The sequence below is a fragment of the Diceros bicornis genome, chromosome 13 (genome assembly GCF_020826845.1).
Source record: "Diceros bicornis minor isolate mBicDic1 chromosome 13, mDicBic1.mat.cur, whole genome shotgun sequence".
NCBI lineage: Eukaryota > Metazoa > Chordata > Mammalia > Perissodactyla > Rhinocerotidae > Diceros > Diceros bicornis.
This window is the reverse complement of record NC_080752.1, coordinates 42,305,436-42,427,331: the sequence shown is the minus strand read 5'-3', so window position 1 is coordinate 42,427,331 and position 121,896 is coordinate 42,305,436. Positions and strand designations below refer to the sequence as shown.

The 121,896-nt window shown below is 48.4% G+C and overlaps 4 protein-coding genes across 11 annotated transcripts in view; all 4 read right to left on the bottom strand.

Moving 5' to 3' along the window:
* Positions 1-8,397: 8,397 nt before the first annotated feature.
* On the bottom strand, positions 8,398-60,770 carry RPS6KA1 (ribosomal protein S6 kinase A1). Of its 5 annotated transcripts, none has more exons than XM_058553329.1 (22): positions 60,698-60,770; positions 39,180-39,224; positions 30,835-30,951; positions 30,487-30,568; positions 28,678-28,758; positions 28,418-28,497; positions 27,207-27,313; positions 26,427-26,464; positions 25,955-26,097; positions 25,473-25,543; positions 25,068-25,156; positions 23,995-24,059; positions 23,635-23,737; positions 22,045-22,175; positions 20,477-20,602; positions 20,170-20,259; positions 19,624-19,782; positions 11,433-11,594; positions 11,114-11,190; positions 10,712-10,829; positions 9,678-9,815; positions 8,398-9,352 (listed from the first exon to the last, which is right to left on the bottom strand). In XM_058553329.1, the coding sequence occupies exons 1-22, from the start codon at positions 60,698-60,700 to the stop codon at positions 9,230-9,232; spliced, it is 2,148 nt and encodes a 715-aa protein (XP_058409312.1). In that variant the 5' UTR covers positions 60,701-60,770; the 3' UTR covers positions 8,398-9,229. The 5 variants fall into 5 exon arrangements, with proteins under 5 accessions (XP_058409312.1, XP_058409309.1, XP_058409313.1 ...); XM_058553326.1 differs by lacking the exon at positions 60,698-60,770 and adding an exon at positions 45,271-45,387; XM_058553330.1 differs by lacking the exons at positions 30,835-30,951; positions 60,698-60,770 and adding an exon at positions 45,271-45,387.
* Positions 60,771-84,009: 23,239 nt separating this feature from the next.
* Positions 84,010-87,869, bottom strand: HMGN2 (high mobility group nucleosomal binding domain 2). Its single transcript, XM_058553324.1, has 6 exons — positions 87,751-87,869; positions 86,717-86,761; positions 86,483-86,512; positions 86,083-86,133; positions 85,357-85,452; positions 84,010-84,859 (listed from the first exon to the last, which is right to left on the bottom strand). The coding sequence occupies exons 1-6, from the start codon at positions 87,763-87,765 to the stop codon at positions 84,824-84,826; spliced, it is 273 nt and encodes a 90-aa protein (XP_058409307.1). The 5' UTR covers positions 87,766-87,869; the 3' UTR covers positions 84,010-84,823.
* Positions 87,870-90,716: 2,847 nt separating this feature from the next.
* On the bottom strand, positions 90,717-119,722 carry DHDDS (dehydrodolichyl diphosphate synthase subunit). 4 transcript variants are annotated; one of them, XM_058553321.1, is made up of 9 exons: positions 119,457-119,722; positions 118,967-119,084; positions 117,181-117,297; positions 113,637-113,779; positions 110,624-110,740; positions 109,434-109,535; positions 101,539-101,653; positions 99,412-99,519; positions 90,717-91,409 (listed from the first exon to the last, which is right to left on the bottom strand). In XM_058553321.1, the coding sequence occupies exons 2-9, from the start codon at positions 119,027-119,029 to the stop codon at positions 91,170-91,172; spliced, it is 1,005 nt and encodes a 334-aa protein (XP_058409304.1). In that variant the 5' UTR covers positions 119,030-119,084; positions 119,457-119,722; the 3' UTR covers positions 90,717-91,169. The 4 variants fall into 4 exon arrangements, with proteins under 4 accessions (XP_058409304.1, XP_058409305.1, XP_058409303.1 ...); XM_058553322.1 differs by having other exon boundaries at positions 119,496-119,722; XM_058553320.1 differs by having other exon boundaries at positions 119,551-119,721.
* Positions 119,723-121,468: 1,746 nt separating this feature from the next.
* LIN28A (lin-28 homolog A) overlaps positions 121,469-121,896 on the bottom strand; it is a 14,380-nt gene continuing 13,952 nt past the window's right edge. The window contains exon 4 of the mRNA XM_058553319.1: positions 121,469-121,896. This exon is cut by the window's right edge and continues 2,480 nt beyond it. The gene's annotated coding sequence lies outside the window, so the exon portion shown is untranslated.

Here is a 121,896-nt window from a genome sequence, read left to right as displayed (position 1 = left end):
ATTTAATAACGGCCTGAAAGCGCAAGAGTAGTGATGCTGGCAATTCAGATGTGCCAAAGAGAAGTTATTGTTAATCTCTTACTGTGCCTAATTTATAGATTAAACTTCATCATAGGTATGTGTAGATAGGAAAAAATGTAGTATGTATAAGGTTCGGTACTATTCGTGGTTTCAGGCATCCACTGGGGGTCTTGGAATGTATCTTCTGTGGATAAGGGGGTACTATTGTATTCACAATGCATATATCTGACGAAAATCTTGTATCCAAAATAAAGAAAGAATTCTTTGCAATCTATAAGGTAAATAATCCAATTTTTAAAATGGGGCAAAAGGGTTGAACAGACAAAAGGAATATAGGAATAGCCAATAAGCACATGAAAAGATGTTCAGTATCATTAGTCATTAGAGAAATGCAAATTAAAACCAAAAGGGAAACCACTTCACACCCACTAGAATGACTAAAGTTAAAAAGGCTAATAATACCAAAGATTGGCAATGGAATGAAGCAGCTGAAACTTTCACACTTGCTAGTCAAAGTGTAAAATATACTTTGGAAAACAGTTTAGTAATTTTTTATATAGTTAAACATACACCTACCCTGTGATGCAGCAATGTCCTTCTGTATATTTACCCAAGAGAAATAAAAACACATGTCCATGCAAAGATCCTACATGAATATTCATATTAGCCAAAAACTGAAAAAAAAAAAAAAAGTTCATCGTATTCACTCGATGGAATATTATTCAGGAACAAAAGGGAATGAACTACTGATACATTCGATGATGTGGATTAATCTTCACAGACATTATGGAAGTCAAAAGAAGTCAGATACAAAAAAGTAAACACTGTATGATTCCATTTATACAAGTTCTAGAAGAGGCAACACTAATTTATGGTGATAAAAATCACAGTAATGGCTGCCTCTAACCTTGGGGGAGACTGAGAAGGGACATGAGAAAATTCTCTGGGTAATGAAAATGTTCTATATCTTGAGAGTGGTATGGATTTCACAGGTGTACGCATTTGTCAAAGCTCATCCAATTGTACACTTAAAATCTATGCATTTTATTGTATGTGAATTAAACCTCAACATAGATGATGTAAATATATATGTGGAATTCCCTCATCGTCTGTCAGCCTGTGTTGGAATTTAGGAAGGGAAACCCCCTCCCTGAGTCAGCTCAGAAGAGGGCTAATCACAGTCAATGACCTGCCACCACCCGGCAGTTCATTGGCACCCCCAGAAGGTGTGCCCCAGCTCAAATCAGCCTCCTTCATTGTGACCTCAGGGCCTTTCTTATGGAATGCTGATCCTGCTGGTCTTGGCCAACCAGAGGGAACCTGGGCAAGCCACAGACCTGGGAGGGCCCCTCTACTGAGATACGTAGTGGCCAACCTTGCAGTCAGACATTTGGGTTCCAATCTCAGCAGTAGGCTTCTTTTGGAAGAGTGTGAGCTTGGCTAACTCACTTAATCTCTCTGAAGCTCAGTGCTCCAGAAAGGCAAGGAGCATTTGTCTTTGTATCTTCAGCGCCTACAACGTACATGTCTACTGAATGAACTACTGTGTAGTGCTGGGACAGGAAGGCTGTTTTACTTTTTTTTTACTTGTGAAGTAAAAGTGTTAGTTATCTGCTACCCTGAAGACAATGGTTCTTAACATTTTAGGGGATCACACACACCTTTGTGAATCTGATGAAAACTGTGTATCCTCTCCTCCCAGAAAAACACACATATCTACACCACATTACATATCATTTCCACATTTCTGGGAAGCCCATGGACCCTGAGTTAAGATCCCCTGGTTCTGGAGGGTGTCACTCAGCTCTGAAGGTTCTATCAAGCATTCTTGCAACTTGGCTACCATTTGTTCTGTAACTTATCTTTGCCAGAGCCTTTACTCTCACCACCCTCTGAGGATGGTTTGCAGATGAGGAAAATGAGGCTCAGAGAGGCCAAATGACTTGTCCAAGTTCACACAGTCATGGCTGGTGTTGAGATTTGACTTCAGGCTTGTGCCTTCTGATTCCAATCCTCCACTCATTACTCCAGGTGAGAATTTAGTCCCCTTCAGATGCTCTCTGAAGCCCAGGCAAAGGGTCCAGTAACTATAAACCTCTGTAGTGACAGCAGGAATGACTTTGCCCACATCCAGTCCTGGTAAGAAGATTCTGCAATGGATGAGTGACCCCAGGCCCATCCCAGGTACAAGCCTGAAGCCCAGGTCTAACATGTCATCTGTGCCTCGATTTCTCAATTCAGCCCACAGCCTGGGGGGTGGGTGTGGAGCAGAAGAAGGGAAGAGAAACAGAGGAAACTACTTATAAAAAGAAGTTTCAGATTGAGTCATAAACATGAGTTATAACTCAGAGAGAGGCTCTGGGGTAGGAATGGAAAAGAGAGAGAAGGTCCTTATGAGAGGGTCCCCTCTTGTCCCCATGGGGTGAAGATGCTCAGATGAGTTGACCTCTCTCCAGGCTCTGGATATGGTCCCATCCATTTAAAACAGGAGGGGAGAGAGAGAGACAGAAAGAGAGAGAGGGAATGGATGAAAGAGAGAGAGAGAGCGAGCGAGAAAGAGGGAACTGAGAGGTTGGAGTCTGTGCCTTGGGAAGAGGGAGTAGGTAGTAGTCATCACGTGTTAAGCTTCTTATGTGTCAGGCCCTGTGCTATTTGCTTCTGATGCATTACCTTGTTTCCCCTTTCACCAAAGAGCAGACACTACTATTAACCCCCATTTTAAAGATGGGGAAATCGAGGCAGAGAGGTTAAATGACTTGCCCAAAGTCACATAGACAAGCGGTCAAAACTGGATTCTAACTCAGGACTGCTTATACTTCAAGAAAAAAGTTGAACAACAAAACCAGGACAACCTAACCCCAGAGTCTGCACATAACCACAACTCTAGACTGCTTCCTATGTCCTGGTTGCTGTTTGCTTGTAACTGAGAAGCTCTGTAGATGCTTCACCCACCCTCTCCTTTAATGCTCAAAGTAGTAGCCCTGTTCGACAGTTGAGGAAAACTCGGAGCAGTGAAATGACCTGCTCAAGGTCACACAGCAGGTCAATGTTGGGGCTGGGGTGTGATTGCAGGTCCACCTGACTCCACATCCAGTGCTGTTCCCACTTCCCCCTCACTGCTGCCTTCACAAATGAGGTGGGCAGGAGTCGAGCAGGAGAGAATAGGTGGGAGCCCACTGCATGGCCCTGGGGAGCGGGAGGATGGACCACGAGGCCCTCTCCTCACCTCACAGGGTTTTTCTCTCTTGACAGCATAGCTTTAGCACCAACAATTTGCCCCACCTTCACTGGCGGTGGGGTGCACATTTCAATTTCCCTCCTGCTACTGTTGAGTCATATCTCCCTTGAGTCTCTTAGACTTAGTGAGAACCCCCCCAAAAATGGAAGCTACTCAGAAGACCTCAGTTCAAAGTGGAGGAACTTTCTAACTGTGTGGGGGACTGCCTTGTGATGTGGTGGAATCTCTGTCACTGGTGGTATTTGAGCAGAAACCAGATAACCATCCATGGGAGATTCCTGTAGTGGGCGGAGATTGGGTCTGGGCCTTTAGAGCCCTTCTGACTGTGAGATTTTATGAGTCACTGTGGGATGAAATTTAGCCCACACATCAGGGGTAGAGTGTGAGCTTTGGGGCCAGATAGACCTGGGTTCAAAATCTGGTTCAGCCACTTCCTTGCTCAGGGACTGTGGGCAAGTTTCCTCTCTTAGCCTGAGTTTCCTTGTAACAAGGTGGACATTATAATACCTACCTCATGAGATTGCTTTGAGTGTTAGGATGATGTATATATTGTGCTCAGTGTAAAGCAAGAACTCAAAAAATCGTGCCTACTATTATAGCCATTAAATGAATGGCCAAATCTCAGATTGGTGGGTTCTTTGGTGGCCTTTTATCATAGGATTGGGTGAGAGAATTACATCCATGTGTTAACCAAAGTACCAAATGTTTGAATACTTAACATATGTAGGAAACCAGCCTTTTCTCTGATAGTGCCTGTCTCAGAAATAATCATGGAAAACACGATGCATAAGTGGGTAAAATGCAAGAAATACTTAGGGAATTTGATGTCTGTGCCAACAATTGAGAATATGAACCTCTGACTCAGAGAGGACATATAAGATCATCTAAACAGTCCCCGACTGGGAACAGGAATCTCCTCTAAGATCTTGACAAGTCTCATTAGTTATCTGCATGTGCAGCCCAGGCGATGGGGAACTCACTACCTTCTAAGTCTGTCCATAGGAAACTCCCCAAATTTCTCAGCCTGTTCTCTAGTTTGCCAGCTGGGAAATGTAACTTTCTAACAACTACATTTTCTCATTGAGACCAGACCTCAGTGTTATAGGAACCTTTATGACCACATGGCTGGCAGAGGTGAAGAGTGCTAACCAGACAGGTCTGTGGAACATTTCACAAGCAGATCTCGGGCATTCTCGGAAGCAGAGAGGTGGTTAAGAGTGAGTTTCAGAATCACACGGACCTCAATTTGAGTTCTCCTCTGCCACTTAGCTATGTCCTTGGGCAAATCACTTAACCTTCAAGCCTCAATTTTCTCGTGTGTAAAATGGAATTAATGCTATCTACTTCACATGAGGATCAAATGAAATAAAGCATGGGAAACCCTTGGTGACCAGCACCTCCACATAGTGAGTATTTGTTTAACAGACTGGAGCCAATATTTCACGGGAAGGGGCATCCTACAGGGTGGGAGCTCAAGGATTGTTATTTGAGCCTTAAAGGGAAGAGGGACTAGGGAACTTAGGGATGTATGGATTGACAATTTGTTTCCGCAAGCCAGCTTATTTCTATTAGTGGGCTTTGCCCAGGGAGTTGGCACTCAGAGAGGGAAGTTCCTGGCTGAGATGCTGGCGGCCAGGAACTATGTTTCTGGAGTCCATTGAATTCTTGGGGGCTGTCCTGTCCTTGTGAAAATTAGAACAGGCTTAACTGTACAAGCAGCACTTCTGACCTTCCTAAACATAGTCATATTCACTTGCTCATTTGATCTTCAGGTGATGCAGTGACATGGGCATGACTTATGACCCCATTTAGCAAGTGGGGAAACTGAGGCTCAGAGAGGTGAAGTATTTAGGTTTTGGGGTTTAGCTGCTGAGAAAGCACCCATGGACTCCCACTCCACCCATCACCATTTCCTGGTTCTTGAATCTTCCCTCTGGTGCCTGGAGCAAGATACTAACTGCTCTGTGCCTCAGAGCACCAGCTTCCCTTCCTCCTGCCCAGATGCCTTTCCAGCCTCCTCCAACTCTGTGAGTGTAGTTTCTTTCTCTCTTTTTTTTTTTGTGAGGAAGATCAGCCCTGAGCTAACGTCCATGCTAATCCTCCTCTTTTTGCTGAGGAAGACCGGCTCTGAGCTAACATCTATTGCCAATCCTCCTCCTTTTTTCCCCCACAGCCCCAGTAGATAGTTGTATGTCATAGTTGTACATCCTTCTAGTTGCTGTATGTGGGACGCGGCCTCAGCACGGCCGGAGAAGCAGTGCGTCGGTGCGCGCCCGAGGTCCGAACCCGGACCGCCAGCAGCGGAGCGCGCGCACTTAACCACGTGCACCACTGGGCTGGCCCTGAGTGTAGTTTCTATGTTTCCCCTAGCACCATCAAGTCCACTGTTGCTGCATTCTCTCTCACTCACCCATTCAACAAACACTAGTTGAGGACCAAAATATTGTGTGCTGGGGTCTAGTGCTAAGTGCTTGGGGTACAGAAATGAACAAAACGTAGCCCACACCCTTGAGTTCACAGACTGGTGGGGAGAAAACGCATCATCAGCTGTTTCCAAAACAGTGTGATGTACAAAGAGATGGAGCATGAGGGTGTCTAGGGACCCCAAAGGAGGATTGCCAAAATTTGTCTGGAGTGTCCTAGTTGGCTTCCTGAAGGTGACATCTGAGTTTTCCTAAGGATGAGTAAAGTGAGCCAGGATGCGTAGCAGCAGAATCCAGTGGAGGCAGGAGCATGGCAAATTCAGGTTTGTGAGCAGTTTGGGGACAAGCTATGAGAGCTGATGCTGGGGTTCAGCGGGGCCAGACCACACAGGACACTGAGCGTCAGGCTAGGATGCCTGGGCTCTATCTTGTGGACAATGACGAGCCACATTCAGGCAGATGCTAGGTCAGATTTGTGATTCTACACGGAAGATGTTGGGGACACAAAAGACTGGAGGGAATTACTAGGCTGTGGCAAACAACAAAAATATGAGGACAGGGAGGATGGAGAGGAGGGGATAGATCCTCAAAATATTTAGGAGACAGAATTGATGGGGCCAGTATGTAGATTGGATGCAAGAAGTGGGGGGAGTCAGGGATGATGCTCAGGATTCCAGCTGGGATGATGGGGTCCAGGGTGGACAAGCTGGGGTGGTGGGTGGGACAGGAAATGTTGGTTTCACTGCACAGACAGGGGAACCAAGTCTTAAAGAAGTGGAACACACTCAAATCAGGGACTCAGCACTGGATGTGTCAGTGGGGTTCAGGAGGGCTCCGCAGCCCTTGGGGCTCCAACACAGCCTTCCTTTCTCCTGTGGGGAGGCTGCTAGCTCAAAACCCGCACGCCTAGGCCAGTTCTGAAGCTGAGCTGCTAGTGTTAGAATCTCCTTCCAGTATAACAGAACTTATTCACCTGTTAGGCCCTGGCTTTCTTCTCTGTAAAGTGGGGAGGTTGAGAAATAACAGAAGCAAAAGGCTCTGGTTCATAAGCCTTTGAATCTTGCCAGACTGGCAGGTCCCCGCACACGGGCTAGCATCTTGTAGTTTCCTTTGCCAGTTCATCCTTCTCTGTGCCGTCTTTAAATGCTAGTATGTGCCAGGGCTCAATCACAGTCCCCCTTTTCTTCTCAGCTCTCAGTCCCTCCAACAGCACTTCTCAAACGTGAATGTGCACACAAATCTTACATGCCGATCTTGTTAAAATGTAGGTTCTGACTGAGCAGGTCTGGGGATGGGCCTGAGATTCTGCCTCTCTCATAAGCTCCCAGATGATGCTGCTGCTCCACGGGCGACACTTTGAAAAGCCCAACCTCTTGGCTCTACAAACTTTCTCCAAACTAATGATTCCAAAATTCATACTTCCAATCCAGACCTCCCTCCAGAACTCCAACTTCTAATTACAACTCTTAGCTGAGATCTCTATTTGGATATTTAAAGGGCATCTCCCACAGAGTTCTCAAACATGCTCCTCCCCAACTTTTCCCTCAGTACTCAACAGCTCAAGTCAAAAATCTGGAAGACATCTGCGAATCTCCTTTTTCTCTACATCCAAACTGCCAGCAAGTGCTGTCTACCTCCAAAGCATATCCTGACCCTGTCCACTCCCTCCCCATCTCCACTCCCACCACCCTAGTCCAGGCCACCTCATCTCTTGTCCGAGCTACTGCAGTAGCCACCGACCTGGTCACCCTGCTTCCTGCTGGCCCTCTCCCCACAGCAATTCTCTACACATTAGTTAGAGCCATCTTTTAAAAATGTAAATGAAATCATGCCATTCTCCTGCTTAATTAAATTCTTTTAGGAGCTTACGTCTCACTTAGATCCTTACCCTGGCCTACAAAGCCCAGCATGACTGGCCCCTGCCCTCCTTTCCAACTTCGTCTTGTGCCAACCCCTGGCCCTGACATCACAGCCACATTGGCTTCTCTCTGGTCCCTGAGCAGGCCCAGCCTGTTTCCCCCCTGGGGCTTTTGTCCGACTCTGCCCTATGCCTCCCGGTCTCGGTCTTTGTCCTGACTCTGTCCTCTGCCTCATGGTCTTTGCTGGCCCCTTCTCATCACTCAGATCTCAGCTTCTGGGTCACCTCCCTCCAGAGGCCTTCCCTGATCACCACATCTCTCATCCCAATTTAACTCTGCATATGTCTTATCAGTGGCTGACCTTGGTTTGTTAATTGTCCATTTCCCCACTAGGAGGTAAGACCCATGAAAACAATGACCTTGTTTTCTGCTTGTTTCACCAGTGTCTGGAGCAGGGCCAGAATAAGTACTCAGAAAAATTTATTGTGTGAGGAAATGTCATTCCCTCTCTGAGCCTCAGTTTCCCCATATATAAAACACAGATAATAATATAATAGCATCTACCTCCAAGTTGTTAAGATTAAATGAGATACACGTGTAAGGCCCAGGCCCAGTGCCTGGCACTTGGTCACCAGTATGGCTAATAATACCATGACTATTATCAATACCATAATGGAATCCCCTGACAGGAACGTGTGGGCAGGGCCAGCAGGACTCCCACATGCTCCCCAAATGACGGGAGCTCCAAGCAGCTGGGCTAACTGGCCCTAGTCTATTACTTGTCACTGCCACAGCCTTCAACACCCGAAAGCAGAGAGAGGGCAAATTCAGGGATGGAAAGTGGAGGCGAGCGTGCTTCAACTCAACTGTAAGTTTATTAGAAAGGCCATGGACAGATGAACCCTGAGTTACCAGCTGAGGAAGAAATGAAAAAAAGCCCCTGCCCGTCTTGGCCTGCCCCACAGACCTCCTGTGAGCTCTGTCCTGTGGCAGACTCCAATGGAAGTCAGCCAAAAAGTGCTTTCCGGATCCTCCTCCGGGAGCAGCCCAGCCTGACTGCAGGGGACCCGCTGGCGGGGCCAATGTGGATGCTGGTGCCTGGAGCTGGGAGCCACGGGGTCTTTGTCCTTCCTCCAACAGGAAGTGGTTCCGGGCCTCCCAGCAGAACAGAACGGAAAAGGAGCTGACTGGGGATAGAACAAGTTCGCTAAACAGCCAAGGGCTCTGGAAGGTGATGCTGGACTGCCTCGGAGGTGAGTGCAGATGGCTACAGATGGCCATCGTGGGGGTCCCCAGCATAGGACCAAAGCTGCTCTAAGGAGTCTCAGCCACAGAGAGCCCTAGTGTGACTCACTGCCCCTCCTGGGGCTGCACTGGCTATTTCTGCTCCCAGAAAGGCAAATGGATCTTGTAAAAATCCATGGTGGTTGACGCCATTTTTCCTTAAAAAAAGATAAGAGTTTGTACAGTGAATCGATTTCAACCAGCAGAGCCAGAGCCAAGAAGAGTCCGTCCTGGGGAAGGAAAAGGCACTTCTCACACCCTCACTGGGGTGATCCGGGCTGGCTGCTTCCTGGGCACCTCGGGGCTCCGCTCCCTCTGGCCCTGTGACTCAGGCCTGCTCCCTCTGGGAAGTATGCTGCCTGTATTGAGCTAGCACCGCCCTGCGGCCTGCACATCCTGGCCCCTCACAGGGTGGTGGAGGGCAGCTTCCTCACCCGCCGCTGGGCCAGGATAGACGACTCAATGGGCTTCAGCTGAGGGGTGGGCTTGGAGCTGTTGAGCGCAGAGTATGTAGCTGCCATGGCTCCCTGGGAGAGAAGGTGGGAGGTCAGTTCACAGCGGTGGGAGGTAGGACATGTGTTCTAAGGCCAGGCCAGCCCCTCCCAGTGTTCCACAGCCCACCCAGCCCTTGTTAATCCAGCCTTGGTGGTCCTTCAAGGTCATTAGTCCTGCCCCCTCCATCAGACTGGAGGCTTCAGAGGACCCATGAGTGCACTGTTGACACCCTGCATGTTAGACTGGGGCTCCCTAAGGACAGACAGACATGGCATCTCCTGGCTCTGCCACCCAGGGCCCTTGCCCATGGATCCTTGGCCTGGGGACCCGGATGCCCAGCAGCCTGGGGTCGCGTACCTTCACAAGCTGCAGGTCCTGGTGGGATAGCTGGCTCTGGGGAAGCTTGTCTTTCTGGGTGATCCATGGGTGCTGCAGGACCTGCTTAGCTGTGAGGCGCTGGTGGGGGTCCACGTGCAGCATCTTGGACACCAGGTCCTGGGGGCAGAGCAGGTAAGGGGGTTGGTGGGAGGGGCCTGCAGGGGAGCAGACAGCTCTGTCCCACTGATGGGGAGTGGGAAAGGCAACCATCTCCTGCCATCTCCCTTGCAGTAGCCCCTGCTACCCATTCTCCACACCACTCCAGGGCCTCCCCGAGCACACGCCCTTCTTTGGGACTTCTTTCTGGAGTGCCCTTTCCTTTCTCTTTCACTTTCCAGAAGCCATGTAGGAAGGTGGGAAAAACCTAAGGTTGGGGTTGGGCAGATTCAGGTTCAATACTTGACTATTCTGCTCATCAACTGAGAATCCTAGGTAAGTTACTTCAACTCTCTGAGCCTCAGTGTCTCCTCTGAGAAACAGGGACAACAGCAATACCTGCCTCCTAAAGCTGACATGAGGTGGTACTGTTCATTAAGGGCTCAACCCAGTGTCTGGCACAGAGGTTCTCATAACTAGAACAAATGTTCTCTCCTCTGAGAAGGCCTGTCTGCTTGGTGTGGTCAGTAGCTCTGCTCCATGCCTCCACTGCCCATACCCCTGGACAGGAGGATCCACCTCTCTCTGCTGCCTGGCATCTCTGTTCCTTGTGTGCAAGCCTGTATCTCCCCCCATACTAAGTTCCCACAAGGCAAGAGCTGTGATTATGCAGCCCTCTGTCCCCCACAGGACCCAGAACACGGGAAGAGCCAGTGAATGATTGCCAAGTTGTCCAAACAAGGTGGGGGGGGGACGGGACAGTCGGCCTGCGAATATTCCACTTGGAGAAACATAGCAACATTCCACTTGGAGAAACAAGGCTGCAGGTCACCTCTTCGTGAACTGCTGAAAAGCCCTGGAATGGGACCCTGCCTCCCCACCCTCAAATGAGCCAAGTCCAGGCCTCACAGACTCACTTTGGCTGTCTCTGAAACTGTGTTCCAATTTCCCCCGCTGAGGGTGAACTTTCCACTGCCGATCCGGGTTAGGATTTCCTCTGGTGTGTCACTGGGTCCGTTGGCAAATGGAGTGTATCTGGAGAAAAGTCCACCCAGTCTGGGTATATAGCCTCTGGCCTCCATCCTGGGGCTAGGGGTGGGGTGGGGGGCCATGTCGCCCCCTTCAGACTGGGTGCTCCCAAGGGCAGCATCTTCCTCCTCAAGGTAGAGTTCCCAAAGGCAGTGCCATGTCCCTATCTTCAGACTTTTCTGAGGCAGGGCTGAGTCTCTCCCATCAGACAAGCACCTCCACAGCCTGTACGCTAGGGCTGGAGGCAAGGGCGGGGCGTTGGGCGGGGTGCAGGCTAGTGGGGCACTCACCCCGCCAGCATGGTGTACAGCAGAATGCCCAGGCTCCAGATGTCACAGCCTTCATCGTAGCCCTGGCGCTTCAGCACCTGGCAGGAAGGAAGGCAGGAGAGGGTGGTCAGTCTGAGGGGCAGTGGCAAGTGGCCCCATATGCTTGCCTGCTACTCCCCAAAGGGTAGGACAAAGGTCCCGGCCATGGGCTGGATCCTCCTTGGTGGCCTCCCAAGGCCACACAGACTGGAGTCCTGGACAGCGTGGGGACTCTGGAAGGGGACAGGCCTCCTGTGCCGGGCCCCCTCACTCTCACAGCTGATGAGCCTTGGCCACTCACCTCGGGTGCCACGAAGTTGGCAGTGTAGCAAGGTGTCATGAGGAGCCCGTTCTCAGCCCGCAGCTGCTTGGCGAAGCCGAAGTCGCAGATGCGCAGGCACTCGGGGTTCCCAGACTCGTCCACGTACAGGATGTTGCTGGGCTTGAGGTCCCTATGCACAACCTGGGGGCAGAGGGCTCAGATCAGCTCTCAGGGTGGGCAGACTGCTAGTGGCCCAGGTCAACCGCCAGGGATAGAAGAGTTAGGAAGACAGGCCCAGAGAGAGGGACAGAAGGACCCAGAATCTGGAAGGAGGGGAAGGGGCTGAAATGGGGCCCTTAGTGCTGCTGGTACTGCCAACTTGAAATCTCTATATCAATGTCTACGAGGCAGCTGTAACTGCACCTGTCCACACCGAACTCCTTATTTCTCCCCTCAAATCTGCTCATTGCACGATCTTACCTAGTAGCAACTCCATCCTCCCCATTGCTTCAATCATTCTCAATTCTTCTTTTTTTCTCATATTCCTCAATCAATCCATAAGCAAACTCTGCTGGATCTACCATTATTTTTTTTTTTTCAATTTGTATTTATTTATTTTTCCCCCAAAGCCCCAGTAGATAGTTGTATGTCATAGCTGCACATCCTTCTAGTTGCTGTATGTGGCACGCGGCCTCAGCATGGCCGGAGAAGCGGTGCGTCGGTGCGCGCCTGGGATCCGAACCTGGGCCGCCGGCAGCAGAGCGCGCGCACTTAACTGCTAAGCCACAGCGCCGGCCCTGGCTCTACCATTAAAATACATCCAGAGCCCAACCACTTCTCAGCCTCTCTACTGGCAGCACTCTGATCCCAGCCACCACCATCCCTCCCCTGGATTTCAGCAACCACCTCCTAACTGGTCTCCCTGCTTCCACCCTAGCCTCCTACAGTCTGCTCTAACCAGAGCAGCCGGAAAAATTCTGTTAAATGTAAGTCAGATCATGTCATCCCAGCTCGAAACCTTCTAAGCCTTCCCCTCTCAAGAGGAAAAGTCCTTACAATGGCCTCCGTGGCCCCACCTGCTCTCTCCCCTGCCCCTCACCCACATCTCTCACACTCTCTAGTCCTCTAGCCCTCTCCTTGCTCAGTTAGCTTCCGCCAAACCAGCCTCTTTGCTCTTCCTTCAACATGCCAAGCACACTCCTGCCTCAGGGCCTTGCACTTGCTGTTCCCTCTTTCTGGAATACTCTTCCCTCAAGCATCTGCCTGGCTCATTCTGTTGTTTTTTTCAGGTCTCAGTTCAAATGTCACCTAATCAGTGAGGCTTTCCCTGGACCATTCCAAACAAAAAAGCAATCACCAACCAGTACATTCACCAACCATAGCATTTTCCACCCTTTGACATAATATTTACTTGACTGTTTTCTGAATGCACCCACTGGAATGTAAGCGCCATGAGTGTCTTGCTCACTGCTGTATCCCAGCATTTAGCATGGTTCTGAGCACATAGTAGGTATTCAATAAATATCTGTTGAATGAATGGATGAATGACACTCACTATGAGGCCTTAAGCAAATGACTTTCCTCTGGCCCCCATTTGCTCACATCTGTAACCTGAGGGGGCTGAACCGGTCCACTTTTCATCCTCCCTTGCTCCCTCTCTATGGTTCTATTCATAGTCACTCCTCTATCACCTAATTATCCACTACTCTCAGATCTCTGACCCTAGCCCAGAACTCTCCTGAGTCCAGGCTCATATAGCTGCTTACCAGATGGCAACCACTGATTGTTCCACAGACCCTCAAACCCAACGCGTCCCAGACTAAACTTGTTCTCACCTTCCTACTCTTCCTTCCATGAGCTAATGGTACTTTCTTGGGGACTGCCAAAAACCTTCAACGGCTCCCTATGGCCTGCAAGATAAAGCCCAAAGTCCCCATCCTGGTGTGGGAGGCTCAGCTACCCATTCCAGCTGCATGGTCCACCACATCCCCTCAAGTGCCCTGAGCTCAGGCCAATGGGGGCTCCTTTGGCCATAAATAACTGTATCTCTCTGTGGAATGCCTGCTCACCTCCAGCATCTAGCACAGGGCCTAGCACAGAGGACTTTGTGCAAGGAATGAATGAATCACACCTCTGAAACATGTAAAGACCTTTCAGGTTAGATTAGTTGAGTCTCACAGATTAGCTGGCTTTATGAGATGGTCCTTTCATAGTTCCAGGTGAGCCCTGGGCCCTCCAGCAGGTGCCCACGAGGCGGGGAGATTGGAGGGGAGACACGGCCCAGGACACTCCACCTCTACAGAGGGAAGAGTGCCAGGTAGATGAGGAGGAAAGGGTGACACTGGCAGGGTGGTCCCAGCGACACACTGCAATTGTATCCAAGCCCTGGGGAAGCCCCTTCCTGGGCAGTATCTGCCTAGCTCCTTGGGCTCTCTCCTTTATAATACAATCATATGGGCCAGAGGACAAGCCCAGGCCCTTGAGAATGTACACTGTTCTCTCTTCCCTGCAGAGGGCCCAGCCAAGCTTCCCAGGGGTCAGGGACGCTCAGCCTGGCTGAGGACACCAACTACCTAGTACTAATGATCTTCCTGGTTTACAAAGTACTTTCCAGGCCATGGTCTCACTGGGGTTGCCCCTCATACCTCGGTAAGTGGGTAGGGCAGAGATTGTTGGTTCCATTATATAGAGAAGGAAACTGAGGCTATGAGAGGAGAATTCACTTGCTTGTGTAAGTAACAAGCAGAGGTGAGACTTGAAACCCGGATCTGACCTTAATTGCACGGTCTTTCCAGGTTAGGGTGGCACCAATGATACTTTTGGGAAACAGGGATATGGGAGTTTTCCATCTTTATCCTGCCCTATCACAACATAAACAAACTCCTACAGGTAACTGCGGCTCACCATGGAAGGCAGCCCCACAGGTGATCTTGATACCTGCTGCTCAGGTGTACATGTGGGTGGGGCACATAGTCTCACATCTCACTGCACTGAAAAGCGCAACAGGCTGGGCAAGCAATGAGCGAAGCCAGGCTGGGAGGGAGCCATGCCAACCAGTCTAAAGGGGCAGCTGCCACTTACTCCAGCTGACAGTCAACATGTAGCAGCTCAGGCCCAGGTTTCAAAAGTGGCCAAATTACCAAACCAAACCAAACCAAACCAAACCCAAAACAAAAACACCCCACATCTTGCAGGCCAAACAAAATATGTGTGCAGGCCAAATGCAGCCACTGAGTCAATAGGCCATGGCCTTTGGCACAGTTGTGATTTCAGTGGGAAGTCAGGCAGGCCAGAGTGTGAATTCTGGCTTTACCGGCAGTAGCTGTGTGATCTTGGGCAGGCCACTTAACCTCTAGCTCTTGGTTTTCTCACCTGTAAAATGGGGCTGATAATAGTGCTCAGCTTCCAGGGCTGCAGGAAGCAGCATGTGAGTTATGTACCAAGAATATTTAGCAGAGGGCTTGGAAATGGCAGCTGCTGTCATAGTAACTCCAGCTCTCCCTGGGGCTCAACCCTACCATCACGCTGGATGTTAAGATACAGTGAGTGCCTGTTAAGAGCACTTAAAAATGAGAGGACAAGGACAGGAAAATTAGAGGACAGATGCTGTCCCAAGCAGCACCTGATCACACATAATTCAGGAGCACAGACTCTGGAGCCAGATTAGCTACGAGACTTTTACTTACGCTCCCAGTGCCTCAGTCCCCTCGCTTGGGAAATAGGCATAACGATACTTTCTTCATAGGTCTGTTGGAACAATTAAATGAGTTGATATGCAAAGTGCTTAGAACTCTGTCTGGCCTGTGGAAAGTGCTGTGGTGCTAGCTGCCATTAGCAGCCCCAGCAGCTCTGTTATCATCAGCATCATCAGACGATGTGCATTTAGGCGCCTGCGACCAGACAAAAAAAAAAAAAAAGATGAAATTCTGCTATGAAATACATCTGGTTAACAGAGAAGCCAAAGTGTGACTCTCGATTGAGTTCTCAAACAGGCTGTCCCTGGCATGCTGGGGCTCTTATAGAAACATGAGGGAAGCCAGAAACTTAAAAGGGCTCCGCATATTAAACATAGAACTCTTGCAAAATAAGATGAAAAAGGCAGACAACCCAATTTTTAAAAATGGACAAGAGACTCAAACAGGTATTTTATAAAACAGGGTATCCAAATGGCAATAAACACATGAAGAGGTGCTCAACTTCATTAATCATCAGGGAAATGCACATTAAAACCGCTATGAGGGGCCGGCCCCGTGGCTTAGCGGTTAAGTGCGCGCGCTCCACTGCTGGCGGCCCGGGTTCGGATCCTGGGCGCGCACCGACGCACCGCTTCTCTGGCCATGCTGAGGCCACGTCCCACATACAGCAACTATGAAGGATGTGCAGCTGTGACATACAACTATCTACTGGGGCTTTGGGGGGGAAAAAAAAATTAAAACCACTACGAGATACCATTCCACATCTACCAGAATGCCTATGATTAAAAAGACAGAAAATAGGGGCCGGCCCAGTGGCGCAGTGGTTGGGTTTGCGCCTTCTGCTTCAGTGGCCCAGGGTTCGCTGGTTTGAATCCCGGGCGCAGACTACGCACCACTCATCAAGCCATGCTGTGGCAGCATCCCACATACAAAAAATAGAGGAAGATTGGCACAGATGTTAGCTCAGAGCCAGTCTTCCTCAGCAAAAAGGGGAAGATTGGCAACAGATGTTAGCTCAGGGCCAATCTTCTTCACCAAAAAAAAAGACGACGGAAAATACCAAGTGTTGGCAAGTACCAGAACTCTCATATGCTTCTGGTGGGAGTGTAAATTAGTAAAACAACTTTGGAAAACTGTTTGGCAACATCTGCTAAAGATGAACAGATGCATACACTATGACCCAGCAATTCCACGGCTAAGGATACATTCAACGTTAAAATGTACATCTGATCACCAAAAGACAAGTACTAGAACGTCACAGCAGCATTATTTGTCATAGTCAAAAACTGCTAACAACCCCATGTCCATTAACAGTAGAATGGACAATTAAATCGTGGTCTGTTCATACAGTAGAAACTACACAGCAATGAGAATGAATGAACTGCAGCCACACAACAATGTGGATGAATCTCAGAGAGAATGTTGAGTGGCAGAAGCCAGATATAAAAGGGTATGTTTACGGGCAAAACTAATCTAAGCTGTTAGAAGTTAGCTTAGAATGGTTATCCCTGGGGAGGGGGCAGGGCCTGGAAGGGGCACAAGGGGATTTAGGGGAACTGGAAATTCTTCGCTTCTGGATCTGGATGCTGGTTACGTGGGTGTATTCACTTTTTGAAAATTTATTGACTTGTACATTATGATTTGTGTTTATGCAATACTTCAATAATAAGATAACATTAAAACAAATAGGAGGTCCCAGTGGACCCTGTTCCTGGTCACCCCCTTCCCATCCCTCAGCTCTTATGATATCTTCAGCTTCTAGACCACAGACACTGCCAACATGTAATCAGCCCAGAGAGTCTCCCTCCAAATACCTCAACAAGAGGAGCTTCCCATTTCCTCATCATCTTCCCTGGGTATTTGGAAAGGGCCAGAAACTTTGGAGACCCATAGACTCCTGGCTTTGGGAAAGAGACAATTTTCTCCCCTAACACCCCCACCAAGTGGCTGTCTGTACTTGGAGCTTGCATATCCCTAGTGGAGGAGACTCACTACTTTTGCAGGCAGCTCCCAGTCTAGAAAGTCCTTCCTTGCTCTGAGCTTTAAGTAACCCACTAGAAACTCACTGCTTCGGCTCTGTCTTCCAAACCTTCTTGGGGGTAACTTTAGTACTCACTTGAGAACAAAAAGGGAAAAGGAAACACATTCACTATCTTACTTCACATACTTAAATATTAGTCTGTTTGCTTTGGCCATTTCAGAAACCAAAACCACTTCAAACATGACCATTAACAGTACATGTGGTAATCAAATTGAAGCTCCAGTTATGAGGTAAAGTTCTTTTTTACAAAAGAATCCCCCCTAGTCAATTAGACATCAGACATTGCTATTTTTGCAAACCCTAATGAAATAATTAATTCAGGCAAAGCTCCTAAAAGGATGAAAGCATGATGTGAAAAGTTGCTGAGGATCTTGACAACACACCATCAGGCCCACCCACCACCACCTGCCACTGTTCACCCATCCCTAGACTGTTACCACCTGACATGACAAATGACTAATGGGGGCAACATGACACTGTGCTCGCAGACACAATGCCATATGAAGTATACTGCACCTCCCATGAGGTATTTTTAACTCCTTGCTCCTAAAAAGAAGTTGAAGCTGAACCCAATAAGACTTCAGAACACCTTGCAGTATACAGGAAACATAGGCAATGAAGGAACAAACTGATGTCATGAGGGAGCAAACAGACACATCCAGAAGGCAGGACATTCCACAGAACTGATCTCTTCAACAAGTCAGTGGCATAAAAAGGGGAGGTTATCCTCTAGAGGTTACATGGATGTACACATTTAACAAAACTCACTGAATTGTACACTTAAGATCTACTGTATGCAGATTTTATCTCAGTTTTAGAAAAGAGACTTAAGGAATGTAACAAGTGAGTGAAGGTAGGGACCTTGCAGAGATTGTGATTCCAATAAACCAATTGCAAAAAGATATTTTTTGAAAGGACAATAGGGGGAATGTATCTATTGACTGGGTATTATATGAAAGTAGGTAATTGTTAATTTTGTTAGTTGTTACGAAAGAAAATGTTTGCCTTTTTTAGTCATAGATATACAACTAAGATGATGTGAGGTCTAAGAGATGCTTTAAAATACTTTAATTATAGGTATTTAATGGGTTAAGGGTCATAATGTCTGCAACTTCCTTTCAAATGCACTCGTAAAAAATATATCTTTATATATAGAGAGAGGCAAAGACAAAAAGAGACAGAAAGAGAGAGAGAGAAAGCAAATGTGGCAGACTGTTAAGATTTGGTGAATCTAGAAGGGAAACGGTTTTCATTGTAGTATTCTTTTAACTTTTCTATGGGTTTGAACTTTTTTCCGCAACAAAAAGTTGTGAAAAATACTTTAGCAACAACAAAAAAGAAAGGAAAGAAGGAAGGAAGAGAGGAAGGGAGGAAGGAAGGAAGGAAGGAAAAATCTTCACAATTCTTCAATCTGGGTGATGGGTATCTGGGGGTTCATTATACTATTTTTTTAGTTTTGTAAATGTTTGAGAATTTTCATAATAAAAAATTAATTTTGAAAAAAGGCACAGCAATGATGGGGTCCGATGTCCCCCTAACATTTATGTGGCATTTTCCACAGGCCTGCATTGGGCCATGCAGCTTTCCCAGCGCAGCACCTCACTTCACCCCATGTCCACCCTGTAAGGTGGCAGCTCTTGTTACCGTGAGTTTGCAGATGAGGAAACGGCTGAGAGGGGAGAGGCTTTCCCAACATCACACACAGGACTTCGACACAGACAGTTGGATTCTAGAGCCCGTATTCTTCACCCCGACACTGTCTGACTGGAAGCACGCTACAGCATCGTCTCGTCCAGAGAGAAACTCCTGCTAACTCTGCCTTTGGCTTCGATAGACTACAGGGAACTTTTCTCCCTCCGCCTCGTGTAATGATAAAGGCCAAGTCCTATGGTTTGGATCTATACCTCTTCTGTAGCACCTGCTGTGTTCGAGCATCATTTCCTCCTGCATCCACTTCCTCTGTCCTAGCAGCCGAACCCACGGCCAGATTCAGCTCCCTGAAGCCCTGCAGCTCCCCACAGTGACCCTGCTGCTGCCTAGCTCAAAAACTCACTCCCCGTCTGCAGCTCCCTACTTGAATTCCTCAGTCAGACATTCTGGGCTCATTCTTCCCTGGCTGTGTGGCCTTGGGCAAGAAGTGACCTCACATCTCTGAGCCTCAGTGTTCTTACCTGTAAAGTGGGGCCAATAACAAGACCTACCTCACAGGGTTGTTGTGAAAATCAATTGAGATAATGTAAGGAAAGAACTTAGCATGGTGCCTGGCACATAGTAGGTACTGAATAAATATTCCTTTTCACAATTTGGCCTCATGTCTCCCTTCCTCCCTTCCTTACATCCATCCACTCACCTGTCACCCATCCCTAGTTTCCCCTCTGTCTGGCTGGTTGACGACTGCCATTGCCTGAGCCAACCCACAGTTCGTGCACTCGGCTGATGGTATGACCCTTTACAGCCCCGCATCCCCATTTGGTGCCTGCTACCCCAGACTTACCCCCTGGGAGTGCAGATACTCCACTGTCTTGCTGATGGTGTGCAGGACAAAGCTGGCTTCCCGCTCCGAGAAGAATTTCTGCCGCAGGATCTTGTCCAGCAGCTCCCCGCCCCGCATCAGCTCTGTCACCAGGTACACGTGTTTGCCATCATCATACACCTGCCGGAGACCTCACCATCAGGCCCCTCCCCTCAATGCCAGGCCTGGGCCCCTTGGTCACCAGCTCACCAGGCCAGGAAGAATGACACAAATCTTGGGCATATGTTCTGCTCTGTGCTTCAGTGGCCTTGGCAGGGCCTTCACCTATCTGGCCCCTGTCCTCCCTGGATGGAGGATGCTGGCACTGGTCCCCTCATGGGCAGGAAAGTTGTCAGGGAATGCCTGAGTCTGAAGTGCAGGGCTCTTGGGTGAAGCCAAACCAGAGGCACTAAGGGTCCGCCTCCTCCCATGAGCAGAGGAGGATCCAGTCAAAAGAATGTCAGCCCCGAGACAAATCCTAGAGTCGATGCCCCAGTCCCCATCCCCATCTCAAGAACCCCCACTCACATCTTTCAGAGTGATGATGTTGGGGTGCTGCCCGTACCGCAGAAGAATCTCAATCTCTTCTGAGGGATCCCGCTTGCTCTTGTCGATGACCTGAGGAAAGGGGGTGCATGTGGCAGTATCAGTGGATAGTCTCCAGAGCCCCTCTCTGCCACAGAGCCCACACTGCAGGGCCTGGGGGTCTCAGCCACACACCTTTCACCCATCCACAGAGCCTCAGGCACCAACCCTCCCCCACCAAACAGCCAAGGCTACACTGGCCTCCCCCCAAGCCCAGCAGCCTAGGATGAGAGAGAGTCAGGAGGCCCACCTTGACAGCACACTCCATGTTGGTGGCCTTGTGGACACAGCGCTTGCACACGGAGTAGGAGCCCACACCAATCGTCTCCTTTACCACGTAGCCGTCACTAAAAACCAAGTTCTTCCCGTGGAGTTGCTGCAGGAGACCAAGAGGTAGGGCTGACCTTCTGCTCTAGAATGCAGAGGTCATCCCCCAGCACCCAGGACCTTGGCTCAGTGAAGATGGCACCAGAAAAGAGTCAGGAGGCCTTGGGGCCAGCCTGGTGGCGTAGTGGTTAGGTGTGCGCACTCCACTGCGGTGGCCCGGGGTTTGGATCCCGGGCGCACACCGACGCACCGCTTGTCAAGCCATGCTATGGTGGCGTCCCATATAAAGTGGAGGAAGATGGGCACAGATGTTAGCCCAGGGCCAGTCTTCCTCAGCAAAAAGAGGAGGATAGGCGACAGATGTTAGCTCAGGGCTCATCTTCCTCACAAAATAAAAATAAAAAAATAAAACCCTCAAAAAAAAAAAAAAAAAAGAGACAGGACGCCTGCGACAGAATGTTGGCTGGGTGACCTTGGGCAAGAATCTGCCCCTCTCTGGGCCTCAGTTTTCTACTCTATCTGATGGGCACACTCGCCAGATCCCAGCCAGGTCAGGGGGTGGTGGAGGGGGCAGGCAACAGAGCTGCAACACACACATCAAGAGGTTTGTGGCTCTGAGAAGTGTGGGTAGGCCTGAGAGGGATGCAGGAGCCCTGAGCTGGGTCCCAGCTCTGCCACTGACTGTGGCCCTGGGCAAGTTGCCTCCCCTTTCCGGGGTGTCACAGCCCACCTCCTGAGGTATCTCAAGGTTCCGAGACATTAACAATAGCAAATGGCTTCTGTGGTGCTTAGTGTGTGGCAGGCACTATTCTGAGCACTTTTCATCAGGTGACCACACACTCCACGGACAGCCCTGGATTACACCTGCTGTCCTTGCATTCAGTCTGGTTTAACATTTGTCCTGGAAAAGATGTCCCAGTTGGATAATAAAGTACATAGTCACCTTAACTTTACACATCTTAACTCATGCAATCCTCACAACAAATCTATGGAGAAAGGTTCTACATCACCCCCGTTTACAGACGAGGAAACTGAGGCACTGGGAAGGTAGGTGTCTCATCCAAAGTCCCTTACCTTGGAAGCTCTGAACCCAAGCAATGAGCTCCAGAGTCTACATTCTTGCCTCTCAATTTTAAACTTCCCATGGAGCCGGGAAAGTGTACAAATGGGAGACGTGTGAGAAGACACGAGCCCCCTGCCACCCATCCCCGTCAGGGACTTGACAGCCACCCCTGGGCACCCTCGTGCATTCATCCAGGCTCTGCAATGTCCGTGGCTCTATGCCGGGAAATTTATATCTGTGTTGTCATCCCTGTTTTACAAATGGGGAAACTGAGGCTCAAGGAGGTTTGGAGGCCCAACGGGCTTACACAGTGGCAATCAGGGTTTGAACCCAGGCCTGTACAACTCCAGAGCCTGTGTTCTCAGCCACTCTGCCTTGTGGCTTCTAGATGGAAAAGGACAACTGAGCAGCAGTCTCCTGCCCCTCACCTGTACCACTGAGTGCAGTGGAGCCTGCGTGCTCCGAGGCTTGCCGTCATCCTCCATCAGGCCAGTGGCCACGAAGCTGAAGCCACGGAACAGCTGATGGGCCCCAGCGCTGGGGGGGATGCCCGGGGAGTCTGCAGGGGCGGGAGGGGGATGTGAGCATGAGGAGGCACCCTTGACCCTGGGGCAACCCAGCAAAGGGAGACCATGGGGCGTCCAGGCCTGCCTCAGCAGCTGGCCGTGGCGGGAGCTTGGTCAGGGCCCTCATTCCAGCCCTCATCTGTTCATGTATGTTTCGACCAGCCCAGCCCTGACACACAAGGAACAGAAAAGACCCCTACATCTGGCGTCCAGCGCAGGCCAAGGCACTTCATCCCTTCCTGGAGGCCTCCTTCCTGGCCTCCCTGCCTCAGGTCTGCCCCTTCAGGTTCATCTTCTGCACAGCAGCTAGAGGGATGGTTCCAACCACAAATCTACCCCCTGTCCGTACCCCTCAAATGCTCCCCTCTGCCCTCAGGAGAAAGCCCTGGCAATTGAGGTCCTTGTGATCTTAGCCTCCTCTTTCCCCACTCCACAGCTCAGCCACGCTGGACTTCTCAGATGCTTAAAGGAGACTCTGAGCCACTGTACATGCTGTTCCCTCTAACTAGATAATCCACTCCTTGTCCATCCTTTGAGGCTCAGCTTACACGCTCTCTCCTTTGAGAAGCCTTGACTGAGGCTGCTCCTCCAGCCCCTCGCCCCTATTAATGCACTTGTCACACTATCCAGTAGCTGTTTTCATATCTCTGCCCCAACTACAGCCTGAGCCATATGAAGGCAGAGCCTGGGTCTGTCTTGTTCACCATCAATGCCCCCATGACTGACACACAGTAGGGACCCGGTACATATTTGTCAGATAAATGAATACAGATGGGACAAAGTGCTCGAACAAGTGCTAAGCTTCCTGTCATCAAGGATATGCAAGCCACAGTGAGAAAAACACTCCCTCTGCTAAAACCTGCCCCTCCAGGAGGCCTTCCAGAACTAACATTTCCTCCCAATATCTGGCTAAAATGCTAGGATTTACCAAGCTTCCTCTCAGAAGGAAGGAAGCTTACTAACCCCAGGGACTGAGTGGGTCTGTGGCTGAGCCCATGTTCCAGATGAGTACACTGAGGCCCAGCAGTCAGCGTAGCCAAAGCTGATTCCCACACTTGCCCCTGACCTGTGGGTGCTGTCACCTCTGCTCTGCCAGACCGTCTCCACCTCGCGTTTTTGCTGGGTCAGATTCTTTAGCCCTGACGTGAGTGTGAGCCTCCTGTGTTTGGTCTTCCCAGTGGGCTGGAAGATGCCTGAGGGTCTTGACTTTTCTATTGTGGCCTTAACCACCCACTTACCCCCACCCCCTCACCCAGACACAAAGAGGCCCATAGAGCCCTGGAGTGGGAGAGTGAGGCAGAATGAGACAGGGACAAAAAGTCAGAGACCCACTCGCCTGTCTGCCCACACACCTGGGCCTGCAAGCCCCTGACCACCCCTACGTCCCAAGGTGCCCTCGACTCCCCGCTTCCCTCCTATACCAGTCCAAGACAAACCAGACAAGGGACACACCCTTGGGTGTGCGGGACGTGAACTCAGTGTCAAAGTAGAAGGTGTCATCGGGTTGTGCCACGGCCGGCTTGAAGGGTGGCTTGATCTCACGACGGTACAGCTTCTGCAAGGCGGGGTGGGCACTCTGGTCACCACGGCAGCCCCAGAGCCCACCAGGAGCCCCATGCAGGAGGAGGTAATGGGCCTGGGGCACAGGCTACACAGACGGGGGCATAATTGCTTGCCCTCGGGAGGCCAGCCCTTGCCTCCAAGGCCATGCTGTCACCCTCTGCCCCACAGCGGAGGCCACAGTCGGTAGAAGTCCTCTCCCATCACAGCTGAAGCCCTGACTGGGGCCCTGGGGTGGACAGCCGCACTCACATTCCAGTCAATGGTGGAGTAGAAGACATGCCGCTTGATTTCCTCTGCCCCATCAGGGCCGGAGCCTGAAAGAGCCCAGATGACGGGTCTGCCTCAAAGAGTCCAACCCCCAGACACCCGCCCTGTCCACCAACCGGCCTCACTGTGGTCTGGGACCAGTGGCTAGAGCAGTTCACTGGGAGCATGGGGGAGACGGGCTCACCCTGCCCCAAATCCACCCAGCCATCACCCCAAGGCCTATTGCCCACTCAGCGTTTTCCCCTCTCCGGAGCCCCTTATGATCAAGCTCCAGCATACTAATGAGAGAAGGAAGGCGCACAGAGGTTAGGCAACTTGTCCAAGGCCATGTAGTCAGGACAGAGGCTGGACTTATTCTGAGATCTGCAGAGGGCCCTCACCTCCCTCCCAACCCAAGCCTCATCTCTGTTGCTCTTATCCCCCTGCCCTGGTCAGCCAGACAGGCTCTCACTCCATTCAATCCCAGGGACTTGGACTGGACCTTACAAAGCCAGCCACGGTCCCAGGGAACCCAGGAGCCAAGGAGCCAACACATACTGAGCAGCTACTACACCCCAGGCGCGTTCATGTGACTTCATTTAATCAACAGGGCTGAGATCATCGTCTCCCATGGAGATAAGGAGCCAGGGCTCGGGAGATGAAGAACTGCCTTGGTTCACTCAGCTCATAAATGGCACTCATTCGTTCAATAAATATTTATGGAGGGACCACTGTGTGCTGGGCAGTAGGGACCTGACACAGGGCTAGGATTGAGACCTGAGCCTCTGACTTCTGAGTTCATGCTCCTTCTCTTGTGCCAGCAGGCTTGGCAGAGGAGCTGTGTGGGGGCCTCTGTCCTTGTCCCCAGGGGAGTAGGGATGACTCAGTTCCTGCCTTCCCCCTACACACAGGTCACCCCCCTGCCCCAAACACCACACATGGAGCCAGAAAGCAGGGTAGCCAGCGGCATTGTCTGCCCACACCAAGGACAACGGCCCCTTTCAGTCCCAGATGTGGCCCTGTGGCCTAGGCTGCAGCTGTACCCTGCTCCCCTCCCCTGAACTGGGGCTGCTTACCGAGCCGGTTGGCAGGATTCCGCTTGAACAGGGCCCGCAGGAGGCTCTGGGCTTCTGTGCTCAGAAACTGGGGCATGCCTAGCTTCGCCCTGAAACAGCCCCCGGCTCTCATCAGGGCTGAGCCCCGCCCCAGAGGCCCTGTCTCCCTCCCCCCTCTGTCCAGGTCTAGTTTCCAGCTCAGTCCAGACAAGCCATCCACTAACGTACCTCCCAAAGACTTCAGGGATTCCCCTCCCAGAGGCTCTGGTGGATGAAAAGGGGGCCCGGGAAAGCATAATGCTTAACCCAGAAGAGGGTCTCATTAATGGGGGAATCAGTGGCAGGTACAGAGTATTACTCGGGCCCCCAGACTGGGGCTAGGTGTTGGGGGAGACCCTAAGGTGTCAGAGAGGGGCTGGTGCTTACTTCAGAATCAATGTCATGGTCTCCTTCCGGTCCTTGCCCTGGAAGGGCAGGGAGCCCGTCAGCATCTCAAACTGCAGAGGACAAGGGTCTATTTAGGCTTTCATCCCTGTCTCCCACGCCCCCCACCTCCTCCCATCCAGGCTACTCAGCTCCGTTCCCAGGATTCTTGCTGGCCTGTTGGAGGTCTACCTGGATCAAGAATTCTGTCTGTCCCTCACCCCTCTGTCAATCAGACCACCAGGAGCAGTACTAGGGGTCCAAGGCTGGGGAGAGGCCCAGTCCCAGACTGGGGGCACCTGAGGTGGGGCCAAGCCCGGAATCCTTCCAAGGAAGGAAACTACAGCTGGGTGGAGGATGAGGCAAGCTTGGCTGTGAAAGGACAGAAGGAGAGCCTTAGAAACCATCAACCCCCTCATTGTACAGATAGGGAAACTGAGGCCTGAGGCCTGGGCTGGATGCTTTACTCCTGCCTGGACACTCACCATCAACACCCCATAGGACCACCAGTCAGCACTGTGGGTGTGGCCCTGGCGGTTGACCACCTCGGGGGCCATGTACTCCACTGTCCCGCAGAAGGAATAGGCCTTCTTCTCGTGGTCAATGGCCTCCTTGCTCAGGCCGAAGTCTGCAGCAAGGAGAGCAAGAGGACACATCTTCAGGACCCCCTGCCTTCCTTGCTGCCACCCCCTGCCCAGAGGCCTGAAGGCATCACTCCCATGACACTCAGGAGAAAGCTGAGGCCCAACAAGGTTAGGTGATTTGCCCAGAGTTACACAGCGGGAGGTGGGGTTCAAACCCAGGCTATTCCAAGTCTGGGGCCTGTGCTTCTGACCACATCCAAGTACCTGGCACACCCTCTCAGGAAGAATGGATCCCCTAGCACTGGGTCCAGGACCATCAAGAGCCTGTCCTGCCTTCCCCTGGGACCCAAGGGGGCAGATGCCCTCCACTCACCAGTGAGTTTGATGTGGCCCTCCTCATCTAGAAGGATGCTGTAATGGAGAAATGGGAGTCAGGGCCCCTCAGCTATAGCTCCTTGGTGGGTTCTGGTGACACCATGGGGGCTATGGGAGTTGGGCCCAGCCCAGAGAAGGTGATCTACCCAGATCCATCTGATGAATGGGTGGGTGGAGAGGGTGGTGACAGTGCCAGGCAGGTGTGTTGCCTACCTTCTTTGCTAATCCTTGAAGCAACTGTGTGGGGTAGGTACTATTATGGCCCCATTTTCACAATGGAGAAACTAAGGCTTGGGGAGCTTGAGTAACTCTCCATGGTCACAGAGCTAAGAGATGGTAGAGACAAGATTTGAATTCGAGTCTGCCTAACTCTAAAGCCAGATCTCATTCTACCTCAGCACCTGCTCCTGGCTCCCTAGTTACGATGTGTGGATATTTAAATGTTAAGGAAAATTCTAGAGAAAGCCATATCAAGGAATGACTTTTAAGGGTGGCATTTCAGATGTCACACTGGATTAGCAAAAAAGGTAGGCAACACACCTGCATGGAGGTACCTGGCCCTTGGTAATAGAAGCATTAGTGATAAGGCAGCCCCCCAAGGTGAGCCTGCAGCTGCCACCACTCTGATCCACCCACCCATTCACAGGGCAACTGGAGAGAGGGGGACTTTCTTGGAGTCACACCCACCCCCGTCAGGGTGGCCCTGTCCTAGAAGAGGCCTCAAGGCCTGCCTCTGCACTCCCTAGGGAGGCCAGGGTGGGGCTGGGGTTTCACTCACTTCTCAGGCTTGAGGTCTCTGTAAATGATGCCCAGGCTGTGCAGGTGGTCCAGGCCCAAAGCCAGCTCAGCCAGGTAAAACTTCACATCCTCCTCCGTGAACATAACCTGCAACAGGCAGGAGGGGGCTTCAGCTGGGGTCGGCTTCTCCTCAAGAACTGTGGCACCGAGCAGTCAGCAGTGCCCTGGTCCTGAGGGTCCAGCTTGAGGAGGACCCTTAGAGACCCCAGTGCCATACACCCTTCTCTTTATAAAAGGGTTTGAGGTATGAAATGACTAATATACAACTCACTATATACTGTGGCATTGTTTGGAAACAGCAAAAGGTTGGAAACAGCCCAAGGGTCAGGCAGTAGAATGCTGGAATAAACTGCCTCTCCCTTGCATAATGGAGTGCTATGCAGCCACAAACTAGAACAAGAAGTTTCTCCGTGTTCTGCTATGGATCCATCTCCAAGATATATTGTCTTGAAAAAAGCACGGTACATAAGAGTATATACAGAACAGCACTTTTTACATAAGAAAGTGGGGATCGTGATTCAGAACATATATCAGAACGGTTTGTATTTCCAAAGAAACACGGGAAGCTTAAACAAGAAACTAATAAAAATGTTTACCTATGCGGGGTGGAGGGGGCTGGGGTGGGAGGAAGACTTCTCAATGAATATTTTTCTTTTCAATCATGTAAATGTATTACCTATTCAAACATTAAAATAACACAAAAATTTTTTTAAAAGTTTGGTTCTCTTCTAAAGTTTGAATTATACTGATGGCCCCATTTTTATATCGGGCTCAAATTCTCTTAAGTCAGTTCAAAATCCTTTTAGAAGGATTTTGTAGGACATAACATTAAAGTGTCTAGCTTTCTGGGTAGATTTGGGCTTCTCCTTATCCTCACGGCCCTGCTCAAGGCAGCCCTAGAAGAACGGAGGCAGAGAGGTGACAGCCACCCTTAGCTCCCCAGAATTAGGGTGGCATCAGATCCAGGGCCTGACTGTCCTCAACCCATCTTGGGGGAAACTCTCAGAGGCTGTGCCAGGGTGGGGGCTCTGTCCCAGGATGGTTTCCTGGGTCAGGGACTGCTAGGCAGGCCTGTATGGTTCCAGGTCCAGGCCACATTGGACATGTTCTTTATAGGGCCCTGGGATGGGAGGCCTCATGGTCCTTCTTAGCTCCACCCTGGGGCCCTCTAGCAGTGGGGTGTCAGCTTACCTCCTTAGAGAGCCGTGTGAAGAGGTCCCCACCACGCAGGAAGTCCAGAATAAGATAGAGCTTGCCCTCGGTCTGGAAGGCTGGGGAGAAGAGAAAAGGCAGTGGTAGAGCCAGCTGGGCCCTGGGCTCTCCCCACTGCCCTCAGCTCCCTTGGCCTGCCAGGTGGGAAGTAGGGCAACGTACAGGGAAGGCAGCAGCCCATAGGCAAGAGCAAAGGCTGGCAGGTAGGGTGGGAACTCAGGTAGGGTCTGCAGTCTCACCATAGTGCAGCTTCACCACAAATGGGTGGTTTACGTCGGCCAGGATGTCTCTCTCCATCTTGGTCCGAACGCGGTCACGCACTGGCCAGAGATGAAAGACAGTCACCAAGGGTCTAGCCACCCAACACTGCCAACCCCAAGCCCTGGCTAAGAAGGGCTCTCTTTTCTCCACTTGTTACTCACATCTCACGGCAGTGCCCAGGGCTGGGCCCTTGGCGCCTAGCCCATCCCTCTAGCCGCATCTCTCACCTGTCCCATCAAGGGCCATTCAATCCAGCCGGCCTGAGCAATCTATTCCTCTGTGTGCCCTCAGCCTGTGCCCCTGTGACTCCCCCTGGGATGCCTTTACCGGGCCCCTCTCCATCTGGCATAAAACCCCCCATTTCCAGTCTGGGGGCTGGTGAGAACAGTCACTTGGGGAGCTAGTTAGAAAGGCAGATTCCCTGGGCCTAAAAATCAGACTCATGGCACCTCCCACATACTTAATTTTTTTTAAGAATAAAAGTCCCTAGGCAATTCTGATCATCAGCACGTTCTTCTTTGACTCAATTCAGGCCTCACCTCCTCCAAGAAGTCTTCCTTAACCTGCCAAGCTGAGTCACGGCCCTCTCTCCTACCACGCTGTGCTTCCCCCTGCAGAGTACCTTTCACCCTCTATTTTAATTTTTTATTTCTCTCACCAGCCATGGCAGGGACCATGCTGGAGTTAACTATTCCAGTCACTGTTTCCTAAATACACCTTACATTTTCAAACCGTCCCTATGCTTTTGCTTAGGTAAACAGTTCCTCCTTCCTGGGGTACCCTTCCACCATTTTCAATCTGGAAAGCTCCTAATGCATCCTTCAAGGAACAGTTCAAATGGCTACTCCTTATGTGAGCCTGCTCGCTGTGAGGCTGCCACCCACCCTCCCCGGGGCTCCTGGGTCCCAAGTGCCGACTGCACAGCCTCTCAGACTCCCAGGGTCTGCTCAGCCTCTCCCGAACAGCCTGGGAGCCCTTCACAGCAGGGACCAAGCCTTTTCATCTTTCTTCTCCCCCGTGGCTCCCACCATCCCTCCTGAGGAATGACTATCACCCCTATCAGGCCAGCCTTGGGGCACCAAAGCTACATTACCCCCACAGATAGCCCTTCATGGGCCATATGACCCCTAATGTCCCCAAAGCCAACCCTTCTGATTCTACCCACCTCACCCCAGCTAGGGCCCACTCCACTTGGTAAGTGGTCGCACTGGTTCCCAGGCTGGTCAAAGAGTCCCTGCCCAGCCCAAAGCCCACTACCAATCACCCTCATGCCCTTTGTAAGTACTAGAATTCTAGACCTGGGCTCGGGCTCCCTTCTGAACCTCTCTGCCATCCATCTCCGTGGCAATGCCTTGACTCACCCTCTCCTACCCACCCAGCTGCTTCCCCGAGCTCCCTGCCTCTTCCCTCCTGCCCTTCTCCACCCTGAGAGGTCTCCCTCAGGCTCTTCTAGCACTGTGAAGCAACTCTGCTGACAGAAGGCCTCTGCCCAACCAATCTGATGCCTCATATTTGAAGGCCTCACCATAAACACACTGCACTCATCCCACCTCCCTCTAGACATTCACCTTCAGCTACGGTCATTGGCACCTGGCTTGCAGGATCCTGTCTTTGCGATCAGTTGGGGTGGGGGGTAAGGGGCGGCTGAGAACAGGCCTGTTTTTCTACCCAGCGCTCCTGGGGATAGAGCGATCTCCTCCATCAGACCCAGGGCCCTTGAGAGCTGGGCTGTCTCCTCAATCCCGTACCCAGCCTGGGCTCTGCATTGGGAGGTGTCCTCCACTCACCTTTCAGCGTTGCCTTCTTTAGTACCTTCATGGCATACAGGTGCCCACTGTCAGGCCGGGTGACCTTCCGCACCAGGAAGACCTGAAAAGGCAGCCAGGAAAAAGCAGAGGAGAAGCTGGGGATGGGGCTGAGGCCATCAGCTCCCATCCTCCAGATCCCACGCTGACCTCTAACTTCCCTGAGCCCCAAGTTGACCTTTTGCCCTCCTTGGGTACCAAGGTGACCTCTCATCCTTCTCTCAGATCCATCAACCCTTGCCCTCTGATCCTTTGAGCCCCAACGTGACTCCTTACCCCCACCTCTGACACAACCAGTGCTGCCCTCCCAGCTGTGGGCTCAAGACTCACTTTGCCAAAGGATCCCTGGCCCAGAACCTTGAGCAGCTCAAAATGGGATGGGTCGGCCTTCTCAGAGCCAGCCTTGACATGGTGCGTGATGGAGATCTCCTTGAGGATGCCCTCATCCTGATGGAGGGATAGAGATGGTGGGCACAGTTCTCCCATCCAGGCCAGAATTGGGCATGTCCCCCCATCCAAGTCCACTCCCACTGGACCTCAGCAGACTGGGCCCTCCAGGCCCAACCAGACAGCTACCCTGACAGAGCCAGACTCTGGGTTCATCAAGACAAAAGGGCCTCAAAGGCCGGGGAGGGTCAAACTACCAAGATGCCAGGTCAGGTGAGGCACTGCTCCTATTGCTTCTGCTGCTCTGGCCTGGTCAGGCCCAAAGAGATGCCCAGGCAAGCCGGGCTGAGCCAACCCCAGGCTCTGGCTGAGGCCCACAGACCTGCCCCAGGTCCTCCCTGTGGGGCACCCCTCCCCCTGCTGCAAAGATTTTGGTTTTGCCACAATAGGAAGTAGGGTTTGTTCTCACACTGGGGAGGCAGAGTTGGGCTTTTGCTCCTGGTCAGGATGGATGATCGGATCCCTCTGGTCAGAAGAACAGGGCTGAGATGCATAAGGACCCAAGAGTCACCTGAGACTCCCCACCAACCCAGTAAGTGCCAGTTTGGGGCAAGTAGGAAGCTAAGGCCAGAGGCTCCACGCCGCCACCCTCTGAAACTTCCTTCATACAAGTCTACTAGAAACCCCTTGCCAGGGCCTAGTTGTTCTAGGACCCCTGTGCTCTCCCTCCAATCTGCCAAGATTGCCCCAGAGCCCTGGTTCCCTCCTCACTTCCCAGGGAAGCAAGTCTGGGCAGAGTCCAGTCACCCAGCAGGGCCAAGCCTGGGCTAAGAGAGCCCAAAGCCAGCTGAGGCCAACCTGGCTGCCCAGACACCTGCTCCAAGGGCCACAGCCAGGCCAGGACCAGACATCTGGACGCACTCACCGAGTCCCGCCTGGGGCCAGAGCCAGGGCCAGGGGCAGGCAGAGAGGTCTGGCTGGTCCTGGGCCGCTGCTTCCTGGGTAGCCAGGGGAGCAGGGCCCAGAGCCGCAGACGGGGCGGCTTGGGATCCTGCTCCATCCGCCCGGCAGGGCCAAGGCACCATGGCAGGAGCAGGCAGCGTCCTGGGCTGCCGCGGAGGTGGCCAGGCCCAAGGCGGATGTGCAGGGTGAAGGCGGGGGTTGGGCCAGGCTCAGGGCCGCCAATCACTCAGGGCCTGTGGTTTCCCAGCTCCAGGCCTACACCCTCACCACGTTCCCTTCCTCTCTCTTCCCCCCTCCCCATTGCCTGAGGGCTGCCCTCTGGCCCTCCCCCTCATCTTCCCTGTGGGCCTGCAAAGGGAAAGCCCCAGGACAACCCAGCTGCTAAGGAGTAGATGGGTACCCAACAGGCAGAGACAGGCACCTAATATGTAGAGGCAGATAAAGAGGGATATCCAACAGGCAGAGGCAGGCCCCCAACAGGTAAAGACAGATGAAGGCAGGCATCCAACAGGCAGAGGTAGGAGGAACACATATCCAACAGGTGGAAACAGATGGGGACATGTATCCAACAAGTGGAGGCAGGAGGGGACTCACACCCAACAGGCAGAGGTAGACAGAGACTCACACCTAACATGCAGAGGCAGATGGGGACACATATCCAACAGGCAAAGATAGATGGGGACATGGACCCAACAGGCAGAGACAGATGGGGACCCAATAGGCACAGGCAGATGCGGGCTTGCATCCAACAGGTGGACAGATGGGGACACACACTCAACAGGTGGAGACAGAAGGGGACATGACCCAACAGGCACTCAACATGTCACATGTACCCAACAGGTGAAGACAGGCACTCATCAAGTGGAGACAGAGACAGGCACTCAACAACAGAGGCAGGTGGGCAGCAGACAGAGACAGCTAGAGTCCGTGAGGCCCAAGTAGATGGACAGACACCCAGGGCAGCCACACAGGCAGGAAAGACACACAGATACATAGAAAATCAGACCCTGGACTCAAGGGCAGAGCTCCAGGTTCTTGCTGGTCTGCCTCAGGGTGGGGAAAGAGGTGAGAGGGAATCACTTGCAAACCCCCAGCAGTTGAGAGAACAGCCCAGTCTTTGTGGCAGACCCATCTCTGAGGCCTTCCATTTCTCTGGGATTTTCTTCCCACGCCAGGGCCTGAGGAGGGCCCAGGACTAGGACAGTGGGCTGAGAAGGACATCTCCTGAGTGCAATCTGATGGCTTTCACTCTGATATAAATATCCCAAAAGCTGTTACCCTCATTTCAGGAACAGGAAACTGAGGCCCAGAGGACAGTGACTCACCCAGGCTCAAAGGGAACCAGTGGCAGAGCCGGCTTGAACCCAAGTCCTTCCCCTGGTTACCGCCTGGCCTGGGGTCAGCAGGACTCAAGTGCCAGGAAAGGGTGGGCAGGTAAGTGAGCCAGAGCCATGTCCTGCCCATCCAAGCCCACCCCCTCCCTCAGTACCAGGGTCAGTCTGGGGACTTCCCATTCCAGGTCTTGACCCTCAGAGACACAGCCCCATCTTCAGGGGACCCTGAATAGCCACAACAGCTGCAGCCACCAAAAGCTGCAGGCTAATCAAGCCCCTGAGTGTAACCCCGGGCAGGACACGCAGGAAGCCTGGCTCAGAGAGGGACTGAGGTGGGCCAAAGCCACACAGCAACCCCTGCCCACCCCACCCTGAGCTCTGAGCCTCCACCTATCTGTCTGCCTCTGACTGAAAACACTCCCTGGGGACAAAGGCAGTCATCCGGAAACCCCAGGGGACAGAGCCACCCCTAAACCCCTTCCTTGCCCAGAGTCATGGTGACAGACACCACTGGAGGCAGGCCAACCCTCTGCTCACCTTTCTGAGACAGGGAAGTGAGTCTCTCTCAACCCTGGGGAAATCTGCCGGGGTCTGCATGGTGGGGCTCAAGCCGGTGGCCAGAGGGCCCCGTTACTCCCCTTACTTCTGCTTTTTCAGCCTTCCCGGCCCAGAAGGCAGGGTCGCTGACCCCCTCCTTCTCACTTCCCCCTCTGCAGGGAGGAGGGACAAAGATGGGTCAGGCTCCCCTGCTGAGGAAGGGACACCGCAGACCCCAAGCCCATGACTCCAGAGGGGGCCCAGGGACACACCCTTCCTCATCTCCTCTGATCCTAAAGAGAGAAGACCAGAACCCAGAAAGAAGTCACAAGGCGATGAGGCGGTGACACAGTGGGCATCCCAACACCTGCAAAGATTCCCTGAGAGAATGTGGGGATGTCAGCAAGTAAGCAAGGCCACAGTCTCTGACTGCCCCAGCCCAAAGTGTAGACACTCCTTCCCCTGTAGTGACCTTCCCGTAGCTGGGCCCACCCAAAATGGCAGCCCACAGAGCAGGCACCACCACACCCAGCCCTACCCCGAAGAAGCCTGCCAGTCCAGGGCCCTGGGATGGGCAAGGGGGAAGAAGGCCCTAGCAAGGACCTCACAGAGGACTGAGGAGGAGCAGGTAGCCATGGGACAGGGGTTGACCAGGCCCAGCCCCCTTCCACGTGGTCTTGCCATATCATTCACACCCGTACACCACAGGAACTGACACACACACAAATACACACAGGCTGATGATCGGAAACCATTTCCACAGACATCCTCTATGTGGAAACACACGCCCCCACGTACACATGGACTTCCCCTTCATGTCCTCACAGGGCCTCCAATAACAGACTGATGATGGTCTGCCGGGGGTTGTGAAAGATGCCTCCTTAGACTGAGGCCTATTATTGCACCCCAGCTTCTTCAGTCAGGGGTGTGGAGGCTGGGGCAGCCCTTGGAGCCCCAAAGCTCTCTGGTCCAGCGCCAGCTGAACCTCCAACCCTCAAGTCCTTCAGAAGCAAAGGAAGACTCTGTGGCTAGCAGGGTACAGGAAGGGGCAACAGGAAGGAAACAGTCTCAGAGCTGCCTTCGCTGAAGGGTATGTGCAGGGCCTGTGAGGCCTCTGGTGGCAGTGGTGGGGGAGGACAGATATCAGACCACATCCCTTGGTCCCTTGCCCCATTCCCCCCATAGATACTTCCTCTTATTTACTTCCTCCCACAAGGCAGCTGGGAGAGAAGCCCAGAGCCCCCCAGCCTGATCCCTGGTCCGTAGGGTCCCCACCCTGGGCCTCCCTCTACCAGCTGCAGCCCAAACCCACCTGCCAACCTCCAGCCCTAACGGACACCAACAGCCCCTTCTCCAGCTGGCAGCATCCGCAGGGCCTCCCAGGCGCTGCCCCCTCTGGTGGGGCAGATGTCCCCAGACGCGTCTCCCAGCACGCCTCTGGGCAGGTGAGGAGGGGTCCACAGTTCCCAAGCATCCTTGACGGGGAAGCTGGCCTCAGGCACTAGGTTAGGACTGGCATGGAGTGGCAGCAAGAAGTGTGCCTCCTAATAATTGAGCATTTATTGCACGAGGCCATTCTTTCCTTCAACCTTTGCTGGTGTGCATTCTGCTAGGCTCTATGTCTTAGCTCCAAGGGAGGTGCTGTCATCCCATTTCAGAGATGAGGAAACTAGACTCAGAGAGAAAGTGACTTGCCCAAGGCCATGTGGCTAGAAAGGGGGAAAACTAAGAGCAAAATCAAAGTCTGTTTGCTTCCAAAGCTTACACTCTCAAGCACTGCATTATCACCCTCTCAGCAAGGCTGGCCAGCCTGCCTCCCCTCTGGACATCACTCACAGCTACTGGGCCCCTGCTCTGTCCCCAGGCCAGGAGCCAGACACTAGGAGGCGCACATGTTAAGGCAGACTGGGGCCCTGTCCTTAGGCAGCTCTTGAAAATAAATACACGATAACAAAACACAACTGTCCCCAGACAGAGCTGCAGTCAAGGTGCTAAGGGTGCCCAGAGCCGGTAACTATCTGCCTGGGGTGAGGGCTGGGAAGACCTTCCAGGGCAGAGGCAGTCCAGCTGGACCCTGAGGATGAACAGGACTTGGCCAGGCAGAAAGGAGGAAAAAAGACACTCCATGTAGAGAGAGACCAGCGTGAACAAGAGGCTTGAGGCCAAGAGGGCAGGGCGGGAAGTCAAGAACTGGCTACCCACTAGCTGAGTGCTCCCAGGCCAATCTCTTTCCCTGTCTGAGCCTCAGTTTCCTCCTCTGTAAGATAGAGGTTAAAATGAGATGTTTCACTCTAAGAAGGTTGTTTCTGGAAGCAAAATGGGCCACAGAGACAAAGGGACATTGTAAACAGAACTTCTTCCTGGATTAGATGGACAGTCTTACTGCTTCGGGGTCTCTGCAGGGCAGGCTGAAGGGACAGAGCCCAGCCACAGGGTCCCAGGTGCTGCGAGGGTGGGCTACCCTGCCCTGGCCAGTCCAAGGGAAGTTCCCCCCAACACCTGAGGCTCCCAAGGCTCCCCCAAGTCCACAGTCACATCCTGCCTGAGCTCCAGCCAGGGGAGCATGAGGGATCCGGGAGGGATCAGGGTTTCATAAACAGGAAGAGAGGAGGGGAGGGGGGAGGCGCTCAGCTCTCAAAATAGACCTGCAGGCACTTCAAAGGGGTCCAGCTCCGGAGATAGCTGGGGGAGGGGGCCTGGGGTGCCCAGTCCACTCCCAGGAAGGGAGGAAGGTGAATGGAGCCCCAGCATGCCTGAAGACACCAGGTGTGCCCAGGAGGCTAAAGGGATCTGGGGAGCTCTCATCCTAGGCTGCTGTCCACACTATGGCTGCTAAAACCCAAGTCCCCCTTTCTGCCTGAAATGAATAAAATAAACAAGCATTAAACACCAACATTGTGCCTCAAACCTAGTTGGAATCTTTAATTTATACACATCACATTCCCTCCTCTGGGTGGCTCTGAGGGGTGGACTCTATTCTTTCACAGGACAAGCATATGAGTCACAGAGGGGCAAATCCCTCGCCCAAGGGTATAAGGCAAACAAGAAAGAGGGGCAGGATTCTGAACTCAGAACGCCTGACTCCCAGATTCCCCTCCCTGCCTCTTTCTTCTCCCAGATCCCACTGGCTGGGTTCCCCAGAATGTGTTCATCTCATCATGCTACCGAGAGAAATGTGGGCACCTGGAAGGTGGTATATTTCTTTCTCAGTATGGGGCCTGGCACAGAATGGAGGTTATATGTACCCACAGTCATGTTCTTCCCCATCACAGCCCACCCACCACACAGCTTTCTTGTCTCATGCTCCCTGAGGGTGGAGGTGTGGACTTCATTTTGGGGTTCCCCAGTGCCACAGCAGAGTAGACCGAAAGTCTGATGAAGCAAAAGGTAAACCGGACCACTGCCAGCTCATTCCACTGCACAAAGGATGAGGTTACAACCACAGGCTGAGCGGCCCCTGGTGTGCTGAGCCCAGAAATGGGCACTGGGGATACTGTGATGTTCTGGGGCAAAAGAGAAGATGGATGAGCAGATGCCTAGAAATGGTGTTACTTGGGGTCACAGGGACCCAATGTTTCTCCTCATCAGTACTCAGTGTTCCTTGGGCTGGAAGGACTGTGGGCCCTGTGGTCAAGCAAGACTTGACTCCATCACCCACCAGCTATGTGACCTTGGGCCTCAATTTCTCATCTGTAAAATGGGGATAGTAACAATCTCCACCTCCGGGGGCGTTGTGAGAACTATACGCAAAGCTCCTGGTGTGATGTCACGTGTAGGTTAAGCTCTTTCTTTTCCTTTTTTTTTCTTTTGTTTTTCTTTCTTTCTCTTCCTTAATGTGGCATTCGAGGTTCCCCTGCCCCATCCATTTCCAGCCTCATCCCCCTTCCCACCTCAGGGTCTTTTGCTCTAGAGCAGGAGTCACAGGCTTCGGATCAAATGATCAAATGTTGGTTACCTGCCTGGGTAAGCCCCTGCCCTCCCCAACCCAGCGCCTCCAGCTCCTGAGGTGAGAAGCTGCACTCACCACCAGCCCTCCCAAAAGCTGCAAGCTCCTCTGTAACCCCCAGAACCTGGGCCCCAAGATCTGAACATCCTGGCTCTTCACTGAGGACCTACAGCCCCTTCATTTTGTTACCAGGCAACTAAGGGCAGTTACTTTATGGGAAGAGATTCTCCAGACATGGGGCAGAGACAAACCAAGGGGCCCAGTCCATACACTTAGCCTCGCCTCTGGTGGCCCAAGGTTACCATAGTAACCAACAGAGGAGGGGGTGTGAGCTTACTTCTTTCACCCTGCCCTACCCCAGGGAGCTCAGCTCCCTTATCTTGGGAGGCTGAGTCAAGGCAAACATCAAGACCAGCCCTTGGTCTATCTCAAAGGTCGAGCTTACAGCAGGTCTGGTGCCCAGGCAGACACAGGCCTGGAGGGTGTGGCCACTGGTAGGAAGCTGAGCAATACATGGGACATTCATGCTGCTGGAGCTGAAGTCACTGTGTGCCAAGCAGTTATACTTCATTTGTCCTTCACATCACGCCTGTGAGGTAGGCACTATTATCCCCAATTTACAGATGGTAAAACTGAGACTCACAAGGGAAAAGAGCTTCTGGTCAAATGCTAAGGGTGGAGCCAGGACTTGAACTCAGGTCTGCTCTACTGCCAGAATGCAAGCACTGCCCTGCCTAGGGGGCTTCCAAAGCCCCTCCACAGCCAGCAGCATTGTGACCTCACAGCTCCCTGAGAATCGAGAATCGGGTGTGGTCTTTCCCAACAGAGAGATGAGAAAGCCCAGGCCCAGAGGTGACAAAGGACCCACCCGAGGTCACACAAATGTCACCCAGCCCCTGCTGTTTTTGTCAACGCACAAAACCAGCAACAGGGGCTGAGGGGCTAAAGGGAGGAGCCCTGGGTAAGCAGAGATAGCAGAGGTGAGGGCAGCAGCCTTGGGCTGGGAGGTGGGAGCCCTGAGAAATGGCCTATGTGCCACATGCCAGGCACTGGGCCTTGGTTAGACTTGAGAGGCCACCAGGTTCTCTCCAGCGCCATGTGCCCAGGTGATTCCAGGCCCTCGTCAGGCCCAGCTGACCTGAGCCTCTCCCATCACCCCTTCAGCCCTCTCCTAACAGCCAGCCCAGCCTCTACAAGTAAATAAACTGAGGAAGTGTCCTGGCCTGGGTGATGGGAAACCAGACTTCTAGACTGGATTCTGTACCTGACCCTGTCTAGGACACAGTCCCCTCACCTAAGAAATAGGAAAGTTGAGCAAGTGATCTCTATGTACAGGGTTACCTCGAGGATTAGGTGGGACCAGAGATTAGGTGAGCTGGGCAAAGGGTTGAGAGGCCAGGGCCCTCACACCCAGGTGGGACAAGGGCAGGCCTCCCTCCTCCTCCACAGCCATGTAGGTAGTCCCCTCCCTACAGTCCCTAGCCCAGGGTGCTAACCCTGGTCCTTACCTTGGATGGCTGAAGTACAGCTTCTTCCCCTGAGGCCTGCCCATTCTGAAAAAGAGAAGGGAGATTGGGGAACATTGTCAGAACTTACCAGTGTGGGACAGAGCAACGATAGACCCCACAAGGTGCCCCCAGCCTTGGCTGTTCCCAGTGGCTAGGGAGGCCATGGGGGTGGGGGCAGGAGTTCTCAGTGGGTCCCCTCTACCTCCACTTTCCCAGTGAGGGCGCAGGTGTCAAGCTCTCCTGCAACAGCCCCTCACAACTCAGGCAGAGCATTTCCCGACACTCCCTCCCTCATGCTCTGTGCCCAGCAAACACCTCATCTTTGAAGGCTCAGCTCAAATGTCACCCTGTGTGAGAGGAGAGGGCACGTGTGGCTCCCAGCTCTGCCAGAGACAAACTGTGTGACTTTGTGCCGACTAATCAACTGCAAGAGGCCTCAGTTTCCTGATCTGTAACCCACCTCTCAGAGTTGATGCGAGGGTGGAAGGAGACAAAGTCTGGGAAAGTGTCCAGCCCAGAGATGGTGGCTACTCCAGCCTTGCCCCTGACTGGGACCCCTCCCCTGCCCTTGCCAGGCAGAATCACTGCTGTCCCACTATGCCCCTGCATTCCTTCATTGTCCCACTTGTCACAGTGCAGGGACTATTTACACACAGGCCTGCCCTTCCAAATAAACGGAGTCCTGGGAGGGCAGAGATTAGGGCTTGGTGCTAACAGCTGCTCTCTTCTGAGCCCCTGCCACATGCCAGGCACTGGGCTCGGTGCCTCACACCTGTGGCACCCTTAAATCCTCATGACCTGGGAGGTAGGCCCTGGCCCCATTTGGCAGAGGAAGAAACTGAGGCTCAGAGGGGCCTGGTGATGGCACCTAAAGTCCCACAGCTAGTAAGTGGGCATTCAAAATCTGGTCTCTGATGCCCAAGAGGTGCTCATAAAAGGTCTGCTGAAGAGCAGCCCACACCCCCGCAGGAACTACCTGTAGAGAGGCAGGCATGGAGCCTATCTCGGGGCAGCCCTGCTTTTCCAGCCCCCAGGTTTTGCACCTAGGTGGGCATTATTCACCCTGGGGTATAACAAACCCAGCCCATTCCTTTCCTGTGTGATATGAGGTGAGTAACCTACCCTATCTGGGCCTTGGGAAGCTGAAAGGAGCTGTCCCCACCCCTCCTGGCACAGCAAGAGTGTGGAGAGCCACACGGGAGGCTCCTAACAGCTAGGAAGACCCAGCCTAGGGCAGGTCAGGACTTTGGAGCCAGGCGCTGGGTCCACAGGGCAGCTGTGGCTTTGCTTGGCAGAAGCAGGCACAGCTGTGCTCTGCCCATTACATAATCTCCCTGCCCCTGGAGTGGCTCCCCTACCGCACCCAGGATATCCTGTGCCACCCCCCCCCCAGTTCCTTTAATGACCCTCATCCTCCCCAGGGGCCCATATTCTGCAGGCCCCTCTATGCACATGTACACATACATGCTGTCATCTCTCAGCAGTCTGGGGAGAAGGGCCGAGTTGATCTGGGCCAGGGTGAGGGGAGGAGGCACGATGCATTTGTAGATTGAGTTCCACTTCACCCAGCATTCTAGACACTTGACATAATTCCCACAGAAGGTCACAACAGCCTGCACACCAGCCTTGCCACACACACCTTCACCCCCCTCCCCACCTTCCCCATTTCAAACCTTCATCCTTCCTAAAACTCAACTGTGATCGACCTGAGCAATAGACTCCACTCACTACCGACTGAGAACCTTCTATATACCAGGCCCTAAACCCTTCTATGGCTTCCCACTGCCTGCAGAATAAAGCCCCAGCTCCTTGGCACAGTGTTCAAGGCCGTCATCTCCAACTGCCCAACACAGGTGATTAAGAATGTGGATTCTCGAATCTGACCTTGTGGGTTCAAATTCCGGCTTCTACCACCTGCATGACCCTGAGGTCACTTTATTTCTCACGGCTTCAGTTTCCTTATCTGTGAAATGGGGATAAAAGTAACGTACCTCATCAGGTGGCGGCAAGCAGCAAACAGTGCCTATAAATATATACATCTGGCACGTAATTGGTCCACAAACAACAGCCATTATTATTATTGGGCCCTATTCTCGAGCTAAACCAAACGACCTGAGACCCTGGACAGACCAGCTTGTTTCATATCCCCAAGCATTTCCATGGCAGCTCCTTCCACCAGGAAAATCCCTCCTGCGTTGTCACTTTGGCAAACTCCTGTTCTCTCAGGACTCAATTCAAATTTCATCTCCTCTGTCCACATAGCCTCAAGTCCTTTCCTCCCTCCTCTGGGCCCCACAGCCCCGAGCAAACCACAGGTTAGCTCAGGAAGGAGCCATGGCTTGTCCATCTCCATCCCCTTGGCACCCAGCTCAGGGTCCAGTCTGTCAAACAAAAGCTCAACCCAGCAAAGACAGCAAGGGGGCCAGAGTAGGTTCCATTACTTCCATTTTTCAGATGAGGCTCATAGAATTAAGGGACTTACCTGAGGTCCCTTAGCTCACAGGTAACAGACATGGGCCATAATCCAAAGTCACACGGCTGCAAGCCTAAATCCCCAACAAGGGAGGGGAGGAGGCGGTGGGTGTACCCAGAGGTGTGGGCTTACTGAGCAGTATCCTGGATGATTCAGGGAACCCCAAAGGCCCTGTTTGGCTGCCTCCAGTCCCAGGGTCTCCGGGCTGGGTGCCATCCTCACGGAACTCCACGCCTGTAAGAGCTGATGCACAAGGTCTCTAGAGGGGCATGGGCAGCTCTGGAGAAAGGACAAGGAGTGCAAAGAGGACCAGAGGTGAGCTGCCCCCTCAGGGTCCTGGGAAGACAGGGTTTGTTTGCCTCTCTGGCCTGACTGCTGCATGGATGGTGGAAAAAACACACTGTACAGCCAGGAAGAGATAGCCACTACTTCTAGCTCTGCCAGCCACTCACTCTGACCTTGGGTCTGTCACATCACTTCTCTGAGCCTCAGTTTTCTCATCTGTACCATGAGGGCAGATGTGTCTTGTTCACAGCTGTACCCTGTTGCTTGGAATTGTACTTATCACGTAATAAGTGCTCAATAAATATTTACTGAATGAATGAATGAATGAATGAAAGGGACAATGACACTGACCCTGCAGAATACTGAACGAAGGATCTTGTCTAAAAAGTCTGGTACAAGAAGGGCCCTTTGACCTCTTAGAGGATAGAGATCCACTCTCCTCTCTCTTCCTGAGAGAGCACTACTCATGGGGACAGCTGCCCAGGGACCCCAGACCACTGCGTCCCCTCCCCAGAGGTCAGAGATGAGTTCCAACAGGCGTCCTTCCTTCCCACCCAAGCAGCTCTGTCTTCGGAAGAGAGGCCCAGGGCAGCGTCTGGAGAAGCCAGGCAGCAGATGGACAAAGACAGCACGTGCTCCACAGGCAGGAAGCAGCCCCAGGAGCTGGGTTCACAGTGTTGGCAGTCCTGTATGCTGCTGGAGGCTGGGGGCCAGGTGCCAGGGCCGGCTGGCACCACCAGCACTTGGCAAAAGCTGGACAGGGGCCCTGTGGGACGAGGAAAGTCTGCCAACATCCGGAGCCTCTCTTGGAGTACCTTCTACCCGGGCCAGTTTGACCCAGCCCTTCCCCATCCTTGAGCTTCCTGTCACTTGGTGAAAGGCAGCAAGAGATCTGGGTTCCAATCCTGGCTGTGACATAATTCATAGGCCAGTTCCTTCTGAGTTCAGTTGTCCCTTCTGAAAATGGGGGTTAAATCCCAACCTTGAGATTTGTTTTGAGAGTTATTTTATTTTAACAAAGTAACCTAAGTGAAGCAGGATGGGTAGCACATAGTGAAGCTCTGTACATGGAAGGGCTGGACCTGGGGACAAGGTTTCAGCTTTCAACAGCGCCAGGGAAGGCCCAGGCAGAATCCTCACCCACACTTCCAACAGCTTTACTGCACCTGGGACACACCCTGGGCCAGGCCCTGCCTCCCAGCAGCCCATTTTTGGCTGCGTCATAGGGAGGGCAGGGCAATCCAGATCCCTGGCCTCTGCCAAATGCCCCCACCAGCCCCTTGTCTGCCTCCTTCCTGGTCAGGAGCCGGCGGCAGCGCCTATGCCTACAGGTCAGGCTGCTGTATTGCTTACATGTCACCTGTGCTAAGAACAGCAAGGCCCTGTTCTCCAGTGAGAATAGCCCAACCGGCGCCCTGGCTGCCCCGTGGCTCCTGTTACCCAAACAATAACACCCAGTCGCCTGGCACCTCCATGGAGTGTGGGAGGCAGGGAATGGGCAGCAGTATCCAGGGCTCTGCACCCTCTCAGGCCCAGGAAGCAGAGGCTAGAACCCAGCCCTGGCCACTGGAGAAACAGAAGCCCAGAGAGGCTAAGGACTGACTGAGGGTCACACAGTGTTTTCAAGGTGAAGCTCCTGGAGAAATCCTGGACCCCCCCTAATCCTAGGAAATAAGCTAGTCTTCTCCTTTCACAGAGTTCAGACGCAGGAGTACTCAAAACTGAGTTGAGTTTCCTGTTTAAACCTGGTGCCCTGGTTAAGCTGGCCCCTGCACCAGGATTCCCCAAGGAGAGGCAGGAGGTACTGCCCTGGACTAGGAATAGAGCTCCTGGGAGTCTGCCCTCCCAACTAGTATAACCCAAGGTAGGTCCTTGGATTAAGTCCCTCCCCGGCCTCTCCTATCTACCCTCCTCTAGGGAGGCCTAGGTTGTAGGGGCATGCCAGGGCAAAGGAATCCACCTCTGAGCACCCCCCCCCCCCCCCCCCGTTCCTGCAAGGTCCCGGTGCCCCAGTCCTGGGGGGGGGGGGGGGGTGCAAGGGGATAGGGGCTGCAGAGGGCAGTGTTCCTCACCTCAAAAAGGGTGAGTCAGCGAGAGAACCTCTGAGAGCTGTGCAGGGCCTGTAAAAACCCCATGGCAGGGATCCCAGAACAATTTACTTCAAATTGCGCCTTCAGGTTGGTTACCTAATCCTGCCGCGCCCACCTTCCAATAGCCAGTGTAGGCCATGGCCATCCCTTTAAAGGGGCAGCACACCCTGAGTGCTGGGGACCTGTGGTCCTCACTGATCTCAACCTGTGACCCTGAGAGGCAAGGCACGTGGTGACTACCCCAGGTAAGAGAGGGCAGAGGAGGGTACCTAGGCAGGGGCTAGGGGCCCAAAAGAAAATCACCTTGGCTCCCAGGCTCACTGAGGTCTCCACACCCTCCCTGCATACTCCCCACATGCCCTCTGGAAAGGGAGTATCACCTGCCTCCTTCCCAGCATGAGGCTGAGAGGCAAGTTTTCAGGACCAGCTGGTTCACAAGCTTGACCTTGACCCTGGGGGTCAAAGGGCACAGGAAGAGCTGGCCTTCTGCATGCTTAGGGCCTGGCACCACGGAATCCTCAGAGTAGGGCAGGAGCTGCTTCTGGGAGAGGCTAGGCTGGCAGAGGCCAAACTCCCCAAGGGCCCAGCCCTTCCTACGGGAGGAGGAACCAAGGTCCTCCCCCTCTCCAGGAATATCTTCACAAGGTCTAAGGGCTTTTCCCCACTCTCTTCTCCACAGCCTGGGGCAGGGACACAGGCGTCCTCTGGCCCTAGCCTTGGGGCAAAGAAAACCACGAGTTTCAGCCTCAGACGGGTGGTGTCACCCCACATCCCACAACTGCCAAGAGTCAAGAGGGGCAATCCTTCTATGGTCAGCAGCGGAGAAGCGGGGAGCTCTGGGGTAGGGCGCTGGGAAACGTCAAGGAGAAGTGGGGATCCCACGACCCTTGTCTCTTGCAGAATCCCAGAAATCTGGCACCCCAGCCCTGCCCGTCTGCGCTAACGGAGGAAGCTCCGACAGCTCCCGGTACGGGTCCGAGGTGTGTGGGGTGAGGAGGTCCAGATCCCAGCGCCCCACGGGATCCCCTCTCCGGGCTAAGGTTCTCGGCGCTTGGCAGAACTGTTCCTCGCGCACACATACCGGGGCAGAGGGGGGTGGAGCCGGAGACGGGGCAAGAGATCGGAGGGCACTCGCGCCCTGGCGGGCGCCTGCCAGGCTGCAGCGGCGCCGCGGGCCGCCCCGCCCCTGTGGGGACCCGGGCTCGCCGGCCGCCGGCGCCCGTTCCCCGCCCCGCTCACTCACCTCCGGGTCCAGCGGCACCAGCTCCATGAGCGGCCAGGGTTCCTTGAGCTGGGCGAGCGGCATCGCGCCGCCGCCGGGCCGCCCGCGCTCCTTCTGCGGCCCGGGCCGCGCCGCCTCCCGGGTCCCGGGGTCGCCGGCTCTGCAACCCCGCGCCCCCGCGCCCCGCTCCGAGACCCTCGCGCTCCGGCTGGGCCGTCCGCCGCCGCCGCCGCGGCACTCGCACTTCGGCTCCCTTCGTCACCCGGCGCCGCAGCGCCCATTGGCTACCTGAGAGGGGGCGGGGCCACAGAAGCCCCGCCCCAGCCTCCGCGGCACGGCATTCCCCGCATGGACCCCCGCCCCCGCCGCGCTCCGCTCCGCCCAGGAGAGGCCGTCCTGGCTACTCCCCACCGAGCCTCGTACCCCCGCGCGGACCACGCCAGGGCCAGCGCTCTCCCCGCCTCAGCCCGTTTGGAATCGGTTCCCAGATGTTCTTTCTCCCTCCAGCGGAGAGATCTCCCCTGTTGCCCCTGCCTCCCTCGCGCCCCTCCCCACCCCCCCACCCCCGAATGTTCCGGGCCTGAGCCTGTGGCCCACTCATCTCAGGCCCTCACCTCACAGGGCCCTGGGGATCCCCCCTACGGAAGCCAACACTGGGATCCCTTGGGGATCTCAGCGCCCCAGCCCTAGGTAGGTTCCAACTCTTCTGTCACCACCATCAGGACCCACAGCGCCCCCAGAGTGATTTCTTAATACGCATTTTTTGCAATCAGTGGTTGAGGGGGCTCCTTTCAAGCCAAGTCTCCCCAGAATCTGTCCAGCTGCAGGCCCAGCGCTGGGCTGATTTGCACCCCTCCCCACCCCCATCCCCGGAAGGTCAGGGACTAGGCTCCCAGGATTGACCGACGTAGGCTGCACTTGGAGTAAAGGCCAGGGAGAGGGAGCCCCTCTGGAGAGATTCAACCTCCACCTAAAGAGGTGTTATGGGTCCAGGAGTGGTGAGATTTATTCACACGTGGGGGAGGGGAGGGATGGGCTTGCCGGATTCATGGGTGAGGAAGAATGGCCAGTTATTTACAAAGCTGTTCTAAGGCAGGGGGATGGAAAGGATTGTTTATCAAAAGCCTTCCACGAAGCAGGCTCCGCCAACATGTGATTTCCTTGAATCCTCACCACCACCTAGTTTACAAATCATGAAGCAGCCTCAGAAAGATGTGGTGACTTACCCAAGGTCACACAGCAAGTCGAGAACATATTAGGGCTTTAAAAAAATCAAAGTGGATGAGGATTTCTTTAAATCCAGATGCTCCCCTTAATCCGTGACTTTCCCAGAGTAGCACCTCAGCTGTTGAAGTGAATTGAGTTTTCAGTGGAAAAGATTTTGGAACCAACACATCTGGGTTTGAATCCTGGCTCGGCCGCCTCTTTTAACATTGGGAAACTCATTTCATGTCTCTAAACCTCAGTTTTGTTGTCTGTCAAAGGGGAATTATAATCCTAGTCTTTCAGGTATATACTGAGGACTAAATTCTATTTTAATTCAATAAATATTTATGCCTGTATATTACAAACCAGGCCCACTTCCTGAGCATGTATTGTAAACCAGGCCTGCTTCTAGATGCTGAGGATATTGCAATGGACAAAACAAAGCCCTTGCTCTCATGGAATTTATTCAGTCTGGTGTGATTAAATAAATAATTACAGCTAACACTAACATAGCACTTACTATGGACCAGGCACTGTTCTACGCATTTTACCCGTATAAATTCATTTAATCTTCACAACAACATTATGAGGTAGGTGCTGTTATTATCTCCAGTGTACAGATAAGGAAACTGAGGACAGAGAAGTTAAACATCTCATTCTCTGGGTCCCTCTGAGGTTACACAACTAGAAAATGGCACGGCTGAGAGACAGCCCTGGCAGTCTGGGCCCAGACTTTGTCTCTTGTTCACTGGCTCTCCACCTCCCTGAGGAGAAAAGGTGAGGGCTAAACCAGAGCCTGGACCAGAGATGGCAGCCATTATTAACATCAGTGTTAGTATCACCCAGTTCAGTTGCCTGGAACCAGTTTGCAATGCCCCTACTCTTGCTGCTCGGGGCTAGTGTTGTAATATTTGGACATACTTAGACTAAAAAATTGTTGTTGTGTATGTGAAATTCATATTTAACTGAGTATCCTGTATTTTGATTAGCTAAATCTAGTAATCCGGGGCCGGCCTGGCGGCATAGTGGTTAAGTTCACGTGGTTTGGTTTGCGGGTTTGGATCCCGGGTGCAGACCTACACACCGCTCGTCAAGCCATGCTTTGGTGGCATCCCACATGCAAAGTGGAGGAAGATTGGCACGGATGTTCGCTCAGGGCCAATCTTCCTCACCAAAAAAAAAGAAAAGAAATCTAGTAATCCTACTCAGGGATCAGAACAGATCTCACACAGGTGCCAAATATCTCACACAGCAAGCCAGATTTAAGTTAGACTTAGGAAGAGACACTGAGACCCAGAGAATGAGGGCAAAGGACTGTGAGAGGGAGATGGGGTGGATGGTCGAGAGTGGAGGAGGTGAGAAGAAAGCAGGAGTAATTTTGCCTTCAGTCTGCCCCTTTCCTGGGTCCCCTGCCTATTCCTTCCGCTTCTTACAGGAAAGGATTCCCTATCAAGTGCCTCATCTCAGCTTAAGGACTGAGTAGTGGTTGTGCTCTCCTATGAATAAATTTCACTTCCTATGTCCCCTCTCTCAAGGGTATTGGAAAGTCAGGGGGTCATGCTGGAAAAGGGAGGGCCCAGAGGACAGGTAGGCCCTGCCTGGGGAGCTTGGGCAGGTCACCTTGCCCATATGTATTGTAGGGATAGCAGTGGCTCAGCACAGAGCTGTAGAAAGCAAACCATAGCCTACAATGCACTGATCCTGCTCCAGCCTCAGCTCACAATTTTTTCCGTTTCTCTCTAGGCTACAGCCACACTGACTTTCCTTCAGTTCTCCCATTACAGGGCCTTTGCACATGCTGCTCCCTGTGCTTGAAACTGTCTCCCCTCTTCCTCAAGCCAGCTTATCTCCACAATCACTTCCTCCAAGACATCTTCCCTCACCTCCCTGTTATACACACTCACAGCAATGGATACTTCTCCTTAGTGCTTCTAAGGTTGTACCTTTACATGTGTTTATGTGATTATTTGATTAACATCTGGCTCTTGAATTAGATGGTAAGCTCTGAGAGGGCAGTAGTCATGTCTTCTTGGCTATTCATTGTCTTCCTGGCACCTGACACACTGCCTGGCACATAGTAGGTGCTCAAAGAGGCTAAGGGATGTGTCCAACATTACCTTGATATGAAATGGTAAATCCAGGACTCAGACCTAGGCAATCTAACTCCAGGAAATGCTACACTCTGCATAATGGATAAATGCTAGCTATTATTATTATTAATAATAATGGGGTTAGAACAGGCTGTTCTGGGCGGTCACTTGAGGTGTTTGTTAAATGAATGACTCATGAGTGTGAAAGGACTGGACACAAGCGAGGTTATTATTCTGTACCCTGTTGAAGAGATTTTTCTGGCGCGGAGCAGAGGCTGAACTGACAGGGGCTGAGAGTTGGATTTTGGGTCCTTTTACTGCAGCCTGGGCATGTGCTTGCTATAATGTTCAGAAGCACAGGGTCTGGATGGGCCCTGCCCTGGGGAGAGGGTCTGTCATTATCCTTTTGGTAGAGAAGGGTCTTGGCACACGTGTCTCCTGGCAGCAGGTAGAACAGGATGAGGGGAATAATCATAATGATGGTTACCTTTAATAAGTGATTACAAAGTGCCAGAATTTGGCTAAGCATTTAGATAATAATAATCACGAACTGTGAGGGCTTATGGAGAGAGAAATATGTGACCTGCCTGGAGCTGAGTGTTTTACAGGCAAGAGCTCATCAAATCATCCCAACAATACCATGAGACAGAAATTATTGTCCCTATTTTCCAGATGACAAAACCGAGGCTCAGAGAGGGATGGGATTGCTCATGGTCAGACAGCTAGTAAATATTGCAGCTAGGTTGGGAACCCAGGTCTCTCAGACTCAAAAGCCAGTTCTCTTAATCACTTCGCTACACTGTAAGCCCAGAAGGTGGTACAGGGATACTCAGTGGGTGAACAGGTGAGGGGGTGGAGTCTCCTGTCTGCCTCATCCAGGTCTGAGGGATGGGGGTCGCATCATTCCCCTGCTCAAAACCCTCCTGTGGCTCCCCCATCACACTTCAAACAAAATCCAAAGACTTTGCTGGGCCTGGAAAGTCCTACAGGACCCAGCCCCCTGCTTCCTCTGGCACCTCCTCTCTCACCACTCACTCACTGCCTTCCTGCCACCAGGCACCCTTGCTGCTCACTGACATGCCAGGTATGCTTCCCACCTCAGGCTTTTGCTCCTGCCATGCCCTCCACTTGGAACATTCTTTCTGCAGCTCTCATATTTGCTCCCTCGCTTCATTCACACTTCTGCTCAAATGTCACCTCTTCAGAGAGGACTGACCCTATCTAAAATAGCTCCCCATCAATGGATCACCTATGTTATTTTTTTTCTTGGCATGCCTCTCTACAAGCAATCATATTGTATATTTACCTGTTTTTTTATTGTTTGTTTCTCCCAATAGAACAAAGCTCCATGAGGCAGGACTTGTCTATTTTGTTTACTGCTATATCCCTGGATACATCTGACATATTTCAAGGCCTCAAAATAAACTTATAAATTGAGCCACACCAACCTGGACTCTAATCCTAGCTCTGCCACTCCCTAGCTGTGTGACTCTGAACATTTCCCTTAACCCCTCTGAGCCCGTTTCTGCATCTGTAAACTAGAGGTGGTTATGAGTACTAAGTGAGATCAGGCAATAAATCTGTGCTGTGCCCAATAGAAATGGTAGGTAACAGTCATAGACTCTCTCTCTTCCCTCCAAATTCTTCCCCCTGCAAAGGAGGGGGAGGGCAGGAGACTGGGAGTTGGGGAGTTCACTGGATGGGTTCTCCATCATTGTGAAATGAAGATGTGAGAAGAGCCTTCAGCTTGAAGGAACTTCTATGACTGTGATCATGAGGCTGGTAAAGAATGAGGCCAAAGGGCTGGCCCCGTGGCTTAGCGGTTAAGTGCGCGCGCTCCACTGCTGGCGACCTGGGTTCGGATTCCGGGCGCGCACCGACGCACCGCTTCTCCGGCCATGCTGAGGCCGCGTCCCACATACAGCAACTAGAAGGATGTGCAGCTATGACATACAACTATCTACTGGGGCTTTGGGAAGAAAGAAAGGAAGGAAGGGAGGGAGGGAGGAAGGAAGGAAAGAAAGAAAGAAAGAAAGAAAAAGAAAGAATGAGGCCAAAGATGGAGGAGTCAGAAGAGGAGGAGAACAGGAGTGTGCAGGTAGGACAGTCCCAGGGCTGCTGGAGGATTGGCCAACAGGCTCCTCCACTGACCTGGAGACTGCGGGTGAGGCAGAAGCTTGTTGCTACTGGTTAGAGAGGATGGGAGGTGGCAGGAAAGGTGGATACAGTAGCAGCAGAGAAATGAATGGACTTGGAGTTGGAGGGACAGAAGAGGAAGCAGTTGGTCATCGAGAGAGATTTATTGGGCACCAGCTATGTGCCAGGCACTGTTCTGGGCACTGGGGATACAGCAGAGGAGTAGACAGTCTCTGCCCCCTAGGATGAGTGGGTGAGCTATGGCCTGTGGGCCAGATCTGGCCTATTATTTTTGTATGCCTGTGAGCTAAGAATGGTTTTTATATCTTCAAATGATTGAAAAAAATCAAAAGAAGAATATTTCATGACATGTGAAAATTATGTGAAATTCAAATTTCAGTATCCGTAAATAAAGTTTTATTGGAACACAGCCACGTTCCGTTTACATATAGTCTAGGGCTGCTTTCGCACTACAACAGCAGAGTTGAGTAGCTGCAACAGAGACCATATGGTCTGAAAAGCCTAAAATGTTTACTGGCTGGCTCTTTAGAAAAAAAGTTTGTCAACCCTGCTCTAGGAACTTACATTCTTTTTGGGGAGACAGTTAAACAAGCTGGTAAGCTAATTTCAGGGTGCTTCTGAGGATGAGAGCCAGCTGGCGTCAACATTTCCTCACACCCTGCTTCTGCCTCAGCCACCTTCCCCTGGAGGGGAAGTGCTCCGTCCAGCTGGGCTACAATGCAGCAGCAGAAGGGCCAGGGTCATTGTGATCAGCCTCCTACCTCCGAGCCAAGAGGATCTAGCCTTTTCCTGAAAGAAAAAAGTCACTCTCGGTGATTTGCAAAGTCCAGTACCTGCTGGATCCCTTTCCCCTCCCAGCTCCTCCATCCAAGAATGACCTCTGTGTGACTTAGAGGAGCATCATCACCTTTGTCATCAAGGCCTGCCACCTATCTACCTGCCATCTGTGTGCTGTGCCTCCCTCTATACAAAAAGTCTTCTCCCACACCACCTCATGGAGCCCTTAGAGGGGGAAGGCGCAGATTGGGGTTATTGTTCCCATTTCACAGATGAGGAAACTGAGACTTAGAGAAGTGACCTGACTTATCCAGAGTCACACAGCTTGAAATAGCTTGCAGAGCCAGAATTAGAAAGTAGTGGAATGTCAGGTAGGGAAGGGCCTCTGACGCTGTCTGAGCCAGAGATTGAAAACCGGTGGCCTGAGGCAGAGGTGAATCAGGTAAGGGTGGTGGCGAATCTTCCATGTGCAAGAAATAAGGTTTGCATTGTCTGCGGAGAATTTTAAAACAGTAATGAAACGGTAGGTCTGCTTTGTATTATCACCATGCCCTGGCGATTCTAAACAATGTCGGTAATAAAATCCTCGCTCCTGAAGAGATCTTTTTTTAAATTTTTTTGTGAGGAAGATCAGTCCTGAGCTAACACCCGATGCCAATCCTCCTCTTTTTTTGCTGAGGAAGACTGGCCCTGGGCTAACATCCATGCCCATCTTCCTCTACTTTATATGGGACGCCGCCACAGCATGGCTTGCCAAGCAGTGCGTTGGTGCACGCCCGGGATCCGAACCTGTGAACACCGGGCCACTAAAGCAGAGCGCTTGCACTTAACTGATTGCGCGACCGGGCTGGCCCCTGAAGGGATCTTTCTGTTGGTCTAAGCTCTAAATAATTGCTGTGATTATTATGAGTTTTAAGAATATATATGTAAGCTTCAAATTAGTACATTTTTATCACCTAACCTTTAATAAATAATGTATTCTAGGGGGCTGGCCTGGTGGTGTAGTGGTTAAGTGTGCACACTCCGCTGGGGTGGCCCAGGGTTTGCAGGTTCGGATCCCGGGCGCACACCAACGCACTGCTTGTCAAGCCATGCTGTGGCGGCGTCCCATATAAAGAAGAGGAAGATGGTCACAGATGTTAGCCCAGGGCCAATCTTCCTGGGCAAAAAGAGGAGGATTGACATGGGACGTTAGCTCAGGGCTGATCTTCCTCACACACACATAAAAGCAAATAATAATAATAATAATAATAATAATAATAGTAATATCTTCTACATGGAAGCTAATTTGGAGAACACAATTGGCCTCCAACATACAGCTTCGATTTGAGAGTTCATAGCAGGTTGGAATTATTGGAGCTCCCTTCACGAGCGTTCACATCCCCATATCCCTGCATTTAAACAGCAGATTTGAAATCAACAATGATAGTACAGTGATTGTAAAAACAAAAGAAAAAACTTGAGTTACTGCAATTCTGTCATTCTCCATGCAAATCCTTCTCTGAACCCTGCCAGTTTGCCTCTTTTAAAGGCATTTCTTCGTGTGTGTGTGTGTGTGTGTGTTCCTTTTTGTAAAAAATACATTAATGTAACTAAAAACTACTAATCCATTACTTTTTTCCCATTTGTACTGTAATTTTTAAAAATTTTTTATTGGTTTGAGTGTATATATGAAGTTCCAATATAAGAAAAATTTCACTGTCTGTGTTTCTTTTCTGGCCATTAATATTATTTGTTTCATTTCATGATTATTGTTGAAGATAATTCTACCAAGTTAGGGTTAAAAAATGATCTTCTCTGGGTGTCAAATACACTAGGTGTCAAATACATTGGTCTGAAGACAGAATAGGACTCACAGATGATGAGCTTATTATCTTTTCCATCATAATAATTATTATTTTATTGAGCACCTGCCTGGTGCCAGGCACTGTTTTCAAGTTTGACACGTATCATCTCATTTTAAATTTTAATAAAGACAGGATCCCACAGGGCTGGAATTACGGTGAGGTGAGTGAGGCTAAGTCATGCCAGCGCAAGGTCAGATTCTGTCTTTATTTAAAATGTTGACATTTTGTTCATTGTGGATATTTTTTGCATTACTTTTGATTTTTTAAAATATTACATTAAAATATTAATTATCTTGATTATTGAGTTTTTTGGTGCCCCCACCCTTAAATTTTGCACCCAAGATGATGCCTCATTAACCTCACTCTATTAACCTCACCCTAGTCCTGTCCCGGTTCATCTAACCTCCATGAAGTAGGTGCAATAATACCCCCATTTTACAGATAAGACAAGTGAGCCACAGAAAGGCTAAATGTTTTGTTCAAATACACACAGTTATTAAGTGGTAGAGCTGGTACACAAACTTCTCTTACTTTAGAGCCCATGATCTTAACCCTACTTTACATTTGTTTTGTTTGGTCCACACAGGTTGTTATATATCTCAAATAACTTGCCATCAATTTAATTTAAAATTAAAAATACAGCTTTCCAGCTTCTTTAAAAGTCTGGCCACCTGGGCTCACATTCCTGTTCTGTAACCATCAGCAGAGGTCGGAGTGGCCACCTCTCTTAGATATGAGGCAAGCTCATCAGATCGCCACAGTCCCCACCACCCGCTATTGTCTCAACTCCTTGCCTGTATCACTCACTCATGTTCCCTGCCTACACCAGTGGTGCATTTGGATTTGGACCCTTAATCTGGCCATTGCACAAATGGAGGAATCCAAGCCCTGGAGAGGAAGAGGCTTATCCAATTCACATAGTACCTCTGTGACAAAGCTGGGCTCCAAGCCAGGCCTCACACAGCCCCTCAGTGACAGGAGAGAATCGTGAGTGACCTTACATCTGATGGGAGCTCAGAAAGGGAGTTACCAGACTCAGATCCAAGCTAACTCCCATTTCCTGAGCACCTCCCAATGGCTGGCACCAAGGTGGGCATTTCCATGTCCACATGTCACATGGTACTCCCAACAACCCTGGCAGGTCGACCTTGACAACCTCTATCCTATGGGTGAGAAGCTGTGGCTCGGAGAAGTTAAGATTTTTCCAGGATCTCACTGCAAGTTTGTGGCAGGTCTGTCTAACTTCAGTTCACTAGCATAAGACCTGAGGAGTCCACCTCCTGCTCCCTCCCCGGGACCCCCTCTCTCACTCTTGCTGGGATTTTCTTGGGCTGAGGCTGGAGTCATTCCTGGCTAAATTTACTCTCTTCCAGGAGGATGCTGTCATAGGGCAGCCTGAGAGTGAAGCTGGTGTTGTCAAAACACCTACTTTATGCCGGGCATGTGCTAGATGCTTTTCATAAAGATTATATTCCCTTCTTTGTGTTTATCTGCATCCTCTAAATTTCCCTATGAGTAGCAGCAGAGCATTGTCTGATACAGCGCCAGAAGGTGAGAGGATGGCGCAAAAGACGAGGCAATGTTCCGCTCTGCTGTACACAAGGTCACTAGGAGTTGGAATTGACTGGAAGGCACTAACAACAACAACTGAATTCCCCACAATGAACACATTTTACTTCTTTTTTTTTTTTTTTTGTGAGGAGGACCAGCCCTGAGCTAACATCCGATGCCAATCCTCCTCTTTTTTGCTGAGGAAGACTGGCCCTGGGCTAACATCCATGCCCATCTTCCTCTACTTTATATGGGACGCCACCACGGCATGGCTTAACAAGCGGTGTGTCGGTGCATGCCCGGGATCCAAACCGGCGAACTTCGGGCCACCGCAGCGGAGCGCGCACTTAACCACTTGCGCCACCGGGCTGGCCCCACATTTTACTTGCTATACAAGGAATTGCTTGATCTAGGCCTGGAAATGATTCTACCGAAGGTTTGGGGAAATTGGAGATCAGTAACCCCAATTTGCAGTTAAGGAAACTGAGGCTCCAAAGGATTGCCCAAGGTCACACAGGAAGTGAGTGATGGAGTCAGGATTCTGTCTGCATCCCAGGCCTGTGCTCTTTCCTTCCCACGGCTCTGCCTGCCTTTTTTTTGACACCTTGTTCCACAAAGGAGTTCAGGCAAATGATAAAAACACATAAGAGGAATCAAGCGTTTATCCTCGTCCTTTCTTGTATAAACCGTATTTCAGGAAAATCAAATAATGAATGAGGAAAAGTTCTTTATGGAAGAATTCCAGCTAATGAAGGCAAAAAAAAATGACAGAATTATAAAATCACCACTTTGTAACACCTAATGAAATAATGGATCATCAGTGGATGCTAAAACCAATAGATGAAAGGTTGATGGGCAATTTGATAATGAAGAGAGCAGGTCAAGAGCCCTGAACCCACAGATCAGTCAGTTAAAAACGTTTTAACTGAATATTATGTGCCTCCAGATGTGACATAATAAGAAGTACACAGCACCATGGCCAATAAGGTATTCTTGCCAAAAACATTAAACCTGAATCTAATCAAGCCTCTAGATCTAACTTTCAGTTTACTGGAAATACAAGAGACAGAAGAACAAGTTAAATATACCACCAGGAGGCAATCAGCCAAATCTCCTGGGACATGGGAACTTTTATAGGACAAATGCTCTGCTTTCTTCTACAAATAAATAGCATGAATAAAGAAAGGAAAGAAAACTGGACAGTTACAGATTAAAAGTTACTTAAGAGACATATCAACCAATGAAATGTGTGAACCTTATTTGAATCCTGTTTGGAACAAACCAACTATTAAAGAAATTTGAACTTGAACTAAGTATTAAATGATTTTAGGGAATTTGTATTAATTGTGTTAGGTAGGATAGTTATGTTTGAAGAAGCCCTACTGTTAAAGATATATGCTGAAATAAGTTGGGTGAAATGATATGATGTCTGGGATTTGCTTTATAATGCTCCAGAGGGAGGGGAAAGTGGGGATGTAGATGAAACAAGACTGGCAACATGTGGATAATTATTGAAGATGGGTGATAGGTACATGACTATTTATTACATTCTCTCTACTTTTATGTATGTTTGAAATTTTCCATGAAATCAAAAGTGTTTTAAGGCTAAAAGTAAATAGTTTAAAAAATTGGGACAAAGAGAAAACACAGATCAAGAAGTAGAAAAGTTCCGAGCTTCCTAGCAGCCAAAGCAAAGAGGAAAATGAGTCATGCTAGCCAAGTGTTGAGAAAGGCAGTCTCTTGCCTGCAGTCTTTTGACCCCATTCAACCACGTAAGAATGAGCCTTGGGCCTGGAACACTTTCTAACCAAGAGATAGAGTCCACATAGCCTGTGCAGGGCTTATCACCTTGTGTGGGACTATCTTTCCTTGTTTCAGGTGCAGTGTGTACTCTTAACTCTGCCTAAAGCATGTGCATCACATGGCATCTAGCCAACCCCACTGCTATATCTCTTCTCCTCCAGGAGGGGACAGGGTCCTTCCACTGCTGCACCAGAAGGGTGAGCATAGGCGAATTGCTCTGCATTGGCCCTGGGAGAGATCCATTGGCCATGAGGGACTGACACCCACTATTGAAGCTGATCTTGCTTTGTCTCTTCTCTGAGTAAAGCATTGTTCCATCCAGTTCTTGACTGTGTCATGTTTTCCTTGGCGACTCAGATACCAAGATGCAATGGGTAGAAGTGTTTAGAGGTCTCCCCTGGGATTAACTGGTGCACAGCACTCTTCTTGACATCAAGAGATTTATATAATTTTATTTATTTATTTATTTATTTTCCCCCCAAAGCCCCAGTAGATAGTTGTATGTCATAGCTGCACATCCTTCTAGTTGCTGTACGTGGGACACGGCCTCAGCATGGCAGGAGAAGTGGTGCATCGGTGCGCGCCCGGATCCAAACCTGGGCCACCAGCAGCGGAGCACGCGCACTTAACCGCTAAGCCACGGGGCCGGCCCAATATATAATGTTATAAACTAATGTTACCGCAATAAAAAAAAAGAAGTGATTCTGGTGGTGTCAAAATTTCTACTTAGGGGCTGGCCCAGTGGCCAGGCGGTTAAGTGCGCGCACTCCGCTGCAGCAGCGCTGGTTGGGATCCCGGGCGCGCACTGACGCACTGCTTGGCAAGCCATGCTGTGGCGGCGTCCCATATAAAGTGGAGGAAGATGGGCACAGATATTAGCCCAGGGCCAGTCTTCCTCGGCAAAAAAAAAAAGAGGAGGATTGGCAGATGTTAGCACAGGGCTGATCTCCTCACAAAAAAAAAAAAAAAAATTCTACTTAATAAGGCTTACCAGGTCACTAGCCGGGCAGCCAGTCACCTGTCCTGATTTGGGCTATAATGAGGGACTTGCAAAGAGGAGAAGAAGTAGAGAGAGGTGGACCTCAGAGGATGAGGGAAATGGAAAAGGACGGGGGAAAGGCAGGGCATTCTAGGTGGAGGTGCAAGTGAGCAAGGGCAGAGAGGCTCCTTCATTTTCATAAAAGAAAAAATATTATACAAAATGTATGTGAACTCGAATAAAGCTGGTCTTTTTTGCTCCCTCCTTGCCCTGAAGAAATTGATTCAACTTCCAAAAGCACTGACAGGAAACAAAAGTCTTGACCAAAGTTCCCTGTAGGATACTGCAAAGTGATAACACAGGGCACCTCACAGCAAGACGGTCTCCAAAAATGCTCCTAAATCTTCTCTCCTTCTCAAAGTTCCCCACTATCAGAGCAGCTCCCCAAACCTCTCTTTCTTTCTCTTTTTCCCAAATTCCTGACCACCCAATCTCTGCCAGCTCACTCCTCTCCCTTCTCGCACTAGTAGCCGTTCCTGAGTGGGACTGGGAGAAAATTCCTCCAAGTCACTCCACTCTTTTGCTTAGATCTATTCCTCTCCCTCTGCCCTCCTTACAGAGGAAAAGCCATGAATATTTACATGTGAGTATTTTTGTCCTGTTTCATAGAAAAAAAGATTGGAAGGAAATACACCCAAATGTTAACAGTAAGAAGCCAGCAGAGCTTTGGAATCAGATAAAGTCGGGCCCATGTCCTGGCTCTGCCAATTTCTAGCTGTGTGACCTTGGGTAAGTGTCACTGGAGATATTTCTCCAAACCTCAGATTGCTGTTCCTTGAATTGCTTAGCCTGGTATCTGGCATGTAGTAAGTGTTCCATAAAGTGTAGTTTACAAAATAAAGGAGTTATCTCTAGCTGGCTGGAATATGGTGACCTTTACTTTGGCTTTATCAATATTTTATTAAAACTTTTTTTACAATAAGCACATATTTGTAATTTAAAATAAAAACATCATAAAGATTATTATAAACATAGGCATAAACTAAATGTTTACCAGTAGAGGACTGAATGAATTATGGGGTACTCATATTCTGGAATATTATGAACTCGTTACAAATGAAGTATCTTTATAAATAACCACACCAAAAAATGTCCACAGTATAACAAGTTGCAAAACGATATGTGTAGTGTGAATCCTTTATATATATTTTTCTATATGTTAAGTATGTAAATAAATTGAAAAAGTGCTGGAAGGATATTCAACACTGTAGCTATCTCAGCAGTGAAGATGAGGGTTTTTCATTTTTTAAATCTAATTTTCGTAAAGTTTAATTTTTTGAATAAGATGCATGAATGACATAAAAAAATTTTAAGGGGGGGGGAAACAGGCAGGGAGGGTTTCCTGGTGTGTTTCCCAGGCCCCACAACAGAACAGAGCAGAAAGCAGGAACTCCAAGGCTCTCAGTCCTGTCACTGCGCAGTTGGAGCTCCAACTACTCAGTTGGGAGGGAGGGGTTAACAGTTTCAGAGTCTTCAGCCCTCAAAGCCCCCCACCCCACGTGCTCTTTTGCAAAGACTGCAAAAGTAAAGAACCAGTTAAAGTTGCTCCCTCCTCCGCACCCGTAGGGATGCCTCTAATACCTCCGGTAAGGATAGTAAATTTTGCTGGAACCACGAAGAGGGCAGGGGGAAGAAAAGGCCCTGGGGCCTGGAGATCTTTCTAGATGTGGCCTGTGGCCCCAGTCTCCCCCCTCCCCCAATCTTGCTGCAACTGAAGACAAGAAAGGGCTCTAGAGGGACAGCAGGGCTTTGCTAGGTTCTTAGGGTGGGGCCCGCCCTGCTGCGTGTGGAGGAAGGGAGCCGATGAGTCCCCAAACACTTGGGGGGTAAGGCCGAGCAGTTCCTAGAATGTGGGGGAGATGAGTGCGATGACACACCGGGGACCCCTATCAGTCGTCTCTACAAAAACCATCGTCTCCTGATCTAGCCCCCAGATTGAGTCCCAGCATTTCCTGGCTGGTTCCAAGAACCCTGCCCAGAAAGTGGGCGGGGCTCCTGCCTCCCCTCGCCTCTCCCCACTCAGGCCCTTTTGGCGTCTGAGTCCCAAATCCCAGCCCAATCCCAGGACGAGCCCATTCAGCTCCCAGGTCTAGTCGGGCCCGCGCTCCTTCATACGGCCCCCCGGCCCCGGTGCCCGCGCCACCCCCCTACCCCGTTTCCGCACAGTTCCCGCTCCCGGCACTCCGCGCGCGCCCCGCGCACCTCCTCGGGCCGCGGGAACCCGGGCCCGTCGGCCCCGCCCCCTGAGGCCCCGCCCCGGCACGTGCGCGCGCGTGGTCTGTCCGCCGGTGGGGGCTGCAGGGCGACCCTTTTCCGCGTCGATATCTGGCCCTATCAGCTAGGACCGCGTTCCGAGCGTTGGGGAGAGGGGTTGCGGTGTTCAGAGAAGCTCAGAGGAGATGCAGGCCCGGAGGCGGAAGCGGAGGATGGAGAGGGCCCGAGGTTGGGGCAGTGAGGGCAGCAGAGCTCGAGCCCACGCCCAGCTCCTCTCCTCCAGGCGGGCGCACTTGGGAGCGGGGTGAGACGCTCGGCCTGGGCCCGGCGGGCTCGGAGCCCGACTGTGAGCAGGGGCTGGCCCGGTGCCCGCCAGGTGCACTGCGCGGGACTGGCAGCGGGGCGGGGCGGCCCTGGGAGCGGCTGTCGGGGTGGAGGGCTAGTCGCGTGAGCTGGGAATGTCCGACCTAGGATCGGGAGTCCAGGGCCCAGAGCTCTCTCGGCCTGGATGCTGTGTCCTGTCCTGGCAGGGGTGGGGATCGGGGCACAGGAGGCCATACCGACCCGGCGCTGCCTCCCAGGTGGGGCGCGGAGCTCGTCTCTGCGCCGCCACCGTGTGGCCGTAGGGAGCAGCGCTGTCCGGCCCCCGGAGACGCCTCAGGGCAGGGGGGACCCGGCCCTGGCTACCACGCGGCGGGCCGCCCCCGGCTTTCGAGACCTCGGGCCCACCCCCAACCGGGTTCCAGGAATGGGGTTGAAGTTGCCATGGCGACGGCGGATCGGTCGCCGGGCCTTTCTCCGACCGCTGTGAATCCTGCTCAGGACCCCGTGGGACTCTCGTGTGGACACTCAGCAATCTGCCCCCAGCCTGCTCACCGAGTCACGTGGTGTGGATGAGAATGATCCCTCCCAAAAGCAGCCAGCAACCAACCAGCTTTTCCTAAGCACCTACTGTGTGAAAAGCATACAAAAAGGAATAATTAAAATAAGGGCAAGCCCTTTCATATTCATGGCACCCCATTCTCATGAAAATAGTAGGTGACATTCAAGGAGGGCTTACTGTATGCTTGGCACTCACTGAGTACTTTCATATGCATGATTGCATCAAATTCTCACCACAATCCTCTAAGGGTAGGCACTATCATTAGTGTCTAACAGATGAGAAAATTGAGGTGCAGAGAGGTTAAGTAACTTGTCTAAAATCACACAGCTAGTTAAGGATTAAATGTCTAAGCTTTGGCTTTTTTTTTTTTTTTGTGAGGAACAATGGCCCTGAGCTAACATCTGTTGCCAATCTTCCTCTTGATGCTTGAGGAAGATTGTTCCTGAGCTAATATCTGTGCCAATCTTCCTCCATTTTGTATGTGGGACACCACCACAGCATGACCTGATGAGCAGTGTGTAGGTCCATGACCCGGATCAGAACCTGCAAACTGTGGCAGTGGAAGGGGGTCACGCAATCTTAACCACTACACCACCAGGCTGGCCCATGGCTTTCTTTTTTTTTTTTTTTGAGGAAGATGGGCCCTGAGCTAACATCTGCCAATCCTCCTCCTTTTGCTGAGGAAGACTGGCCCTGGGCTAACATCCATGCGCATCTTCCTCCGCTTTATATGGGACCCCACCACAGCATGGCTTGACAAGCGGTGCCTCGGTGTGCCTCTGGATCCCAACCGGCGAACCCCGGGCCACTGCAGCAGAGCGCGCGCACCCAACCACTTGTGCCACCGGCCTGCCATGGCTTTTTTAAAAAATAGACTTTATTTTTTAGAGCAATTTTAAGGTCACAGCAAAATTGAGTGGCAGGTGCAGATTGTTTCTGTATACCTCCTGCCCCCACACACTCACAGCCTCCCCTACCATCAACATCCCACAGCAGAGTGGTACATTTGTTACAATTAATGAACCTACATTGACACATCATTATTACACAAGTCCAAACTTTACATTTGATAAGCCTTGGTTTTTAAATACTATGCCAATCTCCTGCCCTAATCGAAGGCCACGTTCCTGAGGGGGCGGGATATGACTGAGACTTTGAAGGATGTGTAAAATGTCCAAAGCAGGGGGTAGGAAGGGCATTCCAGGCTGAAGAGTTGTATATATGAAGATGTGGAGGGATCTTCGGGGTGCTTGATGAGTTTGTCTTGAGCAGCAGGTCCCAAATTTTAGTCAATAAATTGAGTCTCAGTCTCATGAAGTTTGTCCTAAGCAATAACAGCCATGAAATCATGGGTTTAATATGCAAGTTTTGTTTGAATACTAATTGAAATAAATATGTAACTCTCAAAAATATCTGGTCATATACCACTAAAATCATCCCTAGAGCCCTCAGCGGTAGTCATGCCCTATTCTGGAAAACACTATCATAGGGAATTACTGGAGATGCCGTGGAGAGGTAGGATGAGGCCACTGTTGAGGAAGGGTCATCCATGTCCCAATAAGGGGCTGGCTTCTTTTCATAATTCTCTCTGAGCCCTAGACCTACCAGCATATCGGATCTTATCTTTCCTGGCTGGCAACACTTTGGTGGCTCCTCATTCTCGTCTAGATAAAGAGAAAATGCCTTAATATGGCCTACAAGGTCCTTTGGGATCCTGGAATAGGCCCACCATGGCCCCATCAGGCTGGTGAAGAGAGGGAGACAGGGGACCGGATCTCCTGGAGGAAGTGACATCTGAGCTGAAATCTAACCAATTTATGGGAGAGAACTAGGTGATGGTGGTGAAGAGCTTTTTAGGTAGAAGGAACAGCATGTGCAGAGTTCCTGAGGCAGGAAGGCACAGTGTGCATGCAAACACCTGAAAGAGGCCTGAGGAAGAGTCAGGGAGAGGAGTTTGCAGAGGCCCCATCCTGCCTCTACTCCCTGGAGGCATCACAAGCCCTGTGATCTTAACGCTGTGCCCTGCGGGGAGCCACTGAGAGTTTCAAGTAGGGGGATGACTTCCATTCAATTGTTGAATAACAAATACTTTTTGAGCACCTACTACATGTAGAGTGCTGGGGATTTTATAGTGACAAGACTCTCACGGTCCCTGTCATCAGGAAGCTTATACTTTTCTTTTTCAAACAAAAGTTTTACAAGCATACCTTGGAGATATTGCGGGTTTGGTTCCAGACCACAGCAGTACAGCAAATATCGCAATAAAGCAAGTCACATGAATTTTTTGGTTTCCTGGTACATATAAAAGTTATGTTTACATTGTACTGTAGTCTATTCAGTGTGCAACAGCATTACGTCTAAAAAAACAATGTGGATACCTTAATTTAAAAATACTTTATTGCTAAAAAATGCTAACCATCTTCTGAGTCTTCAGCAAGTCATAATCTTTTTGCTGGTGGAGGATCTTGTAAAAAACGCGCTATCTGCAAAGTGCAATAAAACAAGGTATGCCTGTACATACACATAATTTAAAGAAATAACAAGTATTATAAGGTTTTCTATGAAAACAGAAGGCAGTCCACCACCCTCTTCCCCCATTTCCACTTTCCCAAAGACACCTATTTTCAACTCTTTTAGCTGACTATATTTTTATTTATCTCCATTATCTCTAACTAACATGTTTGTTTTGCTACTTCTTTTTCTTTTTTTTTTAAAGATTTTATTTATTTCTTTTTCCCCCCAAAGCCACCGTAGATAGTTGTATGTCATAGCTGCACATCCTTCTAGTTGCTGTATGTGGGACGCGGCCTCAGCATGGCCGGAGAAGTGGTGCGTCGGTGCGCGCCCGGGATCTGAACCCGGGCCGCCCGCAGTGGAGCGCGCGCACCTAACCGCTAAGCCACGGGGCCAGCCCTGTTTTGCTACTTCTTGATGTTTCAATTTTAAGCACCATCTCTTGATTTTTTACTACGGAAGATAAAGTTTTAACTCTCTTTCCCCATCATCTGCCCCACCATACACATAACCCCCACCTCCCCAAACTGCCAACATGATTTTGGTTAGTTCAATAGTCATTGTTTATATTATTATATGTAAACTATGATTCCTTTTCCTTTCCTGTACAACTTTTTGTTTTCCCCAGAGTTAATAATTGTCCTGTTTTGTCACTTGCTTAGTTTTTATGTATTCTACTCTCTGCAGTTATCTAAATCTTTTCTCAAGATGTTCATGCAAATCAGGTATCTCAGGTTGGTGTCTCTGAAAGCGGACATGGAGGTGGAGATGTTTGTTAGGGATCAACACCTGTGAAGGGAAGTGGGCTGAAGCAGGACTGGGCAGAGGGAGAAGGTGAACTGCAGTGAGGCCTGGCAAAGACTCCATCAACCTGGCAGAGAGCTCTGGAGCAAGTATTGCCTGTCGGAGTGTCCTGAGCCCAGCTGAGATGGCCAGGCCTTTGTACGCTGCCTGGCTCAGTCACCCAGTGTGGCTGCCCCAGGGAAGGATCTGATCTTGGGCGAGGCAGCTCTCTGCATCTGAGGCCGACCCTGAAGGAGCTGACAGCTGGAGGTGGGCTGCTGTCCAAAGTCCCTGAAGCTGGGAGCAAGCTCTTCCTCGATGGTGGCTCTGGAGGCATGTCTCCATGACTACCACATCATATGTTCTGTCAATTCCATCTTCTTGAAGACATTTTTCTGGGAGTCTTCCTTCTGCTTCAGTCTGGAGTGTTTGCCCTTAACACCTGGTGAACTTATTCTGGGCAGGGAAAGATCCAGATTTTTGTGTGTGTGTGTATGTGAGGAAGACTGGCCCTGAGCTAACATCTGTTGCCAATCCTCCTCTTTTTGCTGAGGCAGATTGTCACTGAGCTAACATCTGTGCCCATCTTCCTCTACTGTATATATGGGACACTGCCACGCATGGCTTGATGAGCTGTGTGTGGGTCCGCGCCCGGGATCCAAACCTGCGAACCCCGGGCCGCCAAAGCAGAGCGCTTGAACTTAACCACTATGCCACTGGGCTGGCCCCAAGATCCAGATTTTGTAGGGTTTAAAGTTTATACAATCTGGGGGCCCTTTAAAAATAAGAATACAAAATTAGGTATAATTTATTTATTTATTTTTTTTTTTATTTTTTTTTTTGTGAGGAGATCAGCCCTGAGCTAACATCCGCCAATCCTCCTCTTTTTTTGCTGAGGAAGACGGCCCTGGGCTAACATCGGTGCCTATCTTCCTCCACTTTATATGGGACGCCGCCACAGCATGGCTTACCAAGCAGTACTTCGGTGCGCGCCCGGGATCCGAACCAGCGAACCCCGGGCCGCCGCAGCGGAGCGCGCGCACCCAACCGCTTGCGCCACCGGGCCGGCCCCCAGGTATAATTTATTTTGATTGATAAAAGAAATTAATAAATTTCTGGAGCTTCAGGAGACCCTTGGAGACTTAGGACCTTTTCTTCTGAGACCTCACTAGGCAACCTCGCAGAGACGCTGTCTGCTGGCTTCTCCTGCCCACCTAGAACCTCTACAACTCCCCGCACTCACAAGGCCCATGGAAGCGCAGGGACCTGAAGCTCTAGAAGTTTCTCGGTGAGCCTGCCTCTGATCCTGGGATCTTCTTCTCCATCATCCTAGGGTTTCCCCTCACCTCGCTCCTACGCTGGATTTCTCTGGGGTTGCTTCTTTCTTTACTCCATCCTTTTGGTGCAGCACCTACGCCAGTAGTTTCTTGGGAAAGAGGGTGTGGGAGGTGACATTTCTGAGACCTTGTGTGTCTGCAAATATCTTCCTTCTACCTTCACCCTTAATAATTGGCTGGTACAGAATATATGAAAACCTCTTAGAACAGTGCCTGGCACATAGTGAGTGCTATTGGAGTTTTGCTATCACTATTATATAGAATTCTAGTTAGAGATTATTTTTTGTGTGTGTGTTGTTACTGAGAAGTCCGAGGGCATCCTGATTCCTGGTTCTTTGCATGGAATCTCTTTTGTACTTTGGAAGCTGTAGGATCTTCTCTTTGTCCCCTGGGTTCTGACATTTCACAATGATGCCCTTGGTACGGGTCTATTTTCATCCAAGGCGCTGAGCACTTAGGGACCTCTTTCAATGTGGAAACGTATGTCCTTCAGTTCTGGGAATTTTCTTCAATTTTTAAGTGATGACTCCTCCCCTCTGTTTTTTATGCTCTCGCTTTCTGTCATTTCTATTGTTCAGATGTTGAGTGTCCTGGACCAGTCAGTCCTCTAATTTTTTTTTTCTCTCCTCTTTTCCATCTCTTTTTCTCGTCGTTTTACTTTCTGGAGGATTTCCTCAGATTTTATCTTCCAGCCCTTCTCCTGAATTTTTAATTTGCAAGGGTTTTTTGTTGTTGATGATGTTTTTTTGTCTTAAAAATAACATCCCGTTCTTGCATCACGGCCACACGCAATGTGTTCTCTTCTCTCTCTGAAGATGTTCACAGTAGCTCCTTCCTCTTTGCCTGATCAGATTACCTTTGAGAAAACTTTTTCTGATCCCTTTGCTTAGAGAGAAAAGCCCTGGCTGTCAGCTTTCTGGGGACAAGCTGGGAAACAGGGCTGGTGGGTGTCTCAGCATTCTCAGTGTATATGTTCACATCATCGCTTGATTTGGGGAGGACGCCCCTGCCCTCCACTGCCTGCGCTTTCCCATTCCAGTGCTCCCGTCTCATCCTCTCTGGAAAATAAACCTCCAGTCTTCTTCCGGGACTGGGGAAGGGACCTGGGGACCTAATAATTCTGACCTTGAAACAGCTTCCAACCTCTCCTCCTTATTCCATACCTCCTTCACCCCCCAGTTAAACAGGCACCTGGCCTTTCTGGGGAGTCTGTGATCTAAATTGGGTTGGTTCTCCTTCGCCACATCCAGCTTCGGCTGAGGTTTTCTTGGGTTTGCTGTGTAGTACCACCTGACCATCTGTTTTCCAGCTTCCAAATGCTGTGCTCTTGTCTCCTCCCTCCTTGTCTTGGAAGGTTTGTGCCTTAAACAGAATCTCTTTACTGTACGTTTAGTGGGGTTTTGGGAGGGAGTGAAATTCGATGCATCTGTTCAATCTGCCATAATTTTAGGAGCTTCCATTTTTACCTAAATCAGTAAACAGCTTAACAATTACAGACTGTGAGAGCTACAGAGGAAGCAAACATGGGACCAAGACAAGAACAACAGGCAGATTTAAGAAACACAGATTTGTATCTTTAAAATATGCACCTTGCTGCTGTGTAGAGAAGAGACCGTACAGGAACATATGGGGAGTTGGAGACAGTGAGGAAGCCACTGTAGTGATCAAGGTGAATGTGGGGTGGGTTGGAAAGATGATGGCTATAGAGCTGGAAGGAGCCATTTAGCACCTAGACAGACTGCAACCTCCAAGAGGGCAGGCACCATGTCTGTTTTGTTCCCTGTGATGTGTGTACCCAGAGCTTAACGATGTACCCGGGGGCTGGCCCCGTGGCGCAGCGGTTAAGTGCGTGTGCTCCGCTGCAGCGGCCCGGGGTTCGCTGGTTCGGATCCCGGGCGTGCACTGACGCACCATTTGTCGAGCCACGCTGTGGCAGCGTCCCATATAAAGTAGAGGAAGATGGGCACGGATGTTAGCTCAGGGCCAGTCTTCCTAAGAAAAAAAGAGGAGGATTGGCGTCAGATGTTAGCTCAGAGCTGATCTTCCTCACAGAAAAAAAAAAAACACAACAATGTTCCTGGTTAATAGAGACACTTGATAGAATGTTTGTGAATGGACGTGGTGGGTGAGGGAGGGAGGAGACGAAGACAACCTGCAGGTTTCTCCTACTATTGTGGACCTCCAAGGCCAACTAAAGGCTGTGGAGTGTGCTGCCAAAGGGAGCCACAGAAGGTCTGGGAGCAGGGGTGACCAGGAGAGAGCAGGTCTTCACCTGCACGCAGGGCCTGCGTCACCATGCCCCTCCCCCATCCAGCCTGTCCTCTATCACACTCTCTCCACTCTGGCTGCTCCAGCAAGTCCCTCTGCCTGACACGCCCTCTCCCCAGCCCCACTCCTTCACCTGGCCACTCCACACTCCCATCCTGGCCTCAAGAGGCCACAGTCTGATTCTTACATCGTGTGCTTTTTATGCAGAACTCTTACCTCAGTTTGCAATTGTGTGGCCATTGGTGAGATCCTGTGTTTAATGTCAGATTCCCCCATAGAGTGTGAGCTTCATGAGGGAGGGAACCTGCCTGTTTTGCTTGCCCTTGTATCCCAAGCACCTGGCACCAGGCCTGGCATACGGAAGGGGGCACAATACATTTAAAAATTTTTTTTTATTTTTTGTTGAGATATAATCGACATATAACTTTGTGTTAGTTTTAAGTGTACAACAGAATGATTCGATATTTGTATGTATTACGAAATGATTACCACAATAGGTTTAGTTAATATCCATCACCATGCATAGTTACAAATTTTTTTCTTGTGATGAGAACTTTTACCATTTATTCTCTTAGCAACTTGCAAATATACAGTACAGTACTGTTAGCTATGGTCACTTGCTGTACCAATAGTTGTTGAAGGAACCAGAGGAAAGTAGGTGTCATCTCACAGAGGTGGTGGGACAGAGAAGAGGTCGAGGGGAGACCATGGAGGAAGCATGACAGGGACCTGGGAGGGAGAGGGTACAGCCTGAGCACAGGCAAGGGGCAGAAGTCCTGAGAGAGGAAGTAAGAAGTCTCAGTGTTGGTGGGCTTCAGTTCAGTGAAACTGACCCTGAGCCTTTGTTTGGTGCTGGGTCCTGGGCCTGCCCCCGAGCTCTGCAGACTCATGTGCATGTCTGTAACTCCAGTCTTGGTGAGATAAACTATGGACTCTGCTATGGGCAGAGCACACCTGGTGAGGGCATCAGGGACGGCTTCCTGGAGGAGGATGCTCTGGAGATGGACTTTGAAAGCTGAGAGGGACTTGCCCAGGAGGAGGAGAGTGATTCAAAGGCCTCCAAGGTTCTAAGCCTGGGTGAGTGGTTGAACAGTGGGGGCACAGGCAGAGGCAGGGGCCTTGGGTTTTGGATACACTGATCAGCATCCAGGATCTTGGAGGATGGACAGGGACCTGTAAGGAGAGGTGGGTGTGACATGCATCTCAGGCTCACTTTTTCCTCTGCTGGGCCCTGATTGCTCCCTCACCCAGCACTGCCACCTCACCACTGCGCACTCCAGCCTGGGTTCCAGGCCACTGAGACCAGGCTGTGTCCCGGCCCCATTCCTCACCTCACTCCCAGCCTTCCTGCAGCCTCTCCCCAACCTGAGCCTGCCTTCATCTTCCACCCAAGAACCTCTTTCCCTCACATCACCTCCCCTAGGAAGTCCTCTAGGATTCTTTGTGCTGGGCTCTTTCACAGACCTCTCTCTTACCCCCCTGCACTTGGTCACATACCCCACATTGTAGAGATGGGAAAACTGAGGCTCACAGAGATGAAATGACTGCCCACAATCATAGAGCTGATTAGGGAGTTAAATCTGGGTCGGTGGACTCTGAAGCCCACTCTCACTGCACCACAAAGGCTAAGCCGGCAGGCAGGGAGCCTGGGGGATCAAGGCTGCTCCTCCTAGCCAAAGCTCTCCTCTGGGTGCCCTAGGGGGTTGCACATTGTACTGAACAGGGGAGGTAGGAGCTTGAGGGACAATATAGCACAGTGGTTAGAAGCATAGACTTGGGAACCAGAGTGCTCAGGTTCAAGTTAGCTCCCTATACCCCAATTTTCCCTTCTGCAAAATGGGATGATAACAGTACTTCCCTTATGGGGTTATTGTGGGAATTAAATGAAACACATAAAAAGCTGTATATAAGCGTTGTTGTTGTTGTTTCCTTTCCTGAAGCCCCTCTGCTCAGTCAGGGACCACTGTTTCTCTGACTCTGGTCAGTGGTGGGCTCCAGGGAGTGGGGGTTCCTCTCTGCTCTAGCCTGGGGGACTGAAGATAGGAGGAAGTATAATTTCCTACCATCTCCATTTTATAGATGAGGAAGCCAGGCATCAGAGAGGAGAGGTCATTTGCCCAAGGTCACACAGTCAGCGACAGAGCCAGTATTAGAACCTGGGCCTACCCAGACCCTGGGCCTGGCATCTTCCCACTGCACAAGCTGCCTCCCCAGCATGTTGTTGACCCCTCTGTGGGAAGGATGGGAACGTTTCTTTTACTAGAAGACCCAGGATGCTCTTTTTCCAGGTCTAAGGTATACACAAAACCCCTGTATCCAGGAGTGAGGCTCATTCCTCTACCCCATCTCCTGTGCTTGGCTGGAGCTCAGCTGGCCACTGCAGCTCAGGAGCTAGTGCCAGACCCTCCCCACCCCGATCCCAGTGGACCCTGGGGATGGCCAGAGTTGGGGAGTCTGGGCACAGAAGGCAGGCCCGGCTGATAAGGTAAGTGGACCATGGGCTCTGGAACCAAGCAGCCCTGGGTTTTGAATTCAGCTCTGCCACTAGTTTACTGGGTGACTTTGGCTACGTCACTTCACCTCCCCGAGCCCTGTGTTATTCAGCTGTAAAATGGGTGGAATAAAACCTCTTTTTACGGTTCTTGCGAGGTTGTTGCCTTGAGGTTGGTGCCTAGTATGTGCCCAGTACACATCTGTTGAGTGACCAACCGACTGACCAGATGCATGTAAAAGTTAGTTAGCACAGGGACTGACCCAGGAAGGCAGCTTCTGACCACGGCTCCTTGGTACCTGGCCCTCCCCTGGGCTGCCCCTTAAATGCAGCCTCCCCTCTAGTCCTTCTGTCCTGCCCCACAATTGGTCCTCAGCCTGCTAGGTCACCCCTGACCAGGCACTGCTGCCCTCCCCATCCCCCGTTTATGGTCTCTTTAACGCTTTCCAGCCAAGCCCATCCCCCAGCTTCCGAACATGTCCCTCACTGTCCCATCTCTGGTCCTGCTTGACCTCAGACCTGAAGATTATCTCTTTCAACATCTTTTTTTTGCTGAGGAAGCTTGGCCCTGAGCGAATATCGGTGCCCATCTGCCTCTATTTTGTATGTGGGATGCCACCACAGCATGGCTTGATGAGCAGTGCATAGGTCCGAGCCTGGGATCTGGGCCTGCAAACCTGGGGCCGCTGAAGTGGACCGCACGAACTTAACCACTACACCACCAGGCCGGCCCCTCTTTCAATCTCTTATATTCGCCCTCAACCACAGTTTACTTGTTCTCATAACATTTATTGTTTGGTTCCTGTATGGCATCCAACAACAGTAGAGGCCTGGTTGGATAAATTATAACATGAATACTGTACAATACTGGATATCCATGGTTGCAGAGCAGTTATGAACTTAACCTTGACGGATTCAAATGCTTGAATTCAAATCCCAGCTCGACCCCTCATTAGCTCTGTGACTTTGGGGAAATTATTTAACTTTTCTATGCCTCAGTTTCCTCATCTACAAAATGGGATAACGATAGTATCTACGTGGTAAAGTTGTTGTAAAAAATTAGCCACCTAGAATGGATGCTCTGTAGGGGCAAGGATTTTGGTCTGTTTTGTTCACTGCTGTATCCCCCGTGCCCAGCCCAGTGCCTGGCACATATAAGCTGTTCAATAAGTATTTGTTTGAACAAATCTGTGGAATAATAAGGTACTGCACCTGAAGTAGCACTATCCAACAGAAATATAATGCAAGCCACACATATAATTTTAAGATTTCTAGTAGTCATCTTAAAAAAAGTGAAATTAATTTTAATACATATTTTAATGTAATATATCCAAAATATCATTACAATAAGAAATCAATATAAAAATTATTAATGAGATATTTTCCATTCTTTTTCTCCTACTAAGTCTTCAAAATCTGGTGTATATTTTACCCATATACCACATTTCAGCTATACAATATCTTAAGCAATGTAACAGTTAAAGTAAAACATAGTCCTACCACAAAATAAAGTTGTATTTAACAGAAATATTTTTATTTTTAAATTTAATTAAAATTAAAATTTAGTTCCTCAGTAGCACCAGCCACACTTCAAGGGCTCGGGAGCCACATGTGGTTAGTGGCTCCCACGTTGGGAGAGCACAGACATAAAGGGCTTGGCACGAGTGAAGTTCTCAGTGAAGTTCAGCTGTTATCGCCGGTGATCTGGAAGACGGCTGTGCTTTCTGGTGACTAAAACCAGCACGTCGCTGAGCACTGTGTACAGCATGACTTCACTTGTGCAAAGAAAAACCCCGCCCCCATCTGTTTATATATGTTCAATATGTAACCCAGATGTAAGCAGAAGCCGCCTCGCCTGTGAGAGCTCCAGGCCCTCTCCATGAGTGCAGCAGGGAAAAATGACATGGACAACCACAGACACCTCCTAAGGAGGGTGGCCAGGACAATGGAAGGCCTTTGTGTTAGCTCTGTGAACCGTACGATAGGAGAGTTGGGGAGCTGGATTGCTCGGGTAAAGGAGGGAGAATTCGAATTTCCCAAGTCAGGGGAGGACAGGTGAGGGACAAGATGGTGAAACGCAGGGGGCAAAGGGCTAGGGAGCACCTCTTGTTGACAGGATGGCCGAAAGGACTTCGAACCTATCACAGAGATGACACTGCAAATGGTTTGCTGTGTGGGGTACAGTGTGAATACTTCAGGGACCCCCAAACCCTTTGTGAGGTGTACTCAACTGACCAACGTCTGTGTGCACGAGTTTAGGGTAGAATCCAGAAAGGGGCTGAGCTTCTCATCTGGGTCAGAGAAGAGAGACAGCAAAGGCAGAGCCAAGGGCTGGAGACTGGACACATAAGGGTTCCCTCTCTTTCCTCCCACATCTTTCTTGAGACTCAAAGAAATCTGGAAGTGACTTGAGACTTCCCACAGTTCAGGGAGGGGAGGTCTGAGCCCATCTCAGCAGCAAGGGAGGCCTCAGAAGATATCTGGACCTCTCTGTTGGTAAAGACCCAGAAAAAAACCTGGAAGGGTCCACACCAACCTGGTGGTAGCTGCCTCTGGAAGGACAGTGGGTTTGGAGAGGTGAAGGGGATTTTCACGTCTGCTATATGTCTGTGTTGCTTGAATTGTCTCAAAAAATATTTTTATAGTGAGCGGGTAATACTTTTATGTTCAGAAGGAAAAGAAAACACTCCCTTCTTTACCTCCCTCCCAAGCCCACACATGGCTAGTGTGGAAAATTGAACGTTCCAGCAGGTAAGTAGGAATAAGAAACAAAAGTTGTTATTAACTCACTGCCCAGCAGTGACTGCTGTCTCTTCAGTCGCTGCTGAAACTCTGGGGAAATGTCCAGGCTCTGGGCTGGCCCTCTGTAGTGCAGGCCCTGGTAGGGCCTCGCCATTTTGCCCCAGCCTGAGAGTAGCTGAAGGTCAGAGTAGCCAAAAAGGTTGCTTTAGGGGGCCGGCCTGGGGGCAGGTGACCCCGTGGCATGGTGGTTAAGTTCGCATGCTCCACTTTGGCAGCCCAGGGTTTGTGGGTTCAGATCCTGGGCGTGGACATACACACCGCTCATCAAGCCATGCTGTGATGGCATCCCACATACAAAGAGAGGAAGATTGGCACAGATGTTAGCTCAGGGCCAATCCTCCTCACACACACACACAAAAAGGTTGCTTTAGGGCTCAGGGGCTGTGAGGAGTCTTGGCCCCTGTGCCTGGGGGGTCCTGGTGGAAAATGGGGCCCTTCCTTTGGCATAGGGCCCACTGCAGGCCTTGGGAATGTCTGGCCTCAATTTGGGGGCTGTTCTGGGAAAATGGGAGGCCCACCTGTGGCACTGGGGACACTTTCTTGTGGCATGGAGGTGGAGGTTTGAGCCCATCAGGTCAGGAATTTGGTCCACTCACTGTGAGCAGGTTCCTTAACCATCCTGGGCTTCAGTGTTCTTTTTTGTGAAATGTTGTAAGGGTTAAATGAAATAACTTATGCCATACACTTAGCACAGAGTGACCTTAGTAAGAATAAAACATTCCAAAAACTAGTCTTTGCTCAGCTCAACTCCTCAGCTCTGGTGAAGAAGGTGAGAGATATTTTTTTCTGTTAAACTAGGGGGTGGGAGATGGGGTCCCAACGGCCTGTGTTCTGTCTGGTAGGAGCAGCAAGTTCCTGGAGACCCTGTCCTGGCGCAGTGGCACCAGCAGGGAAGCTGGACACTTTGTTTCAGTGGTAGAAAATGGTGGGTGTTGGGGGGCAGGTGGCAGCTGTATGCGGAATATCAGGGGGACCAGATCAGTGTGGAGGCAGGTGTGCATTCTAGTCTCCACTTTGCCCTCGGCATGGCCCAGGGCACACTCACGGGAATCAGAATAGTGTGGAGGATTCTAGCGCAGCCTTCGGGCTCAGACCACCCAAGTTCAAGGCAAGTTTAGTTACTTGCCAACTACGAGATTTTGGGTAAGTACTTAACTCTCCTGGTGCCTCAATTCTCCCATCTGTAAAATGGGAACAATGATGTTACTACGTTGTGAGAGTTAAATGAGACAATTCAAGTCCAGCGTTTGGGAGGGTACCAGTCTTATAGTGAGAGCTCAGTAAGGATGCCGAGTTGTCAGTATTTCCTGTCTGCATCATGAGAGTGGCAGGGCATCCTTGGGGTTCTTTCTGGTTTTAAAAGTTATCATCTTTCAAGTGTCTGACCTAGACCTCTCAGAGGGCAGTTTAAGACCAGTCTCTCCCATTCAGTTCTCCCTGCAGCCCTGAAGAATGACAAAGCTTTTGAATGACAAAGCTTGAGAAAAACATTCTCTACTCCCTGTGTTTTTGTGGGAAAATGAAGGGGATGTTTCTGCTATGGTCAGTCAGTAATGCTCCAACTTTCTAGTCCAGAGCCCAGGCCAGGCTGATAGTTTATATTCCCATTTTCAAGCCCAACTCATTCATTCACATAGCAAATGCTATCTGAGCCATGGTTCTATCTGAGCAGAACAGTCATGGTTCATGGGGTGGGCTCTGGAGCCAGACCGCGTGGGCTGGACTCCAGGCTATGCCACTATAGCACGTGTGACCTCAAAAGGCCTCAACCTCTCCAAGACCCAGTGTCTTCATCTGTAAAATGGAGAAGTTAATTCCCACTTCTCAAGTTAGTATGAGCATAAAACAAAACAATCTATTGGCTCTGACGGTTTTCAGCTGTAACAGATTACCAGACAAAAACAATAAAGGCATTTTATTACCTCACAGAAGTATCTGGAGTTTGGTAACTTGAAAGATGGGTTGGCAGCTCAGTGCTATCTCAGGGTATTTCTGCTCTGCCACTCTCAGTGTTTCAGCAACATCTGGCCTTCTGATCACAATGTGGTTGCTGCAGCTCCAGCTTCACATCCTCATACACCACCACTCAAGCAGAGAGTAAGGGGGCAAACAGTAACACATCTTTCTTCTCTAGAAACTCTTTTCCTCAAGAAAATCTTTCTCAGACTTTAGTGGGCACAGCAATCACCTGAACAGCTTTTAAAACGACAAGAGTCCTGGGCCCCTTCTCCAGAGATTCGGACTCTGTGGGTTTGGAGCAGGACTCAAGAACTACATTGCTAACAAGTTCACAGCTATGCTGAGGCACCGGCCCCAAATAGAATTAATGGTGGCTTGGACTGAGCTTGTGTCTTACCCTGGTGTTAACTTTGGTCCTTGAGAAAGAAGAGGCTGAGGAAAGGGTTAGAGTGCTCATACTTTACTTGGAGATGCAAGCCCAGAGAGAGAGGGTGAGGAAGGGCAGGAAAGATGCAAAGCAATGAGATGTGATGCATTATATACTGGCTACTGCTTCCCAACAGGCTGCAGAGACACAGTGTAGGTCACTCAGCAGGTGTATTTACTTGGCACAAGAGACTCTTCTGTAAGGGCTGAAAGCAGGAACCTTGGAGAGAGGAAGGAGGCAGTTATCAGTCCAGTTCCCTCCCTTTCCATCTCCCGTTTCCTGTTTTTGAACGTTTACCTCTGGGGAGCGAACGTCTCCATAGTTCTGGACTGAATCAACCAGCCACTTGGCTGCCTTTTAGGAAGCCAGATCTCATGCCCTTAGGAGTGGTTTTCATCCGCGTCTGAAAGTGGAGGGGTGACGTGGTGCAGGTGGGGTCCAAATGAGAGGGCTGAAGAGGCAGTTGAGGAATCACAGGGAACTTACCGGGTTTGTGTCCACGCAGGCAGTATAGGGCAGACAGTGGTAACTGAGTGGGTCCAAAGATTTTAAAAATTGAACCAATAGTATTTACTGATGGACTGATTATGGAGCGTGAGAGACAGGGAGAAATGAAGGTTCTGGTGGATGATATTGCCATTTACTTAGATGGGGAAAGCTTATGGGGAAATTACTTTGTTAGGAAAATTAATAAGTTTTTTGCCGTTAGATTGGTGAAGTCTATTAAGTGGTCTAAGACTGGATCTGAGGGGAGGGGTTCTGTCTAGAGGTAAGAACTTGAGTCACTGTCTCATAGATATTTCAAGTAGGAATTCTGGTTGTAGACACCTAAGAAAACAGGTTGGTTGAGAAGAGAAGGGAAATGAAGCAGAAACTTTGACTCTGGCAAGATGTACACCATTGGCTGCCCGCTTAACAGGTGGCGGGGGGAGTCTCATTATGGGAGTGGGATGAGAATGGGGGGAGACAAAGTGGTGATGGAGAACAGACTTCGAGTTTTGCTGTAAAGGGAAGCAGAAAAATGGGGTGGTGGCTCAAGAGGGCCAAGGGAGGATGCTTTCTGTGTGTGAGGAAGATCAGCCCTGACAATCTTTTTTTTTTGCTGAGAAGACTGGCCCTGGGCTAACATCTGTGCCCATCTTCCTCCACTTTATATGGGATGCTGCCACAGCATGGCTTGACAAGCAGTGCATTGGGGCGCACGCACGATCCAAACCCGGGCTGCCAGCAGCGGAGCACGTGCACTTAACCACTGCGCCACGGGGCGGGCCCAAGGGAGGATGCTTTTAAGGCTTAGCGTGTTTGCAGGTGAGAATGATCCAGTAGAGAAGGAATGCATAAAAGGCAAGAGGGGAAGGGGACATCTGCACAGGTTTATTCTTCGAGGAGTTGAGAGGGATGGATCTGGATCACAAGTCGCAGGCTTGGACTTAGAGATGAGAGGGGCTCCCCCCAACAGTCGAGTGCACACTACATTGCAGGTAGGTAGTGGAGGAGGTGGGGTAAGATGAGGTAGCTCTTTTCTGACTGCATCTTCTATGACTATGAAGTTTAAAGGGAAGTCCTTGAAGAAGGTGCTGGAGATGGGAGATGAGGTGAAGGTGTGAAATACGTTATCTGAGAAAGGAAGTGTGAATATTTGAGAGAAACGTAATAGGAGAGTCTGGCAGTGCTGAAGGTCCGTGTGAAATGCAGTCATAACCATGAAGTGAGTTGGCTCAGCACGGTGGTGGGTGCAGGTGCCAGCTAAGTGCCAGGTGAGTGTGATGGAGAGAAGAAAGGGAGCTGAGCATGGTTTTAGTGCTGGACAATGGAATTTAGGCTGAATAAGAAGGGAAGTGAAGAGAGGAGGTGACTGGTGGGGAAAGGCGAAAAAGAGGTAGGGTCAACGGACTAGAGGTCTCAGGGAAGTTGGAGGAGAATAAGATTATTACATAAAGGCATTACTATAATGTTAACTATTAAATGAAAACACACACCTTTCTAAATACCAAAAACAAACAGCTAAAAAAAAAACTAAAAGAGAGGGACTGGCCCCATGGTGTAGTAGTTAAAGTTTGGCACGCTCTGCTCTGGTGGCCCAGGTTTGCAGATTTGTATCCTGGGCGTGGACCTACACCGCTCATCAGCCATGCTGTGGCGGCAACCCACAGACAAAAAAACAGAGGAAGACTGGCACAGATGTTAGCTTAGGGTTAATCTTCCTCAAGCAAAAAAAGAGGAAGATTGGCAACAGATGTTAGGTCAGGCCCCAGTCTCCCTCAACAAAAAACAAAAACAAAAAACTAAAAGAGAAAAAATACACACTACGTAAGAAAGACCATATAAAAAGACTTGCAATACATGTAAATATAACATAAAACAATACGATGGAATTAAGGCCAAACATTACTTATCATTTTATGCTGCTGTAAAAACACTGAGGCATCTCTAGAATATATTGTTATGTGAATGAGCAAGGTGGAAAAAAGTATAGTATGCTATCTTTATATAAGAAAGGGAGAATATAACAATTTCTTTTTTTGTTTTCTGAGGAAGATCGGCCCTGAGCTAACATCTGCCAATCCTCCTTTTTTTGCTGAGGAAGACTGGCCCTGAGCTAACATCTGTGCCCAGCCTCCTCCACTTTATACGGGACGCCACCAAGTCCCATGGCCTGCCAAGTGGTGCGTCGGTGCGCGCCCAGGATCCGAACTGGCGCACCCTGGGCTGCCGCAGCAGAGCGTGCGCACTTAACCGCTTGCGCCACCGGGCCAGCCCCCTAACATAATTTCTTTAAATTAAAAAAAAAACCAACAACAGAAAGATTAACTAAAATCAAAACGGTCACTAAGTGGGAAGAGAGAAAATAAGGCAGAGAACACAGGAATAGAAACTAGACTTCTCTGACTCTATCTTATTTTGCAGATTAGACTTGGAGCTCTGTAAATATTTTACATAACTAAAATTAAAAGAAATTCCCCAAAATGGGAAAATAAATAAAACAGCTTAAGGTAAATGTGTATACAGTTAGTAGTTAAGACACAGAGAGAGGAACTATACTAAGTTTAAAACACTGTAAATTGTTCGTGCCTCGTAGGAAATACTCCAAGAACAAAAAGAACTACAAACAAAACCTTAAATGCCTTTGTTATTCTGATACTGTTGTATAACATGGGATAAAACAATTGAGTAACTGTGATATTCTAATCTTATAATTCAGGATACAAATGAGAATGGGATTCTCAGTGTTGAGGAAAAAATACACAGATGTAGTTAAGAAAAACCTCTCAAGTCTTGAATTTGAATACAAAGTATCAATGTGTTTTACCTTAAAAAAGATGTTTTATCTTAAAAAGAAAATGTCCTAGCTCTGTGCACCAAAAAGGCCTAGAAACAATAACACGGTAGCAGTGGGCATTCTAGAGCCTAGATTTTGGTTTTGCAATGCCATACACCACTAAAAGGAACTAGGATTTTTGTTTTTGTTTTCCTAGAAATAGCTGACTCTAGGTTTGGAGCAGGAAATGTACAAGATAAGTCTGGAACATTCTATCATACTAGATAGCAAGGAGGTTACCAAATACTATCAAAAGGGTTGTATCAAAATCAGAAGCCAACTTCAAGAGGCCCTCACTGGACAAAAATAAGGACAATGTGAATATCATTAAGTCTAATAACTGCAATGTACTGAAACACATAGTATGTTTAAGTGATCATGATACTAAAAAACAACTCACTGGTCACTTTTGGAGGATGCTCGTAAACTAACTCATTACTTTGAAAACTGGCATAAGATTTGAGCATTTATCCTCTTTCCCTATAAACTTTAACTTTAGATAACTAAATAGCAGATGAGTGAACGTATCTCTTTATAGTGGTATTTCAGGTATTACACGAAGAAGGAAAGGCAGAATTAGAATATCACCATTTTGCAACCCTGGATGAATTAACGGATCTAGGCATTGAGCTTCGATGGCTGCAACATATAAAAACAGACAACCAGACATGATGCGTCTCCTGAGGAAAGCATACAACACTATCTATGAGGTTTTCTTGCCACTAAATCTTAATCCAGTCACACCTCTAGATCTATTCCTAATTAACAAGAAATACAAACGACAGACAAACCTGTTAAATGACACCATAGAGATATAATAGCAAAATCCAGGCTGGGAAACAAGAGATAGACAGCAACCTATAGGCTCAAACAGATTCCACGAAATATGCCAACCAATTGCAACATCAACTCTGGATTCTCATTCGAACAAATAAATTACTAAAAAAAAAAAAAAAAGACACTTAGGCAATTAGAAATTTGAGAACTTAAGTATTTCACAATATTAATGAATTAACGTTAATTTTTTGGTATGAAAACGGTACCGTGATGTTCTTAAAATAAGCCCATATCCTTTAAAGATATATACTGAAATACTTATGCATAAAATGCTATGGTGTCAGGTCATCGTGAGGAGAAGTAGACAGTGGTATAAATGAAACAAGACTGGCCATGAGTTGATAATTCCTGAGTATATGTGAGAGGTACATGGGGTTCTTGATGTTATTCTACTTTTGCACATATTTGAAATTTTCCATGAAAAAAAAATTTTTTTTAATTTTTTCCAAAGTAGTCATCATGATTTAGGCACTCATTGGAAATGTGTGATGAGGAGGAGGGAGGGTGGTATTGAGGTAACTTTCAGGTTTCTTGCTTGAGGGACAGAATGGGTGGTGGTGCTTTTATCAGATCCAGGAAAAGCAAGGGAGGTGGGTTTGTGAACAACATGAGTTCCATTTCAGTCATGCTGAATTTGGGATTCTTGTATTATCCAGGTGGGATTGCACAGGAGGTGCAAATACTTAACTCAGGAGAGATGTGGGCAAGAGATGAAAATGTGAGTCACTGGATGATGTCACAAGGAAGAACCGTAAAGGGTATCTCAAAGGGGTTTGAGGAGTGGTCATAGAGAAAACTAGACAAACAAGGTCTTAGAAACTGGAAGGCCTAGAAAAAGGTGTAAAACAGTTTTTAGGAGGATGGAATGCTTGGACTCCTACCTCACACCATATACAAACATTAACTCAAAATGGTTCAAAGATCTAAATTTAAGAGCTAAAATTATTTAAAACTCTTAGGAGACATAGGTGTACATCTTTATGACCGTGGACTAGGCAATGAATTTAGATATGACACCAAAAGCACAAGTAAGCTTAACTTAAATAAATTGGACCTCATCAAAATTAAAAACTGTTGCGTGTCAAAGGACTTCACATCAAGCAAGTGAAGAAAACTCAAAATGGGAGAAAATACCTGCATATCATGTATTTGATAAGGATGTAGTATCCAGAATATATAAAGAACTCCACCTCAACAATAAAAAAATAACCCAATTAAAAAAATGGGCAAAGGATTTGAATAGACATTAAAAAAAAAAAAATCCATACACACAAATGGCCAATAAGCATATGGAAAGATGCTCAACATCCTAGTCACTAGGGAAAAGCAAATCAATACCACAATAACATATCACTCCATACCCACTAGCATGCTTATAATAAAAAAAAAAGGGAAAATATGTGTTGATAAGGATATGGAGAAATTTGGAACGCTCCTACACTGCTGGTGGTAACGCAAAATGGTGTAGCCACTGCAGAAAAGTGACCTGGCAGTTCCTCGAAAAGTTAAACAGAGATACCATATGACCTAGCAATTCCACTATATACCCAAAAGAACTAAAAACGTGCATCCATATAAAAACTTGTGTCCCATACTCATAATAGTATTCATAATATTCATAATAGCCAAAAAGTGGAAACCCAAATGTCTATCAACTGATGAATAAAATGTGGTATATCCATACAATGAAAAGGAACGACGTACATGCTACATGGATGACCCTTGCAAACATTACACTAAGTGCAAGAAGGCAGTCACAAGACCGCATGTTATGACTCCATTTAGATGGAATGTCCAGAGTAGACCAACCTATAGAGACAGAAAGGGGATGAGTGGTTGCCTAGAGCTGGGGGAAGGAGGGATTGGAGAGCAACTGCCAACAGGTATTTTTTGAGTGATAAAAATATTCTGGACTTAGTCGTGATTGTTGCACAACCTTGTCAATATACTAAAAACCACTGGACTGTATGCTTTCAAATGGAGAACTTGATGGTGTGTGAATTATATCTCAATTTTAAAAAAGGTGAGGGGCTTGTGCTCAGCAGTGTCAAATGCTGCAATGAAGCCAGGGAAGGCAAGGCCTAGAGAGACCATGGGATCTGAGAGTAGCATTAAGATTGTCCACTCAGGGCTGGCCCCGTGGCTCAGTGGTTAGGTGCGCGTGCTACGCTGCTGGCGGCCTGGGTTCGGGTTCCGGGCACACGCCGACGCACCGCTTCTCCGGCCACGCTGAGGCCGCGTCCCACATACAGCAACTAGAAGGATGTGCAGCTGTGACATACAACTATCTACTGGGGCTTTGGGGGAAAAATAAATAAAATTATTAAAAAAAAAAAAAATTGTCCACTCAACAGCCCTTTTCCTCTTCTGTCATCATCTATCCCTCCCCTACTTAATTCCAATTAATTCTGGCTGAATCCTAAACAGATCCCATGGTTCCATCCCTCTGCCATGAGTGGTTTAAAAGTGGGCAGGTGATCTAGTTCTGCTCAATGAAACTCAGGCTGCTGTGTGGCTTCTGGGAAATAATCATTCTTAAGGAGAATAAAAAGGTCTTCTACCTCTAGACATTGGTGTGTCAAGTTGAGGCCTGGAGCAGCTGACTTGGAGGTGAGGCAGTTGGACAACACGCTGAGGGCAACAAAGTCAGAAAGAACCACCTAGGTTCTTAGAATCACCGGACCACAGGACTTCTCTTAGGGAGATAAATCCTCCTGTTGTTTTAGCCTTTTGATTTTACTATTTTTTTTTACTTAGAGCCCAAAGAACTCTAACGTGGGTCACTGGTAACTCTTCCTGAGATGGGTGAGCAGAATGAGCTCAGGGACAGGCCTGAGGGGAAGGGAATCCATTTTTCTATTATCTTACTATGTTTAGGTCAGGGCTGGCAACGGGCATGCTATTACAGCCGTCTCAAATGTGCCTATCATGTTTTGATGTCTGGTTTCTTGTTTAAGCCCAGGCACTTGCATGGTCCACAACCAGTCAAATCAGTAAATATTTTCCAGGAAGGAAAAAAAGAAGTTCAAGCTCACCCTACTCAGCCTAATTTTCAGATAATAGAAAGAGAGGATTGCTACTGAGTTTAACCTCAGCCAACCACTTCACATCTGTTTCTTAACTATAAAATGGGACTAACACCTACAAGGGATTCACTCAAAGATTAAATAGCAGCATATGGCCAAGCTCCTAGCACAGTCCATGGCTCAACACGTTTTCCTGAATCTGACCTCAGACAAATATTGATAACGGAACTCCAACCGTGGCTTTCTCAAATTCTGCAACTTCTGCACCAATACCAAGCTGCTGCCCCCTACCCCTAACAGCTGTACTGGTTTCCACTCTGGAAGATGTCACCTGAGTAAAAATTAAGAATCTACAACCCAGAACTATTTCAGCAAAAATAAAGGCAGATGACAGGAAATTGCCTAAGTGGACAAATTTTACTGTATCCACAAGGTGCCCCCAAATAGGAATCTAAGTCACAAAGTACTTCTGACTCAAGTTACGGTCTAAATCCTGACTTTGTGTCACTGGATGTACACATAACTGCTACTTGAGATGTACACATAACTTTGAAAAAGTTTCTTCATCTGAGCCCGTTTCCCCATCCAGAGAAAGGGTGTTAACACTTGGATTACACAACTGTCCCCAAACCGAAGGCCAGAGATAATACACAGAATTATCAAGGAAGAGCTTCACTAATATGATAGCTCTATCTTCTGGACTAAGGGGATAAACAAACCAATATAACGTATTTTTTTGTAGTCTCCAATTTACTTTATTCCCCTCAAACAACAGAGGTGACCTACATGAGCAAATTCAAATTGCGAGCACCAGTTTATTACACTACAAGTTCTATTTCCTAACATAACTTCTTGCTATTTCACCAGGGTCTCCAAACTAAAGCAATCCAGAGTCCCCATTAATGTGTTTTTGGACCTGGAGCAGTTCACCAGCAAGGACGAGAATTTAATCAATTCACAGAAGATTTGCAGGTCTGCTTAAGAGCAGAATGCCATCTGTCTAACATATCTTATGGCCAACTGTGTGCAGACAGAAACACTTTCTCCTGACACAAGACTATAATTGGATCTATTAGCTCATTTTACGGGTTTTAAACGTGAATGAAGTAAAGAGGCTCTTCTGCTGTCAACTACCAGGCCAAAACCTCAGGTCTAACGAAAATCTGCATTTAAACATATATTTCAGGTAAAGCTGCATGACAAGCACAGAAACTACTTCTCTGCTCCCAGTCTCTCACCACTAGTCTACTTACTCCTGGGATCTTTCCTAGGTCTACCTAGCACTGTGTTCTACAGACTGCCTACAAATCAAGGACTGACTGTACATGGAACCTCTACACCTCACACACTAGAATGCATCCTATCCCAAGAGACTTGGAGAAACTTGGCTCCCCAACTCCTGGGAAAAGATTAGAGGCAGCATTCCAAGCCAAACTGTATCCAGCTTTATTAAAGATACTTTTCATAAACAATCATGGTATTTCAGGCAGGACATGGGCAGACAATCGTTAACAGTATACAACAACTTTCAAACTCCCTTCTTCAATGGACTACCAAAATCAGAAAGCCACTATAAAACCCAACGAAGTCTTCATCTGATGCTCTGAACAGGGAAAGTTTAGAGTGAGGGTTGACATTTCACATTTAGTATGTTGTTTAACAACTTTTCACAAGCCGACCCTGACTTTCAGGAAATAAAATGAAAATGGCAGAATTATCAATCTGAAGATCCACAATCTAAAAACGGAACCACTGCTCTTTTGAGGGATACCATCTCAATGGTGACACTGGAAGTCCAGATTGCCTGACATACTGGTAACCAATTTTTTTGGATCAAGTCTCAAGAGGTCTCTGGGTTTAAGGGAGTCAGGTCTATGCTGAAGGCGGAGAGGGTCAAGAGGACATAAAAACGAATTTTAGTTTTTCCACACCACCAGGCGTTTGTACCAAGGTGGCTCATGTGTGTCAACATCAAGAGAACTCTCCTCCTGGGAACCAAGAGGAAGGTCTCTCAAAACTAGAAGGGAAAGATCTTTTCTCCCCCATGTCAATCCACCTTTGGAGACATTCTATTAGTGACATATGCCCTTCCCCCAAAAACAACAATGAAGTGTTCTGTGTGCTAACAACATAGCTTAAAAAAAAAGTAAAACAAAATTCTGCATTTTTATAAAACTTGATAAAAAATAGTATTTCAAACTGTACAGTCACCAGAAGTACACAGTTATCAAAAATGCACACACTTCACTTGGCATCTCCAGCACCTTCAGCTTTCTGTGCCTAAAAGAAAAACAAACAGATTAAAACAATGTATAGATTTTGAAACTAACTTCATTCATATTCCATCTACAGCATTACTTTGTCCACAGGCCAAAGTTCAGGTTTTAGGCACTTCAACACTGAGACTCAGTACCTCTTTGGAAACTGAATTTCTAGGTAACTTCATTAAGTCACTTCCCCTCTGGACCTTACTGCAAAACTGGGGAAGGCGACAGACCAGCATAGAAGATCTGAGGTTACTCCCAGCTTAAAAACTCTATGCTGTAGTATCAGTGTGAGACCTAATGACAGGACAAGGATCTCACCCGCTGCCCTTTGTAATCAGATGGCAGACTTCAAACATCCAGGATTTACATTAACAGGAAAACCATAAGCAAACTCTAGACTGAAAGGCATACTTGGAGTGATGTAGATGCAGGAAAAAGGCAATAAACCCCCTTGGGATCAGTAATTAGTGGAACGAGCAGACTTAAAAAAAAATGAAGCAGCAGTTGTACCTGGTCTGTTTTGGCATCTCCATTTTCTGCAGGGTTATTCCCATCCTTGCCAGCATCAGCTTTCCCCTTTTTCCCTTTGGGTACCTTCTCTCCCTTCTAAAAGGGGGGGAGGGAAAAAAAAAAAAAAAAAAAGCTGTTTCTCCTCATTTCATATTACCAGGGTATGGTCTGCAAAGTTCTGCACAAGGTAGGATTGTCTACGGAAGATAAAACACACATACACAAACTATGAACCCTCCCTCATTGATAAAAACAACTGATCAAAACTAGGCCAAATTATCTATACTCTGCTATGGTCTTCGGTATACAAAAACTTTTATCTGACTGTAAATGATAGAAGAATAAGACAGCTTCAACACTTAGGTGTTTAATACCCAAGTGCAGAGTCTTCTGTGAATTGCTGATAGAGTTCTTGATTAGGAAACCATATTACAAACGTTAGGAAACCATATTACAAACGTCAGGGATAAGGCAAGCTATGAATACAATGTAGAATATCCGTTAATGGAGTCACCATTACGCTGAATTAAGATAAATGACGGTGCTCATATTGTAAACATGACCAATTCCAACGTTATTTTAAGGCCCAATCTATTAACTTTGTCATATCTCAACTTTACGCCAACAGGTGAAGTCGTTATGTAGCAGGTCTCCTGTCAGTGACATGGGAAACTGCTCAGCCTTATGTTACTCCTAGAAGCCAGTCTGTCTCCTAGTCCCGCTCACCTTTGCAGGGGCCTTTTTAGGCTTGGGCTCTGGCTTTGGAGGAGCAGGTTTCTTTTATTCAGGAGAGAGAGAAAAACATCATTAGTATGAGGGACCAAAGAAAACCCAAACCAAACCACAGTACCACTGGCACGGAGGTTCCTATTTTGTAAAGTTTTTGTGGCTGGTTTTCCACTAGAATTTCCTATCTTCAGAAACCCACTCAAAACATTCTGAAGTGGCCCACTTTGGCTATAGCCAAAGAATATCAGAACCAGTAAATCTCAAATGGGTGAGAGTCCACAATAGAGTAGGTCATTCTAAACCAGCCACTGATCATAATTCATGGGAAGCAAAAGGAATTGTTTTTCAATGCTTTTTAGTTTCAAGAATATGAAAATTCAAAAGCAGACACACTTACAGCAGATAACCTTGCAGATCTTCTCTGTGGCTATTAAAAAAAAAGTGAGAAAGTTAGAACTAGGACAGCTGAACCATTTAAGAAAAAAACAGAAATTTTGGTGCCAATTTGTTCTATATATAGGGAGTAAAGAGAGCTTACTTGGGCAAACTCAGGACTAGAGCAATGGTTAATTACCACCAAAGGAGCCCAACGGTTTGTAAGACTCCGAAAGAGAGAAAAAATTAGACTTACTTCGTCCTTCACCTTGGCTTTATCTCCTTTAGCATCCCCTTCAGCCTATTAAAAACAAACAAAAACTAAGAAAGTTGCATCTTCTGAGGCAATTCTTAATGATTCACTAAGCTTAACCCTAAGGAATTAAGGAGTCATAAGGGAAAAAACTGAAGGGGAGATCTTGCACACAACTTTTCTGGAACATACACATCATCAGTTCTTAGCACCCCCAGCTCCTATGCAAACACCCGAAGTGCTTAGAAAGCTGTGGGAGTGCTCATTTGTCTAAGCCTCACGCCCGGTCTGGCCCAAAGCGCACGGAGGCTGGGAGTCTCCGCCGAGCGGCCCCGGGAAGCGCGCGCTAAGCCGCAGCGAGCAGCGCTGCCTGCGCCAGGCAGAAGCAACAGCTGCAGATGGTGCAAACAAACCCCTCCGGAGGCGGGGCCCTAGCGCCGTTGCCATGGCAGCCGTCGAGGGCGGGAGACGGGAGGCGCGCGCAGCCGGGGGAACTCGTGGGCGACAGAAGCGCGCACCAGCGCGAGTCTCGTGCGCGGGGGCAGTGGGTGGAGGCGGAGCCACACCGTGAAGCCCCGCCCCAGGGACGGCCCCGCCCCCTCACGGCGGCGGTTTTTTTTTTTTTGGCGGCAGCGCGTTCCCCCGCCCGCCAACCCCGAGCGCCGCCTTCCCGCCCTTTCGGGTTTGAATTGCCCGCTCGCGGGGAGGGGAGGGGGCATGCAGATGGGGGAGGGGGCGCGGGGCGGGCACGTCGAGCCCGAGGGGAGCGGAATAAACAGCCGCCAACATGGCTCCTCCCGCCGCGGCCGCCGCTCCTCCAATATGGCCTCTGGCGCCCGCGGGCAGCCGAACCGCGCAGGGTTAGCCCGGGGCCGCCTGACACCACCTGGAACACCCGCGCCGAGCGGCTGAGCCTGCTCCAGCCCGGCACCGATTCTCGCGCCCGAAAGCCGGGGGAGCGGCGGCGGCGGCGGCACCAGCAGCGGTGGTGGCAGCGGCAGTGGCGGCCCAGCGCCTGGGGCCCTCGCGCCACGTACCTTTCTCTTGGGCATGGTGGCGACGGCGGCGGGACGTTGGCGCTGGACGCGGGGATGCAGCGGCGCGCGGGCTTTGGTCGGCCCGGGGGTCGCTCTCGCCTCTTCTTCTTCACACTGCTCGGGCTCCGGGGGGTTTATAAAGTTTTTATAGCGCTGGGAGCCCCGGACCGGTTAGAACCGGATTTCACCTCCCGCCGCCGCTCATTGGCCCAGCTGGGGTCACGTGGGCGGGGTTTAAACTCACCTCCTCTGGAGGGAGTGAGGAGGGGGGTATGGGGGGAGGGTGCGCAAGACGGCGGCGCGCCTGGGGGTGGGGGCGCAGTGGGGCAGGCGCGCATCGAAGGCAATAAATGAGGTAGGGTGTGCGACTCGGCTGGCTCTGGGTTTCGGCTCCCGCCAAAGAGCTAGCTTTTGCAAACTGCCAAGTTCCTTCCACCTTATGCAACCGGGCTACCCACTTCTCCAAGCCGTGCGACACTTAGGGCGCATCTCGGCCGCTTTCCTTCCTGTTCCTGCGGGGGCCCCAGAAGAAGGGTTTGCAAGGCCTGGTCGCACCGCCCTTCTCCGCCGGAGGCAGGAGAAAGCGCGCGGCTTGGAGGCACAGGCTGCAGTTCCCAGGGCCAAGGCTGACGCTGAAGTGGGGAAAGAGCGGGGAAGCCAGCTTGGCGCAGCCGGACGTGCGTCCTTCCAAGCTGCCACTCTGAGGAAGCCTTTCGTGCACCTCACTTGGAAGGCAGGCCACTCGAGGTGGGGTGGGGGCTCGACGGGGAGACTTTACACGCAGAGGTGCCTTTCGGGTGCAGCGGGGCAGGTAGGAGCTGTCCTTTCAGCACCCTTTGCTCAGCCGCCTCCCCAAATGCCAACGAAGCCCCCCCAAAGCCTGTTAGGTGGCTCCCTTAGGTCTCTGTATCCCCAGACCTCAGGACACCGCCACAGGATGGAGAGCGGCCGTCAAGGTCTACCGGCATTCCCCTCCCCCTACGCTCCACCCGCTTCGGAGACTTCAAGCTCAGCTGCCCCCACCCGATGCGGCCACCAAGCCTGGGCGCTGCAAACGCAGCTGGCGAAATCCCTCCTTCCACAGGGGCAGCCTGGCTTCCTTTCACTTGCGCGAGGAAAAGGAGGTGGAGGGAAGCGTCCGGGGATTAGGAAACAAGCAGAGGAACAGGTGTTGCGATGGCAAAAGGGCTCTTCCAGTGGTTTCCCCACCCCACACGCCCCACAAGCTAGGGATCCTGGAGGTAGCCAAGCACACCTGAAGGAGGGTAGACAGTTGCAGCAGCAAAACAGATGTTCTTATGTTGCACTGTTAGCAAACAAGTTTTACACCTAAGAAAGAATTCTTAAAATTCTCTTTGACACCCAGGAGAACACAAAAACACGATAAATATCCTAAAGTCGGGGTTGGCTCACAGGTGGGAAGATATTTAGATAGGTCCCACCCAGTTTCTTGAGGCAAGGGTTGAAGCTGGGTTGTACCAATCATATCAATAGAAAGCGACCACAGTAAGTTCAGCTATTTGTAGCCCCTGCTCCTGGGCGGCCTGCAGTGGCCCCTCAGCCTCTGTCCACCCCTACAGGGCCTCCTGGGGCAGCCCCTCCCCACCCCACCCCACTGTGTACCTTTCCCAGAACACATGACCTCAGGCCAAAGAGAGATACCAGCCCCATTAATCACCTCTGCTGTACCCCAATCATATTAGGGAAAGTCAGACACAGAACGGAGACAGGACTCAACAGCCATGCTCACAGGGCAGATTCCGTTTGCTGCCTCCAGCCCCTCATTCCCGCCTTAATTGTAGGGCTCTGCATTATAGCCGCATAATTCATGCCTCCCTAATTAAGGCTGTCAACAGCCCCATTGAAAAGCTGGAAAATGTACAGCACCTGCTCTCTGGGAACGCTTTGCCAGGGATTGGTAGTGGGGAGTGCCAGGTGTATGTGGGGGCTTGCCAAAGTGCACACTGATTGGCTTCTCAATCGCAGTGTCTGGCATTTATGCTTGATTCTGGGAACAGGGATGATGGCCAAGGTATCTCTTGTGCCAGGTATTCAGGCACAGGAAGGGGAAGAGGAGACTGGAGTATAGGCAAGTTAGGGATTTAAAGAGTATGCTCTTACTACTGCTTGCAAGACCCTACCTCTCCCCTAGAGGGAGGTGCTGGGAAAGTCTGCAGAAAGTAAAATGCGAAGACCAAACAGTAGCATTTGGTTGGTATTCCCAGCCGGCACTTGCTGCTCAGGGACACCTGAAGCACAGAACTGCTCAGACAGACAGCCCATCAAAGGCACTAATCCTCTCAGCAGCTCTGCAGCGAGGCCTGGCAGGGAGAGGTAAGGGAAAGGACATGGCCCTTGATTTGGCCCTCTTCCTGCTGGGCAGCCTTGGCCCTCACAAGCTGAGACTTTGCCACGCTGAGAAGAAATTGTTTCAGGGCCCCCTTCGAGGGCCAGGTCAAAAAGCTGAGAGAAGCAGCCTCAAAGATTGAGGAGGTGGGAAGGAGTCTGAGACGGTGAGGTGGGGAGGCTGAGTCAGCTGGGAGAAGCACTTGTTTCTGTGCTCCTGGTCCTGATGTGTTCCAGGGAAGGAGGCCTGTGCTGGATTAGATTCACCAGGGCCTACAGGCCCTTCAGTTTCCCTGTACCCATGGAGGGGGCCAGTTTCACTGGGGAGTGGAACCTGGCCCCTTGCCCTGCAAGAGGAGCAGGAAAGCTTGTGTGGGCTGAGTCGACAATAGGTAATTGGATTGTAATCACCCGCCTGGCTTCTGAGCGCCATTGGGGGCGCTGAGCCTTTCAGTGAGCAATCAGCACTGCGTGGTGGGAGGGGGTAGAGATTCAATAGCAAATCCCAGGTGGAGAGCCAAGGGGGAGGAGCTGCAGATGGGCACATTTTCTTTCTGTGTCTCCCTCCCCTTCCTTGCCCAAATAATGCTGGCTGCCTATTAGCTATTTACCAGCAGATCCAAGGTGGAGCCAAATCTTTTGTGAAAGTTGGGTGGAAGGCTAAGATAGATGAGTAAAGGGCGAGGGTTTTGGGGAGGGCTCTTCCCCTCAATTCTGTGTGTTGAAGGATGTGCTGGTGGAAAAAGAAAGTGCAGCTAGGAGCACAAGTAGAGGTGGCAAAGGTGGAAGGAGCAGGCAGCAGAAGAGCTGGGACCCCCTGCTCTCTGAACCTATTGGTGACCAGAGCTGGGTTTAGTGTACTTGTGGGAGACTCTCACCTCAACCCTCTCTAGGGGCCGCTGTCCCAGGCAGCCAAAAGGTATCTATGGCCAGCAGACCTGGCCTCTGGGGTTCCCCTGCCAAGCAAAGGGAACACAATTCATCATGAGGGAGGTGCCTTTCACCAAGAAAAGAAAGAGGAGTGGGGCCCCGGAGGCAAACGGCAGGGCAAAGTGACAGGAGGCCAGCCTCCCTCAGGCTGATGCGGTGCCCAGACGTGCCAGCCAGTGAGCCCGCTTGAGTTCCAAGGCCTTCAGGAAGCCTTGGACCCGTTCTTCCCGTCTGGCTGAGAGTTTGTGCAAGCGTGTCCGTCGGAGCTGGGCGTCCCCACTGGCCTGGAGCCCCTCTCGCAGCAGCTGCTCTGTCACTGCAGCCTGGTCCCTCTCCAGCTGCTGCCTCTTCCGCTCCTCTGCATACATGTCTCGGGCCTTCTGCTAGAGAAAAATGGAGATTGGGGTGGGGAGATCGTTTTTAGGTGTGGGTGGAACGGGGATGGAGGAGGTAGGGGGTAGGGCACAGGGTGGGCCAAATTAAGTGGAACAGTGGGGAGCTTGTACCAGATTTGGAAAGGTTTGGGGTAGGTGTGTGATGGGTGTTGCCCATGTTGTAGAGACAGGGCAGTGGCAGTTCTGGCTCCATCTTGGTTTGTTTTGGGTGGGAGCCATCTGTGTTTCTTGAAATTCTTCTCAGGTTTGCACTTGGAAGGGAACCAGGCAAATGTGGGTCTGACTTCTGGTTCCCCCACCAACTAGCTTTGTGGCTTTGGGCAAATCCTCTCCTAACCTCATTTCTTCATCTGTAAAGTGGGGGTTGTGCCTACCTTGAAGAGTGGTTTTAAGGATTAGAGATAATATATGCAAAACCCTCTCTAGCAGGCTCTCAAAAAGAAACAGCATGGGCCGGGTTAGCAGTTAAGTGCGCGTGCTCCGCTACTGGCGGCCCAGGTTCGGATCCCGGGTGCGCACTGACCCACCGCTTCTCTGGCCATGCTGGGGCCGCGTCCCACGTACAGCAGCTGGAAGGATGTGCAGCTATGACATACAACTATCTAGTGGGGCTTTGGGGGAAAAAAAAAAGGAGGAGGATTGGCGATGGATGTTGGCTCAGAGCCGGTCTCCCTTGGCAAGGAGAGGAGGATTGGCATGGATGTTAGCTCAGGGCTGATCTTCCTCACAAAAAAATAAATAAATAAATAAAACTGTTTAAATAAATAATAATAATAAAACCCCCAGCAATTTTACAAGTCATTACTATCTATTCTCTGCTGCAAGGAAGGTCCTATTCCTGCCTGGGGCATGCCCATCAGGTCATTTCCTTTGGTTTCCCAAGTCACTCTAAGGGTGCCATCCTCCCAACTCCCTAAGCAATTTTTCAGAATTTGGCTCCAGACTTGCCTCCTTTATGGAGACCAGCCTGATTCTTCTAGCAAATGACCCTACTATGAACATTCTGAGAAGCAGGTTCAGCTCTCTTAAGCCATTTACTGCATTCTGCCTAGTAGAATAGGTATTACTGTCCATAGTCTACTTTTTATGTTAGAAAATAAGCCCTTGAATACTTGATAGAGCCCTCAGAGCTCCTGGAACCAGCTCTGACACTAGGTAGGTGACCACACTCACAGGCAGCACTTCTCACACCCTGTGTGTGTCTCCAAACCATGAACGCCTAGAGGGCAGAGACTGTGTGGGTTTCCTCTCTGGAACCTGGGGCACCCTGTACATGTGAAATACTCAATCGACTGACCATGTGATCCCAGGAGAGCAAGGAGGATGCTCCTGGCACAGGAGAGTGGAAATCCCTTTGGAGCAGAACGAAGGCCTTGCTGTGCCTCACTGATGCACTCTGCTCCTGACACTCTAACTGGCCACAGAGCCTTTGTCCCAGAGCTCTCCTGCCAACTCTATTCCATGTGTGAGAATCTATGCTTTGCTGCTGACTTGGCATCCTATACCCTGATGACTCTTATCACATTCTACCTTGTATTATGGTATTTGTGTACATGTCTGTGTCTTAGCCTGCAGATCGCTGGATTGCTCTGTCTTCATCTTTTAAGGAATATCTTACATGTGCACAAGCACTTGACCCTCACAACAGAGCTAGGGAGGTACTTTATACCTGTTGGAGACAGACATGGAGGTCAGAGCAGGCAAGTGGATTTGCAAACGTCTCTCAGCAATAAAGGTTTACTGCATGAATAAAGATGACAAATGAAATTCCGGAATATCCCTCCTCTAGGCTCATGAATGATCCCAGGCATTCAAGGGTACTCTTCTGCTATGATAATGAGGTCACACATGGAGCTATGAAGACCAACACAGGCTTGAGCAGTTGCTGCTAAGGCTCTCCATGTTGCCAGAAGGGCTTCTTCCTGGCCTTGGTCAGGAGGAACCCTGGGTCCTATGAACAAGACCTTATAGGGCATGGAGATGCACAGGATATAGTCTCAGCAATCTACATGCTTACAGGCTGATTAGGACACAGATCTGTACACAAAGTCCCATAATACAAGGTAGAATGTAGTAAGAGTCATCAGGGAAGCAAGAGAAAGGGCCACGCAGCTCAGAGGAGAGAGAAATTACGGTTGATGAAGGCCAAGGAGCAGTGAAACCTCATGGACAGGCAATATTTGAGATGGGCTTTAACCAGTGGGGGAGGATTTGAATAAAGGTGGGGTATATGGGGAGAGGAGAATATCAGGCAGTGGAAATAACGGGCAAAGACACATGAAATTGATTGAAGACCTTGATCAGGCCACAGTGAGTCCTTCTGGAGCACTGGGGTTTGAAAAGTTCCTGTCCAAAGGACTCCCTCACCTCTCTAGGCCTATTTCTTCCTGTGCAAAATGGGGATGATAGTATCCACCTCACTGGGTGGTTTAAGGAAAAATGAGACAAGGAATGCCCAGCCTGGTGCCTGGTTACTAAAGGTTAGCTATTCTTCTATCACCACCGCTGTGGCTAGGGCTAAGTAGGCTAAATTCTGGAAAGACAGAAAGGATGGGGGCACTCAGCCACAGACGGAGGAAATACAGAGCTAGTTAAAGTTGCTCCGTGAAGCTCAGGCTTCTTCCAATGGCAGCCCCAGACTGAGTGTAGGCAGGGAGGCTGCAGCCAAGGCAGAGCCTGGCCCCTATTTGCCAGAAATCAGCGAATCACTTTTAGGATGACGGAGTCAAGGGAGCTCCTAAGGACCATCTGCTCCAGCCTCCTCACTTTAGACAAGGACACTGAAGCTGAGGCAGGAAGGGGACTTGGCCTAGGTCACACAGTGGGTTGAAGTTCCCTTGGTTTCTCCACTAAGGTGGCTTCTTGAGAGTCTACGGGAAATGTGTCTTGTGCCTCTGGATAAGCTATACTTTCTAGGGGTGGAGGGGGGAAACAGTGGCCTGCATCTGGACGCCTGTCTATGCAGCCTCCACATGGTCTGGATCTACCTTCTCATATCAGAGGTGTTCTAAGTCTTCTCAGGTACTCAGCTTCAGAAAATCCATGCTAACTGAAGTCCTAATGGTCAATTCCTCTCTTCCTGATCATTCTGTCTACTCTCCCTATATAATGACCAATCAGGGGTGAGGGTGTTAATACTTTCCTTAGACACTTCTTGTACAGACCTATGTGGTCTTGGTGCAAGGGCTCCATGGAGCTTGCTTGGAGAAATGGGGCTCTAACCTATTAATCTAAACCTTTCCTGGGCATTAAGCCTCTCTGCTCTTGTTCTCTCCTCAGCAGAATTAGGGAACAAGATGTAATAGCCCTTCTAATGCATAAATCCTCAAGTCCTCTACTACCTTGCTGGGGCCTAGGGAGAGGCTGCAGGTCTAGGGCTTCAAAACATTCATTAGCCAAGGAAGAGTTCTCCCATAAGGCCCCAGGTGCTATGATCAACATGCTCAGGTCAACAGCATGGGCGATGCATATCTGAGGGATGCCTGAGACAGAGAGAGCACCTCCGGCTGGAAACATGATGTTCCAAAGTGCCCCCAGAGTCTCCCTGCTGGGGGAATTGTACTGGGGACAGGATGAGCAGAGTGCTACATGTCCATGGCTTTTCTGGAGACAGGAGAAGTCTGATGAAGAGCCCAGAGACACATGTGGGAAACAATACTGGCCACCATTCTCTGAAAATTAACTCTGTTCCAGCACCATGCTCAAGTGCTTTCCATGTATTAGCTTACCGAACCCTTATCAAAAACCTGTGAGGCAGGTATTATTATATTATTATATTATATTATTACTCCTCTCATTTTACAGATGAGGACAATGATACTCTGAAGGGTTAAGTAAGTGCCCAGTCAGTCACACAGCCAGTAGGCAGCGCCATGATTCAAAGGAAGGGATGTCTGAGACAACAGCTCAAGCTTTTAACTTCTCCTGAGAAGGCCGTGACTACCTGAAGAGCACTAGAAATAAAATGGTTGATTGATCTAGCCTGGTGTTTAATCTCTGACAAATGCATCAAAGGAAGTTTAGTGGGAACATGTAGCTTCTCCCTCTATAATATGATCGTCACAGATTTGGTGGACCAAACACTTACCACTGTGGTCTCTGTCAGTGACCCCCCTCCTGGACCAACCATCCATGTAGCTTGTAACTAAGGACCAGTGGCTTGCACTGCTGCCTGCCCCTGCCCTGCCCTGATCCTCTTTCTGTCCTCCTGCATCAGTCAAGATTCCCTCCCTTCACCAGCCCCCATTCTCTAAGACTGATGGGTGACCACCTGGAGACTGTCATGGTCCCTTCAGATACCAAGGTCTAGCCCCAAACAACTTATAGCTGAGTCCCCGCTTCCCTTAGCATCTACCTGCTGCCCTCATCCCACCGAGCTACTCTAGGCCCAGAACCGAGCTCCCTGTCTTCTGCTCTGGCTTTCTGCAGGAACAGGGACACACTGGGCTGGGCTTAAAGACAGAGCAGCTCAGATTTTAACAATGGGAATTCAGAAGATGGGCCAAGAGCACAGACACAGAGGTAGCAAACTGAAGGGTATGGGAACAAGGAACTGGGAAGGGTCTAGTCTGGTCATGATACAGGGCTCATAAAAGGGAGGCATTGGAAAGATCAGCTCTGGTCTGAGGCCAGACTGGCGAGGATATTGTTAGTCTGTAGTCTACCCTTAGTGCTTTGGCTGAGGTGCTAGGATTTCTAGAAACAGAGCTTTGAGGGCTCCTGGGTAGAGAAAGCCTGGCCAGGACTCCCAGGGGGCCTAGTGAAGAAGCATTCAAGACTGTCAATATCTCTGCTATAACTTTGGTTTCCTTACTCTAAAAATGGGGGCAATAACAATAGTATCTACCTTATAGCTCTACATAGAATTTATGGAAAGGATGTCTGACAGGTGGTAAAAGCTCAATAAATGTTTGCAATTATGATTCATAGGTACAAAAATGGAACTTTTTTTTTTTTTTGGTGAGGCAGATCGGCCCTGAGCTAACACCTGCCAATCCTCCTCTTTTTGCTGAGGAAGACTGGCCCTGGGCTAACATCCATGCCCATCTTCCTCCACTTTATACGGGATGCCGCCACAGCATGGTTTGACAAGTGGTGTGTCGGTGCGCGCCTGGGATCTGAACCAGTGAACCCTGGGCCGCTGCAGCGGAGCACGCGCACTTAACCGCTTGCGCCACCGGGCTGGCCCCCAAAAATGGAACTCTTAATAGTTGTCCTCAAACTTGTCCCACCTCATCCCAGGAAACAGCAGAACCACCCATCCAACTGCCCAGGCCAAAACCTAATGTCTTGGTTCCTAATAACATTAATATCTGTAGTCATTGGTTTTATCCTCCAGGATGCATAAAGGAGTTTCAGAATTACACCATTAACATTACCACTAACAATAAACCTCTTAAGTAATGTTTAAGTTTACTTTCCAGTTTGTATTATCTTTAGACTATATCCCACTAAAGAAATATAATCAGAGAACTGTGTTCAGCTAACTTGAATAAACTCCTTTCTCTGGGGGTTATATTATCGACTTAAAGTTAGTTTCATTTGTTTCTGTTTTAACATTTGTTTTTCCCCCATCTTAGTCCATTCAGTCCTCCCCTTCCCTACAGCCACCACCCCACCTTGAGGAACAGCCTCTCACCTGGACTACTATAGGAGTTTGGTCTCTAACTCCTGCCCTCTGAAAATCCTGAGTGATTTTTGCAAAATGTAAATCAGATTCTGTCATTCTGCTGATCAAAATTCTTCAGATGTGTCACCATGCCCTACAAGGCCCCAGACAATCAGAGGCTTTGCTCCTATGCAGCCTCGTCTTGTACTCTTCTCCTTCAGGCATGCTGGTCTCTTCTTTTGTTCTTCCAAGACCCAAACTTGATAAACAAGTATCCCTGCACTTGCTGCTCCTTTTTCGGAGAATTCTTTTCCCCCGGATTTTCATATGTCTGGCTACTTCTCATTTTTTATATCATAGCTGAAAAATCACCTCCTCAGAGAGGACTTCCTTGACTGCCCTACTCGGTACCTCTCGCTCTCTTCATTACTTTCTAGCACATCACTTTATTTTCTTCATTGCTTTATAACAATCTGAAACTATTTATTTGTTTACTTGTTCATTATCTAGCTCCTCAAGTAAGAACATAAACTCCATGAAGGTAGGGATCTCGTCTGACCAGCTAACTGCTGAATCTCCTGTGCCTAATATAGTGTCTGACTCATGCTAGGTACTCAGTAAATATTTATGGAATGAAAGAAGGCCATGGGGGAAAGTATCTGAGAAACCTGAAATTACTATAAAAGGCTTCTGAGCAGCCAAATTAGAGATAAGAATATCCATACACAAACGCTTATGCACCAATATCCTCTGGGCTTCATGCAGAGCCACTTTACTCTGACTTTACAGACATAATTCCAACAAATTTGATTGACTGGTTTCCTTGCCTGTAGCTGATTTAAAACAGTAAACGGGAAGAGAAGGGAAGGTGGGATGCTGTCAAAATTAGCCAGGAAATTTAGTAAGAAATGAGCGGGAAGACATAAAAAATATGCAAGAGATCCTAAAGCCAAGTATTTTGGGATGAGCTAACTTAGAGCAAACAGTCCCACCCATCAAGGGCATTGCTCTACAGTGAAGTGCTTAAAGAAGGCAGTTACTATTATCATTAGAATGTGATTTTTCTAATCATCACCTTAATAGCAAGTGCCTGGTATATAGTAGGTGTCAATACATTTTGTACAAGACACATTTCAGAAAGTTTTATATCGAAAAAGGACAAAAAAGTTTTAGTTCTTAAAGGGGGGCCTTTGGTCATGTGGAAAAATGTGATATTCATTCCTCATGGATGGTGGATAATTGAGACTTTGCTGTTTTTCCTTTTACTTGAACACAACTTCCTTTTTCAATTTCCTCATATTCTGAGACTAAATGATCAAGCACATGACCAAACCTTCACGGTTTGATTGACATATTCCAGGATTTCTGGACTTGAGATTCCTGGTCAGATTTCAGGGGTTATACGAAGTCCCTGGAAGTAGTCTATATGTTTCAGTGATAAGTGCAATTCTCTGCAGAATGCCAAGTGTTAGAATAATCTGTGCAATTTTTCTAGGTAGATAGTCTATGGCTTTCATCAGAATCTTCAACAGGTCCTCGATGCCAAGGGGACTGAGAAGCCCTGACTTATATCATTATTTCCTCTTGGCCAATATCTCTCCAGACTCAAGAAGCAGCACCAACTTTGGGTTTAAAATACTGTGGCCTTGGGACAGTTACTCTGCCCCTGTTTCCATATCTGAAAAATGAGACACCAAACTTGCTGGACTGTTGGAAGAGTTAAATAAGAAAACTTACATGAAAACACCTAAGTGCCTTAGGAGACCCTAAGCTGCCACCACCACACACACCGCCATTATTCTTGAGTCCTAATCAGATGCAGGGGACTCTACCTCCTAATGCAACCTGTTTCAAGATGTGGTGATCAAAATTGATAGTAGAACTTCAAGTCTTGGCAGAACATAGTTTTATACAATAGAAAGACAGTGCTATTTTGTTCTTAATCCCTTCTGAAAGAGGCTTGGATTTTGTACACTTCCACTTCTACAATCTTTTATTAGGTTAATACCGTCAGAGAATAATGGCCAATCTCTCTGAGAAGCCTTTCCTGGGTTTCCATAGTAAAGAGATTCAAGTCTTGTACCTTGAATCCCAGTTCTGTCTCTTTTTGGTTATGTGTCCTTAACCAAATAATTTCTATTTATTCATTTATACAGATGGGGCTAATAATACCTACCTCATTGGGTTCTTGGGAGCATTAAATGAGATAGTGCATATAAAATGTCCACAGTGCCTGACACATAGTAAATACTCAGTAAGTGGTAGCTACTATCATCATCATTAACAAGCTTATTAGCAAGTGCCGGGTATATATAGTAGGTGGTCAATCAACGCTAACCTCTTTTTCTATCCTATCTCATCAGGCCGGCACTGAACTCTTACCTGAAGCATGCTATGGTTCATCTGGAACTGCAGGATGGCCTCACAGAGGTTCCAAAATGTGTATTCTGGCCACAGAACGGGTTGGAACACCAGGCAGGAGTGGGAGGTCTGGGAAAGGTGAGGAGGAAAAGGGTATGGTTTAGTAACACGTTGCTGGAACACAACCCTGGGTAGGCTCCTCCTTTGGAGCAGGCTGAGCAGGACCCAGAAGTCCAGAGATGAGATGGAAAGGCACCCTGAGCTGCAGCTGCTGCTGCCAGCCCTGATTCACTCACTAGTAGGGGGAGGGGTCATCTGAGGCAGTTAGATCACCTGCCTGTAACAAGGCAGAACTAAACCGAGACTAGATCAACATTTCCACCAGGATTTTTCTAAGAGCCAATTTTAGGACTATGAAATAACATCTGGATTATGTTATTGGCTCCTGGCCCTTAGAGGTCATCTGGGAGACACACTGTCTGATAAAAGTCAGCAATGAACAAATGGTAGCTGCCATTGTTATTTTTAAGTAGCAGAGTATGGCACAGTGGTTAAGAGCATGGGCTCTGTGGCCAGACTGCCTGGCTTTGAATTTTGGCTCCAGCATTTACCATCTGTTTGACCTGAGGCAAATTACTTAACTGCTCTGGGCCTCAGTTTCCTCAACTGTAAGATTAGGTAATAAGAACACCTAGTTTTTAGAGTATTATGAAAATTAAACAAGATAATGTACATAAACAGTCAGAGGACAGAGTTGGGTCCACTTTAATAATAATCACTGATGTAAGAATCTCTTTTGGAACATTCTTGACAGCCACTGCTTGATACCTTTAGTAGTAAGGAATTCAGTGCCTCAACAAGGATAACTTTAGTTGTCAGATAGCTTGTTATGCTAAACCAATGTCACCTTCCCTGGAACTTCCACCAAGGTCTCAGGTCTTTTCTCTGGAATGAGTTTGTTTCTTCTTCAAACTGACATTCTTTCAAATATTTGAAGGCTAGATTAGAGCTGCCTGTTATCTGTTCCTAAGGTTGTAATGACTTGTTCAGTTTGTCTTTGCCAACAAACTATAAATTTTAAGACAGTAGGGATTATTTCTAACTTGGTCACTGCCATATTCCCAGCACAGAGGAGGAACTCAGTTTTTTTCCCGAGAGAATAAACTGTCACCATGCTTCCCTTTTCCAGAGCACTACCCTTCACTCACTCCTTACAGGACATGAGTTCTAGATTCCTTGCCATCCAAGTTGGCCTCTTCTGGTAAGTTCTCTAGTTTACCAATGTAGTCTCTTAAAACTCAGTGCTCAGAAGTAAACCTTCCAGGCATGATCTGACCCGCAGAGTGGGCCACTGAAGCATAAACTGCACATTATACTTCTTTGATTAGAGCCAAAGACTGAAAGTATCTTTAGTAGCAAAATCTTGTTAGTTCACTTTTAAGACTATGGTCTATTAAAATTTCTGGAACTTTATCATGTGAATTGCTTCCAAGCTGAGTCTCTACCTCCAACCTCTCCTTGAACAAGGATTTCCCCCAGTCATGTGCTACCCAGGGGCCAAGTTAACAGATAATGGAGATTTTCAAGCAAAGACAAACTTATTTGGATATGAGCTTTAGGAAGACTACCCTCACTGGGATACCTGAGCTGAGAGGCAATGGCAGGCCCCTAAGAAAGAGTCTGCATATAGGTTATATCCCTTGTGGACTGTGCATAGATGCGGCCCTCTATTCTGGAGGAGAGACTGGTAACTGCAAGGCAAGGGTTGAGCCCAGAGGTGCTAGGGTACCTGGCAGGTTACCAGGGCAGGAACTTACGCTCAGGGACACAAGGCAGAAGTCCAGGTCCTTGAACAGGGGCACAAGTGAAGTTTTCACCACAGCTGGATAGCTTTGATTTTTCCTCTAGGCACTTTAGACAGCAAGAACCACACAGGTTCGCAAAGCCAGGGACAAATGAGGAAGGGACAGCAAACGTTACCAGGCACAGTCTGGAGACATTTCTCCAGATTTTAGCTTCCCAACACCCACCCCCAAGTTTTCTGGTGCCAGCATGGCTGGGAGTGGGGAAGAGTTCCTCTAATCCATTCTGTGGGTGCAGTCGCAGTTTTCAGGGTGACAAAGAGAGCAGTGGTTAGAAACTACTTACCTGCCAGAGCAGGAAGTCGCTGAGCCTCACTTCCCCAGAAGTTCGTATCAAGATGTCAGGATGAGGAGAGTGGTTGGTATAGAGGCATTTATCGAGCAGAGACTCAGAGACATCACTAAGGTGAGTGGGGAAGAGACAAAGATAAGCACACATCTCTTTGGATTATTCTCATGGTGAACTTCCTTACATAAAGCTTCCCAGTTTATAGAACGCCATCAAATACATTAGCCAATATGACCTGGTATGCAGAAGGCAGTCAACAAATGCTTGATAAATTAATGAATGATTTTAATTCTCACAACTACATGAGGTACTTTTATCCTCACGTTATAGATAAGGAAACTGAGGTTCACAAAAGATGAGTAATTTGCCCAAAGTCATTCAGCTGCAGGCCTAATACCAGATGCACCCACTACAATATGTGTTGGCCTTCACTTAAAACACCTTGTTTTATTTTATTTTATTTTTTTTTTTTTGTGAGGAAGATCAGCCCTGAGCTAACATCCGTGCTAATCCTCCTCTTTTTGCTGAGGAAGACCAGCTCTGAGCTAACATCTATTGCCAATCCTCCTCGTTTTTTTTTTTTCCCCTCCCAAAGCCCCAGTCTTTGTCATAGCTGCACATCCTTCTAGTTGCTGTATGTGGGATGCGGCCTCAGCACGGCTGGAGAAGCGGTGCGTCGGTGCGCGCCCGGGATCTGAACCCAGGTCGCCAGTAGTGGAGCGCGCGCACTTAACCGCTAAGCCACGGGGCTGGCCCAAAACATCTTGTTTTTAAATGCGTATGCCCTATGACCCTGCAATCTGATGAAATACTATGCATTTGTTTCTAATAAAGATAAATCTAAATGCACTGATTTGGAAAGATGTCTAAGATCTAATATTAAATGAGAAAAGCAAGTTTCAGAAAATATACAATGTGGAAAATACACTCTCAAACACTCACACATGTGAACATATGTATATATAAACAAAGAACAAAGTCTAGAAAGGCATACACCATACAACTCACAGTTATTACCTCTGGAAGGTTGGATAAGAAGGAAAGACTAGCTCTTTTTACTTTACATATTTCTGTTATTGTTTGAATTTATTATACAGAACATTTTTTAAACCTTAAATTTAAGTCATATGGACCCTGAAACGCTGCAAAAAATCCACATTACTTAGGATTTAAAAAAACAGCAAAATGATCAGCCCTCCTGTTTTTGGTAAGAGCTACTTTCCCAAGCAGACAGATACTCAGACAGGAGTCAGAACGGAGGAAGAATGGGGACTGGCAGCATTTATCTGAAGTAAAACGTTCCTGTCCATGGAAGGAAAGTATTTGTAAGGCTGGTGTCTGTCGATTCCAAGAACACTGTTTACCTTTCCTATGAAGTACCCAGAGGCAGAATTTTGAATCTCCAAATGGTAAGAACTGCATCTTGGGAAGGGTCTAGAAGACAAAATTTCTTGGTGGAATATTCTTCTAGAAGCATAGTAAAAAGAGCAGAGAGATCTGGGCTGAGTGTTCAAAATAAGACTCTACACTTTCTAGCTGTGTGCCTTTGAGTAAGTTACTCCATGTCTCAGTCATCTTTTTGCAAACCACAGAGGGAGCTTTCTTTTCTCTACCATCACATAGGAAACAATATTCACTTATGACTGGGCAATAGAAAGAGTTGTGGTTCAGATTCCCCCCTGATAATCTGACAGTCTTGTCTCGGCAGCATGCTCTTAATTCTCTAATGGAGAAATGTGAGACCCTGTACAGTCAACATGTTTTCTCAGCTTTCTTATCTTTGAAATGTGCACATTTGTCCTATCTATTTATAGGTTATTGTAAGGGTCAAATCAAATGAAACAACAGATTTGAGTGTACCTTGGGAACTATAAACAAAAAAGAACAAACATTATTTCTAGTCCCACCACTTTGCTAAGTGACTTCAGATTGCCACTTAATTTCTGAGTTTCAAAATGTGTCTGCAAGAAGTTTGTTCTACCTACTTCTGGCAGTGGGCAGAATTCTTATCAAAAAGTAGGTAACTCTAAGGAGGGAAAGATAAAACTGACAAAATGAAAACTGAACATCTGTGCTTTGGCCAGCTAAAATCCACCACTAAACAGCACTAGCTGTCTACATCAAGACTTTTAAGAAATAATTTCTATGAAATAAAAGTAAAATACTAATTTTCACCTAAAATTATAGTTTACACTAAAAAAAAATTTTGGCAGGGGCCGGCCCCGTAGCATAGCTGTTAAGTGCGCGCGCTCCGCTGCTGGCGGCCCGGGGTTCGGATCCTGGGCACGCACTGACGCACCTCTTGTTAGGCCAGGCTGTGGCGGCGTCCCATATAAAGTAGAGAAAGATGGGCACAGATGTTAGCCCAGGGCCAGTCTTCCTCAGCAAAAAGAGGAAGACTGGCATGGATGTTAGCTCAGGACTGATCTTCCTCACACACACACACAAAAAAAATCTTGGCAAGAATAAGGTGAAATGGACACATCCAGACCCAGATCCTGAGGAAACAATCCAAAATGCAGACAAGAGTTAAGCTCATAGGTTTCACTGTATCATTATTTGTAATAATAACAAATTGGAAAGAGCCTAATGACCAACAAATAGCAGAATAAATAAATTAAAGCAAGATATATTCTGCAGCCATTAAAAATAATGATCTGAAGAATTATTAAAAACATGGGACATGGAAGAGTGCTCATATTATAATATTAAGTGAACAAAGCATGATTCAGGTTGTAAACTATTCATAGTGCAATTTCTTCTGTTATAAATATTTATGTCATATTTGGATTTGTGTTCTAAAAAGATGACTCTGGCTGACTCCCAACCATAGCTGATCATTACTTTTGTCAGCATCAGCTCTGTGCCCTGCACATCCATTACTGCACTCCACAGCACCATGGATTACTTATTTGTGTATTTGATCAGATTGTGAGCTGCTTGGGGACAAGCCCCTTGACACACTCATCTCTGTACTCCTGCTCTTCCAGCACAGGACCTTCCTGGGACAGAGCAAGACTCAATACGCATTTGAATAAATGCATGAATGAATCATTGAAAACAATCTCAGAAATAAACACATATTGGTTTTCTGAAATGTGAGGAGCTTAGAGGCTAAAAAAGCATTTGACAATGTACTTTCAAACAACCTAGAAGCCAAAAACAGGTAATAGACATTGTTATAACTTGATGGGAAAAATCAATAGTTAATTAAACACACACACACACATACATAAACACAAAAGAAGAGCTAGAAGAAAATACTTACAACGCTACCAAGGGTTTTGCTGAGGGTGGGATCTTGAGAGATTCAAATGTTCATCTTTATACATCCAGTAGTTTGCAAATTTTCTCTAATGAACATGTATGACCTTTATAATTATAAAAGTATGTGTGCATTGAGGGGGGTTGTATTCTTTCTAAAAGAAGTATTTTTGTTTGGGATAAGGAAAAAGTTCTGGAAACAGTGGTGATGATTATACAACACTGAGAATATACTTTATGCCACTAAATTGTACACTTAAAAATGGTTAAAATAGTAAAATTTATGTTATGTATGTCTTGTCACATAAGCCAGCCCGAGTGGTCTAGTGGTTAAAATTTGGCCACTGGGGCCTGGGTTAGTTTCCCAGTCAGGGAACCACGTCACCCATCTGTTGGTTGTCATACTGTGGTGGCTGCATGTTGCTGTGATGCTGAAAGCTACTCCACCAGTATTTCAAATACCAGCGGGGTCACCCATGGTGGAGAGGTTGCAGTGGAGCTTCCGGACTAGGAAGAAGGACCTGGCCACCCACTTCCAAAAAAATTGGCTATGAAAACCCTATGAATAGCAGCGGAGTATTGTCTGATATAGCGCTGGAAGATGAGAGGCTGGCCCAGAAAGACTGGGCAGGGTTCCCCTCTGCTGTACACAGAGGCGCTAGGAGACAGAATCAACTCAACGGCACTAACAACAAATATAAAAATTTTAAGAAAAAGTAGAAAATCTTCTGGAAGCATATGGGCACAAGTATTCAACAAGATAATGGCTCCTTCTTAATAGACTATGTATTTTAGGAAATGGCCAACCTAAAATTAAATCAATTTAAAACCAACAATGGAGATATGGCAACAGCTTCTGGAAGGGAGACTTGGCAACAGTGACTATCAACAAGACAGTGAATAGCCTGGCATCAGGAAAAAGGAAGAAGAGTAAGAACGTGTTAGTGTGTTCCCAGTACCATTCGAGAAAGGCAGACCCTTTCTAGAAGGTACAAAGATAAGGTACAAAGACAGAAATGTGCCCGGTGATAACAACACGGCACATTTCTCTAGTATTTATTTTTTTAATTTTTATTTTTTTGCTGAGGAAGATGTGCCCTGAGCTAACATCTGTGCCAATCTTCCTCTATTTTGTATGTGGGTCACCACCACAGCATGGCTGCCGACGAGTGGTGTAGGTCTGTGCCTGGGACCTGAACCCCGGCCACTGAAGTAGAGTGTGCCAAATTTAACCACTAGGCCATGGGGCTGGCCCTCTAGCATTTAATTTATAAAGAAGATGGTGAAGAACACAAGCTTTGGAGGTAGACGGACCTAAGCTGGAGTCCAAGCTGTTCCACTTAGTTGTGTACGTGACTTTGGGCAGGTCAATTAACCTTTTAAAAACTCATTTAATTGGTCTTATAAAACAGGGCAAATAATATTCACTACCTTATATGAAAATTAAATGAGAATATATGTGATAAACTCTTAGCCTAGTGCCTGCTTCATAAGATCCAATAAATATTAGTTATTAAGTTTTATTTTTATACCTCCTTATTTTTCATTTCAACCTTCCTATATGGCAGTCAGTATACCATAGTGAATGAGAGCACAGGCTCTAGAGCCAGGTTGAAATCCTGGCCCCAGGCTTTGCCAACTATGTGAACTTGGACAAGCTACTTAACTTCTCTGTGTCTCAGTATTCTCATCTTTAAAATGGGGATAAAAACAGTATCCATCATTGGGTCTGTCTAAGGATTAAATGAAATAATGTACATAGAGTACTTAGCAAATGCCTGGCAAAGAATAAATGCTCAGTAAACATTAGCAATTATTAATCTTAACACTATTGTTTTAAGAGGAAGACAGAGGCCTACAGGGGGTCAAGTGACCTGCTCAAGGTGATTCAGTGAAAGAGAGTTTATTAAATATCCTTTATGCTCAACCTAATCCCTTTTCTATAATTCCAGACTCAAAAAAGAATCTATTAATACAATTGTTAGAAAAAAATAAACCACGAAGAAAGGAAAATTAGGAGTTGGATGGTGGTGATAAGAGAACAGAAAAATTCCAGCTACTGGATGGGTAGAACCTAATTGTAATTAACTCATTGGCTCCCTGTTATAAATGCATATATGTCTAAATTTGAATAATGTAAAGAGCACCACCTCAGGCCCTGATTAGCCCAGTCTGAGCTGAACACTAAGCTTCCTGAGCTTGTGGGTTGAGACATCAGCCTCCTTACCCTGGTGACCCTGCCCAGCCCATGCCATGTCTGCATGACTGACCCCACAAAGGCATGTTACTAAACCATGCAAGGCAGAGAAAATGGATATGGGAAAACTTGCTGGGCAAGAAGCAGAAGGTAAACGTCAGTGGTTATTGCAATGTGGTATGAGCATAAAGCACGCTGACCTAGGAGTCAAGATCAGAGTTCTAGGCATGAATGCATATTAAATCTGCTCGCTAAATAGCTTTCTTTCTTTCTAGCATGAACATTTGTCCCTTACTATTTTTAGTATATTATTTCATTCATACAAAGATTAAATGAAACATTAATTGTAAAGCACAATAACATAATGAACAACTATGAAATCACCCCCCAAGCCAAGAATCAGAAAAGAGCAATAACTTGCATCTACTCATACATCCCTCATCTACTTATATATCTCATCTTCCTGCCTGGCTCCAACCCCACCAACTTAACCAGTATCTTAACTTTTTCCCCAACAGTTAATTTTCAAGCCACATCTTAACTGACCTCTCTACAGCATTTGACACTTGCTCCCACAGTGCCCATGTCCGTCCTGGCCTACACCAACAAATTCCCTCTTTTCTTAGCTTCTGTAACACTAACTGCCTGGTTTTCTTCCTACCTTTCTGGTTGTTCAGTCTATTTTTTCCTTAAGGTTCATTCTCCTCTACCCAGCCAGTAAAACTTAGTTTCTCAAAACTCCAACCCAGGCCCTCTCTTCTTCTCATTCTTGACTCCCCTCAGCTTCCTCATGCCTTCTCTTTGCTTCACTTACTACCTACACACAGATGATCTCCACCCTGAAGTCTCCGGTCCCCACCTCTCCTCTCAACTGTTGACCTGACATCTATGTTCAACATCTACCGTATATCCCAAACCAAACTCCTGACCTTCTTCCTCAAATTAGATTCTCTCAGGGTTCCCTGGCACAGTGAAAGGTGCCACCATCCACTGTTTTATAAGTCAAAAACCCTGGAGTCACCCTTAACACATCCTTTTCCCAGGGCCAGTCCATCAAGTCCTCTCGATTTTATCTACTCCATAGCTCTCAATGCAGTCTATTCAATCTATTCCACCACCATAATCCAAGCTTCCTTCCAGGTACTTTACTTGAATTACTCCAACAGTCTTTCTGCAACCAATAAGCTCCTGGCACCACTGCCTCATTCCCCAGTTACTACTTATTCTTCCTTTTTAGGGCACTTATCATTTCCTTGGGGGAGCCTTCCCTACTAGGTCTAGTCCTCTTATTATAAATTCTTGTTGTACCATGCACCAATGCCTTTATAGCATTTATCACCATTATAATTTTATGCTAATTTGTATAATCTTGATTAATGTCTGTTTTCCTTACCAGAGTTCCAAGAGAGCGGGAAATATATATTTCTATTCTTACCACTGTATCCCCTATGTACAGCAATGTGCCTGGCCTTCAGTTGGCACTTAAAAAATATTTGTTGAATGAATGAATAAACTATGTGGCACAGAAAGATCACCGAGCTGTTGGTAAAGAGAGGGATTCATAAAATAGCCTTAAAAACTTTCCCTTTTTCTTCTTATCTAATTCCATTCTCATTGAGCAACTTCTTGATTTTTAATTTAGTTTTTAGGTAAATTGAATTATACCCAAGACGGGAATCAGAAAAATTCCTGAGTCCCAAGATCTCATAGAGAGGTAAGGGACAGGAACTCTGGAATCACACAGCTTTAGATACGAGTCCCAGCTCCAGCACTTATGAGCAGAATGACCTTGGGAAAGTCACTTCAATGCTGGGTTCAGTTTTCTCATCTATAAAATGGAGAAAAGACTGGAATCTCTCACAAATGAGATTAATAATTTAATAAAATACAGAACATAACACACTGCCTGGGTTATTTTTGCTACTATTATTTTACTATTGCTATTATTAGTTTACTAATATTATTACCAAAGGTTACACTAATAACAACATGAGAAGGAGTGAGTAGATACCTGGCTTCTAAAGAACAGTTTTCTTTTTGAAAAATACCTGAATCTTGCATGAAACTCTAATATGAGAGACCTAAAGGACTATACCCCCAACAAGCTGCAGTCTTGAAAAATCATTCTTGGAAAAACATGCCACAGGGCCAGGGGGACATCATTTTTTATTGAATGCCACAGCCTTGCTACCTGCTATGCTGTTTTCTTGGGGCTTCTTGGTGTGCGGTGAATTTCTTCAGAGAAATTCTGAAGCAGGCCATAATAAGCCAATCCTAAGCTCTAAGCGTGGGGGATCATCCCGCCAAATCTTTCCATATGCATCCCTGATTTGACTTCAAGTCAAGACCAAGTACATGGCTTAGGAGGGGCTTTATGGGTTGGCACACGCTTGTTTTCCCTATCAGTTACCACGTTAACAACTAGGGATACCTGGGGTCCAGCAGGCCTTGCTCCACTCCCCAGGCCATCTCTCTCACAGCATTGCTGATCTCGTGACGGGACGTGTATGCAAAGCAGACATTCAGGAAACACCTGAGAAGAGGAGAAGAGAATAATATACCAAAGGAGGACAGGGACGAAGGACCGGCGTCACTGATTACAGAGCACCCCACCCCTTCGCTGGAAGAACAAACACACACCAAATGTTAACCACAGAAACCTCTAAAAGGTGAGATCATCAATTTTTTGTGTTTTCCAGGTTTTCTTGGAATAAACATGTTATTAGTTTTGTAATAACATGAACACTAAATGACCCTTATTACCCTCCTAACCTTCTCCCCTTCTACTACCAACCAGCTTTCAGAGGACGTGAATCCACTGTGATATTAACACAAGCAAAGGAGAAGAGGAAGGAAATTTGATGCAAAACGCATCTACTGTCAAACATATATTATATTCCAAAGCCACACAAAATGAAGTTTGGACCATTGAACTCTGTTCCTTTGCAGATGCATGACCTCCCAAGGTCATCCTACTCAGGTTAAAGGAGTGGGACAGAAAAGAATTTCTTAAAGGATCTGTCTTCAGAGACAGATAAGGCCTGCTTCATTCCCACTCCATACCCTGTCAAGTAAAAAAAAAAAAAAAAAAAAACAAGGGGCTGGCCCGGTGGCGCAAAGCGATTAAGGGCAGCCCGGGGTTCGCCGGTTCGGATCCCGGGTGCGCACCGATGCACTGCTTGTCAGGCCATGCTGTGGCGGCATCCCATATAAAGTGGAGGAAGATGGGCATGGATGTTAGCCCAGGGCCAGTCTTCCTCAGCAAAAAGGAGGAGGATTGGCAGATGTTAGCTCAAGGCTGATCTTCCTCACAAAACAAAACAAAACAAAGTATGTGTGTGTGTGTGTATGTGTGTATACACACATATTTGTTTACAGGGGGAGGTAGGCACATGAAGGAGGACAAGAAACTGTATGTGTGACTATACACACATATAATATGGTATTGCAGAACCATCTCTGGTCTGCCCTGCAGCTGGAGGAAGTCTCTAAGCATCCCACACCACCCCTTCATTGCCTCTTGTACAAAATGCAGACCAAGGAAGGCCCAGGATGTCTCCCTAAAGCTAGCAGGGAGTCAAAGATGGATATAGGTCCTTAAGGGGAAATTTGAAAACTTACTTGTTGTAATTCTTGGTGGCCTGCACAGCTTGTGCAATCAGCTCCTGGAGATCCAAGGGCAACAAATGCAGATCACCCAGGACCCGGATGCATACCCCATGCTTCTGCAGTTTCTCCCTGAGCCGGGGAAAGGAGACGGAGCACCTACTGAGCTGGAGAGCTGATAACACTTAACTACCAGTTTGTGAGCGCTTTCCTGTGTGTCAGGCACTGCTCTATGTGTATTAGTGCACTGCATTCCCTCAACAACTCTGAAAGGAGTTCACTACAATCCTCATTCTACAGGGGGAAACTGAGGCTCAGACAGGGACTGCCCAAGGTCACAGCCATAAGTGCTGAGTCAGGACTGAAACCCAGGTCCATCTGACCTGAGAACGCAAACTCTTCACCACACATTTCACCACCTCATGGGTCCTTGTGGGCAAGCTGCATTTTACGTATTCCGTGCTGTTTGTCCCATGCTGACAAATGAATAAACATTATTGGTTACTTTTGTATCTTCTGGTGAAATATGATAATAATGGCGACATGTAACATTAATTATATGTTTACTAAGTGCCAGACATTGGTCTAAGTACTTTACCTGCATCAACACACTCCATCCTTACACCAACCTTTGAGGCAAACACCATTATCATTCCCCTTTTACAGACGAGGAAACTGAGGCACAGGGAGGTTAGGTAATTTGGTCAAGATCAGACAGTTGGTGAACGGAAAGCCAGAATCTGAACCCAGGGAGTCTGGTTCCAGAGCTGTCCCTTTAATCACGACATTATACGGCTTCCATACAGTAACCCCCAAACCCTGCACAGTGAGCATGGATTCACTGTTACCCAACCAGCTTCTCTTACCTGAGAATGCTATGGAGAAACTGAACAACTAATGTTTGGAAACTGGGACCTTAATAACAAGAAGTATACTGTAGGGTAGGGGTATCCAGTAGGTCCTGAGAACTCTGAGCCAGAGCTGAAGGCCATATCCACAGCCTATCCACTCTATAACCCTCAACCATATTTCTTCAAGGGTGAAGCAAGACCTAACCAACCACTTATTTTTGAGAACCTCCTGGAGCTACAATAGACAAAGTATACTTAAATCAAGGCAAAATTTGAATAAGAATACCTAGATTCAAGTCCTAGTGCCACCACTTACTAGCTGACCTTATATAACCACTCCGTCTTTCTGAGCCTCAGTTTTCGTCCCCCTGTAACCTGGGGGTGATAACCATCCTTGCCATTCTATCTGCACTGGCTTGTGTTGAGTGAGATAAAATAGGTGAAAGTGCTTATTCTCAGACATCAGGCTCGTGACTGAAGTGAAGTCTACACAGAAAGAACTGCAAAAGCCCTGGCAAACAGCCAGGAGATCTGGGTTCCCAACCTGGCACTGCCACTAGCTTGTTGTACGACCATGGGCAAGCCTTTCTCTTTTCTTCAATAGGGTTTAGTTTCCCAACTGATGAAACTGACTCGGCCAGTGGTTTTCCAACCTTCTTTCAACCAAAGAATTCTTTCTTCAAATCAAATCTTAAACAGAAGCCCAATATATAAAATAGATAAATGCAAACCAGCACCCTATACTCCATTCCCTCTGGGTTCTTTGCATGCCCACTCCTCAGAACTCTGTGGTTCTGTGGCACATTGTTGGAAAACCACTGCTAAGGTTTCTTCTTGCTCTGTCCAGGACTTTGTAACATAAGACCGTTTTCTCTACTACTGACTGATGAGAGCAATCTCAATAGCACCTCTACTGCCATGCATTTTGATCTTTCAGTAACTGTAAGATTACTTCCTGTTTCCTAGAGTACAGTGTAGTAGACAACAGCTCAGCTCTGTAGTCCTAAAGATCCTGCCTTGGCTTTGCCTGTCTGATAGCTGTGTGACCCAGGATACACACCTAAGTTTCTCTGGTTTTTATTTTCCTCCTCTCTACAACTGAGATATTTTTCTCACAGAATAATGTAACTATTAAATGAGAATACATGTTAGGCTCAGGGCCTGGCACATAGTATAAGCACTGTAAAAAGGTAAGATTAGTGTGAGTTACAGAAGAATTTGAACGCCTGGAATGTGCACCCATGCCTCCATCCCCAGCCTCTTAAGTGTGAACTTGGAGCCATAGGGCTTTGCTGGGGACCAGGAAGCAATGTCTGTGGCCCAGAGTCTCACCAACCTAATATGGACAGACAGAAGCCTGGTTACCCTCCCCACCACCCTGACCACACAGGGACAGAACCATTCTAGGCCCAGCTCCACCGGAGCTCTAGGGTCTCTGCTCTCTCATCTTCCTGGTCTTGGTGTGGGGAGGAGCTCGGCAGAGAATGGTTGTAATGAAGACTTTTGGGCAGTACTGACTGGAGAGTGTTCCACACTTTGAAGTAAACAATTTCCATCAAACTTCTTCTTTGTCTCCTTCTGGCTTTGCTCCCTAAGTTAAGCTTAACCTTAGTGACAGCTAAGAATGGTACTGACTCTTCCCCATAAAGGCCTCTTACACATCCTCCCATCCCTTCCAAGAGAATATGCAGAGGAGTATAGTAACTTTTTAGGGATGACTACACAACAGAAAATGACTTCCTCATCGTTTCTCTCCCTCTACTCCCCTGGTCACAGTTTATTGGTCCTGAGATAGAAATTTGCTCTAAGGTGGGCCAATTAAGGGATTTAGTTAATTCTGGGCTGCTCTCTTGAAGCAGAGAAAGCTGGTCTGCAGAGAGAAGGCAGTAAATGTATGAAGGGGCTCTACCTAATGGATTTCAACTCCTGGTTTCAGTTTTGTTTGATGCTGGCTGTACTTGTCCTTGAATTCTGTGCAATACCTCTATATCCTCAAAATAAATGCTCCCCTTTAAAAAAAAAAAAAGGGAAACTAGCTTGCCATATTTGCCAACAGAGATCTGACTAACATTAAAAGCGTTTAGAGTTCCTTCAGTAAGCCTCAGGGAAGAGAGTTGAGGGTTAGGGTAAGGCTGGAGGAGGTGAAGATCACACTCTCCCCTCTGACGGCATCTTACTGTTCTTCCATCAAGCGGCTGAACTTCTGCCGGGCCAGATCCATGAGCCCGTCTACCTCACTCTTGGAGCGTTTGAAGTTCTCAATGCTGAACGCGTAGACCGTCACCTCTAGGACGCCCAGGTTCAAACACCAGCGCAGAGTCTGAGAGAGGAGAAGGCAAGGAGCTAGGGTACAAGGAAGAGCGGGAAGGGAAATAAGAGGTACCTCAGCCCCGACTCAGTGTTGGAGGAGAGAGACAGACTTCTCTCCTCCCCAAACTGGGTAAAGCTAGCTCAACACCAGTGCTTCTGTCAGAACAATGAACCAAATAAGCAGAAAGCCACCACTGAAGAAACTGACAAATGTGAACCTGATTAGTACTACTCTACTGATGCTATTGTGGTTTACTGGGAAGAATTCTTCACTGAGAGTCAAGATCTAGGTTTTAGTCCCTGACTCCATCATGTACTTGCTATGTGACTGTAGGCAAATCATTTAGCCTCTCTGGGCCTAAATATCCTTATATGTAAAATGAGATCAAAATCCATCACTCACAAAGTGCCTAAAGAACAATATAAAAACACAAGGTATTATTACCCACAGCATAACTTCATTATTCTGTTAGATTAAAAGGCTGATGAGTTATAGGAATAAAAGCAACAATTGCACAGCTGTGCAGCACTGAAGTCTGCAAAGGGTTTTCACATACATTATTTCATTTGATTCTTCAAACAACTCTTTGAGAATGGCGTTACTGTTTTCATGTCTACTTAATGGATGATAAAACTGAGGCTCGCTCTATGGAAAACAGTATGGAGATTCCTCAAAAAATTAAAAATAGAAATACCTTATGATCCAGCTATCTCATTACTGGGTATCTACCCAACGAACCTGAAATCAACAATCCACGGGCTGGCCCCATGGCTTAGCGGTTAAGCGTGCGCGCTCTGCTACTGGCGGCCCGGGTTCGGATCCTGGGTGTGTACCGACGCACCACTTCTCCAGCCATGCTGAGGCCGCGTCCCACATACAGCAACTAGAAGGATGTGTAACTATGACATACAATTATCTACTGGGGCTTTGGGGGGAAAAAAAGGAGGAGGATTGGCAATAGATGTTAGCTCAGAGCTGGTCTTCCACAGCAAAAAGAGGAGGATTAGCACGGATGTTAGCTCAGAGCTGATCTTCCTCACAAAAAAAAAAAAAAAAAACACAATCCAAAGAGGCTTCTGCACCCCTATGTTCATCGCAGCATTATTCACTACAGCTAAGACATGGAAGCAACCCAAGTGTCCCTCGACTGATGAATGGATAAAGAAGATGTGGTATATATATACCATGGAATACTACTCAGCCATAAAAAAAGACAAAATCGTCCCATTTGCAACAACATGGATGGACCTGGAGGGTATTATGTTAAGTGAAATAAGCCAGAAAGAGAAAGACAAACAGTGCATGATTTCAGTCGTATGTGGAAGATAAACTGACAGACAGAACTGTTTGGTGGTTACCAGGGGCTAGGGGGGTGAGGGGTGGGCACAACGGGTGGAGGGATGCACTTATATGGTAACTGATAAACAATAATGTACAACAAAAATTTCTCAAAAAAAAGTTAAAAAAAAATATATGCACTATAGTTTGATAAAGATAAAAATTAAATAAATAAAAAAATCAAAGCATGAGAGGGAAAAAAACAGGGGAGACCCAGAATAGCACAGAATCTGGAATCATGACATTTAAAAAAACAAAAAAATAAAAACTGAGGCTCAGAGAGTTGAAGAAATGTGTCAAAATCCACAACTCTACTGTATGAATCCATTATATGAAGTTCTACAACAGCAAAAACTAATCTTGATAGAAATCAGAACAGTGGTTGCCTGAGAGAGGAAGAGGAGGTGGGTCAGAGTTTTGGAAGGGGCACAAGGGAACTTTCTGGAGAGATGGAAATGTTCTATATCTCGGCAGCAGTGTGGATTAGACAGATGAATGCAACTGTCAGAACCCCAAATCTGCATTTTACTGTATGCAATTAAACCTTAATGAAAACGAAGTGAAACTCATCCTTAAACTCGGTCCTTGGGGCTGCTCTACTCCAGTACTGCTAACGGTGGAGAACAAACTGCAGCTGAGAAGAACAGTGCTGAGACAGGGAGCCTGGAGGTTCAAGAGGATGGAAGACGTTCACACAGAACTGACGAAACAAAGCTGAAGAGCTGCCTTCCTAATCCCTTAACAGACACACACACAAACCAATTCACTGCCACCTTAGGAAAATTACCAATGAGAACCTGCCACTTAAACAGCCTCAGGCCCTATAGACTTTACAGTGCAGCCACTCTGTCTGGCGTATCAGAGTCGGAACCCACCACTGACCTCAGTCAATATGGGTGCTAGTAACAAAAGCTACCATTTTTTGAGCAATTCCTTTAATCCAAGTCCTGTGCCACATGCTTTTTATTATACCATCTTGTTTAATCCTCACACAGTCTCCTGAGGTAGAGATTATCACCATCCCCATTTTACAGATAAAGAAACTAGGGCAAAAGGCAGTTGTATAACTTGCTGCTGGTCACACAGCCAGGAAGTGGCAGAGCAGGAGTGCCAATGAGTTCTGAGTAACTCCAGAGCTTAAGCTCCTAAGCACTAGGCAAAACTGCCACTTACTTAGTCACAAAGAGAAGCTGGGGGCCGAACCTAAAGACCTCCACAGAGTGTTAGAAAGAGCCCCACAGCCACTCACTCAAGGCAAAAAACATCACTGCCCTGGCATCAGGCCATGTTCTTGTGCCAGGAAGCTGAGATCTGTGGGCTAGAGACCATATTTCCATTCTTCTTACAGTTAGTTTCACAAAGAATGACATATTCCATTCCTATTGTTAAATTCAATGTTTTCCAATTTGCAATATGCATTAAAACCATAAAATGTTTGTAATTTTTGCTTAGACTGGCGTCCCAGATTGCCTGGCACTTTTTCCAGTTTAAGCACTAAAAGGCCGGTGTCCTGAGAAACCCCTCAGCCTCAGGCAAACCAGGATAGGTAGTCATTCTACCTTTGCTCCAGAAATGTCACTTCTTAGAATTTATTCTAAAACAGTACTATTTATAATGTCCAATAACAGTGGAGAAGCTAAACAAATTATGTCAGATCTTCATGATAAAATATTCCACAGTCATTAAACCATTTAGTTATAAAGGCTATATATCAACCTAGAAAAATACTTGCCAAAATGTCAAGAAAAAATAAGGTTATCAAAGCTGTAGATATAATTTTATAAATGTTAAGTCATGTTAGAACATATTACAAGGACTGGGACGAGGCACAGAAAAATATAAACTGTTGATTTATTAAGGTGGTAAGAGGAGGCAATTTTGTTCTTATTTTGTGATGATTCACTGGATGATTTAATTTTTTGTTAATGCTGATGTGAGACCTATGGCTAGCAAAATAAAACAAACAACTCTAAAAAATGCTCTCAAACCACAGCAAACTCAGGGCCTGGTTTTCTAGCTATAATCCAATTCTCCACAGACTGTTCACCTTGGGTTCTGCCACCCACACCCACCTCAGCCAGCTTGTTGAAGCCCTGTGAGTGGCCCTCCTGCCGCTCCACTTGGCACTTCTTGGCATAGCGACGGTTCCCATCCATTATAAACGCAATATGTTTGGGCATCGGGCCTGCCTGTGAAGTAAGGAGGCAAATGATGAACACATCACATACTCTTCAGGGATAGAGGGGGATACTACACCCCAAGCTGATAGGCTTGAGCTATATGATAAAAGCCCTGAGGAAGAGACTTGGGTATTTTGTGCTTTTAGCTCAATACATGAGTATTAAGCACTTTTATTTATCTTTATTTATATGTTTATTGAGCACTTACTACATGCCAAGTACTATGTTAGACTTTTTATACTTCATCTTAATTTTTTTTCATACAAACCTATAAAGTAAATACTATTAACTTCATTTTATAGGTGAAAAAATGAAGGCTCAGAGAGGTCAAGTGTCTTGCACAAGTCACACAGCTAAGAAGCCAAGTAGAGATTCAAACTGAGGTCTGTGTGCTTTCAGAGTTCATCTTTTAAGCATATGCTCTTAACTGCCACCTTGGTTTTATTAGTCTCCAACTGGGAGGCATAGGAAAGATAGTGTCGGGGGTGGTCAAACAGAGAGGGCATCCTCCACATAAGAGGAATCCACTTCTCAGCTCTATCCAATTGCTGCCACACAGAAATGGGGGTCCAATGTTGTTGGATCTTCTAATTATATACGAGAAGCCAAGCATCAAGATTTTTATAAAAATTTAAATGTCAGGAGCCATTTCAAAGCAAACAAAAAGGACATTTTTGGGGCCAAACAAAACTTCTTATCTGGTTTAGAGTAGCCTTTTGTTGTCTACCACAGCAAAAATTCACTCCTTAGCCTAATCTCCCTCACTGGAGGGGCTCTTCATTGACTGCTTCCCCCATACCTCTCCAACATTTTCTGCTTTTGTACCCCACATGTAGCCTTTAAAAAAAAATTCCAGTCCAGTCATGCAGCCTGTTCTTCCTAACACGTGACTGCAGTAGTTCACTGAGGAGCTACTTTCCATCTCCTGGCCTAAGATCACTTGGCATTTGTGTGTGTGTGTGTGTGTGTGTGTGTAAGGCTTGCTGACTCATCAATTCACTGCTTGACAGCCTGTGGTTGAAAAACAAAACCAAGCCAACTGGCTTCAATCTCAAACCTATCATATGCAGAGGATATAACATTACCGTGATTCCTAGAGAAAAAGCTGAGGGAAGATTTGGGGAAGCCAAGGAGGTGTAGTAAACAGAATGACTGTAGTCTTCAAATGGCTGAAAAGAGCCCCAGTAATAGCATTAATTAAGAACTGCTAGATACAAGTGTTTCTATGTATGTTTCATTTAATCCTCAAACAACCATAAAAAGTCACGTGGTTAATAAATGATAGAACAGGACTCTCATTTATGTTTGTCTGCTTCCAGAGCCCAAACTCTTAAGCATTATGTTTCTACAGCCACATCAAGGAAAGATTAGTTATTCTACCTAAATATAGAGGACAGTACTAGGAATAATAAATCAAAGTTCCTGGGAACAAATTCCAGTTCTCTACAAGGAAGACCTAACAGTCTATGCTGCCCAATGATACTGGAAGGTCCTGGGCTTCCTGAAAGTTTGAAATTAGGACAATAATCTGCCAGAAATGTAGACCTGGAAGTTACCTTGCAGATCTAAGACTCGTTGGTTCCACTGCTAAATTCCACTCAACATCATGGATTTAGGTTTTGATACAGGATTACTCAACTGACCAGAAGGCCAACTGGTGCTGTGGGCCACTGCTCACCTTTATGATGTTGGCACAGAACCGCTCCCAAAGTGACAGCTCTCCTTCCTTGATCCATGACATAGTTATTGCCCTGGCAGAAGATGAACCCAGAACAAGGTGACACCAGCTAGGTAACCTTGTATAAACAAGAAAGAGAATAAGAAGTCACCAAGGCTTGCAAACAGCTATGGCTGAACTGTAGACTATGGAGAGCAGCCAGCGTTAGACTCCAAAGACACTGGTCAGAGCCTTTAATCCTTCATTACCCAGTTTATAAGCCAAGGGGACCTCGGGTGCAGAGGTTCTCCTCGCTTGGTGGACCTTGCTCCCATCCCCTTTTCCTCCTTATCTGTACTGACGTTTTCTGAACATCTAAGTCTGCTTCCTGCCACATCATAGTGCCGACATCCTGATCTTTCCCAACTTCTTCCTTCTCCATCTTCCCCCAGGCCGTTTCCCCCTCTCTGCGCTCCCCGTCACTAACCCCTTCAGTTGTCGCATCTGTTACCTTCTACCTCAGTAGTCTCCCAATTATTTATTCCCTCACTTGTCTCTTCACTGTCCCCTTTGTCTCTTCCATAGCTGCCTCCTCGCCCAGTCACCTCGCTCTCCTCTCATTCACCGCTTGAACCCAGAACCTGCTCGGCTCCGCCGTACGCCTCCCAACCGTTCCAGTAGGTCGACACTTCCTCACGACGTGGCGCTGGAAGAACACGTCATCGTTGGGCGCTGGGACAAGCCCCCTCTCAGCACCCAATGGGCGGGGCCCTGGCCTGCGCCTGCGGACTCCGGGCAGGAGCGGCGCGAGCTGTACGGATCGCAGTTAGCACGCTCCCGGGGGCGGGGAGAGGGGGCGGAGGGAGAGTCGGGCTCACGTCACCGAATGGGGTGGGTTGCCCCGCTCCAGGCCACGTGCTGGGGACCCGGCTGTGGAAGGCGGGGTCGAGACCACCTCGGGGAGCGGAGAGTTGTGTAGACCCACAGATTGGAAGGCCTCAGGCGGGCTACTCTACTGGGCAAGAATTCGGGGATGCCCACCGCAGAAATGCAAGAGCTTCTCAGCTGCAGGTGGCAGTTTAGGACCGCTGAGAAATGGGGTAAGGCAGCGTCCTGCCCGCCGAAAGGCCGCAGAACTGGGCTTTGGGACCTTGGTACAAGTCTTAAAAATCCTATTTTTACTGTTTACTGTCTTATTCAGTGGATTTAATCGTTTGGGAAGGTCCTAGCACTAGTCAGTCTCACAGACGCACTTAATATCAATCCATTTTGTGCTGATTTAAGGCTCTCAGATTTTAGGATTTGCAGATACTCAGGACCCACCCAAAGAAACTCAAAACAGGGTTAAGGCCAAAAAGAGCTCTGCTCTAAGAATGACTTCTAAAAGAACAGAAAGGCCATCAATTAACCCTGATAGAAAAATCAAGAGCATTAGCTCTGTACCAAACCTTTAGGGAAAACTATTGCAGGAATTTGAGGCACTGACTCACAAAAGAAATCGGGAGTTCAATTTTCTCAAAAAGGGAAAAAAAAAGACTTCACAATTTTCAGAGAACCTTCTTGTATTTTCTCACTTTGGATTGCAGTTTCATTAAGTAAACAAGTCAAGAGATATATTGCACTGATAACCTCCAATTCATTATGTCTTCTTCCACTCTTTCTGATGAAAGGGCTACTTTGAACAGAGTGGCATGATCAAAGGAAGCCTAGAGATGAGTAACCCACCCATGAATAGTCTTAAGCTTTTCCATCCTTCCTGCTTCTCATCCTGGGAAGTAAGTTTTGGCCTAAGTGATTACTTCACTTTTGCAGGAAGACTATTTACTGAAGCCCAGTAGTAGTAGTTGGATACTTTTAGTAGCTTCCATGGTCAGCTTTGATTTTTGGTACAAAGTCCCTGGAGAGGATGTGCGAAACTTCTTACCCTTGTTCTGCTAATGTTTCGCTGCACTTTGTGTAATAGTTGGTATACCTCCAATCAAAAAATTTTTCCTTTTTAAATTCTCCTTCCCTTAGGGGGAGCTAGATGTTTAAAAATACAATGTTCATTAGAAGGCTACCAAATTTGGACTCGAATAAAATGTTAACGAGTGTTTATACTTAGGGTATCTCCTCTGGCCTCCATTTCCACCTATTTCCTCCTTGGGGTGCTGCAGTGGGTTAATTAATTAAGATTTGTAAAGGGCTTTGAGGAGCAGGGGACAAAGTATTATTAGGGTCTCATGCCCCAAGCCATGGCCCCATCCTTTCATCCCAGCCAGTGGCACAGGCAACCCCATTCTTATGCATGCCAAACTCCTAATCCCCTTTTGAATGTGGCAGCTTCCAAGGAAAGGACAAGAGGCCTTAACTAGAAACAAAAATTCACTGTAATGAGGTGCTAAGAGGACTTTCAAGATTCATTCCTCACAAAATGGCTGGACAGAGTACTTAATGGTTCTTCTGACTTCGGAGTCACAATCCAAGAAGGTGGGAATTATGGGAGGAGAAAAGCACCCTAAATATCTAACAAAGAGATGACAGTTTCAGTATGAATAAGTCTTTATTTATTCATTGTATTTTCTCAGAGAAAACAGAAGGAAGGAAAAAAGGTCAGCATGTGTGTTACAAAATGATAGCAAATGGCAAAGAAGTACCCGGCACAGCAAAATCAACCATCAAATAAACACTCCCCAGTGACAGGGTTGCCAAAGCCCAAGGGGGCTCCGTCTCCTGCAGTTCAGGAATGAGGGCGAGGGATCAGGGAAAGAACAGACAGGTACATGCTTTCCTACCCTACCTCCCTCCCCATAAATTCAAGATTTCACACAAAGCTTTGGTTTCTAGCAGTAAACATGGAGTTACATTCGTCCGTCTCCTATTAAACAATCTTGTGGCCACTTTGACATAAGTTTCTTGCACTTGCATTAAAGTTTCCTGAGTGGCTTGGATATACATTCACCTTCCCTTCT

Bases quoted from the DNA above. Each gene is read 5' to 3' on its own strand.
- HMGN2 (XM_058553324.1), bottom strand. The intron at 86,134-86,482 runs GTAAGTGTGTCT...CCTGAATAAAAG, and splicing joins GATCTGCAAGGTTATCTGCT to AAACCTGCTCCTCCAAAGCC. The intron at 84,860-85,356 runs GTACAACTGCTG...TTTTTCTTTTAG, and splicing joins GAGATGCCAAAACAGACCAG to GCACAGAAAGCTGAAGGTGC.
- DHDDS (XM_058553321.1), bottom strand. From the start codon at position 119,029: ATGTCATGGATCAAGGAAGGAGAGCTGTCACTTTGGGAGCGGTTCTGT. The intron at 117,298-118,966 runs GTGAGCAGTGGC...CTTACTTCACAG, and splicing joins TCTGTGCCAACATCATAAAG to GCAGGCCCGATGCCCAAACA. The intron at 99,520-101,538 runs GTAAGTAGTTTC...CACCTTTCCCAG, and splicing joins GCGACTTCCTGCTCTGGCAG to ACCTCCCACTCCTGCCTGGT.
- RPS6KA1 (XM_058553325.1), bottom strand. From the start codon at position 31,951: ATGGAGCAGGATCCCAAGCCGCCCCGTCTGCGGCTCTGGGCCCTGCTC. The intron at 19,783-20,169 runs GTGAGTGGGGGT...GGTCTCCGGCAG, and splicing joins ACATCATCACTCTGAAAGAT to GTGTATGATGATGGCAAACA. The intron at 11,595-19,623 runs GTAAGTCTGGGG...CTCTGCCCCCAG, and splicing joins AGTATCTGCACTCCCAGGGG to GTTGTGCATAGGGACCTCAA.